Source organism: Mercurialis annua, linkage group LG3 (genome assembly GCF_937616625.2).
Source record: "Mercurialis annua linkage group LG3, ddMerAnnu1.2, whole genome shotgun sequence".
In the NCBI taxonomy this organism is placed as follows: domain Eukaryota; kingdom Viridiplantae; phylum Streptophyta; class Magnoliopsida; order Malpighiales; family Euphorbiaceae; genus Mercurialis; species Mercurialis annua.
The window spans coordinates 70799525-70939376 of NC_065572.1; the positions used below are offsets into that span (position 1 = coordinate 70799525).

General features: G+C 32.8%; 19 protein-coding genes, 1 long non-coding RNA gene, 3 other non-coding genes and 1 pseudogene across 26 annotated transcripts; 12 read left to right on the forward strand and 12 right to left on the reverse strand.

The window, feature by feature from the left end:
• Nucleotides 1-2915: 2915 nt before the first annotated feature.
• On the reverse strand, nucleotides 2916-10055 carry LOC126671554 (uncharacterized). 2 transcript variants are annotated; one of them, XM_050365336.2, is made up of 6 exons: nucleotides 9845-10055; nucleotides 5292-5309; nucleotides 5083-5202; nucleotides 4916-4990; nucleotides 3903-4520; nucleotides 2916-3404 (listed from the first exon to the last, which is right to left on the reverse strand). In XM_050365336.2, the coding sequence occupies exons 1-6, from the start codon at nucleotides 10013-10015 to the stop codon at nucleotides 3099-3101; spliced, it is 1308 nt and encodes a 435-aa protein (XP_050221293.1). In that variant the 5' UTR covers nucleotides 10016-10055; the 3' UTR covers nucleotides 2916-3098. The 2 variants fall into 2 exon arrangements, with proteins under 2 accessions (XP_050221293.1, XP_050221294.1); XM_050365337.2 differs by lacking the exon at nucleotides 2916-3404 and adding an exon at nucleotides 3447-3601.
• Nucleotides 10056-10471: 416 nt separating this feature from the next.
• On the reverse strand, nucleotides 10472-12703 carry LOC126671569 (floricaula/leafy homolog). Its single transcript, XM_050365352.2, has 3 exons — nucleotides 12160-12703; nucleotides 11657-12018; nucleotides 10472-11012 (listed from the first exon to the last, which is right to left on the reverse strand). Exons 1-3 carry the CDS (start codon nucleotides 12584-12586, stop codon nucleotides 10650-10652), a joined length of 1152 nt encoding a protein of 383 aa, XP_050221309.1. The 5' UTR covers nucleotides 12587-12703; the 3' UTR covers nucleotides 10472-10649.
• Nucleotides 12704-17482: 4779 nt separating this feature from the next.
• LOC126675512 (pentatricopeptide repeat-containing protein At5g50990) lies at nucleotides 17483-20309 on the forward strand. 2 transcript variants are annotated; one of them, XM_050370162.2, is made up of 2 exons: nucleotides 17483-19393; nucleotides 19474-20309. In XM_050370162.2, exon 1 carries the CDS (start codon nucleotides 17554-17556, stop codon nucleotides 19150-19152), a length of 1599 nt encoding a protein of 532 aa, XP_050226119.1. In that variant the 5' UTR covers nucleotides 17483-17553; the 3' UTR covers nucleotides 19153-19393; nucleotides 19474-20309. The 2 variants fall into 2 exon arrangements, with proteins under 2 accessions (XP_050226119.1, XP_050226120.1); XM_050370163.2 differs by having other exon boundaries at nucleotides 19499-20309.
• On the reverse strand, nucleotides 19660-22469 carry LOC126675521 (sec14 cytosolic factor-like). The gene is made up of 6 exons (XM_050370173.2): nucleotides 22120-22469; nucleotides 20960-21215; nucleotides 20760-20796; nucleotides 20419-20524; nucleotides 20094-20204; nucleotides 19660-19921 (listed from the first exon to the last, which is right to left on the reverse strand). The coding sequence occupies exons 1-6, from the start codon at nucleotides 22273-22275 to the stop codon at nucleotides 19802-19804; spliced, it is 786 nt and encodes a 261-aa protein (XP_050226130.1). The 5' UTR covers nucleotides 22276-22469; the 3' UTR covers nucleotides 19660-19801.
• Nucleotides 22470-24874: 2405 nt separating this feature from the next.
• LOC126675519 (sec14 cytosolic factor-like) lies at nucleotides 24875-27693 on the reverse strand. Its single transcript, XM_050370172.2, has 6 exons — nucleotides 27443-27693; nucleotides 25982-26237; nucleotides 25773-25809; nucleotides 25584-25689; nucleotides 25390-25500; nucleotides 24875-25249 (listed from the first exon to the last, which is right to left on the reverse strand). Exons 1-6 carry the CDS (start codon nucleotides 27602-27604, stop codon nucleotides 25127-25129), a joined length of 795 nt encoding a protein of 264 aa, XP_050226129.1. The 5' UTR covers nucleotides 27605-27693; the 3' UTR covers nucleotides 24875-25126.
• A 3643-nt stretch (nucleotides 27694-31336) lies between these two features.
• On the reverse strand, nucleotides 31337-31443 carry LOC126675968 (small nucleolar RNA R71). Its single transcript, XR_007640148.1, has one exon. It is a non-coding gene; the product is annotated as a small nucleolar RNA R71 (small nucleolar RNA).
• Nucleotides 31444-37141: 5698 nt separating this feature from the next.
• LOC126675524 (succinate dehydrogenase assembly factor 2, mitochondrial) lies at nucleotides 37142-65769 on the reverse strand. Of its 2 annotated transcripts, XM_056104948.1 has the most exons (6): nucleotides 65609-65769; nucleotides 65420-65515; nucleotides 65187-65313; nucleotides 64300-64368; nucleotides 64072-64220; nucleotides 37142-37153 (listed from the first exon to the last, which is right to left on the reverse strand). In XM_056104948.1, exons 1-5 carry the CDS (start codon nucleotides 65722-65724, stop codon nucleotides 64074-64076), a joined length of 555 nt encoding a protein of 184 aa, XP_055960923.1. In that variant the 5' UTR covers nucleotides 65725-65769; the 3' UTR covers nucleotides 37142-37153; nucleotides 64072-64073. The 2 variants fall into 2 exon arrangements, with proteins under 2 accessions (XP_055960923.1, XP_050226134.1); XM_050370177.2 differs by lacking the exon at nucleotides 37142-37153 and having other exon boundaries at nucleotides 63891-64220.
• LOC126675515 (probable beta-1,4-xylosyltransferase IRX10L) lies at nucleotides 47933-51700 on the forward strand. Its single transcript, XM_050370168.2, has 4 exons — nucleotides 47933-48368; nucleotides 49740-50128; nucleotides 50394-50635; nucleotides 50956-51700. The coding sequence occupies exons 1-4, from the start codon at nucleotides 48260-48262 to the stop codon at nucleotides 51467-51469; spliced, it is 1254 nt and encodes a 417-aa protein (XP_050226125.1). The 5' UTR covers nucleotides 47933-48259; the 3' UTR covers nucleotides 51470-51700.
• Nucleotides 52134-53260, forward strand: LOC126675525 (uncharacterized). The gene is made up of 4 exons (XM_050370178.2): nucleotides 52134-52533; nucleotides 52628-52686; nucleotides 52780-52897; nucleotides 52975-53260. The coding sequence occupies exons 1-4, from the start codon at nucleotides 52286-52288 to the stop codon at nucleotides 53057-53059; spliced, it is 510 nt and encodes a 169-aa protein (XP_050226135.1). The 5' UTR covers nucleotides 52134-52285; the 3' UTR covers nucleotides 53060-53260.
• LOC126675518 (chromophore lyase CRL, chloroplastic) lies at nucleotides 53469-56603 on the reverse strand. The gene is made up of 9 exons (XM_050370171.2): nucleotides 56204-56603; nucleotides 56074-56123; nucleotides 55877-55937; nucleotides 55440-55475; nucleotides 55112-55162; nucleotides 54399-54491; nucleotides 54176-54280; nucleotides 53960-54052; nucleotides 53469-53839 (listed from the first exon to the last, which is right to left on the reverse strand). The coding sequence occupies exons 1-9, from the start codon at nucleotides 56384-56386 to the stop codon at nucleotides 53699-53701; spliced, it is 813 nt and encodes a 270-aa protein (XP_050226128.1). The 5' UTR covers nucleotides 56387-56603; the 3' UTR covers nucleotides 53469-53698.
• LOC126675523 (uncharacterized protein At4g14100-like) lies at nucleotides 61689-62574 on the reverse strand. Its single transcript, XM_050370175.2, has 2 exons — nucleotides 62047-62574; nucleotides 61689-61960 (listed from the first exon to the last, which is right to left on the reverse strand). The coding sequence occupies exons 1-2, from the start codon at nucleotides 62549-62551 to the stop codon at nucleotides 61788-61790; spliced, it is 678 nt and encodes a 225-aa protein (XP_050226132.1). The 5' UTR covers nucleotides 62552-62574; the 3' UTR covers nucleotides 61689-61787.
• Nucleotides 65770-67477: 1708 nt separating the features above from the next.
• On the reverse strand, nucleotides 67478-69679 carry LOC126675516 (uncharacterized). Its single transcript, XM_050370169.2, has 4 exons — nucleotides 69373-69679; nucleotides 69024-69282; nucleotides 68752-68946; nucleotides 67478-68175 (listed from the first exon to the last, which is right to left on the reverse strand). The coding sequence occupies exons 1-4, from the start codon at nucleotides 69468-69470 to the stop codon at nucleotides 67780-67782; spliced, it is 948 nt and encodes a 315-aa protein (XP_050226126.1). The 5' UTR covers nucleotides 69471-69679; the 3' UTR covers nucleotides 67478-67779.
• Nucleotides 69680-74157: 4478 nt separating this feature from the next.
• On the forward strand, nucleotides 74158-82947 carry LOC126672943 (uncharacterized). The gene is made up of 13 exons (XM_050366890.2): nucleotides 74158-75153; nucleotides 75228-75386; nucleotides 75435-75467; nucleotides 75536-75790; nucleotides 76014-76029; nucleotides 76609-76741; nucleotides 80475-80550; nucleotides 80657-80665; nucleotides 80781-80873; nucleotides 80967-81018; nucleotides 81079-81935; nucleotides 82025-82183; nucleotides 82269-82947. The coding sequence occupies exons 1-13, from the start codon at nucleotides 74338-74340 to the stop codon at nucleotides 82509-82511; spliced, it is 2901 nt and encodes a 966-aa protein (XP_050222847.1). The 5' UTR covers nucleotides 74158-74337; the 3' UTR covers nucleotides 82512-82947.
• Nucleotides 76238-76980, reverse strand: LOC126675527 (uncharacterized). The gene is made up of 3 exons (XR_007639766.2): nucleotides 76782-76980; nucleotides 76562-76664; nucleotides 76238-76407 (listed from the first exon to the last, which is right to left on the reverse strand). It is a non-coding gene; the product is annotated as an uncharacterized LOC126675527 (long non-coding RNA).
• Nucleotides 82948-89020: 6073 nt separating the features above from the next.
• Nucleotides 89021-96119, forward strand: LOC126675514 (uncharacterized). Its single transcript, XM_056104950.1, is given in 8 exon segments — nucleotides 89021-89151; nucleotides 89585-90425; nucleotides 90533-90691; nucleotides 90770-91036; nucleotides 94238-94257; nucleotides 94346-95375; nucleotides 95464-95685; nucleotides 95809-96119. Coding segments are annotated over 7 exon segments (2694 nt in total). The 5' UTR covers nucleotides 89021-89151; nucleotides 89585-89591; the 3' UTR covers nucleotides 95971-96119.
• A 1641-nt stretch (nucleotides 96120-97760) lies between these two features.
• Nucleotides 97761-98575, forward strand: LOC126672944 (uncharacterized; annotated as a pseudogene).
• Nucleotides 98576-102770: 4195 nt separating this feature from the next.
• LOC126672946 (uncharacterized) lies at nucleotides 102771-107161 on the forward strand (the record flags this gene model as incomplete). The annotated part of the gene is made up of 7 exons (XM_050366892.1): nucleotides 102771-103574; nucleotides 103710-103868; nucleotides 103959-104220; nucleotides 105092-105915; nucleotides 106107-106256; nucleotides 106341-106595; nucleotides 106841-107161. Coding segments are annotated over 7 exons (2601 nt in total), but the record flags the coding sequence as incomplete, so codon positions are not given.
• An 811-nt stretch (nucleotides 107162-107972) lies between these two features.
• On the forward strand, nucleotides 107973-111637 carry LOC126675513 (calcium-dependent mitochondrial ATP-magnesium/phosphate carrier protein 2-like). The gene is made up of 4 exons (XM_050370165.2): nucleotides 107973-108808; nucleotides 109957-110745; nucleotides 110834-110924; nucleotides 111065-111637. The coding sequence occupies exons 1-4, from the start codon at nucleotides 108355-108357 to the stop codon at nucleotides 111252-111254; spliced, it is 1524 nt and encodes a 507-aa protein (XP_050226122.1). The 5' UTR covers nucleotides 107973-108354; the 3' UTR covers nucleotides 111255-111637.
• A 1766-nt stretch (nucleotides 111638-113403) lies between these two features.
• Nucleotides 113404-113485, forward strand: TRNAS-AGA (transfer RNA serine (anticodon AGA)). The gene has a single exon. It is a non-coding gene; the product is annotated as a tRNA-Ser (tRNA).
• Nucleotides 113486-113539: 54 nt separating this feature from the next.
• On the forward strand, nucleotides 113540-115319 carry LOC126675510 (pentatricopeptide repeat-containing protein At5g61800). Its single transcript, XM_050370160.2, has one exon. The coding sequence runs from the start codon at nucleotides 113638-113640 to the stop codon at nucleotides 115243-115245; it is 1608 nt and encodes a 535-aa protein (XP_050226117.1). The 5' UTR covers nucleotides 113540-113637; the 3' UTR covers nucleotides 115246-115319.
• A 290-nt stretch (nucleotides 115320-115609) lies between these two features.
• Nucleotides 115610-116849, forward strand: LOC126675526 (uncharacterized). The gene has a single exon (XM_050370179.2). The coding sequence runs from the start codon at nucleotides 116211-116213 to the stop codon at nucleotides 116688-116690; it is 480 nt and encodes a 159-aa protein (XP_050226136.1). The 5' UTR covers nucleotides 115610-116210; the 3' UTR covers nucleotides 116691-116849.
• Nucleotides 116850-117050: 201 nt separating this feature from the next.
• TRNAD-GUC (transfer RNA aspartic acid (anticodon GUC)) lies at nucleotides 117051-117122 on the reverse strand. Its single transcript has one exon. It is a non-coding gene; the product is annotated as a tRNA-Asp (tRNA).
• A 7060-nt stretch (nucleotides 117123-124182) lies between these two features.
• LOC126675509 (calnexin homolog) lies at nucleotides 124183-126932 on the forward strand. Its single transcript, XM_050370159.2, has 6 exons — nucleotides 124183-124412; nucleotides 124496-124565; nucleotides 124983-126109; nucleotides 126195-126266; nucleotides 126350-126463; nucleotides 126545-126932. Exons 1-6 carry the CDS (start codon nucleotides 124314-124316, stop codon nucleotides 126683-126685), a joined length of 1623 nt encoding a protein of 540 aa, XP_050226116.1. The 5' UTR covers nucleotides 124183-124313; the 3' UTR covers nucleotides 126686-126932.
• A 6187-nt stretch (nucleotides 126933-133119) lies between these two features.
• LOC126675503 (ribonuclease TUDOR 1) lies at nucleotides 133120-139610 on the reverse strand. Its single transcript, XM_050370149.2, has 17 exons — nucleotides 139469-139610; nucleotides 138909-139103; nucleotides 138534-138608; nucleotides 138307-138420; nucleotides 138120-138224; nucleotides 137364-137570; nucleotides 137030-137236; nucleotides 136844-136951; nucleotides 136078-136248; nucleotides 135797-135994; nucleotides 135366-135704; nucleotides 135054-135284; nucleotides 134780-134968; nucleotides 134605-134682; nucleotides 134332-134526; nucleotides 133764-134141; nucleotides 133120-133619 (listed from the first exon to the last, which is right to left on the reverse strand). Exons 2-17 carry the CDS (start codon nucleotides 139065-139067, stop codon nucleotides 133434-133436), a joined length of 2940 nt encoding a protein of 979 aa, XP_050226106.1. The 5' UTR covers nucleotides 139068-139103; nucleotides 139469-139610; the 3' UTR covers nucleotides 133120-133433.
• Nucleotides 139611-139852: the final 242 nt, after the last annotated feature.

Consider the following 139852-nt stretch of genomic DNA (forward strand, 5'->3'; position numbering starts at 1 on the left):
GAAAATATATAAACTAATAGTATTTTGATAAATTAATAAATTGATATTAATATATTATATTATCCTCTTTCATTTTTTTTCTTGTAAGATCGTTACATAATAATTATATTGCTATTCCTTATTAAAAGATTGTTTATGTCCCGCTAATGAAAGATAACAACATAAATAAAATATTGCATATTTTGTAATGTTATTTACTTTAATCAATTTTGATACTGCAATTATGACCAAAATTTTGAATTTTAATTTTTAATTTAAACTTTTATATTTTTTATCAATCACGGCCAAATTTTAAATTTGTTGTCTAATTTGTAAAAAGAATTAATACAAATATTTGGTTGCAAAAAAAACACAAAAGTCTGGATTTAAAAAATAAAATTCAAAATTTTGATCATAATTTCAAAAAAAAAACTTTTAAATTAGACATAATTATAAAAATTGAAATTTTTTGTCGTAATTGATAATATGCACAGAGGTTTAGATCAAAAAAATAGTTAGGCCTAAATGAAATATAAGCAAAAATATTTCCTTCGGTAATTTAATCTTTTTTTCAGCTAAAGAATAAAATAAAATATGTATTTAACTATAAAAACCAAACAATTAAAAACAAAAAATAAAAGTACTTCATTCGTTGCTTCTAATGATATTGTTTGAACTTGTCAAAAAAGATTGAAAAGTGAAGTAATTGATTTAAATGAAGATTTAAAAAAATAAAGGTCAAATATAGTGAGAGTTGAAAATGAATAAACTTTCGAGTTACAACAATTACGATCAATTTGAATCTCTTTACACACACATTAAAAAATATAGTTTAATTAGTTAAAAATATATTAGCTACTCCTAATATTTTTATATGAATAATTACTGCAATTTTTTTATAACATCTTTATTAAATAGTAATTCAAAATAACACAATCTTTAGTGTTTTTATTTTATTTTAAGCACAAATTACGTTTTGTCTCATCTATTAGCACAATCTTTCCAAACTTTTCATTTTACAGCTCTGTATGCATTTTATGCTTTATTTTTTGTAAAAAAAATGTCATTTTTGGCCGTATGGGTGACCAAAACGACGCCGGTTTAGACATTTATACTATATATGCCACATAATGAAAGATTGGGCTATTAGGTAAGACGTTATGTAATTTGTGCTTAAATCGAAAAAAAACGCGAAAGTTTGTGATATATGGTGATATTAACCCTAAAATTAATTTTAATATGGAAATCATCAAAAGTAGTAATCAATTTAATTTAGTTGATTAGGACTAATTTAGTTAAAATTATTTCAAATATTTATATAATTAACTAATTTCTATTTATACAAATAAGCCTATAATTTAAAACATCTAAAATAGAAACCAAGCTATTTTTTGTAGATAGTATATCAAATGCGGATGAATTATGCAACTTTTTTATTATTATTATTATTATAGCATATTGATAAAAAAAAAAATTAATTTTTTGCCACCAACCAATAAATTTTTGAAGGTTGTATAAGTTAGATTTAAAAAATAAACATTATTATTTTTGAAAAAATATCATTATATTGACTTTCACTAATTCTGTAGAATGCTGCTATTAGCTGAGACTTGACTTGATACCTAAGTTTTTTTCAATTTTAGGGTTGTACCTAAGGTGAATCCGTCACTGTTAATGTAAAATCACATGCATTAGTGTAGCCAAAATTAGTGTCCTTTTTCAGTGGAAGGATCTAAAGAAGTAAAGAACAATCATAAGTCTCACTTCGAAAATGAATGGAGGGAGTAAATATGTGAAAACAATTATGACTTTGGGTAGCTCGTCGGCGCCTCTTACTGCCGCCGCCGGTGGTGGTAATGTCGGTTTTTCTTTGTCAAATTTGTCGGCTGTTATTGACCCATTCCGCTGACCAATGTTTGTTCGATGGAGCCTATATTCTTGCAGTGTAATTTAAGTTATTCTCTTTTACCCTTTTTTTATTTTTTCTTATTTTCAAACTTTAGAAAGCTTCTAAGCTCTAATTTCACTACTCCAATCTTCTTAGTTCTTATTACTTTCATTTTGTCGGAGTGAAGTTAAAGAAATCAGATTTTCCATAACAAAATGTGCTCCAATTCTAAAGTACACGTGTGCTGTGCTGTCACCTTTTGGTCTAGCTATGTATCCCGCATGTCACTTTCAATTGTCAAGCTCGTTTTTTTAAAAGCACAGGTTCATTTCACTTTGGCCACAAAACGTTTTGTTCATATGATTAGAAATGCAAATATAAGGGAAAGTTGGGGTAATTGATCACTCAATTTTCTATTTTTTTTTTTAATTTTTGGCCACCAAATTATTATTTTTTTAATTTTTAAACTTTCATTTTTTTTTTTATTGTGGTATTTCAGGCCAAAAATATTTAAATGGTAGCCGGAAATTGACATGTACCAATCCAATTTTACTAGTTTTATTTTAAAAATTTATCAAATATGCATAATTTTACTTTGAAATGAATTTTTAGATCAAATTATGTATATACGACAAATTTTCAAATAAAAAAAATTAATTCTGGCTGCCAGCTAAATATTTTTGGCCAGCAAATACCAAAATGGAAAAAAAAAATGAAAATTCAGTGATTAAAAAAAAGAAAAATAGCTTTGTAATTAAAATAAAAAAATTCAAAAATTCAGTTATCTTCAGAATCAATTATCCGAAAAATGTGAGGAATGTAGTATTTGCGGCCAGAGATGGATTGTCCACTACTTATGCACCGAACAGCATGTTGATATTTATGCAAGCCTTTGAAAATCCAGTTTGGGCTTAATATTTTTGGGCTGGGCTCATAAAAATGTGACTCGCGAAGAACACAAGCCCAATCCTTCATAAGCACACCTAGTTATTCCTAACTGAGATATAAAAAAAGATAGTAACATATAAAAAAATACAAAATAACCATGTTATAGTAGAGAAACCAATCCAATTTTAAATCAGCAGTTAATCAAATTTATTCCAATAGTTATAATGAAAATAAGCTATGGTATATGTATTTAATCATATTTGCAGCTTCATGGCAAAAACAAGTAGCACGTATTAACGACAATCTAGTAAAACTTACAAATTAGAAGAGTGGATTCAGGCATTCAAGGTATGGCTCGCTTGCGTGATTTAGCTTGTTGAATTGCCAAAGAAGGTGATGAGCCCAAAGAAATCCAATTGTTCAAGCATGGAGTTTGTGGAACAAGTTGTCTTGTGGCAGATCTTGTAGGACGCCTGTGATCCAAGGGTCCATTCGCAACTGCTGCCTTACAGGCTTTATAATTAGCGTCAAAACAGAAAAGCCCTTGAGGTCCCATGGGACTTGCTGGTGCTTCATATTTTCTTTTCTTCTTCAATAATGTCCATAACAGCTTCTCTTCTTTTGCTTGCTCTTCCTCCAACCCTAACAACTTCAATTAACACAAATAGAAATGTAAAAAAAGACGTCATAGATGTTTCCAACATGTTTCACAAGAGTTGAAATGCTTAATAAACTAAGTAGTACGTATACTTCATTACCGATTTTTTTCGTTTCAGAAATATATTAGAAATTTGGCGTTTCCGTGTCCCTATCCAAGTGTTCCGTTTTTCCATATATGCGTTCATGCTACATAGCTCATAAGCATGATATTTCCCTCAAGCCAGCTTATGTAAATGTAAATTAAGGTTCTTGATGTATAAATGGTTCGCAAACATTGATTACTTTTATGGAATTTTCACCAACACACACTAACAACAATGATACCATTTAACAATTGTTAATCACAATTGGCAGACAAAAGAAACACAAGATAAATCATGCTTCTTTAAAATTTTGAACAATGCTACAATAAATAAGACAGAAAAGCAATACTCCATAGATCATACTAGCATCAAAAATAAGAAAAAATAACGAAGAATCCATGTACCTTATGTGGAGTATAATTCTCCATAAGCCCTCTTTGGGTATCTGGAAGTGAAAGTTGTTCTTTCATTTTCCTCACCCTATCTTCGATCGCCTTCAGTTTGTACATTGCCTCAATTTTCGCTTCTTCCGCCACTCTAACTTTCTTCCTTGCGTCTTCTAACTCACGTTTTTCATCAACCATCATCTTGTCCATCTCTTCTACAATAGCAACCAAACGCATACATGTTCCATTCGCCATATCATCCTTTAGTCCCTTAACATACTTCATCATTGGATTACACATCTTTTCTGCTAATTCATGAACTAAATCCTCAACACCACCTTCCACTGAGACAAGGACTGTATTTACATTGTTGAATATAACTTGAAGGAGCTTCAAAGTAGTCATAAAAAAGTCATTGTTTTGACCATGAAGAGTTGATATATAATGAACAGCCTTCTGGAAGAACTTGTGAAGGACAGCACGGTGGTTTCCAAGGGTTGCAAGGATGTCATCTTGACGAGAATTAACTTGGGTTTCGATTTGCCTGAGCAAGTGCACTAGCTGTAATAAGTTCGTTTGTTGCTTCACCATTAGCTCTTTTCCAGCTACGGCGGCTTTAGTTACATAACTTTCTCCCTGGATTTGTGCAAATTTGATTAATGAACATAAAAGATTCAAATACGAATATCAAAAGAGATTTATTCTTGCAATTATGATCATCATCATCACCAACAAAGATCTTAATTGCAACAAATAGGTTCAGAAGCATTATTTACTAATTGGGCAAAATCAAAACTGGAATATCTATAAATCTCGTCAATTCGATTGAAGATCTCATAGTAGGCCTTTCACAAACGAAAATTAACTAGTACATTTGAAGTTCTTCCTCTTCAATAAATAATTAACTAGTACATTCAATTATACTCTATCATTTAATAATTCATTTGATGTGTATAATCAATTCTAAATAGATTTCTAAGTAAGCTAAACATAATTATATTCCTTTAAAAGTGAATTTCAATTTTTTTTACCTCAGGTGCATTAATGTGATGGTCTCGCTTCCCTGTAGCTGGCGTTTCCGGTTCAAGTCCGTCTTTCCGATTGCCCTGCCATAAATATTTTAAACATATAAACAATTTCAAAAAAAATTAACTAACCTTCCTAAGTAAAAAAATAGAGTAATTAGCATATATTTTACATGATTCAAACTATTATCGGTAATAATAGTAGAGATTCGTCCTTCTTCTGCCATTTCCATGGTCTTCAGACCAACGAGTTTCATCAACGGAATCGCTAAAGACGCAAAAACGTCCTCTGCCTAAAGAATTCAACAAACAAAAATCAAACACTAAATAATCAAATAGAACTGAGAACAAAACAAGCGTTATTAAGAGATGGAGAAATTACTTCGAGCAAACCGGTGTTGATCTTGATAACGATGTAGTTTCTATTATGTAGCTATTGTATTTGATTCCTACTCTAATTCTTGTAGTATATACAATTGTGTAAAACTCTGCTTCTAGAGTTTCAGCTGTGTATATATATACACTTGTAATGTGCTGTGCATTTAATACAATGAGATTATCTTCCTCATTATAATCCTTTCATGGTATCAGAGCTGCTGCTTCAATAGCACGATTACCATGGCTCTCACCACACTAAATTCTTCACAAAACATTCCTTCCTTACCAAACACAGCACAAAATCTACCCATCAAACTTAACTCTTCCAATTATTTATTATGGAAAGCTCAACTTATGCCTTTACTTCACACCTATGACCTAGCCGCACACATCAATGAGGACTCATCGCCTCCTGATGTTGTTACTGCCACAGGGGATCCAAATCCTCTATATCAATCTTGGTTCCGACGTGATCAACTCGTTCTAAGCTGGATCATTGGATCAATTTCTGAGACGTTCATTCCTCAGATTGTCAACACCACTATTGCTAAAGACGCGTGGAAGAAGTTATCCACATCTTACGCTTCTGGCTCCAAAGCCCAAGTTCGTCAAATTAAAGCGAATTTCTTTCGGTTATCTAAAGAACCCACCGAAACAGTTGCCCAATATGCCCAACGTGGCAAAGGGATGTTTGATCAATTAGCTGCTCTTGGGAGCCCCATGACCGACGATGATTTGGTACAAGTTTTATCCAATGGGTTGGATTCTCATTATCGCCCATTCTTGCGATCTCTAGAGAGTCGCTTATCCTTTGTCACCTTTGATGATTTGTATGGATTACTTCTTAGTGAAGAATCAAGTATTCTTGCCGAACAAAGCCGTAATCAACCTACTGCATTCACAGCTTCAGTTAACAGCCCCACCAATTCATACCGTGGGCGAGGAGGACGCTCTCGCGGACGTGGACGTGGCTTTCGTCCTAATAATTATAGTATGCAATATTCCCCTAACCGATCTCAGAATAATACTGCTGGACGTGGTAATGATTTTTCCACCACCCGATCAGTTCCCACATGCTTTAATTGCAATGGTTTTGGCCACACCTTTCGTACGTGTTCTTCGCCAAATTACTCTTCAGATAACAGGACTGTTTTCAATCCCTCTCTGCCACCGCAACAGCCACACTTCAACCACAGACCCTATGGTAATTATGCTTCTCCCCATCCACAAACACCCCCTCCACCCCAACAACAGAATTGGATCATGGACACTGGAGCAACTCATCATTTAACACCGGAACTTGAAAATCTGACAATCCGTTCTGATTTTCAAGGCACCGATGATGTTAAGGTCGGCAATGGTAATTCTCTTTCTATTAAACATCTTGGTTCTTCTATTTGTCAATCTAAAGGTTCTACTTTTCAATTGCAGGATGTTCTTCATGTTCCTGAAATCAGTCATAATTTATTATCTATTTCTTCTTTCACTAAGACTAACAATGTTTCCGTTGAATTTTTTCCTTCCTATTTCGAGGTCAAGGATATCCACACGAGGGATTTGCTGCTTACCGGACCGATTGATAGTGGCTTATACTCTCTAACCTTGCAGCCAATACTAAATAGATCACCAAAGCTTGCTTTATCAAGTTCTATTTCTACTTGGCATCAACGTTTAGGGCATGCTAATTTTCGCACTGTTAGCAATCTTTTATCTGCTTTGCGCATTCCTTTTCAGTCTCAAAAACATATAGGCTTGTGTCATGCTTGTAGTACAAGCAAATCTCATAAATTACCCTTTGTTAGGTCTAGTTATTCTTCGCAGGGTCCTTTAGACATTATTTATTCTGATGTATGGGGACCTTCCCCGGTACCTTCTATTGATGGATTTAAATATTATGTTATTTTTATTGATAATTTCAGTCGTTATTCATGGATTTATTTTTTGCATAAGAAATCTGATGTGCTTAATACATTCATTAAGTTTCGCAATGTTGTGGAGAAATTTTTTGGTCGACCCATTAAAACCTTCCATTCAGATTTAGGAGGCGAATTTGTAGCTCTTAACGCATATTTTTCTGATAATGGTATTATTCATCGGAGTTCATGCCCACATACTCCTGAACAAAATGGAACTGCTGAGCGTAAACACCGCCACATTGTTGAAACAGGACTTTCTTTACTACATCATTCTCATGTTCCTAAATCTTATTGGACTTATGCCTTTGATGTTGCTGTTCATGTTATTAATCGTTTACCTACGCCTGTGCTTCATAATATTTCTCCTTATTCAAAATTGCTCGAAAAAACACCTGATTATAATGAATTAAAAGTTTTTGGTTGTTTGTGCTATCCTTGGCTTCGTCCCTATGCCCCAAATAAACTTGCTCCACGTTCTACTTCTTGTGTTTTTCTTGGATATAGTAAACTTCACAAAGGTTATTATTGCCTCAATTTATCTACTTCAAAAGTTCTGGTCTCACGCCATGTTTCTTTTGATGAACAGGTATTTCCATTTGCCGATCCCGTTGCCCCTCTCCGTGATCCACACAACACCACTCCTGCAACCATCATATTGCCTACACTACAAAACTTATCTCACTCACCAGCCTCCATACCCATTACACCAGCCCCTACTGTCAGCCCACCAAATTCAACAACACCACCTGCCTCAGACCTTCCATCTCCCACACCACCATCACTATCCACAACCAATATTCCTGCATTACCACAGTCCAGCCATTCTCCTCCGAAACCTACTACTTATGATCGTATTGTGACTCGTTCACAAACAGGGAACTTAAAACCCAAAATTTTCTCAGCTTTATTTACTGAGACTGAACCTTCCTCATATACTCAGGCCATTCGCAGCACTCATTGGCGCGCTGCCATGGATGAAGAGATTAATGCTCTTCTAGCCAATCATACATGGGAACTTGTACCTCGCTTACCCACTCAAAATATCATCGGCAACAAATGGGTATTTCGTATCAAGAGAAAGTCTGATGGTACCCTTGATAGATACAAAGCTCGTTTGGTGGCGAAAGGATTTCATCAACGGCCGGGAGTTGACTTTCGTGACACATACAGTCCGGTAATTAAACCCTCTACTATTCGTTTGGTCCTGTCATTGGCTATTTCGCAATCTTGGAACATTCATCAACTAGACGTGTCCAATGCCTTTTTACACGGCAAACTTGATGAAGAAGTATTTATGGCTCAACCACAAGGTTACATCAGTTCAGTTTTTCCGGATCATGTGTGCAAACTTCATAAATCTCTATATGGTTTGAAGCAGGCACCTCGGCAATGGTTTCTTTGTCTTACTGCAGCTCTACGACAATTGGGTTTCATTCACTCTAAAACTGACACCTCCTTGTACTTACTCAACAAGGAAGGTATTAAGGCCTATTGTTTGATATATGTTGATGACATTATTCTCACGGGCAACAATACTTCTCATTTGCAATCTATTATTACTTCGCTTAGTGCTCAGTTTGCTCTTAAAAATTTGGGACGCTTGAGCTACTTTCTTGGAGTTGAGGCAACTTGGCTTCCATCGGGTCTATTGTTAACTCAGCGCAAGTACATTTCAGATTTATTGACAAAAGCTAACATGTCTACTGCAAGTACTGTTAGCACACCATCCAGCCCGCAGGTCCGCCTCTCCAACACCGGCAGCTCACCATATGTTGATTCCACGTTATATCGCATGCTTGTTGGAGGTTTACAGTATTTGAATTTGACTCGTCCTGACATTTCATATTCAGTTAATAAGGTGGCTCAATTTATGCATTGTCCGCTGGAAACTCATTGGCAAGCGGTTAAACGTATTTTGAGATATCTCCAATCCACTAAGAATTCCGGTATCTTACTTCGGCCTTCTGATACCACCACACTTACAGCATACTCCGACTCAGATTGGGCGGGCTCCCTTGACGACCGGCGTTCTACATCAGGTTTCTGTCTATTTGTTGGCTGTAATATTATCTCTTGGGGCTCACGAAAGCAACGCACTGTTGCTCGTTCATCTACCGAAGCTGAATACCGTTCTTTGGCTTCCACGGTCACAGAACTTGTATGGATTCAGTCCTTATTGACTGAACTCGGTTATGTGACTACTACACCGCCAATACTATGGTGTGATAATCTCAGTGCTACTTACTTAACGACTACACCAATCTTTCACTCTCGGTCTCGTCATTTGGAAATTGATTTTCACTTTGTCCGGGAATTGATTGCGGACAAAAAGCTGCAAGTGAAATACATCTCTTCTCATGATCAAATAGCCGATGTGCTAACCAAACCATTACACAAATCTCGGTTTCAACTATTACGGGACAAATTGACTCTTTGTTCACACGATGATCAATTTGCGGGAGGGTGATAACGATGTAGTTTCTATTATGTAGCTATTGTATTTGATTCCTACTCTAATTCTTGTAGTATATACAATTGTGTAAAACTCTGCTTCTAGAGTTTCAGCTGTGTATATATATACACTTGTAATGTGCTGTGCATTTAATACAATGAGATTATCTTCCTCATTATAATCCTTTCAGATCTGAGACTTGAGCTCGTGATACGCGATCTTCATCTTCTCGTGGCGAGATGCTAGATTTTTAAGCTTGAATAGGAAATCATCAGTCAACGGAGACGAAGAAGGAGACGGAAACGGCATTATCTGTGATCTCTGACGGCGATACACAATTTTTTGCGGGAAATGGCTCATCTGAAATAACTATCTCCTGTAATTTGAAAGTTTTGAATTATGAGAGGGCAAGTTTCTTTGATTTTTTCTGATTTTGTACCTTTTTAACAAGAATGGGCTTCCTTATGGACTGGGCTTAGAAGAAGCCCATTAATTCTCTATCCTATAAATAATAGTACTAATTTTTTTGATTTTACTTCTCCAGATTCTAAGATTGCCCTCTCTGTTCCTAATTCGTTTAATCTGGTGTTCCAGACCTTGATTGGCCCGTAAGTATTGGTTCTATTCTGCTAAGTACAGTAATTAATTGCATTTTGAAGGAGTTTAAAGTTATATTGGCCTGCTAACAGTGTTAAATGCAATGTGTTTCCTCTGGTCCAAAACTAATTGCCAAATGTAATAGCCGCTATCCATTTTTTGTTTGTTATAGTTATGCCACCATTACTCAAGTAAAACATGTACAAAATATTTGCAGTCTATGAAATTTGTTAATTTATTGTGCATGAATTGTCGAAAATGGGTCCGATTCGGTTGTAATTCATAATCTAATCACAATAACTTAGATTTCTAATTAATTAGTACATTCCAAATAGACATGGATTCGAAATGCAACCATCCATTGCCAGATCCTGTAAGCTATTCTCCCACTAAAACTTCAAAAGGGCAATTGATTGCCCCCACCGGATACAGAGCTGGAAGCCGTAGCGCAATTGCGCTCAGCATGACATAGTTGACGAAGCTTAGTCGGCACATACCAAATCGCTAGACGAAGATGTGCGTTGAAAATAGCATCTATATCCCACCCTTGACGTGACGCTATGGCAACAAGCGGCTTATAACAAGCCTGTCTCCATGCTCCAACATTTTCTCCTCTCTCCTTGAAAGCTCTCCTCAGCACATTAGACGCTTCCTCATCAAGACAATGCAGCGCATAGCAATGCACATAGTGTCGCATTTTCGGCTTGTTAATGTAGCTAGCTCCCGCCTTCTTTGCGAACCTAAACACCTGATTGGTCACCTAAATCCAAAAAAAACTCAATCTTTAGCCTGTCATTAACTTTTGAAACTAATTTGCTGACACATAGAACGTGTTATATACATAGTAATATGTTAATGTAACAGTAAAAGTAGAAAAAAGCTGCTGTAAAGAATTAATTGATTTTTTAATGTTTAGGACAAAGATTTGTTTTGGTCTTAGAAATCAATTGATCATAATCATAGTCCTAATCATAATCATATACGATGAATACGGGTTTTTTAGTGATCTCTTATAAAATACATTTCAAGATCCATTGTGTAAATGGATTAGATTCAGCTCATAGATTCAAACAGACCAGCTGTTAAACCCCTGAATGTGCCACGTCATAGCACGAACTGGAGGAAAATCACATGTGAATTGAAGAATTAAGTACTCTGCTTTCTGCAATTTTAGGCCTAAGATGACAGACCAATCAGAAAGCCAGTACAAGATTTGTCACCTATTGCTTGGAACAGCTGTGTTATCCGTACGGTATCGGAAAGGGAAGCAAGAAGACAAAGAGTGAGTGTGGGTCCTATGTGATGAGACAAATCTAACGTGTTGTATTTTATGTGGGGTCTAGATTACGTATGGAAAATTTAACGGTCGAGATGCGTTTTTGTTCTTGTTTGCAAGTAGTGTACCTTAGTAGGGCATTTTTCTCCACGCTCTTTGGCAATGTTTTGAACTTGTATTAAGAAATCACGACACTGATCGTAGAGATGGAAGAGGTAATCTAGACCGTTCTTTTTTCCACGTGCCACTTCCCCCGGCTCTGTCACAATAAATGGATGCTCTCGCTGTCTCTCGTACCCACAACCACCGCCATTTTCGTCGTTATCATTTTCATCATCGTTGTCAATATCCACCACCTTTCTTTGTCCTTTCCTCCGCCGCGTCTGTTGTTGTCTCTTTCTCTCTCCGCCCATTGCCACCGCCTCCCATGCTCCTCCGCCGCCGCTCCCCGCCGCTTCCTTGTCTTGCTGCCCTGGCTCCTCCGATAACCCTATTAAATGATATTTATAATATGATATAACAGTATTTGAAACCTTTCCGAATATAAAGAGACCAATCAGAAATTTAAATAAATATGGTTCAGTCAAATGTGGAAATAAAGGAATATATAAATTAAAGGAAGAAATAAAACCTTCTTGAGATAGAGCGTCAAGAGTGTTAGTGTCTCCCGAAATTAGATTTCTTCTTCTAGAATCTTCTTCTTCGAGCCTTCTTCTTTCAGCTCTAACAGCAGCTTTAATTCCATATCTCTCACCGACGAGAAGATCCCACCTGAAAATTTGAGACAAGCTGTTCATCATCTCGTCAAGCTCTTCATCTTTCATGTTCAAGAGCGTGTTCACTGTAAACCCTAGCTCAGCTATCTTCGCTGCCGTGTAGAATCGTATCCCGTAAGGCTGAAACAATTCCTCCAACCCGCATAATAACTCCCTCGGCCTCGGCAAAGGAGGTTGCTGTGGCGGAAGCGGCGCAAGTGCCTCCAGTAGACGGTTAGGTTGCGCCACCACCGTTCTCGGGTCCCATTTGAACAAACTCGCCGTGAAGGCTTCCGGATCCATTTGGAAGTATATTTTTGATTTGCCTTTGATTATGACTGTGAAGAATGGCGGGTGCTTTGGAACTGATATAAAGACAACTGTACTGTCTCTTTCTTTTTCTTTTTTGAATTAAGAGAATGCCAAAAATACCCTTGCATGTCGACTTATGATCTGGTGGTAGAGAATGAGAAGCTAACAGAACTGGAGGCTTTGGAAATGTTTGGTTAGGACTTGACAGTTGAGATCCAACTTAGTCAGGTTCTTTTGTCGTTGCATTACATTACATTTTTTGACACGTAGGATATATTTATATCCTTTTCTGCCACGACGCCGTATTATGAAGGTACATGACAACAAAGGTTCTGCTTGAGAAACTACCTAAAATCTAGCTGATGAGTGTGTATGTGTGCAACATCACGGAGCTTTTGAGTTTGGTTTCGGGTATTAACAGCTTTTAGCCGTCTGATTGATGATTGGACGGATCAGTAGGATCAACCTTAGAATCATAGGTTCTGAAATGTTGCAAGTTTGATGAATCTGAGTGTGGCAGATTATTGTCGCCCTTTACTTTCTCGTTACGAATACAAATTGTTTCACTTGGTCGAAGTTGTCTGGTCTGTTTTCGACTTCATTGTTAACCTTATCAAACATTCCAAACTTGAAGTACTAAAATGGTCACTTCTTCTAGTTCAGAAAGTTAAATAAAGGGTCGATTATACTTATTAATTGTCCTTGAACTATCCTCTCATTACTCTAATCCTAAATTTTAATTTATTATCCCAATTGTGTTTTAATAATTTGATACTTCATGCCATTATTCGTATGTTATTTGTGTCAATTTTCATGGCGCGATAATGCAAAATGGAGTACAATGAATGTAGTTTTCTTCATTTTTTGTCATTTGATGTTTCATGATATAATAAAATAGTGTTCATATACGACTCCATTTAGCACAACACGTCAATAAAAATAATAGAAATGGCTTTAAACTAACGACATTGATAATTAAATTAAATTAAATTAAATAACAAAAATTTGAAAACTATTGGAGAATAAATTAAATGTAGGAACGGGTTGAGAAGAGAAAAAATGAGTGATTGCTACCCAAAAGGGAAAGAAATATCGTTTTCTTCTTACTACAGCCAGTTTTATGAAAAGGGATGTGGAGAGCCCAGTTTTTATTTTCTCTGTTTGTTTTTTTCATAAATATATATTTTAAATTATATAATATATGTATATTATATATATCATATCATATTTATTTATAATATATACTACTATAAATTTATAAAATATTATTTATTTATTTTTAATATATTTTAATTTGTTTTTTTATTATTAACCATTAATATGTTAACAATATATGACTATATCTACAATATACAAATAACTAATACCAAAATTTATTTTCAAATTAGAATATAAGTAAAAGCGTATACTATAGTGTAATTTCTAATGTTAATATAAATTTATAATTTTAATAATTTTAAATATATTAAATACATTAAAGTTTTTTAAAAAAATTGTCCTCTAGGATTAAAGAATCCTAATGCCTTTTGTTTTTGAATCTAGTGTCCTCATTAATGCCAATTGATTTGATTCAAATTATAAAAAAATGTAGAATTTATATTTAAATCATAAAATATAAATTGTAGTATAAAAGTATTATAGTTCATAAATTTATTTAAAATCAAATCTTTGTTTTACTGACAACCATCTAAAATTTGAACGTACAATAATCGATTTAAGTATAACACTTATCAATTACAATGCAATGATGAAAATTGGGTAATTTGTCTAATCATGGCTACATTATCAAAACAGCAAAAATCAAAATTTGTTTATTGGATTGGGAAACTTTTATTTGGATTTTAAGGAAGTGAAACTTTTATAAGAAATCGCTATAAAGGATTCCTTTTTAACAAAAAAAAAAAGTAGTTACACTATATTTACATATTCTTTATTCACAAGTTAGATACCACGAACACTTTATTCAACACGTATCATTTTGGAAACATGTCGGAAACTTGATATTTCGACTATAAAAATTTATTTTTAACATAAATTATCTTAAAATGTTTTATTTGTGTTCAAATGTCCCGTTTTCTATGTCTGTATGATGTATCCATGCTACCTAACTCGCAAGTCACAAGCAATGACGGATACACATATGGGCCAAGGGGGACACTGGATCCCCCTGGCCCTGACATTAAAAAAAAACTTACTATATATCATACGCACAGGTTGTTTTAATTACAAACCAAATTACCTCTATGCTTTGGTTTTATAATTCGTAAAACACTTTTACCTCATTTACTAAATGCTTGAGATTTTGACACATCACCAATGTTGTTGTTTTTTTGGATGAAAAACGTTTTTACTCTTTGTTTCTCATTATTAATTTTATTATCAAATTTGCTAATTAAATATTTACATCTTATATATTTGTAGTTTTATTAACATTTACATAATTTATCTAAATATTACTATTGGTACTATATATATACAATCCTAAATTATCTAATGAACATTTCAGTTAAGAATTGCAAAAGGCATTTATTTTAATAAAATTGTCATTCTTTTCATTTATATCTATTTCTTAATAAAAAATGATTTTTTTTCTTCAAAGTAAGATATTTCACTATACTGTTAATAATTTTATTTTAAAAATAGACATCATTATTTAATTTGTTATGGATAGCAATTTAAGTTTATAAACTCTAAATAAATAAGCTATAATAAGAACCATTTTAAACGATTATTAAAACTGGGATATAATATTGTTTTTTGTATTTAAAATCAATAACTATTGAAAAATAATTTTCAGTTGTAAATAAAGTTAGAAATGTATTTAGCATTATACCGTTTATTTGTTATAAATAACAATTATTAATTTAAATTATTTTTAAATTAAAAAGTGTATCATATTGTTTTGATTATTTTTTTATTTGGACCCCCCTGAATAAAAAGTCTGTATCCGTCACTGGTCACAAGCCTCACAGCACATACAGCGATAGTCAAGCAGTCTGAAAAGCCACTCTAAGGATGAGGACTGAAACTCTGCAAAGTTTATTTCATTTACTAGACTTTGGCAATTTAAAGGGGTAAATCTGTAATTGTCAATATTATATGCTTTCTTGGAAGTAAAATACTATTCCTTAGCCATGAAGAACTTAATAATTAATAAAATTTTGCACCAGAGGTGAAAGTACACAAAAACGGTCAGGTGTTTCAGCTACCGAAGCTCTTCTCGTTTCTTAAAAAAGTCTGTTCTTGTACTTCCAATAACAAAAGAATTCAAAAGAGCCCAATAAATTACTTTTTTCTCATCCATATCCTGATTTTTTAATGATCCCCTGCTTTATTACGTACTTGCACCTCATCTTTTGAATTCACCTCTGCGGTTGATTACGTTAAAACTCGGCTACGTTTCAATCAATCAGTGACTATACAACAGAGCACGCTTCAAAATACTATTTTCCACCCATTTTTTATCTTCTTTCCTGAGCAATTCAATCTTTTACTCAGAAAAAATGGATAAATAATTATTTAATGAATAATCTTTTTTGGTCAACCGCAAAAAGTCTTCAAACAATGCTAATCACGTGATGACACGTCAAATCTCTGATAAATGGCGTCAGGAGCTCAGCTTGGCTTACATAAATTAACAACAGTCAACAGTACTCTTTCATTTATTTTCCTATGCAAAAAATACCTATTATTTGTATTATCGCTATTATTATTTTTAATTACAGAAGACCCTCTAATAGTTAATATTCTATAAATTAATAATTTTAATAATTAATAGAAAATTGAGAGAATCAACTTCATTCCACGTCGGATAATTAATAATTCTATTATTTAATAATTAATAAAATTTAAAATATATTCTACATGAATATTAATTATTAGAGAGATTTTTTGAAAGAAATATATAACAATTGATGATTTATTTGAGGTAATACTAACCTTAATTCATAAAGTGTAAGTTAAAATATCATCAAATTATGACTTTTTTATTCTTTTAAGAAATTTTAAAAGAAGTTATTAGATAAACAAATTAAAGTAAGTAAAGTATCTCTGGTATAAAAAATATTAAAAATTATTTTATTTTATAAATACAATTTCTTAATAAATATCAATTGATATTTCTTAAATTGAATATAAAATTATTTCTTTTAAATAGAGTGATTGTAAAGTGTATTTAGTTAGTTTTTTATAATATAATATTAATATTAGGTCTATTAATGTAGATGCTTTAGAAAATCTTTTATAATTTTTTTATATAAATTTAATAAATTCATAATTTTAATAATTAATAAATTTTTGATCCACCATATGTATTAATTATCAGAGGGTCGGCTGTATTTACTAATAATAAACAGCTGAAATGTAATTATACCAATATCCTACTAATTTTTATCTTTATTATAAAAAAAATAGAAATAATTACCATTACCCCATGAACTTTACATCCGAACAACTATGTCCCTTCTTAAGTTTGAAAAATCACAATATCCTCTTTAATTTTTAAAATATTATATAACTGAAACCTCATTATACAAGGGGGTGTTAGTTATTCATAAAAAAAAGAGCGTTAGCTAAAGAAAAAAGGAAAATAATTATATTTTATGATTCGTGGAAAAAACAGTAATTCGGTTATAAATTCATAGGACTAATAGTAAGATCTTAAAAAATAATAAATTTTATTTTATTTTTAATTTAAACAATTAAAATATTTATAAGGCGATACATAAAAGTAATTTCATTTTTGACAAGACTACAAAATTAGCCCAACTACACTTTAGTCCAGCCCATATAATGGGCTAAACGAAGCTACTAATTGGGCTGTTTCGACAATTTTCACTGGATCCGCACAGACAGCTAAACGTATTTAGAAACGACATATCGTTTTTGTTTGATGCTTGGTATTTTTTCTGGTTAATCATCACTCGCGGTTCCTTTCAAAAAGGACTAAAGTTTGTACTATGCGGAGGCTCACTGCTCCGACCACCATGGCCGCTGCAAAATGGATTAGTTCCAACAGTTCACTCTCCTTCAATCATCCAGAGTATGAGTTATTCAATCATCTAATCGAAGCTTGTAAATCATCATCGAACTTAAAGTCTGCAACTATAACACATGCACGAGTCATCAGACTCGGGTACGGAACTCACCCGTCTCTTGCAGCATCTCTGATTTTAACCTACGTGAAGTCCGATCACTTTAACCTAGCTTGTCTACTTATAAATCAAGTTTTTTCTTGGACCGTTAATTTAACATCTCTCAATTCGGTTATTGATATTTTAATGAGGGCCGGAGAATATGAGATTGCTCACAAGGTGTTCGATAAAATGCCTGACCTAGATGTGATTACGTGGAATTCCATGATCGGTGGTTATGTTAAAAATGCACGGTTCGAGGAGGCGCTGAGATTCTTCCGAGTAATGCTTAGGGAAAATGTTGAGCCGGATAAGTTTACATTTGCATCTGTTATAACTGCTTGTGCTCGCCTTGGAGCTGTTGACAATGCTCGGTGGGTGCACGAGTTGATGGTTCGGAAAGGAATTGAATTGAACTCTATTTTGAGCTCTGCGTTAATTGATATGTACTCAAAATGTGGTAGAATTGAGTTTGCGAAGGGGATATTTAACAGCGTAATGAGAGGTGATGTTTCGGTTTGGAATTCAATGATTAATGGACTAGCAGTTCATGGACTCGCCTTAGATGCGATATCAGTGTTTTTGAGGATGGAGGTGGAGAATGTGGTACCGGATTGTATAACTTTTCTTGGCGTTTTAACAGCGTGTAGCCATTGTGGTTTGATCGAAGAAGGGCGTAAGTACTTTGATTTGATGAAAAGGAGTTCTTCAATTCGGCCGGAGCTTGAGCACTATGGAGCTATGGTTGATCTCTTAAGTCGAGCTGGGCTTCTAGAAGAGGCTTATGCTGTGATTAAAGGAATGCCTATGGAGCCGGATGTTGTTATTTGGAGGGCACTTCTTAGCGGTTCTAGAACATTCAAAATGCCAGGGCTAGGTGAAGTTGCCATTGCGAATATATCACGACGTAAGAGTGGGGATTATGTCTTGCTGTCAAACATGTACTGCTCTCAGGAGAGATGGGATAGTGCACAGGGAGTGAGGGAGATGATGCAAAGGAATAAAGTTCGTAAAGTTCAGGGGAAGAGTTGGTTTGAGTGCGATGGTGTCGTTCACCATTTTAAGTCGGGTGATAGGTCTCATCCTGAAACAGAATCAGTGTACAAAATATTGGAAGGGTTGATCCAGAGAACAAAAATGGAGGGATTTGTACACACCACGGAATTGGTTACAATGGATGTCTCTGAAGAGGAGAAGGAACGAAATTTGCATTATCACAGTGAAAAGCTGGCACTGGCCTATGCAATCTTTAAAACTAGCCCTGGAACAGAAATTATGATTTCGAAGAACCTTCGAATTTGCAATGACTGTCATAATTGGATAAAAATGGTTTCTGAGATATTAAGCAGAGTGATCATTGTTAGAGATCGTATACGTTTTCACAGGTTTGAAGGGGGATCATGTTCTTGTGGAGACTATTGGTAGTCAGTTAAGGGAGATAGAGCTATTCCAGGAATCCATAAGCAGAGTTGGCATGATTAATCTCCTACACAGCAGCTGCTGTAGTCCCAACCTCAAGAATTTGATAGGCAAACACAAGATGATATTCTATGATTACTCGGTCACTTATTAAGAAATTCCATGTTTAAATGATGCATCCTCGAATGGGTCTGCTTCGACTGTTAAACTCTGCTTCGCGTGGGAAAAGAAATAGGAAGCACAAGAGGTAAATGTCCCCGTTTCTGATATTCTTTAATGCGTTGATTTCTATTAACGAGTATGTCCTTGTTATCATATTTCATGAAGTTTAAGGAAATCAACCTTGCTTTAGAGCTAGACCAAGACCTCAAAGAATGATGCTCGGCTGTGCTGCGATGTTGTTGGAGAATGCAAAATGGAGAGTGCAGATATTCAATGGAGAGATGAATCCATTCTTGGTGAGTTTACTTGTGCAAACAATTGGCCGAGGGGATTGATATACATTTATCGATATCGATAATATGATAAATTAGAAAGCAGCTTCCGATTCTAGTTGATAGCCATCTTTTTACATAGTATTATCACTATATAAAGTCTACATGATATATTCATCATGTTGAGTCCAACTTTACAACGTTATCACTAAGGCCTTTTATTAGCAGCTTTGAAGGATTGGAACTAATGGAAGTTGACCTCCATATATCTCCGGCATTTGTGTCTCGTCAATATCTTCAAGGAGAGTCGATTTCAACTTTTTGTTCTCCACAAATACTATCTGCAAGTAGACGCAGAAACATTATGACTAGGGCTGGAAAATGCATCCACGTGCCTTTAAAGATGCTGGCGCGGCCAACAAAATAGTCATAGAAGTGTCCTATGTATGAATAGAAGAATAAGGATGAAACCTGAAGTTTGTTTTTAGGGTTAAACATATATAATCCATGTACCTTCTTCCTGGTGTTGTGGTCTATAAAAGGACAAACTAGTTTCCACACTGCCATAAAAATGTAGGGTACGTGCACAATGAACACCTTCCCCAGTCTCTCTGGAAAATAGTCCTGCAAGTTCCAATTCTGTTCATCAGTATAGTTGTAGCACTAACATTTTATTGATACATTATTTTCCGTTTCAGAAATGCGTCGAACACTTTGACATTTTGTCTATGAATTTTTATTTTTAACATAGAAAATATTAAAATGATACAGTTTCGTTGTGCTCCCGTCCATATATCTAGTTTTCTGTGTCCGTGTTACATAGCATATAGATGTATACCTGCAATATGGATAGAGCTGCAAGGTATCCATGGAAATCGCAGTTTGCGTAGCACCAACCTTGAAGATCTCCTATCACTACAAATTTCTCCTGCTCTGCTGGCACCCTGACACATCATATCACCATTTTATCATTATAGAACTTCCTTTTTCTTTTGAAATCCGTCATAAAACTTCCTTTAAACTGCAACTTGAGGGTTATTAATCAATTTGATACTTTTATCAAAGCAGTATCATAATTTTATTTGATTAGTTTAAGACATTGAAAATACTAAATTGAAGTTGGAGGTAAAAATATAATACACGGTAACAAGCCGTAAAACGATGAAGAAATAAGTATACCTGGCACATAATTTGTCCAGGGCGCCGACCACATAACCTGTACGAATGTACACATAACAACAGTTAAAACCTGACAAAAACAAAAGACCTTCTAATACAGCATGAAAATGTACATTTAAAACTCTAGTTTCAGCTGATTAATTCACAAAATGCATCATTGAAAGATTAAATAATAGAACTGAAAGCAGGCATATTCATACGCTTGAATTCATCTAAATTTTTATTTTGAAAATGCTTAGCTCCAAAGAGAACAGTAATGGGACGGCCTGTTCTATCAAATCCTTGCATAAACATTTTATTTTGTGCAATTTCATTTGGAACTTCTGATGGGGAAACTGAACCATTTGGAACAAATTCATTTCTCCATTTCAGGTACTTGAGGAGCATGGCAGAAGCTTTCTTCACATCGAAATCACGAGCTCGGAGAAATCTTTTAAGAGTCATGTCATCAATTTCCTGCACACCAAAGCTTAAAATTATAAATGGACCACTCACTTTAATATGATTTTAAATGTTTTTGTCAGAAAGTATGCGGTAAATTTTGTCAAATAGTACATCTCATGAAAGCTAAAGTTATTGCACCCCTTTTTGCAGTCAACTAGTTGTACGGTTAAATTTAAAAGGAGTATTAATTTGAAAGGAATATTAGAATTTTTTTTTTTTTAGTTAATATCGTTGGTTTTAATGTTATCAAACTAAGAGATTGTTTAAATTGATAGATTTTAATTAAATAAAATTATACGCTCTTCAAAGTTCATAAATTAAATTAAATCAATATAATAAGATAGAATGTTATTGTAGTCTTCTAAAAATTAAAATCCTATCGATTTATGTGAGTAAGATTTAAAATTCATGATCTCAATAACGGTTATATAGATTATAAAAAAAAAATCCAATTCAAACTGCGGTTAAGTGATTTTTTTATGAATTTTCAATGAGTAACAGTCAGAGAATTAATATTCTTGAAAAGTTTTCAGGTCATATGCATTCATTGAAAAACGTTTCTATTACCTTTAAAAATTGATTTCCATAAAATTTGGAAAAATAAACCAAGAGAGACATATTTTGAAACAGATTTATAGTTCTCTCCTACAACTTGAGTATCAAGAACTGTGAGTTGTTAGTTAGTGACCAACTAGAGCTACACTCCATACGTTTTGGAGATTAATTACCTGCCTGATATATCGTTCAACAGGTTCAAATCTAAGACTATTTCAACCCTAAACCAAAAACCAAAAAAATAACAAATCAAGAAACTACAATTTTTTATGCAGTCTGAGTTCATACTTTATTCATAAAATCAAACCAATTAAAAGTTAAAAGAATATGATAAATTAGTGAAAAATATGTAAAAGTTTACCTTGGAAATAAAGGGTGGTTGTGTTTGAAGAGAATCTCTGAAAAGACGGAGTTTAGCTACCATCCCATTGCTTTGACAGTCACTCTCTTCAACTGCATAATTTTGTTTCCCCGTTTGATCTCCATTAATTTTCGTCATTTGTTCACCGTTCATCATGTGAACTCGAATTCTTTCTATCTTTTGGGGTTTTTTAATACCAACTCCGAGGCTTACTTTTAACAGAAAGAAACAACAAAGTTTGCCGAAATGTGAAGGAAAAAACGCATTAACTGTTGAGCTACATCATTTAAGACATGCGTTATGCATATACTTCGATTCTCGATCACAATTCACACCTTACAATTACATGAAGGTGGTGGATGATATTAATGACTTGTACTACTAGTTAGTTATACATGTTCAACCACACACGACTTCTTGTTTCCCAAATAATTAATGTTGCTAAATTCTTATGTTGCTGTATTACACTAAGAAAATTACTACAATATTTATTAAATAAATATGTATATACATTTTATTAAATTACATATGTAGACATAGAGTATAGTCGATGAGCTTTATTAAGATTATGCTTAATTATAGTTCTAGTAATTAATTAAATTGTTTACTGTGATGTTTTAAACTAGAATTGTATTTGAAGAACTCGCCAGACTCTCACCGCCACCATCAGCACTGTAGACGTGGTAAAAACTGTGATGAAACTAAAAAAAATATTCGTCTTAATGGAAGTAGGAAAATTGGGTATTAGAGTAATACTGTGGTTTGTATGATGAGCAGGTTAAAACGCAACGACCACGAAAAGCACCATGGCCTCTCCATCTAATATAACTTCGTAGGGAGTGGCACTGTGGCTGAGCCATCCCCTAATCAGAAGTTCCACCCCTCATTTAATGGAAGAAGGGTTGTCAATATTTATAAAACAAAAACATAAGATGTCGGTGTATTTTAGTTATTTTGATTTTAAATACATCTAATTTTTTTTATCAAAAAAAAATACATCTAATTTTAATTATTATAAAATAATATGTCTAACATTTTATATTAAATTTAAACAAACACCTTGTCTAACATGTATATATAATAAATATTAATAAACTCATACAGTCCACCTTCTAATAGTTAATATTCTATAAATTAATAATTCTAATAATTAATAGAAAATTAAGAGAACCAACTTCGTTTCACGTCGGATAATTAATAATTCTATTATTTAATAAGTAATAAAATTTAAAATATATTCTCATGAATATTAATTATTAGAGAGATTTTTTTAAAGAAATATATAACAATTGATGATTTATTTGAGACAATACTAACCTTAATTCATAAAATGGAAGTTAAAATACCATCAAATCATAATTTTCTAATTCTTTTGAGAAATTTTAAAAGAAGTTATTAGATAAACAAATTAAAATAAGTAAAGTATCTCCAGTATAAAAAATATTAAAAATTATTTTATTTTATGAATACAACTTCTTAATAATTATTTTTGAATTTGATATCAATTGATATTTTTTAAATTGAATATAAAATTATTTCTTTTAAATTCAGTGATTGTAAAGTGTATTTAGTTAGTTTTTTTATAATATAATATTAACATTAGGTCTATTAATGTAGATGCTTTAAAATATTTTTTATATTTTTTTTATATAAATTCAATAAATTAATAATTCTAATAATTAATAAATTTTTGATCCACCGTATGTATTAATTATCAGAGGGTCGAAAGTACATTTGTTAATTTTTTTAAATCTTAAAGAAAGTGTATGATTTTTTTATTTCAAAATTAGACCAAATAATAAATCGTTTGGTCTATATATATTTTTTAAAAAGTTGCATGCTGTGTTATTTAATGTAAAAAATGATTCAGCCAAGTAAAATTTAGCATCTATAAATAATTTTTTAAATTCTGACACTGATAAGTTAGACATTATAATTATTCCTAATTATTTGAGTTACTCCCTAAAATAGCTATACACAACATTTCGATTTGTTTTTCTAAAGCATAATTTGTTGGGATATTTTTCGTCTATTTTATTTTTTTTGTTTATCAAAAGTAATAGATTTTTGTAATGTAAGTATTACTATTGAAATATATTTTTTGTATTATTTTTAATTTTGTCATATTATCTTTTTTATTGATTAATTTTCAAACTATATATTTATTAAATAGCTTTGTATATAGATTCAAAAAAAAAAATTTGTATATCAATTCGGTGGCCAACAAATTTTCCTTTTAATAATATTTGGTATTTGTACCGATAGTTACATGTATCTACATCTTACTGTTATTGTTGCTAGAAATAAAAATATCATTATGGCATTTGTCTGTAAGTGCATTTTTTTTTTCGTTTGATGGATACGTGCCATATTATTAACAGCATATAATAAGTAGATCTCCAACATGGAATAACTTTTTAATTATATACGGTGACATCATATATCATGGCATTCTTGAAAGTTTATGAAATACTTTAATGTAATTTAATTTTTAAATAATACTCCATTTGCGTCATTTTATAACTTTATTTTTTAATGGCTAATTTAAAAAATTTCTTTATATTTTTATATTATGTTTATTTTTCTTTTATAAATTAAAAGTGATTTTTTAAAAAAAAATATCATTACCATTTATAGGATAAATAAAAAATTAAATGAGATGAAAAAAAAACAAAATAAATATTAAATATATTTTATGTCATTTAAATTTTGATTTTTTTCTTTTAATAATGAACATACATCTTTTCACCAAGAATTAAAAAAAAAATATTTTTTGTACTTATCCATTTGAAATATATTTATACATATATACACACACGGATAATATGATAAAAATAGGGGAGGATCTCAGAATGGGTTGCATAGTATTACTACTAAATAAACCCTACAAGATAATCATGTTTAATCCAAAATTTAGATTATTCTAATTTATTTATATATAAACTATATGTCCTTAGGATCTGCAGTTTTGAGCAATGTTTTGTTTCTTCCCCCAGCTCCAGGTACTTTATTTGCCGTTTGTCAGGATTGGAACTAATGGAAGTTTCCCTCCATATATTTCCGGGATCTGGGACTCGTCAATATCTTCAAGGAGAGTCGATTTCAACTTTTTGTTCTCCACAAATACTATCTGCAAGTAAACGCAGAAACATTATAATATATCAATCAGGGTCGCGAAATGCAGATTACATCCATATACATTTCGAGATGCTGGCGCTGCCAAGAAAATAGTTGGAGAAGCGTTGTACATATGAATCAAAGAAAACGTACCTTCTTCCTGGTGTTGTTGTCGATAAAAGGGTAAACTAGTTTCCAGACTGCCATAAAAATGTAAGGAACATGCACAATGAACAATTTCCCTAGTCTCTCAGGAAAGTAGTCCTGCAAGTTCAGATTCTACTCATCAGAATTATTTTTCACTTTGAAAAAGCAGCAAACAGAATCAATTATAATTGATGTATTACCTGCAAAATGCAGAGAGCTGCGAGGTATCCATGGATATCGCAGTTCGCATACCCCCAACCCTTAAGATCTCCGATCACGACAAATTTATCCTGCCCTGCTGGAACCCTGATGCATTTTAAGTTATTCACTAATCTGTAAAAGCTGCAATCTAAACGGTAAAATGATGAAGAAATATAATATAATTGTACCTGGCGCATAATTTATCGAGGACGCAGACTACATAACCTGTACAGATTTACACATAACAACAGTTAAAACCTGACAAAGCTAAGAGACCAAGGCAGTAAAAAGATTAAATAGACTTAATCAACTCTAATTTCAGCTGATTAACCCATAAATGCATCAGTAAAAAGATAAAATAATTAAACTAAAAACAGCTAGCTAGGCTTATTCATACGCTTGAATTCATCAGGATTTTTATTTTGAAAATGTTTAGCTCCAAAGAGAACAGTAACGGGACGTCCTCTCTTATCAGAACCTTGCATAAACATTTTATTTTGTGCAATTTCATTTGGTATTTCTAATGGGGAAATTGAACCATTTGGAACAAAATCCTTTCTCCATTTCAGGTACTTGAGGAACATAGCAGAAGCTTTCTTCACATCTAAATCACGAGCTCGGAGAAATCTTCTCAGTGTCATGTCATCTATTTCCTACGCACCAAAAATTAAAATTATAATTGAATCATTAATATTAATACATTATATTTTAATTGTTTTTGTCTGAAAGTAGGCGGTAAATTTTGTCATGTAGTAAGATAAATATAGTTATTGCACCGATCTCAATCATGCACAGTTAAAAGAATATAAATTTTAAATCTTTTTAAGGTTATCTGGAATTAGTTTTAAAATCTCAGTGTTTTTAATGAATTTTCGTTGACTAATAGTAGGACTAAGACTTTTCTGGAATACTAATCAGGCCATATATATATGTATATATAAAAATTCATGGAAAACCAATTATTAGTACACATTTACAATTAATTTCCGATAAATGATAAAATTAAAATTGAGCTCTGCTTTGAAACAGATTAATGGTGGGTATAAAATTCAGTAGCTCATTGAATTTTTACTAAGTTATAAAAAACTACTTATATTTTATTTTGTTCTTTTAGTTACCGAACCGGGTAATCATTACATGTCGGAAAAATATTATTTAATTATAAATATAAATTCAATAAGATCATCAAACTATAAATTTTATTTTCAAAAGAATATGGAACAATAAATTTTATTTCAAAAATATTAAATTTTAAATGACATGGCATTTTACGTTGAATATGCCAATATAAATTGACATTAATTTCCGGTTAGTGACGTCCGGTGAAATAAAATGTACAACTTTAGTAGATAAATAAAACAAAATTAAATATAATACTCATTTTATAATTTAGTAAAAATTTAGTAAACTATAAAATTTAATATCCAATTAACGAAAGTTTGGTAAGCGACATAAATTTTTACCAACTTCCCACCAAGTTAATTATCAAGAACTGTGTGAGTATATTAGCCAAAATTCCTTAACCTCTAAAGTGGAATATTTTTTTCAAATGATTTCGTGAGGAAAATAAATAAGTAAAACAAAAAACACAATTTTTCTAATTTGTTCGTGACCAAAGCTAGACTCCATACTTTTTGGAGAATATATGCCAAATGTATCGTTCAAAAGGTTCGGATCTTAGACTGTTTCAACCCAAACCAAAAACAAAGAAAAATAATAACAAACCAAGAAAAGAACACCAAACTAAAACCATGGCAGCAACAACTTAAAAATTGTATCACGAGAATTTCTTATCCAGTCCGAGTTCATACTTTGCATGTTCGTCGTATATCTAAACCGATTTAAAGTTAGAAAATACCTTGGAAAAGAATTGTTGTGTTTCAAGAGCGACTCTGAAGAGACGGAGTTTGGCCATCAGCTCAATCTCATTGCTTTTACAGTTATTCTCTTCAACTTCATAATCTTTTTCTTCCATTGATTCAATATTTTTTGGTGCAGTAGTTTGATTAATCTTCTCCATTTGTTCACAGTGACTCTTCTTCTGTTTTGGGATTTTGAAGTACACCGAGGCTTACTTTTTATAGAGAGACAACAAAGCTTGCCGAAATGTGAAGAAAGAAACGTATTTATTGTTGATTTAATCATCTAAATGATGAGAGTTCATTTAAGACAATTTATCATCACATGCATATAATTAATTTGATTATATTCATCACAACCTACAACTCAATTTCTGTAAATTGTCATGATTCTTTTATGATATTAATGACTTGTAGTTTTTGGAAAGACGTTCAACCACACATGACTTCTAGTTTGTTATGTATAATAATCATGTTGCTAAATTCTTATATATCTATGTTGGTCTATTGCATTTTAAAAATGTGTAAAATATAATATAAATATTTTAATTTTATTAAGGCCTAATTTCTTAAAAACCATCCAACTTGTAATTTTTTTTATTTATACCATGATTTAGGAAAATTTTCAATTGTACCCTATTTTCGATTTTTATGTTTTATCTCTACCTAATGAGTTAAATTGACCTATTTTCTTTTGAAAAAGAGTTTAAATTAGTCCTTTAACCTATATTCTGATAAAACATTAATATTAATCATTTATGTATCTTGTTTTTAATATTTTCATCCTTAAATTAATTAAATTATTAAATTTTTTAATTTTAGGATACAAATGAAACATAAAAATCAAAAATAGGGTACAATTGAACATTTTTCTAGGTCATGGTATAAATGAAAAAAAGTTATAAGGTGGGTGGTTTTTATATAATTAGGCCTTTTATTAACCATATAGTAACTTATTGAAAAAAACATATAAAAAACATATACAAAGGCGGAGAAACGACAATTTTTTGGCCTAAGGCCAGAATTTACTGATTTCTCATCCAAGGTTTCAACAAAGATGGTTTAATTAGAGAGGAAAAAAAAAGAAAAATATCAATATATATTGAATAGTAATTTTATATTTTAATTTCTAAGATGAGATAAGTATTTAGAATTATCAACGAGTTATATATAGTTCAATGGGCAGCATTTTATCGAAATCGCGAGTCCTATTCTTTACAAATACTTTACTCTTCAATTATTAGAAAACAAAATTGGAATTTATATTCTATTTAAAAGTCGTTCCCAAATGTCCTATACATATAATTACATGAATCTAGATTCTACATCTTATTATTATTGTTGCTTGTCTATTTCCAGGGAAGGGAAAATGTCATTATGGCAGTTGTTGTGCGTGCAATATTGACAATTCATATAAAATTTTGTTCTTCGAATATAATTTTTTTATTATATGCGGTTACATAATAACATGTTTATAAAAATTTATAAATTGCCATATGTGATAACGTACTATAGAGATGCAACAACTTCGATGGTCTGAAAAGTTACTAAATTATTCAAGAGAAATTTACACCCTATACTAAAAAAAACGACATATTTACAAAAATCTATCTTCTTTTTCTCTTTACAAATAATATAGCGTTTTTAAAAATATCCAAAAAAATACTATCTTTTCTTCATCTTCTTAATTTTTTTATTTTTTTCAAAACCTAATTTTTTTCTTTTCCTCCACTACTAGCCACCACCACCATAAACCTTCACCTTATAAAGTTTGCCTTTGCCAATATTTTCCGCAGCCGAAATCTGCCGCCCCCACCCATTGTCATGTGTTCGCTGTCTGATACGCATATTTTATATAGGGTTTTTCCAAGTATTTGATATAGTATTATTGCATATTTTTAAGGATATTATGCTTGGAAGGTGTTTATTTTGTAAGTTTATGCGTATGGAGTGATGCGTAGCAATTTGGAGCAAATTGGAGAAAAGCTGGAAAAAGTGCCTAGTTCCTCAAAAGTGTCTAGTTCCTAGGAACCAGACACTATTGAGGAACTGGCCCGGATTACTTTCTGCGAATCCTTTGTGGCCAATTCCTCAAAAGTGCCGAGTTCCTAGGAACCAGGCACTATTGAGGAACTGGCCCGGATTACCTACGAACCTAAAAACGTGAAAATCCTTTTTCAACGCGGATTTGGATCCGATTTCAACTACAACTCTTGTAACACATCAAGGACTCTTCTACTATATAAAGACATCTCAAGATCATGTATTCTATCTAGTTTTTCATTATTTTCTATTTTACAAACAATTTGTCTTAGGTTAATTTTCTTTTAGTCCTTAGTTTATTTTCAAGTCTTAATTCTTCGAAGCTTTGATTCGAAGACTTGTGTTCCGAATAATTCCAGGTTTTTAATTCAAGTATTTTCTTTCATATTATTTAATTATGTTCATTACTTTTGATTTATTGATTTCTTCAATTATGTCTAGCTAAATTTATTAAATCTAGGATATTGTGAGTAGTATGGGTTTAATTCAAATCTGAAATTTAATATTCTATCTTTCTTTATTCTTGCAATTCTTATTATTGGGATTAATGCTTGTAATTACTTGATCACCAATTACATGATTGAAAATCGATTTGTGAGTAAACGTCATTAAAGCAAGTTGGTTGGAAAAGATAATAAGAACGTAATTATAAAACATGAGTCCGTCCACTATGTTTGCGTTGCGTGGCATGTGTGGATAACTTTTCTTAATGCTTTGTTTATGATTGTCGGATTATTTTCTATTGTCCTCTAAGCCGTGACAGTAAGGACGATTCGGGGTAATCGGGTTATAAACGATAGGTTAACATCGTCTACGAAATAGGGGGTTAACGAGGTTAGATCTATCCGCCATTGCAAAGAATAATTAAAGTTAGGATTGATAGAGATTAGATAAAGATTTGAAGGATTTCCCATATGAAAACAATATTCTAGGTTTGCTTTTTATCATCGTATTTCCTTATTTTATTTTCAGTTTTAGTTTAATTAATTAAAAATCAAATCAATCAAATTCGTTAGTTCAAATAATAATTAGTTAACTATTTTGGTACTAGATTCAATTCCTCGTGGGTTCGACTTTTACTTATCATTATATTACTTGATTTATCGATATCGTACACTTGCGATTTTGTGTATCAAGTTTTTGGCGCCGTTGCCGGGGAATTGATATTTATATCAATACAACTTAATTAATTATTGCTTTGGACACCTTTTATTTTCTGTTTTTATATTCAGTTTTCACGCTTTGGTGTTTTTGTGCTTTTGGTGTGTAGGTCTATTGTTGCTCTTTAGTTTATGCGAAGTTCAAAGGATAAGGAATTATTGCCTTTTAATCCCGAGATTGAGAAAACTTGCAAGAAACTAAATAAGCAACGGAAAGAGCGAATCTCCACACAAAGGGCACTTCGGCGTATTGAGTTTACTATTGAACAAGAAAGTTTTGAGTTGAATTTTGACACATTCGAACTCGGAACAATGGAGGAAGATAGATCTCTCAAACATCACATGTTACCATCTCTTGATGACGCCACAACGGGCATTGCTAGACCTCATGTCGCCGCAAATAACTTCGAGATCAAGCCGGCGTTCATTCAAATGATCACTCACAACCTCTCATTCAATGGGTTGCCTAGTGATGATCCTTATGAGCATATTATGAGCTTCTTGGAATTATGCAACACCTTCAAAATGAATGGGGTACCAGATGAGGCAATTTATCTCATTTTATTTCCATTCTCTTTAAAGGATAAGGCCAAGAATTGGTTACAAAATTTGCCTCGAGGTACCATCACTAAGTGGGAAGATCTAGCTAAAAAGTTTTTGGAGAAGTTTTATCCTCCTTCAAAAACGGCGAAGCTTCGCATGGCTATTACCACATTTGCTCAACAAGACTTGGAAAGCCTCTATGAAGCTTGGGAACGGTTCAACGAGTACCTAAGGAAGTGCCCTCATCATGGAGTTCCGGATTGGCTAGTGGTAGAAACTTTCTTCAACGGGCTAAACGGAGCAACAAGGATGATGCTTGATGCGGCGTCCGGGGGGAGTTTTAGAGCAAAGGAGCCCAAGGAATGCAATGCCTTGATTGAAACCATGGCGGCCAACAATTATGAGCGGTCCTCAATTCGCAAACCGGTTGGAGTCCATGAAGTCGAAGCTATTTCAGCTTTAGATGCCAAGGTGGAAGCTCTAACCAAGAAAATCGACAAATTGGCGATGATTCCGCAAATCACATGTTGCCTTTGTGGTGGAAATCACGTCATGGAAGAGTGTAGCATGAACAATGCTCACGTGGTACAAGGGATGGAGCAAGCCAATTATGTGGCTAATCAAGGAAGAGGCCAAAATAATCCCTACTCTAATACCTACAATCCGGGGTGGAAAAATCACCCAAATTTTTCATGGAGCAACACTCAAAATGTGGTGAGGCCTCCACCCGGATTTCAAACTCAACCTCAAGAACCAAGGAGATCAAGTTTGGAAGACATGTTAATGCAACACATGCAAAAGACCGATTCGCTTCTCCAAAACCAACAAGCTTCCATCAAATCATTGGAGAATCAAATTGGTCAACTAGCACTTTCCATGTCTACTCGCACCAATGGGTCTTTGCCTAGCAACACCGAGGTCAATCCAAAGGAACAAGCTAAGGCAATTACTTTGAGGAGCGGAACCATACTAGAGGGACCAAAAGTTCCTAATGAGGTGGTAATAGAGAAGGAAAGCGACAAGATCGGCAAGTCGGAAGAAAAGGGAGAGGAAGTAATTTTGAAGCCATATGTTCCTAAACTTCCTTATCCTCAAAGGGTGAAGAAAGTAGAAGATGACAAGAATTTCTCCAAATTTCTTGACATGTTCCGCAAGATTCACATCAACATTCCGCTTACCGAGGCAATTTCCCAAATGCCTAAGTATGCTAAATACTTGAAAGAAATCATCTCAAATAAGCGAAAATTTGATGATGTGGGAACGGTCACGCTAACCGAAGAATGTAGCGCACTCATTCAAAACAAGCTTCCTCAAAAGGCGAAAGATCCGGGAAGCTTCACTATTCCATGCATCATTGGTGAAACGGAATTTGGTAAGGTACTTTGTGATCTTGGTGCAAGCATTAATTTAATGCCTTTGTCTATTTGCAGGAAATTAGGTATGGTGAAGGAGATGAGGAACACTACCGTTTCTCTACAATTGGCGGACAAGTCAATTACTTACCCAAGTGGAGTACTTGAAGATATCCTAATCAAAGTCGATAAATTCATATTTCCTATTGATTTTATTGTCCTTGACATGGAGGAAGATAAAGAAGTTCCACTCCTCTTGGGTAGACCTTTCCTTGCAACTAGCAAAGCCATCATAGATGTGGAAGGAGGTAAGTTGACCTTGAGAGTAGGTCAAGAAGAGGTAATTTTTGAAATGTATTCTTCTTTGAAATATCCCATGGAATATGAGGATTGCTTGCGTGTAGACATTATTGACCATTGTGTAGATGAATATGTTGATATAGAACATGAACCTTTGCATGATGTGATTTTTGATGATCATGAGGTGAGTCCTTGTGAAAAACATGGTAATGAAGAGCACATTTATGAAATACTTCATAGGGAATCACAACCGGCCTTACCATCTATTGCATGTCCACCTAAGCTTGAGCTTAAACAATTGCCCATGCACTTAAATTATGTCTTCCTAGGAGATAACTCCACTTTGCCGGTCATTATTTCTTCATCTTTAAGCGAAGTGGAAGAAACTAGTCTTTTGCATGTTTTGAGAACTCACATTAAGTCCATAGGTTGGAGCATATCCGACATTAAAGGAATTAGTCCTTCTCTTTGCATGCATAAAATTCTCATGGAAGACTCTCACTCACCCACTATTGAGCACTCACGTAGGTTAAATCCTAATATGAAAGAAGTGGTTAAAAGTGAGATTATCAAACTTTTAGATGCAGGAATTATTTATCCTATCTCGGATAGCAAGTGGGTGAGCCCCGTGCAAGTCGTACCTAAAAAGGGTGGCACAACCGTCATTGAGAATGACAAACATGAGTTGATTCCCACTAGGAAAGTCACGGGTTGGCGTGTTTGTATTGACTATCGTAAGTTAAATAAAGCCACCCGAAAAGACCACTTTCCTTTACCCTTCATTGATCAAATGTTAGAACGACTCGCGGGGCACGCCTATTATTGCTTCTTAGATGGATATTCGGGCTATATGCAAATTCCTATTTCACCTCAAGATCAAGAGAAAACCACTTTTGTTTGTCCATATGGCACTTTTGCTTATAGGAGAATGCCTTTTGGATTATGTAATGCACCGGCGACCTTTCAAAGGTGTATGATGTCCATTTTTTCCGATATGATTGAAAAATTTATAGAAGTGTTTATGGATGATTTTTCTGTTTTTGGTTCTTCTTTTGATCATTGTTTAGCTAACCTCTCTCAAGTATTGCAGCGATGTGAGGAAACGAACCTTGTTTTAAATTGGGAGAAGTGTCACTTCATGGTGAAAGAAGGAATTGTTCTTGGGCATAAAATTTCTGAAAAAGGAATTGAAGTGGACAAGGCAAAGATTGAGGTGATTGAAAGTTTACCCCCTCCTATTTCGGTTAAAGGCATCCGTAGTTTTCTTGGACATGCGGGTTTTTATAGAAGATTCATAAAAGATTTTTCCAAGATTACTAAACCTCTTTGCCATCTCTTGAATAAAGATGTGACTTTTGAATTTGACAAAGAATGTTTAGGTGCCTTTAATCGAATTAAGAAGGAGTTAATTTCAGCACCTATAATCATCGCCCCGGATTGGAATCTTCCATTCGAGTTGATGTGTGATGCTAGCGATTACGCGGTCGGGGCTGTTTTAGGCCAAAGAAGGGATAAGCGATTGCATGTTATCGCTTATGGAAGTCGCACTCTCAATGATGCTCAAATGAATTACGCCACAACGGAGAAGGAATTATTAGCTATTGTCTTTGCTTTTGACAAATTTCGGTCATATTTGATGGGATCAAAGACAATTGTTTTCACCGATCATGCGGCAATCCGGTATCTTCTTACTAAGAAGGAAGCTAAACCTCGACTAATTCGTTGGATTCTTTTATTGCAGGAATTCGATCTTGAGATTAAAGACAAGAGCGGAGCGGAAAATCTTGTAGCGGATCACCTATCTAGACTTGAGCGTGAGGATGATCCAAACAATGAACCTCCAATCAATGAATCATTCCCCGATGAACAACTATTCGCCATCCAACATTCTACAAGTGAGGTACCTTGGTTTTCTGATTTTGCAAATTTTCTAGCATGCAAAGTTCTTCCTAATGACTTGACTTATCAACAAAAGAAAAAATTTATGCATGATGTCAAGCATTACTATTGGGATGAACCATACTTGTACAAGTATTGTTCCGACCAAATCATTAGGAGATGTGTGCCTAGGGAGGAGGTAAAAAGTATTTTAAATCATTGTCATGCTTTAGAATGTGGAGGTCACTTTGGTCCGTCTCGAACGGCGGCTAAAGTACTTCAAAGTGGTTTTTATTGGCCCTCGTTGTTTAAAGATACCCATAAATATGTGATGTCATGTGATAGATGTCAACGAATGGGAAACATATCCAAGAGGAATGAGATGCCACTAAACAACATTTTGGAAGTCGAATTGTTCGACGTTTGGGGAATTGATTTTATGGGACCTTTTCCATCGTCATATGGAAACATGTACATTCTTGTGGCGGTGGATTATGTTTCTAAATGGGTGGAGGCCATTGCTTTACCATCAAACGAGTCAAAACATGTGCTAAATTTTTTAAAGAAAAATATTTTTACTCGTTTTGGTGTCCCTCGCACAATTATTAGTGATGGCGGATCCCATTTTTGTAATCGCTATATGACCACTCTTCTTGCCAAGTATGGTGTTTCTCATCGTGTAGGTACACCTTATCACCCGCAAACTAGTGGACAAGTGGAAGTCTCTAATCGAGAAATCAAGCGGATCTTGGAAGCAACGGTTAACTCTTCACGGAAAGATTGGGCATCTAAGCTCGATGATGCTCTTTGGGCTTATAGAACGGCTTTTAAAACACCTCTTGGTATGTCACCATATCGAGTGGTGTTTGGTAAAGCATGTCACCTTCCGGTGGAACTTGAGCACAAAGCGTATTGGGCGATGAAATTGCTAAATTTTGAAGCGGGGGCCGTAGGGAAAAAGAGACTTTTACAATTGAGTGAGATGGAAGAGATTCGCCTTCATGCTTATGAAAACGCCCGGATATACAAGGAACGTACTAAAAGGTGGCACGACAAGCATATTCAACCTCGTGAATTCAAGGTTGGACAAAAAGTGCTTCTTTTTAAGTCTCGCCTTAGACTATTTCCGGGTAAGTTATCATCACGTTGGTCGGGTCCATTCACCATTACTCAAGTCTTTCCACATGGTGCAATAGAAATCGAAGGTACGGATCACAAATTCAAGGTGAATGGTCAAAGACTTAAAGTGTATCATGATGAAGGTGTTGATCACACCGAAACCGTTGCTCTTTTCGATTAAATGGGAGGTAAAGTCAAGCTATTGACTATAAAAGAGCGCTTTGTGAGAGGCAACTCACGTATTCTTCTTATTTTCTTCTTATTTTGTTACCCAGATTGTTATTTTATTTTATTCAAAAAAAAAAAAAAAAAAAAAATTATTTTTTCAAATTTTTTTTTAATTAGCAGCTCATGAGGAACTGCCGAGTTCCCCAAAACTGCCGTTCGGCAGTTTAGGGGAACTCGCCAGTTCCCCAGGCAGAGCTGTTCCTTGGCGAGTTCCAAGGAACTGCCGTTCGGCAGTTCCTGGGAACTCGCCCAGGAACAGTTCTGACGAGAAGCCAGACGAGTTCCTAGGAACTGCCGCCCGGCAGTTCCATGGAACTCGCCCGGCAGTCCCATCTGGGAACTCGTCCTGGCGAGTTCCCACCCCTGCCGAGCGGCATTATTGCCCAACTCGGCAGGAATTATTTTTTTTACCCCATAGCTGTGCGATTTTTTTTTGAAATTTTTTTTTTTTTTTTTTCTTTTCTTTAAAACTTACCCACCCCTCTTCTTCTTCTCCTAACTCTTTTTCTCTTTCTAAAATTGAAAACCCTAGCTTTCTCTCTCTAGAATTAAACATTCTAAGCATCAAATTAACACTTTCCATCTTCAAATTTCTTCTTTCTATCTTCAATTCTAGGTTACCGACCATGCCAAAAGTTAAAAGCACCGCCAAAGGAAAGGGAAAAGGAAAGGCTAACACTTCTAATTTCATTGAAGGGGAAGAAGTGGATGACTTTGGACCGGGTTTGGGAGCTTCTTTCCCCATCTTCTCCGAAGAAGAAGGTAAGCGCTTTAAAAGCCTTAGAGATAGAATTTTCACTATGCCTAAGTACTTTGATGATGTTTTGCTTGATAGATTAGGTTTAGCTAATGAATTGAACTCTTGTCTGAATAAATTAGAATTGCTAGAGTTTAGTAAGACTAAGTTTAAGGTTTATAGAGAGCTCTCTCTAGAATTTTTTACTTCGGTTTGTTTTTCGGCTAAAAATGGCAAAAATCTTTCGTTTAGAATGCGTGGAGTAAATTATGAGATTGATTATACTTTTATGCATTCTAATTTTTTTGTGCCTAAAAAGGGGATAGTTGATTATCCTAAGGGTTTTGATAGCGCTAATGTGTGGAGTTCGCTTTCGGATGTACCCGTTCCGAAAGGACAAAGAGGTTCTAATGCACTTATTAAAAACCATTCGATTCTCTTAATCCATAAATTCCTTTGCCACACAATTTATGGAAAAAGCGAATCAAACAAGGTTTCAAAAGAAGAACTTCTTGCTATAGCCCCTTTAGCACAAAAAGCCGCTCCTAAAGTTAATTTTGCTTATTATATTTTTCATACTTTTGTGAATATTGCGAATCATGGAAAGTACCGTATTGGCAACGGTCACTTTGTCACCGCTATTGCCCAAGCCCTAGGGTTGTTGAACGATGAGGCTTGGGTAAACGGAATGACAAAGTATGATGAAGAATATATTAGTCCTCTTTTTCTTAGGAGAGCGGAGTTACTAGATACTCATGGGAATTTCAAGCCTTATGTTGAGCGAAAAGCGGTGAAGTTATCGAGAGGTGGACAAGAAGATGATAGTGAAGAGGAAGTAGAAGGTGATGACGGTGAGCCTAGTAACACTCCGGAAGAACATGTTGAGATAGGTAGGGTTCCAAGGCGTGAAAGGCGTGCGGGAACGGAGGAGATTCTTAGGCGTGTTGGTGATTTGGAAGCATCTAACCAACTTATGGATACGAGGCTTACCGCTATGGATAACACCTTGCGACAAGTTGATACATCGGTGAATGAAATGAGGAGAGAGCAAAGGAGGGCGAATCGGAAGTGGGCGGCTTGTTTTCGCGCACTAAATGTTATGATTGACTCACCACCCCATTCTCCGGAGGCGTGAGGTATGTGTTTCTTTCACTTCTCAATATATTTTTTTTCTTTTCTATTGTTTGATTTGGTTGTGGCTATCATTGAGGACAATGAAAATTTTTATTTAGGGGGTGATTTGTGTTGTTTAGTTATTTTCTGTTTTTAGTAGAATATAGAATTTTGAGAAAACTTTAGTTTTTGAACTTAGTTTTTGATTGTCAAAAAGTAAGATAGTTCATTAATTGATCAAATAAAACTTGAGAAGCATGTTTAGATATCCCCGTGTCAAGTTGAAATTATGATATCTTTAAGTTTGTTGAAAGTATTTGATTGAAATCATGAGCTTGGTTTTGTTTTAATAATTTTTATTAACTTTTTAGTATAACATTTAAGCACAAAATTCTATATTACTTGTGATTTAAAGATAGCCAAAATTTCAACTCTTATCAAAGTTAATTTTGCTTGGGTTTTAATTAAGTTTCTTGAGAATTTTGAAGGACTAACCACATGATGCTTTTTACAAACTACACTTAAGAATGTGAGATTTTTGAGCCTAAAGTATCAATTTTTTTTTTCTTGAGTGTGCTACTTGGTATTTATTTGCTAGAACTTGCAATTCTAAATCAATTTGAGGCCATATGAGATAGGTGATGACATGAGTGTGATTTGGGCATTTAGAAAACCCTTTCTTTTCCCACTTAAAAAGACTACCCAATTTCCCATTAGGATTAACCAAATTTGAGCCTAGCCTTTTCTTGTTATTATACACATGTTTACACCTTTTATCCTTCTTTTATTTTCTTTTTTTGATAACCCAATGAGTTAAAATTTTGAGCAAGGAAATTGAAAGAAAAAGACATATGTTTCACTAAGTATAGTTGACAAGAAATTCAAAGATGAGCGAAAAGAGAAAAGAACCAAAGAGAAATTGAAAAAAAAAAAAAAAAAAAAAAGAAGCTTCTACAAAGAAAAAAAAAACAAATATAGAGCAAAGAAAAAGAAAAAAAATTGGTTTGAAAAAAAAAATTAGCAATTGAATTCTTGTTTTGGGCTTCATGAGAAAAATTAGTGATTGTATTATCTTGAGATTGATAAAGAAATATTGTTTGAATTTTTAACTCATTTTAACCTCATTTAAGCCTTAAATCCTACCTTGAACCTTAGCCCCATTACAACCAAAATTAAAGACCCATTGATTCATGTTGTCATTTATTTTCAAGTGGTAGAATTTTGTTTGAATTGCAAGCCTATGGTTCAATTTATATCATGATAGCAAGGAGTGAATTCATACCCCAAATACATGAGCGTATTGAGAGAAATCTTGTGAGGAAAAAGGTTTGTTTTAAAGTTTGAGTGTGGTTGGAAATTTAAAGTTCTTATGATGCTTTTTAACTCTTAGGTACTAATTGGTAATGATAGAGTTGAGTTTTGTGTTTGATATTAAGTTATGGGTAATATTGATTTTTATGAATAAATGTTTAACTTGAGTTAATACACTTTATTAATCAAAGTTAAGGTCATTCGATTTAATGATATATTTCAACTTGTTATTGATCGCTTAATGTCAATTTTGTTCGGGGAAGTTTATTATGCTAGGATTGTGAAGTTTGATTTAATTAATGTGCTACTTTACTTGAGGACAAGTAAAGAACTAAGTGTGAGGGAGTTTGATACGCATATTTTATATAGGGTTTTTCCAAGTATTTGATATAGTATTATTGCATATTTTTAAGGATATTATGCTTGGAAGGTGTTTATTTTGTAAGTTTATGCGTATGGAGTGATGCGTAGCAATTTGGAGCAAATTGGAGAAAAGCTGGAAAAAGTGCCTAGTTCCTCAAAAGTGTCTAGTTCCTAGGAACCAGACACTATTGAGGAACTGGCCCGGATTACTTTCTGCGAATCCTTTGTGGCCAATTCCTCAAAAGTGCCGAGTTCCTAGGAACCAGGCACTATTGAGGAACTGGCCCGGATTACCTACGAACCTAAAAACGTGAAAATCCTTTTTCAACGCGGATTTGGATCCGATTTCAACTACAACTCTTGTAACACATCAAGGACTCTTCTACTATATAAAGACATCTCAAGATCATGTATTCTATCTAGTTTTTCATTATTTTCTATTTTACAAACAATTTGTCTTAGGTTAATTTTCTTTTAGTCCTTAGTTTATTTTCAAGTCTTAATTCTTCGAAGCTTTGATTCGAAGACTTGTGTTCCGAATAATTCCAGGTTTTTAATTCAAGTATTTTCTTTCATATTATTTAATTATGTTCATTACTTTTGATTTATTGATTTCTTCAATTATGTCTAGCTAAATTTATTAAATCTAGGATATTGTGAGTAGTATGGGTTTAATTCAAATCTGAAATTTAATATTCTATCTTTCTTTATTCTTGCAATTCTTATTATTGGGATTAATGCTTGTAATTACTTGATCACCAATTACATGATTGAAAATCGATTTGTGAGTAAACGTCATTAAAGCAAGTTGGTTGGAAAAGATAATAAGAACGTAATTATAAAACATGAGTCCGTCCACTATGTTTGCGTTGCGTGGCATGTGTGGATAACTTTTCTTAATGCTTTGTTTATGATTGTCGGATTATTTTCTATTGTCCTCTAAGCCGTGACAGTAAGGACGATTCGGGGTAATCGGGTTATAAACGATAGGTTAACATCGTCTACGAAATAGGGGGTTAACGAGGTTAGATCTATCCGCCATTGCAAAGAATAATTAAAGTTAGGATTGATAGAGATTAGATAAAGATTTGAAGGATTTCCCATATGAAAACAATATTCTAGGTTTGCTTTTTATCATCGTATTTCCTTATTTTATTTTCAGTTTTAGTTTAATTAATTAAAAATCAAATCAATCAAATTCGTTAGTTCAAATAATAATTAGTTAACTATTTTGGTACTAGATTCAATTCCTCGTGGGTTCGACTTTTACTTATCATTATATTACTTGATTTATCGATATCGTACACTTGCGATTTTGTGTATCACTGTCTCGCCGCTCGTCAGCTCCTCTACCCCACCGCCGCCCGCGGGTCTTCAAGAGGATTGTCGCCGCTTGCCATTTATTCACATCGCCGCCGCTCGTCGGCCTTCATAGCACTGCCGCTTGTCAAATCTGATATCCTCAAATCTGAATTTTCTAAGAAAAACGTATATAATTCGGATCATATACAATGAAATTGTGTTCATAAAAAAAATATACGTATATTATTTGATTTATATACTAAATTTGTATTGAATTTATACAAAATCGTAATTTTGTATACAAAAAGATAATATTTTTGTAAATATTTTTTAAAAAATAGATTATGAGCTAATTTGTCTTATAAACATTTTCTATTTTTCCGATATTTGTGTAAAAATCCCTAAATTCAATAATAATAAAGCCCGGCTCATAAACCTACTAAAAAAAGCACGAATAACCAAAATTTCACCAGTCATATTAAGAAGTTCATTCGAGGTAAAAGAACCAATCCAATGCGTAGGGACCCATGATTCCCACCCGAGCTACATACAAACTTTACACGGCCCCTCGCTCCGAGATAAGTGCACTAGCAAGCTAAATTTACGTTGCTAACACAGGCAAAAAAAGAGAGAGGAAGAAGATCGAAAGTTCAAGGCTTTGATGCCTTTAAATATAAGGGGACGTGATCGTACGTTTTCTTTGAGGGGACAAATTGTAAAAAAATAAAAATTTAGTAACCATATTTTATAAAAACTTAAAATTTGCTTTTTGAAGGAAAAAAATTATTAGGGGGCAGTTGCCCCTTTATCCTCTCAAATAGTTCCGCTCTTATACAGTTGTATCGTAATTAACCCAGCATTAGGGTTTGTAAAACTAAATAAGTACGTTACAAATCTTTTGTTTGAAGATGTGTGAGTTAATCGGAAAAAAAACCCTAGCACAGCCGTCATCTCCAAACAAAAAATCTAACCTTATTCTTGGCCTCTTTCAAGGCCATCGCCGATCAAAATATTGATCGGCGGTGGTCTCATGTTCCTTTATTCAATTTTTTATTTACATCTTTTATATTTTATTGTTGTCTTTTGCTATTTTTTGTTTTTTATTTATGGTTGTTCTTATTTCTCCTTCTATGGAGTTTATATTATATTGCCCTTTTATGGGATTTGATGTTCCCTTTGTGGATCTTTTAATGCGGTGCAAATTTGAATCGTTTATGATGGAATTTTTGTTTTTAGGTTTTCAATTGAATTCATTCAAAGATATAATCCAGTTGAACAATTCAGGTTGAAACTATCAGAACTGCAAATTGTATTTTTGATAAAGTGCACTTTGAATCTAATGTCCAATTGACGAAATCCAGATCAGTTGATTGCAGAAGACATTGTGATGCTTTATCAACAATTTGTAATTTTCGATTTCATATTGCTATCATCGGGAATTCTATCTCATTGATCGTGTAAGAGGGTTGCAACTTTTGTTTATTTATTTGTCTGTTAATATATTCGCAAGAAGCTATATGTTTAAATTGTAATATTTTGTTTCTAGTGCTGCAATAAAATCCTACATTTCTTCTAAAAAAATGTGTGAGTTAAGGGATCAAATAATGTGTGCAAAGATAATGGTTGAACAAATTAGATGTGTATAGTTGCTTAGTCGAAACCGTATTGCAAATTAAGAGATTAAGCCAAATTAATTTTATTTTTTTGGTTAGTCCATTCGGTTTTCAGGGCTTCGTCCTGACTAATCCGGATCTGACCCGCGTCCTGACTAATTCGGGTCTGATCCGCGGCGCGCACCTGACATGGTGGGTGAGTCTGCCAGTGGGAATTTTCTGCATTCACAAGACTCGAACCCGAGACCTTACTTAAGCGATACCAAACCGCTTACCACTTGGACCAACACCCACTGATAAAGCCAAATTACTTTTATACCAAGTTAAATAAATCCTAAACCCTAAATCCAAACCCTAATTCATAATAGGTAGTGAAAATTAATCGAGATAAATAATTATAATGATATTAATGACTCGTAGTTTTGGAAAGACACTCAACTACACACATAACTTCTATTGTTATGAATAATAATCATGTTGCTAATCTCATATTTTTGAGTTTTCAGGTTACTTTTCATCACCGAGTGTCTCATAAGCTCATTGATTTACGAATATGATTTACGTTCAAATTTTTATTATTAATTTGTCATTTATGATTGATACTGTTGTAAATCACTTTTAGAATGGATTTTGATATAATTAGGGGGCAGCTGGCAGTTGGAAAGTTATTTTGGTGGTTAGGTTATGTGTTAGACTTATTACTCTGAAACTCAATTTATATTTGAGCAAAGTGATCAGCAAGTTTAACTTTATGAATAGACCAATTTCGAGTTATATAAGTGAAAATATAAGCCATCTCATAATTAGACATTTTGTTTTGTTTGACCATACCGTGTCTTGAACGGATTTCAACTATAAAATGACACCTTTAAATATTTTACATTCAAAATAATCCTCACTCGAACTGGATAGGTTTTTTGCCGAAAATAAATTTTTTTATTAGACATTATATAGTGAAACATAATTTCTGTTTCAGAAAAGAAAGAATTTATCATGTCCAGATGGATGTGAATAGTTTGCTGCATCATAAAATGTCCGGGCCGTGACAGATCATGACATTAATAGAAGAAAAAACGTCGTGATCCATCATTTTCTTTAATTAATATGACCAACCTTCCTAATTTGCTTTCTAGTTTCTTCACTATTTCCGTTGTTCCATCAATTGCTTTTCTTTATAAATAATACTCCTTCCGGTATATAATATTTATCGTATTTATCTTTAACGTAAAAATTACAAAAACAATTAATATATTTTAATTTATAAATATTTATATTAAATTATCTCTACATCGAAATTTATTTATATTTATAACAGCTATTTTTATTTGTTTTATATTCTTTCAATAAATTAATGAGGGGCAAAAATGAAAAAATTAGCAATTAATATTCTCTTTATATTATAAAATAATAAATATTATGAATCAATTTATTTTTTTTAAATGCAACAAATATAATGAACCGGAGGGAGTAACACTTTGTGTGTTAATGGGGGTTTAAGTATAATATTTAAGATTTTGAAATAAAAAAAATTTACTTTCATTTCTTTTTGGCTTTTACAACACAAGATCATTATGAATATCATTTCAGTCAGTCCAATTACAAATCATTAAAACGGCATTGTTTAATATGAAAAAATAAAAATTGCCTAGCACTAAAATAAATCCAAATTTTTGCATATTGTTATAATTTTATTCTAACTTTTTATTTTTATTTTGTTAAAATATCATAAACTAAACATTTTATTGCAATTTCAGTCATTTTTTTCAATAAATGTAAATTTTAAATAAATCACTCAATACTTATTAGATTTATTTCTCTTTTCCGGTCATTTTTAGTTCGAGATTCATTTTTTTTTTAACAACCGAAAAAGTAAGAGAATTTACAATTGGATTTTAATATTATTTTTTATTTTTTAATATAAAAAGTTGAATTTCAAAATTCTGAAAAAAAAAGTTTTGTTTATTACGGAGTTAATTTATAATTTCAACTAAAAATTAAAACAATTAAATTGACTAGAAAAAAATTAGCTAGAATAGAAACTAACTAATAAATCGGGATATTATCGCAAAAATTAAAGAATTTAGATAAAATTGCAAAAATCATAAAAGTTTAAATTAATTTTTCTATTAAGCCAAAAATATTTTGGTGCTTGAAAATGCCATAAAATGAAATGTTGATTTTTATCTGTCAAGTATTAAAAATTGTACTTAAAGCGCTACAACGTAAAAGGTTGTGGTTATCTGATTTTATATGCAAGTAATCTTAAATAATATCAAAAAAATTCAATAATAAAAATCCGTAAATATAATTTATGAGATAAATTCACTTAATGTGCATGAAACTACATATAATTTTTTATATACATAAAGAAGAAAAAGACAAACTCGACTTTTTAAAACTCAAACAAATTTTACAAAAAACAAATATGTAAACTTTATCAATAAAAAATAAAGTTGTAACAATCTAACTAATATTTTTACCTTTATTGTTGAAATATTTTTTAAACATTTTTAGTATTAAAATTTTAAATAATTTTTTAAAAAGGTACAATAATTTTATTTTAATTAATGTAAAAAGGTAATTTAATAAAATAAAAATTGGCTATCATCAATGATAAAATGGTAGACTTTTACTTTTTAAACTGTTTTTTTATAGGCCTAATGTCTTAAAAAAAACCCCGACCTTTTAGCCCCTTTTCAATCATACCCTGACATTGAAAATTTGTCAATTTTACCCTATTTTGCATTTTTGTGTTTCAATTGTACCCTGAAAAATTAAATTAACGTCTTTTGCGTTTGGAAATTTGTTTAAAACATTCTCCATGTCTCGCATATATTAATCATATATTTTTAAAATTTATTTAAATTTAGTTAAATTAATTAAGAATTTAAATTAGTGTTAATTTGATTATGGTTTTTAGTTAGTTTTTAAAAATAAAGGACTTATTTGTACTTTTTTGAATAAAAAAGAATTTAATTTCATGTTTAGACTTAATTAATTGAATGATTTCATCATTTAAGTAAAAAAATTAACAAAAATTAAAATATTGGGGTACAATTGAAAACGGAAAATTCAAAAGTGGGTAAAATTGACAAATTTTCAACGTCGGGGTGGAATTGAAAAAAAGTTTAAAGGTGAGGGGTTTTTGAGTGATTAGGCCTTTTTTATAATAGAAAAAAGAAAAGAAAATTTGATGGTTAGTTTTTTTTATCTTCCATCGCCTACTTTAAACCACTTTTAAAATTTGACTTTTTTCATCTCGGCCTATAAATTTAGAAGCTGAATACAAATTTTATAAATACTAAGTTATTTAATATAAAAATGTATTTTCAAAAATTTGACATATTTTGACAATTTTTTGCGAGTTACGTCCAAATAAATATCAATCAGAATATACTATAAATCCAAAATTAATAATTAAATGAGAAAATATTTTACATAATTTCTCTAAACTTTTTTAACTTCGTCAAAGATTATGAAAACAAAACTGAATTAGAAGTCAAATGAGGCTAGACAAGTCGAATGTCGAGCCCATTCCCCATGACCCTGAATCGAACACCTAATTCAAATTGAAAGCCCAACTGCACTTATTATTTAAAGTGTTAAAGGAACAATAGAATATTTTTCTCCTTTTGTTTTTTTTTTTCTAAAAAAAAAATTAAATTTATATTGAAGATTTTTAAATTTAAATTATATATTCACAAAATTTTATTTTGTTTAACTTGGTCAAAGATTATGAAAAAAAACTTCAAATACATCTTATGCCAGTATTTTTACAATTATATTAACTAATTTTTTTTTCCAACGATAGTTCTATTGATGAAGATAACAATATAAGGATGAAAGCCATATAACAATAATATTTTTTTTCATATGATCTTTCAAAGTTGTAGCGACAAATAAAAGGCAATAAACGTGATACAAGCAAAGATTATAAAGAAGTCTAATCATGGATCCCGCAAACTTGACATAAAGATAGACCGTCGAACGGAGATTTTGATCTTCTTCTTCCAATGAGCCGAAAAATCCGCTCGAACCGTTGAAGTGTAGTATTTTTGCAAAACAATCAATCATCTTCATCTAGATCTATAAAGATAGAAGTCACAAATTTTTCTATTTTAGATCTACAAAGACATGAATTTGAAGAACGATCAAACACTAAAGATACTTGGTAGATCTAAAAATCAAAACAAAAGAGGTAGCAACGACCTTAAGATTTATTCCAATATGATAAAATCATAAAAGACCCAATTTGAAATTAAATTTTTGACAAAGATTTATTGAAATAGAAAGTAGATCTATAATAATTAGTAGTTTAGGCAGAGAGAAGATGATTTTTCGGCTAGCCGGAAAGATCATCTTCTCCCACCCTCAAAAAGATAAGTGAATTAAAGTTTTTTCTAGAGAGAAGTGAGAACATAAATATTAGAGAGAGATATTGACTAGTTGTATACACTCATAATAGTGTAAATTAACTATAAATTTTTTATTTTTTATTTATATAAAACTATCTTTTTAAAAAATAAAAACAAAAATAGCATTCATCTTTTTATATGTAACAAAAATTACAAATAAACAATATCACGATTAAACAGTAAATAATAAATAGAGCATCAAACCTTTGAAAAATTAATCTAATAATAAATTAATTAACTAAATTATTATTTGAGCAATTAAATCTGTGATATTTTTTATATTCTAAATTAAACTAGTAAAAATAAAAATATTAAATAAAATAAATTAACAATGATAATAATCAACTAAAATATTAATTTCATATAAATTTTCAGTGACTTACAATTTTAATTCATATCAATTAAATTTAATAATTATATATAACGAAGGATCAATGAACGATCAATTATACTTTCTCTGTCCCATTTAGAAAGTCTCATATTCTATTTTGAGATTTTTCACTTAGAAACTCTCATATTTTTTTTATATTTTTTTTAAAAATCCATTTTTTTTATCTTTTTTTATTCATCTTTTTAAAATTCTGTGGAAATTATCATTATCATTAATAGAGATAAAACATGCAAAAACATAAAAAGACATTGATAATAAATATTTTTTAAATTTGTGTGTAAAAAAATAAGACTTTTAAAATGGGGTGGAGGGAGTACCGTTTAAACTATAATTTCTTGGGGAGAATTTTTTAGATAAACTGAGTCTATCACGTCATTCATAAATTAAAACACCTAATTAAAATGATGATAAAATTATAATATCATCATTAAAATCTAAATATATTTATTATAATTTACCATTATTTTAATAAAATATTATAATATAACCGGTTTAACCTATAAATAACATAATAAACTTGATTTATCTAAAAATTTATCTTCATTGGTTATAAAAATTGAATCACTAAGACTATAAAAGACAAGTATTAGAGCAAAGTAATAAAAAGACAGAAAAAGAAATATATTGAAGGTGGAAGAAAACAGAGGTGGTAATGAAGTGGACTTTTCATCAGATTACAAAAAGAAAATAATAGCCAAACAGCCCCTTCCTTCAGATTAAATATTACTTACCACCTTAATCATCATTTAAGGAAATATAATCTTCTTCAAATTTATTTGCTCAACTTTCTTTATCACTCTTTTTCTTCTTCAAAGAAACCCTGTAACTACTGTTTCTTGTGACATTTCAACCACAATCTTTTCTTCAAGAATCATTCTTCCTTGAGTTCTTGATTGGGCTGTTTTTTTCTTTTATTTATTGTGTATTTTTTTCTTTTTATGCTTTAGAAATGGAGATTTGGAAGTGGGCTTTTTGTGGGATTTTCTTGCATGCTTTTTTTATATCAAATCTTGGTGCTTTGAAGCTCGGCACCAACCAACGCACTGAGAGGATTTCAGGTCAGATTTAATGTTTTTGTTGTTCAGTAATGGGTTGATTTGTGCAAATTTCTGGTTTTAACTGTTAACTGACTTTAGGGTTTCTGTTAGTTCTGATAAATAAGTTGGTTATGATAGATTACTGCGATCTGATTGAGTTTAAGCTAAAATATAGATTTGGGCTTTAGTTTTTTTCTATTTTAGTCTAAGGTTGAACTCTAGTCAAACTGTTTTCTACATCTAGTTGGTTGAGGTAGAAAACTTACTTAAACGTTTCTCTTAATTTATCAGCTCTAACATGCATGATGCATGTATAATCTAGATATAATTTTGTAATTATCTAAATTTTGGATCTCTAATTCAGAGTCTTTACATTGGTGTAAGCTGTCTTTTACCTTATCCATGCTTGAAGCAAAGAGCAGGTTTGAAGCTTGAAAGTAAGAGCATGGTGTTTCTTGAATATGCAAAATTAAGTTAGAAATGCGAATTATCAAGCATGGTATTAGTTGAAGACTCGACGATTAAAATGGTTGAAGTCAAGTGGATGCATAGTTTAACTCAACTAATATTCCCAATCTAGTAGCTTCGTTCCTCTCAGTTTCAGTTTCTAATTGCAATATCATGCATTTTCACGTTGGCTTTGTACCCAGTTTTAAGCTACATTTGGCTATAGTCCTAGCTTGCGTTGTTTTAGTTACATGCTAACAACAAAAGGGAATGAGGAAGCATTGAAAGGGTTTATTTAGGATGAACCTAAATGAAGGAAAAGTTAATTTTAATTATATTTTTTTGTTTGCTTTTCATAGTTAAAGGTGGTGTGATGTCTGCTATACACTTCCGTAAATGCTTGTCTAAGGCAGAAGATGCCAAGTAAGCACTGCAATTGCTAGGAGATGGTTTAGAGTTAATATTTGAAGCTCATTGTATTTCAAGTTTGTCTTCAGCAAAACAGAATGGTGAAAGGTTCCCTGTAATTGAGTTTGACCTCAACTATTTAGACTCGATTGATCTGAGTTGAATATATGAAGTTTCTGTAGTTAGAGTTGCTGGTGTCTCAGTGGCCCTACCAGTTATTATAAATGCTAGTTGAATTATTGAATGAAGAAGAGATGCCAAGCACCAGAAATCCATATCACATTGCATTGGGATAGAGACTATGAAACATAGATCTGTCTAGGTGATATATCTGAGTTGGAGTAATCCAAAATTCGAGTCTTGAAGGACCATGCTATGCAAAATAATTATCATTTGCTGCTTAAGAAAATATCATTCTTTTAGAATTCTGATACATGGTATTATAATGTCAGATATGTTGAATTAGTGGAAGATGTTAAACCATGTATAAAGTTAAATATGAGATATTTATTGTTGGCTGAATTGTGTAATATGTAGGTAGTGCTGGTGATGTTTTGGATGATGATCCTGTGGGAAGACTAAAAGTTTTTGTTTATGAACTTCCAAGCAAATACAATAAGAAAATTCTTCAAAAGGATCAAAGATGTCTCACCCACATGTTTGCTGCTGAGATCTTTATGCATCGGTTTGTGTTATCTAGCGCTGTCCGGACTCTAAACCCTGAGGAAGCTGATTGGTTTTATACCCCTGTATACACCACTTGTGACTTGACTCCAAATGGCCTCCCTTTGCCTTTTAAATCCCCTAGAATGATGAGAAGTGCAATTCAGCTTATTTCTTCAAACTGGCCTTATTGGAATCGGACCGAAGGAGCTGATCACTTTTTTGTAGTGCCCCATGACTTTGGAGCATGCTTCCATTATCAAGTGAGTAAATCCATATGTTTCACGTTTGTCGTTCTTGTGACTATACTGACAAGTCTGTTTTATGCAATTTGAACCAATTGGCCTGATTTTATGGATTCCTAAAGACCCTAAAATGTCTGTTTCCTGTTCTGCATCAATATGTTGATGTGTAGAATAATTTTTTGTTTTATCCGGTTAATTTTGTAATCGTTCTCTCTTTTTTTCTCTTGTGAAATTTTCCACTTAAGTCTGATGTTATGGTATTATGTCACCTATGCTTTTGCAGGAAGAGAAGGCTATTGGAAGAGGAATTCTTCCTTTGCTTCAACGTGCTACCTTAGTGCAAACTTTTGGACAGCGGAATCATGTTTGTTTGAATGAGGGATCAATCACAATTCCCCCATATGCCCCTCCACAGAAAATGCAAGCCCACTTGATTCCTGAGAAAACTCCTAGATCTATTTTTGTCTATTTCCGAGGGTTGTTTTATGACGTAGGAAATGACCCAGAGGGTGGCTACTATGCAAGGTATCTCTCATTTTTTTTCTTTCAAATTAACAGAAAAGGCTTTAAGTGTCGAGTTTCTTCAATTTGTTCCACAAGCATTTCTTTAACAAACCATATTAAAGAAACTTGTATATAAGAAATGTCATGTCTGAGTAATGGCATGAACCTTCTAGCAACTTTGCAAAGTAAGCTAAATATTCAAACTATTTATAGTTTTTTTGCTAAAATGCTGTACAAATGGAGGGGAGTAGAATGCCACAAGTTTCCAATTGATCCTCAGCATTGATGCTTTGTTGAAGCAAGATTTTGACCGAATGCCTCTTTGCTTTAAAATATGACAGAGGTGCACGAGCAGCAGTGTGGGAGAATTTCAAGGACAATCCGCTTTTTGACATATCCACAGAGCATCCGTCTACATACTATGAAGACATGCAAAGAGCTGTATTCTGTTTATGTCCACTTGGCTGGGCTCCATGGAGTCCGAGATTGGTGGAAGCCGTGATATTTGGTTGCATTCCTGTTATTATAGCCGATGACATCGTTTTACCTTTTGCGGATGCAATTCCGTGGGAAGAAATTGGGGTGTTTGTTGATGAGAAAGACGTGCCCGACCTGGACACCATTCTCACTTCAATCCCACCTGAAGTAATACTGAGGAAGCAGAGACTGCTCGCAAACCCTTCAATGAAACAGGCAATGCTGTTTCCGCAACCTGCTCAAGCAGGAGATGCTTTCCATCAAGTTCTGAATGGACTTGCACGTAAATTGCCACATGATCGCAGCGTTTTCTTAAAGCCGGGAGAGAAGATCTTGAACTGGACAGCAGGTCCTGTCGGCGACCTGAAACCATGGTAGCAGTCTTGACACAAAACTGCAAATTTTAGCATTCATTCTCTTGAGCCTGCCATTTGACAGAGTTTATCAAAAATGTAAAGTAATTCTCGAAACTTGTCACCATTTGTTGAATTATGCATTGGTATGAGCTCATTAGCCATTTACAGTTAGTGGCCTCATGTAGTGTATAATAATTTTGTACTTGCTTTAGTCTGAAAGCTTTGTCTCAGTAATATACTTATATTGAAGAAAGGTCCAGTTTGACCCTCTAATTTGGGACGAAAGATCAAAAGGCTTAAAGCTCGCTGCTTCGAAAAATGAAAACCCTCAACTTGTCAGTTTTGGCTCAGATACCTCCTTGACTATCAAATTGACATTATTTTAATTTTAGGGTGCGACTAACTCCAAATTGATAAGTTGAGGGTATTTCCGATCTAATTACGAAGATGAGTCATTTGAATTAGAATATTTAGATAATATTTATCACGTCAACAATACAATTATATGCCATATAAGCAAAATAAGATCGGAAGTATACACTAATACAAAAACTGAAATTTAGGGACTTAAAATAATAAAGTAAAGTTCAAAATTCTTTTTAAAACAGCTTAAAAGTGTAGTTATTTAAAAAGTATTTGATTGAAAAGGAGGCACAGGACAAGTGGGGCAAAAAGGCCTAGAAAGATGTTTGGTGTTTGTGTGGGAAGCATGAAAGCCACGCTTCCACATCATTTTTGATCTACAACAAACACAACAGCCAATAACACAACTATTTTTCTTCTCTTATCTTCTCGTCTCTTTTCTGTACAGTACTAGCTAGTGTTGAAACACACAAAAATGGCAGCCCTGCATGTACCCACCAGCCTTCAAGCCTCAAACTCAGCATCACTACCCTCAATTCTAGCTCCCATTAACACCAATGCTGGCCTGAGACCTCCATCTGATCGTTTTGCTTTGAAATCTTGTTTCTTTGCTCCGGCACTTCATCTCTTGCTTCCTTCAAACCAACGCCACACTCTTGCTTCTGCTCCAAGATTCTCCATGCGTGCTGCTTCCAAGCAAGCTTACATTTGTCGCGATTGCGGGTACTTTAGTTTCATTTTAACTGAATCTATTATTTGTTTAACAGTTATTGAAGAACGAAATAGTTATAATTTAGCATGAGTTTGGTGACTGCAGGTACATTTACAATGACAGGACTCCATTTGAGAAGTTGCCTGACAAATACTTCTGTCCTGGTATTTCCTTCTTCTCTTCTGAACTTAGATGATTCTATTAAATTTACATATTTGATTGTTGGCAATGGTATAAAATGAAAATGGATGGTGCAGTTTGTGGTGCTCCGAAAAGGAGATTCAAGACATATGCACCTCCTGTCACCAAAAACGATAATCAAACAGATGTTAGAAAAGCACGTAAAGCGGAACTCCAGAGAGACGAAGCAGTCGGGTGAGTATAATTTGATGTTTCTACTTATCTTTTCCGGCTTTAAATGCAGAGTCTAATTCGATATGTAAACTTGGCAGGCGAGCATTGCCGATTGCGATTGCGGTAGGAGTTGTAGCTCTTGCTGCTTTATACTTCTACCTAAATAGCTCCTTCCAAGGTTGAAACAGAACAACTCCACCGGCCAAATATGCTTGTAGAGTAGTGTTTTGTCAGTGTTTTGAGTTCACAGAACAGAAACAGAGCATTTCCTGTATTTTTATCTAATTCGTTTGATAGTATGATTCATCAATTTTGATGCATTGGTGATGTTGTAAACTTATTCCTGCCTGCAAGAGTATGAATGCATCTACTGAATAAACTGAATAGCAGAATGAACAGAGCTAGGAACTCCCAAGAAATCTACAGTTTGAAACAATAATGTCTCATCAAATACAATAGAGGTGCAAAAACCAAACCAGATTTGGTTCAGTTTAAATTTATCTAGTTCGATTTTGAAAGGAGGAATATCAGCTGTGATTTAATTTGGTTTGATGACCCCTAAAATACAAGGACTAATCAATTGAAACTCATATGAACTAACTAATGTGCTTGCATTATAATTCATAGCCAAGTGAATGACTTTACTATGTCATATACATTCAAATATCTAGCACATCACATTATTCATTAGTAGTGCTACACTTTTATCTATCTAAGAAAGAAAAATGATGTTAAATAAGGTCATACAACTTGGACGAGAAAAATGAAAAAATAATTCATAGCTGAAACTTTACAAATGGTTGGTATGTATGTAGCAAGTGATCATTCCTGCAAGACGAAAGAACCCTGTATCCGTTTCTCCATTGATAGCGGAGGAGGGAAATTCAAGGGAGAAAACATGTCATTAACACTAGAGGCTGGCGCAGGCTTGAAGTCGTAAGGACCTTCTCTTACTCCCCAAACCTGCAATCACCAAAACACTAGCAATTTTCAAACTGACACATTATATTGTATAATTTTTTTGCTTCATTCTGAATGAGATAATGTTAAAACTTGAAATTCAAGCAAAACCCTGAAGCTAACCTGATTTCCATCATCATCGTAGCCCCTATCCCAAGTATGTATTTCATTGTTTTTTAAAACCGCTAGTTCAGAAGTGCAGAAGCTTGCTCCATTCTGTCAGAGTAGTAGAGATTAGCACAAATTGGCTAACTTGCAGATCTAAATTGGAAGCAAACATAAATTACAGGGATATAGTTAATTGTATAGTGCAATGTCATAAAGTCGAGAAGCATATACCCATGAATTTGGAAATCCTCCAGGGGGAGTAGAACCTTCATATAAACAGCGCTTTCCACGGTCACAGCGATTAAGATGTATTGTTGTCAAATGTTCTGCAATGTCCTGATCATATATATGGCAATGTGGAGAGAATATTTTTAGTAGTAGAACATCCTGATCATATTTGAGACCTCATGATATTGTATTGAAGTCATGATCTAAATATGTACACGAGGCTTACACCAATAACTTCTTCTGGAAGCGGACGCTGATCCTTTGGGCGATCACAGAAGTTTTTGTACTCCTCTGCATCTCTAATGGCATAAGAGCTTACCTGTTGATTTATTGCAAAATTCTAGGCTGTTTAACATGTTTAAGAAAATTCTCCTCTGCCTCAAAATGAATAGGCATTAAAGGGTAATTAACCACAAAATCAGGCATAGGTGGAAAAAGGAATTGATAAGAAATAGCCAGCCAAACAAAGCTGTTGCAGTAAACAGATGAAAAAGTTCTTTGACGGGAAAATTTAATAGCAGGATCAAGGGAAGAAAAAAACAGTCCAAGTTTTTATAAGTCTGTAAAGCGTTATAGTACATATAAAGAAAAAATATTAAAAGGTATATCGTCTTTAATTGTGGTTAATCCCCAGGTTTTACTCAACAAATTTCTAGCATATCATAATTGTTCAAAGGGTTTCAAGCAAATGATGCGAGGAAAATAGCATAATCCATGTAAAGGGATCCGGGAGATATATATATTATATACTTGCTAACAGTTAATAAGCACGGTAGTACTACAGTAATTGCATTAATGCCGTCGACTCCTAAAGCTTGCCCGAATATTAGATAGAAGGTGATATTTTGAAGTACATAAACATAAACTTAAGATCACTAACAATGCAGAGTATTATTACGTATAGGCTCTTGCACAAAAATTAATAGCAGAAACACTCACCTCAACATCGCATTTCAATTCCTTGGGACAGGGCTTGACCATATAAAATCTCTGCAACAAAGCCAATAAAATAAATGTCAGGATTCTTATTGCAAAAAGCGCTATGAACACAAGAACAAGAAACATACTTTCTAGTTACTACTCTATGTAGTAAAATCCTATCATAAAAGTTCAACAACAATTTGCATATAAGAATACCAAGAGATACATAAACTGGATATTTAAGAATGTAGTAAAAGCTAATCTAATTAGCAACATAAATATCAAATAATCATAACTTGTCAAGATTACACCTCAAAAGTAAAGGAATTAGAATGTAGTAAATCACCTGCCGAAAGGGCTTTTGAGGAGTCCTCCAAAATGCCTAAAAGAATTTAAAAAGAAATATGTTATATGATAAACGAAAAGTATTAAGACTAAAGTTCAATATAATCAAATAAAATATAGGGGTACTTGCAAAAAAAACCACCTTTCACTTGTTTAGCAATTTAAGCACGTTTTTAAACAAAAATACTAAACCTTTCGGCTTTCTGGCCCAAAAGCAGTATTCTTTCACCAAAAAATGTTGTTTTTTGGCGTTTTTAAATGAATAATACAACAGCGGATAACGACATTCAGCTGTAAAATGCCGAGAAATGAAAAGTTGGCTTTTTTGTGTCCAGTTTTAGAAGGCGTGCTTAACTCGTTAAAAAGGTGAGACCTTTGCTTTTATTTTTTTTCAAAATAACCCTAAAATAATAACTAGAAGTAAGGAGCTCAACTAACTTGCTCGAAATATAACACTTTAGAACCATCCACCATCTCTGCTGCTGGACATGTAAGCATTCTGCATTACACATTTACTAAAAACAATCAAGCAAACATGATCCAATTCTAAAGGCAAAAATTGCAACTTCAAAATTAAAATTGCTAGTACTAATTCTTAATTCATACCAAAATTCACTTAAAATAAAGTTACCAACCTAATGTTGAAGTAGTTATCAGGATCCCTAGCTGCTTGTTCTCTCGAAAACTAAAAAAAAAACACAAATGAATAATAAAATGAAGACATAAACAGTATTAGAAAACAGAAATGAAAAGGAAAATGATTACTTTTTCACCGGTGAGGGACTGAGAAACGAGACGGGCATGGTCCCAGCGAGTAGTGGACTTGGTGAGGCGTTTAACAAGAATGGCACCTCCTATTAAAACTAGACTCTTTATTACTAATCCTCGAGCTCTGCTCCACCCGTTTGACTCCGAGTCTGACCCAGAAGAGCTCGACCCGTCCACCATTTTCGGAGCCTTTGGTGTTTTATGCTACCATCCGCAGCCAAACACCCGTCACCATCTTCTTCAAAAAAAAAACAGCAGGAAGATTGGAAAGCTCAATAGTAAAAGAGTGGGTGGATGAATAAAAGAGTAGTGGGTTCTGAGGACTCGGTTTGTGGAATAGCAGAAGAATCAGAGACTAGTGATTTGAGGAAAATTGGAGTTTTGTGGCTTGGTTGCTTTTGCTAGTACTGTTGCTGAATGTGGGTTTTGGGCTTTTTGGTGGTTTGTAGCCATTCTCTTTTTTTTTTTTTTTATGGAAAATTATAGAAAAATTCAAGGAAAGGGTATTTTTTTAAAACAAATTCGTATCAGAAATGTATTGCTTTGGCAAAAATACTGAAAACTCCCCCACCTTTAAACTTTTTCCCAATTCCACCACCACTTAGGAGAATCCTCAATTGCACCCTATTTAGAGTTTTCAGTTTTCATCTGTACCTCAAAATAAGAAAAATTGATAATTTAATTAATTTAATGATAAAATTATTAAAACCAACTAAATAGAGGGATTGTATCATTATTTTTTCCATTTGAAAAAAAACAAATAAATTAGTATATAAAGGATTAATTTAAACTTTTTTCTAAATAAAAAGAGGTCATTTTAGTCAATTGGGGTACAGACGAAAACTGAAAACACTAAATAGGGTGTAATTGAAAATTCTCCTACGTGGTGGTGCAATTGAAAAACAAAATCAAAGGTGGGGGCTTTTTAAGTATTTTTGCCTATTGCTTTTAATCCGCAATTGAAATTCTCCTGAAAAGTATTTTAAAAATTAGAGGAAATTAGACAGTACCTGCATAACAGCAAATAATCTCACTTGTATTGTTTGATTAGTCCGTATCGAAGAATATTTAATCAATTTACATACATACTTTGTCGATTGCAAAAGTATGGTTTGAATCTACTCTTTTGTTTTCCTTTCAATTATCTTCGCCATTTTTTTCTGTATGAACCTATCTCTGCTACAACCCTATTCCTCCATTTTTTTTATTTCGATTCCACAGCAAATCACATAAAGATTTTAAATTTTAGTAATTCGATTCCGCCGATGCCGCTGTTAGTGCATCATCTTTCCTTACAATCAAGTTGAAGTAATTAGACATGAAGAAGAGTTTATAAAAACCAATTCCAAAGAAGAGGAAAGAAATTAAGGGTAGCGTATAAAATAATGGTTAGATTTGCTGGAGTTGATGGGTTTGCCGGCAGCGATGGATCTGAGAAAATCAGTGTTGGATCGCTCTGCCATTTGCTCATGAATTGCTTTCTATTTTTGAGAGAATGATATATTAACAAAAGAAGAGAAATAGGTAGTTGATGATTTCAGGAGTCATTGAGCAGGGTAAGCAGATATGTTAACAAGATTTGATAAGGAAGCCATTAATGAAAAAATAGAAACAGAAGACAAAAACTCTTCTCTTCTGTTTGGGTTTTGATTAAAATATCCATATACTAGACAATTTGGCTCTCTTAAATTCATTGTTAAATTAATGGATTATGAATTTATGGGTTTAAAATTTTATAAAACCGTTAATGAACTGTTAGTAAACTAAAGACAAATTAATTTTGACTGTTAGTAAATTGTTAGTGAACCGTTAGTAAACTAATAGTAAAAAAGTTATCAGTAAACTGATAGTAAATTAATTAACAACTTATTTTCATTTTATAATTCAAAAAATATATTAAAAGTAAATTTATAAAATTTTAATTAACTACTAGCAAACTGTTAGTATACTGATAATAAATTTTTTATTAGAAAACTGTTAGCAAACCTACCATATTTTTTAGAATAAAAACCGTATTTTTATTATCAAAAACCGTATTTTTAAAACCTTTTAAAAGTCAAACGTATTTTTCTACACAAACTGGTCAAACAGTATTTTTCAAAATATATGTATATAGGTATTTTTTTAAAACTCCCTAAAAATTAAGTAATTTTCTTGTTAACCCTTTATTAATTAACTTTTTTTTGGCGTATTGGAGACCTATTTATAGCCGGATTTGAGCGGGCTCGGGTCGATCCAACCAGGTTTGAATATTTTTCATTTAGTTCTGAATCTGTTTTGGGCCTTATTTTTACTATCCAAACTCGGTGAGTACATTAAATTTATATAGATTCAAACCGAATTTTTGCGACCTACGTGGAAAATTGTATAATAATGGAAGTCGAATCCAACTCATCAAAAATTAGGCCCATTGCAGGCTCGAGTTAGGCTTTACGAGACTTCATGTAAAATTATACATACATAAATTAACTATTTGCAAAACATTTATTGATAAATTACTTATTTATACATAAATTGTAATGAAAACGGGGGGGTGATTTGCTAGAGCTCTGGTATCTAAAAAAAAGACAGTTAGAAAAATTGCCGGAAGGAATTTTTCGGACGCTCACTTCGACGGTCAGGTAAGTATTTGGTAAAAAAGAGGCAAGTAAGAATAGAAAGAGTAAAGAATAAATAACTTAGAATTTAAGGGTAAAATGATTTATATAGTATACTCGTCTTCTTCACTTGTACTTTCTATAGTGAGATGTCCCTCTATGTTGTAGGCTAAACTGACATTTCCTATTATTTTGATATTCAGAGCGATATGTATGTGTTTTTTTGGCAGAGAATTTTCAGCAGTTCCTTTGGCTATCGTGGTATTCCTTACTTTTCTTTATGAGTAATGTCCTTTATATTTTAATCCTGGTTGCTTCTCTAATGGTATAACAGGTACGAGGTAAGACATAAGGAAAATTCGGATCAAGAAATTTTAATCCGGGATTGAAATTTTTCTGGGCTCGTGGGCCTATTTCATTCCATTATACTAGAGTTAGTGATATATGTATAATCGGAGGTTGCTTCGCCCCTAATAAATTATCATATAGCTTCAATTATAAATGAAATTAATATTATTATTTTAATTAAATTGATTAGAATATATGTATATATGACGATGTTACGAGTTATTAATATATATATATATATATATATATATATATTATTTATTTAAATTTAATTTTTAGTATAAACTTATTTATTAATGAGTTTTATCATATACTTTTAATAAAATATATTTTTAATTTAATATAATTTAATTTTTTATAACTTTTATTATAAGAATTATAAATAATGAAGCGTTCTTTATATTTTTTAATTTTTGTTTTTCTAAAAAGAGATAACAAAAATCATAGGTGTTAGACAAGGATTAATAAGCTAAAACAAAAACATGGTCATCATCGTCAATATGGTATTTCTTGCTCGAGTCATTTGTTTTTAGTGATGTCTACAGACTACAGACTACATCTATTGTATATATATGGAGACCAATGCAATTGAGCTCTACCCTCACTTCTTTTCTCAAACAGGAGCATGGAGATCACTGAAGCCTTACAGCTTGAGGTATGCTATTAATTTCAAATTTACTTCACTTTGTGAATTTTCTGCTATTAATGATTTTAGGCTTAATCGCCAAAAAATACCAAACCTATACGTCTTGTGTCAATTATAGCCAAACCTTTAAAAATCACCAGATTTAGCCAAACCTTATATGTTCTGTTTCTTTTTTAGCCATTTTTGAATCGAACCGGTTTTTCTGACACCGTGTCGTCCACGTCACCGCCAACTAAGCAATTGGCTGGTGGCAGCTGAAACATTTAAATAAGGTTTGGCTATAACTGACACAAAATGCATAGATTTGGTATTTTTTGGTGAATAAAACTAATTTTAAAATTAAATTATTAAATAATTAATTATATTATAATAGAATTCATATATATTTAAAAAATAATATTTTTATTTAACGCTAATTAAAATTAATTTATTTTTTTACTAAATTTAAATAATTCTAATAAATCTTTTTACATATTTGATGGATATATAATTAATTTAAATTCTATTAAAAACAAAAAATATCATATTCATCTTAAATTTTTTTTTTCTTAATTCCAGTCGTCGGTTCTTTGACACCGCCGCCGTTTGAGACCCAATTATCCGTCTTCCGACGAACAATCTGAGAGTAATATACACAACAAACATACGACAGTGTTCATAATTTAACTATACACACATAAACATAAAAATAATCACTGAATAGACTGCTTATTTGAAGGACGAATGTAATTATTTTCTCTTTTTTTTTTCCTTTAAAAAATGAAGCTCATTGTGTGTAATCAATATATATCATGATGTTTATAAGCATAAACGCATATGTCATTTTACTCGGTATAGCCAAAAACTTACTTTAATTTACACATAACTATTTTATTTATTATCTAAATCCAGTCATAACAAGATCTCAACAACATTAAAAATAATAAATTAAATTCAAAATCATCGTGAACATTAAATCCTTTCACCAAATTTAATTGAACATCAATTCCAAAGTAATACATTAATTCATTTTTTTAATTACATATTCATTAAAATATATTATAATATAAATTTATTAGATTTAATTAGGTTTAATAAAAAATTAAAATTAATTTTAATTAGTATTAAATAGGAAATATTAATTATTTTTAAATATATATAAATTTCATAAATGATATAATTAATTTACTAATTATTAAATTTAAAAATTGGCTTGAATTTAAAATTAGGTTTATTCACCCAAAAAATACCAAACCTATTTTTTTTTTTGTCATTTATAGCCAAACCTTATTTAAATATTTCAATTGCCATGCCAGCCAATTGCTTAGTTGGCGGTGACGTGTACGACACGGTGTCAAAAAAACCGGTTCGATTCAAAAATGGCTAAAAAAGAAACAGAACATATAAGGTTTGGCTAAATCTGGTGATTTTTAAAGGTTTGGCTATAATTGACACAAAACGTATAGGTTTGGCATTTTTTGGAGAATAAGCCATGATTTTATCATCCTCACAGATTCAGAAATTACAGTTGAGAATTGAGGAACAGTCGAGGAAACTTCAGGTGATGTTTGATAAACAAATGAAGATAGCCGATGAGAAGTTCAAGGGCTCTTCCCATCACACTCAAATTTAATGCAGCCATCGTAGTTTCAGAACTACATCATGCCAAAACAGGATTTGACAAAATGAATGAGTTTCCTGACTATTTATAAACATTTGACAAAATGTTTTGCAAATAGTTGGTGCTAAAAGATGAACTTGTTACTTGTTTATGCATCAACATCAATGACTCTTCTTGTTTTTTTGTTTATTTTCTTTTGAAGACAAGAAATATAATTTGTTACTGCTACAATTAGAATTCCTTTGTTATGCCTACGTTACTTGAAAAGGAAAAATCAAACTGCCCACAAAATCAAGACTACGAACACTAAACTTTATTCAGATTCCAAGGCTAAAAGATCATCATCAACCTGAGCAAGTTCCAAATTATAAAGACTACACAATAAAATAATTAAACACCTCCTCTCATCATCGACCCTTGAAAAGCTTTACCATTAACAACAGATTCAAGAACAGAATTTCGCTCCTCCACCTCCGTATTCTGAAAACAGTAAACCGGAGCTTGCCATTGTTCATCCTCCAGCACCGCTCCAACTTCAAACGTCATCACATGAGCAACCATCCCTGCATATCACAAAAACCACACAATTATTACTTAATATTACAATTCCACACATTAAAGTTGCAAATTTATTAATTACGTTGCGTACCTGTATAAAATTCCCAATAAACTGGTCTCTTGCTTATAACATCCTCATAATAGGTTATAAAGTCCACTTTCTCCCAAACATTGCAGAGAAACCCATCAACTTGGCGCTGACCAAGATAAGTAGCTCCATCGAGCCAGTCGGGTCTTAGAATACCCACCGGGAAATGCAGGGTCCGGCATTCTTGCGCTGAGTCCAGAGTGTAGATATAGGAAGTTCCATTATTCCATTCAAGGTCATAGAGAAGCTTCCCTTGCTGGTTTTGGATAATGTTGAAATTCCGGCCTTTAATCCAGTCGTACCATAAGTCCACCGCCTGAAGATTACCGGCGGTGTTGTTCATGAACAGAATTGAGTGGAACTGGTGCGGCCATGGTGCCGGAGTTGGGTCTGCAGATTTTGTTGATTCTGATAAGGCATAACTGCATCCGAGAGAGTAGATTAAGAGAAGAGTAGTTAGGATTGTGAGAGAGAATGAAAACATTTTGAGTTTGATTTCAAAGGCCATTGTTATCTTCTTTCTTCATTGGCCATGGTTTTATCCTGAAAAGATTTTATCAATTTTACTCACGTGCCATCCAACTATGAAAAAATCTATTTTCACCCAGCCAAACTAGTATTCTTTTGCACTATTGCATTGTGATACTTTTTTCTTATCATTTATGCCCCTCCCATTTGTACACATTTTACCAATTGAGAAAAGCATACAAATCTGATGCAAAAATAAACAGTGTATAGCGGGTTTTTGAATTTTGTGTGCCTATAAAGCATTAAAATTTCCAATTTAGTGTCTCTTTGAAATTTAATTCCAAAAAAGTGTCTGGGCCCACGCGTTCCGCATTGTAGGAATGCGGAACGTATTAATTAGCTGATTAAATCATTAATCAGCTCATTAAGCAACTTTAATATTTGGGCACTTTAACAATTTTAAAAATATATATAATATTAATAAACGATTTTAAATTAATATTAACAAACGATATAAATTAACAAATGATATAATTTTAAAAAACGATATAATATTAATTTTATTTAAACAACGATTTTAAAAATAAATAATATATTAAAAATACATCTACTACAAATGACAAAAAGCAAATATTATCTAAATACAAATTTAATCTAAAAATTATATATCCATTTCATCTCAATAAAGTTTGATCACTTGAAAAAAAGGGATTGGAATTCTCTCAAGTTCAAATGAACTTGAGGGGGTTATGTTCACGATCTACACCGTTCATTGTACAATGAACGGTGTAGATTAGTTTGATTAAAATTTTACTTTTTTGATCTACACCGTTCATTTTACAATGAATGGTGTAGATCGTGAATATGACCCCCTCAAGTTTAAAATGAACTTGACCGAATCCCAATCCAAAAAAAGTATTTTATTAAAAAATTCGACTTGACATTTATAAATTTAAAAAATTCGTATGGTATTGATAAAAAAAAATTAAATTAGTATGATATTTTTAACTCATATTGAACTGGGTTGTTTCAATTTTTTTATTAATATTATCATACTGATTTTTTAAATTTTACAAATGTCAAATCGATTTTCTCACTTTGAGACGAAATGAATATATAATTTTTAGATTAAATTTGTATGTAAATAATATTGGTACACCAATGATTGGGGAGACAAAAGTACTCCCCAATCATTAGGGAGTAATTAATCAACTGATTAAGTAATTAATCAGTTGATTAATGCGTTCCGCATTGTAGGAATACGGAACGCCACATGTTCCGCATTCCCACAATGCGGAACGCGTGGGGCCAGGCACTTTTTTGGAATTTAATTCCAAAGAGGCACTAAACCGAAAATTTCAATGCCTTATAGGCACACAAAAATCAAAAACCCGTGTATAGCTGTTGAATTTATTTGTTTACTATAGCTAGCCGCTATTGATAACTATTACATGCAGGGAGTATAGAAAGAAATGACAATTATATATATCATATTATTGTTTTTATTCCATATGTTACAAATGATCAACCCGAAACCTCCAAGGTTATGATGAGGAGGACAGCTACTGATTTCCAGCGACAGGGTTGCCCGGATATTTCTTTATATCATCCCATCCTCTCACCCATGGCTGTCCAGGTATTGCACGCGTCTCCGGAGAAGTGTGGTTGTTTAGGTTGTTCATAACCTTATCACGCACTGCAGAGAATACCTGCAAATTTAACTATATAAGAATGCGGCGTACGAGGGAAAGAAAGATAAGATGAAGACTGAATTAAGGGTCAGCTCACCGGATTCATATTCAATGCCTCAGGGGGTTGCTCCTGACCAGTTAACCATTTCCAAAGATCCGGATTTTCCTGCATAATGGGACAACATATTAAAACATTACTCTAATGAAACACGTCCAACACGATTAAGCAAAACCCTTTTTCACTTTCCAAACAAGATGATATCTTATGACTTATGAGATTGAAAGGTATTGTGGAATAGATTGGAGTTAGTGTTTTCTCAACCAAAGATCAGTTCTTCTAGTATGCATAAACATAAACTCAGTGGACCATGCTTCTATGATTTTGTACCATATCTCAATAAAGCACACATAAAAGCTACAGATGCTCTCAGATAACATTATAAGACGAGACAACTCGCTTAATGTGGCATGTGACCGGTGCATGCAGATTCTGGCCAAGAAATAATAAACCACCAAAAAATTAGCAAATAGAATCATTCAAAACATTAGATGTGAAGGAAGATAATGCCACTTAGGTCGGAGGTTAATACTCGTAAGTGCATTTGTTGGAACCAAGGGGACAAGCCCCGAATAACCATTTTATTCAACTTGATCGGTCAACCAGTAACAAACGGGACAAATAGAGCATTAGGTAGTGTTGTGCATCAGAGTCCAGTTACATTTAATGATGCACAGCTCCAAGTAAACGTGTGAAATCATTCAATCTACAAGCATAAACCACAAGGATCAATAAGGAACATAAGAACCTACTTAAGAAATTTTGAATCAGCTAAAAAACATTTCCACATACAAACAGAAGCTACCACTAAAAAAAATGAATGCAAAATTTGTCGTCGGATCAAAAAATTAACAACCAGAGGCCAATCTGAAATCCATTAGTTTGCAAACTTATAAAGATAATAATAAATAGATAAGAAAACTTACAACGTCAAGGACATGAATTAAAGCTTTAACTCCATGCTCATCCATGGACTCAATATGCTCTTCAACCCATTTTCCAAGAACCAAGTCCAGCTCCAAGAACCCTCTCTGTTTGCTCCTGTACAACAATCTTCTCACAAACAAAACATTAAAACAATAAGAATTTTTCAATCATCCGTATGATTACCATAAATAACAAAAAAAACTCAAAAAGGAGCTAATTAATCAATAAAAACCTGTTACACAAGCGGCGTTTGTTTTCCTCATTGGAGAGATCAATGGTATCATTATCACTAACGGTAGAATAACGTGAAATCCAACCGTATTCAGACCTGGGAGAAACGATATACCCTTAGAATAAAACTCAATTGAACAATTTTTTTAACCAGAAAACCGAACCATAAAGGAGTAAATTAAAGGTATACCTGAAAGGAGATTGAATGCGGATGGGAGAGGAAGAAGTGATGGAGCTCCGGCAAGGTGTGGCGGAAGAATTAAGGAGGCGGTGGGCATTGATCAGAGCTCGTCTCAGGGACGCCATTTTTGTGTTGATGGGATCTTTTTAATTACTGTGAGATATAAAGAAAAGAAATCAGAAACCATAATAAGCAAACTGCTAGAAGGGCCTGGATCGTGGCCCTTTTTGATCCACTAACAATTTTATGTCAATTTCAGATAGTATCTGCTGTTGCCAAGTCCACCAAAACGTAAGCTGTTTCTACCTTTTCCCTAATTTTGTTTGGATTATTACTAATTACCCACACTTTAAGTCTAAATTAGTGTTTAAAAGAAATTCATAAAATCATAAAACAACTCTACTAAATTTTGAAAAACAGTTTGCATTATTTATCAAAGAAATATGATTTAATTTAGGCTAATAGGTTTAAAAAAACCCTGACCTTTCATTTAATTTTCAATTCCTACCCTGACGTTGCAATTTTTTCAATTTTACCCTATTTCGCATTTTTGGTTTTCAATTACACCCTGAAATAAAAAAAATTAAATAATTTTATTATTATAAAAATTAAAATATATAAAATAAATATATTGAAAGATCATTCCATATTTTTTTTCATATAGAAAAAATTCAATAAATCCTTAAACTTAAAAAAATTTCAAATAAATCCATAATAAAATCTTAATTATAATTCATTATTAATTTTTAATACACCTCACTCCGCTTTCATCGGACCTACCATCACCAGACCAATCGACCGAACTCCGCTTATCACCTACCATCGGAAACCACCGGAAAGCCATCATCTTATTATGCCGACAATGACACAATGTATAAGCCAATTTCCCGTCAAAGATGCTCACTTAAAAGTAAAACATTAAGTGAACAGAACAGAATTCATATATCTTGAATCACAAAATTACAATAATCAACAAGAACATCCAATCTAAAAACCAAACATAAAGCATGAATCTTTACACACGGAGACTAAAAATTACTATGAATTTAGAGAGAAATGAAGTGATTACCTGCTCAACGTCATCTCTATCAAAGTCATCACAGGATTGGCTACCATAAATGCCAGCACCTTAAACATTTTGTCGAAAGTTGAACCAACACTTAACTCTTGACCCATTAGAGGGTCCAATCCTCAGGCGAGGAGGAACCTACTCCTCCCAAATATTTTTTTTATTAATTAATCTCCTCAGGCGAGGAGTTGCTGCTCCTCACCGGAGGAGCAGCGGGAGGCTCCTCCTCCCAAATATTTTTTTCTTAAAATTAATTAATTTAAATTTAATTTATTTGTTTTTATTTTATTGAAAAGATGGCTTTTTTGTATAATTTATAATTTTAAAAAGTATTTAGATTTTTTGATAAATATAAAGGATCTATTTTAAATATTAGCCAAATAAAAAGAGTTCAATTGGATGTCTCAGGGTGCAATTGAAAACTAAAAATGCAAAATAGGGTAAAATTGAAAAACTTGCAACGTCGGGATGGAATTGAAAATCAAAACAAAGATCAGGTTTTTTCTGCCTATTAGCCTTTAATTTATTTTAATTTGGCTTAATTTTAAAATTTTCATATAATTTTAAATTCAAATTAAATTAAAAAAATCAATTTAATTTAATATAATTTAATTTGGCTCGATATATTCTTTCTTCTTTTTTCCATGAAACTTTTCCCCCACCTGCATTTAGTATTTTATACATATATTGGATTTTCGACAAGTACCTTTTCTCGATTTCATTTATAAATAAAATTATTTAAAATTTAATTTGATATAGATATCGACCAATTCAATTAATATTAGAATACAGTTACTTTTGAGAAAATCTTGTGCAAAGAAAAAATTAATAAGGAATCATTTACTATTATACAGTGCTTGTTATACACCCTTCTAAAGATCATTAAGCAGACTGATTTCCATATATGCAGTCTTCGTTTTAGCAGCCCAGAATCCTATTTCCTATCAGCAGAATCTAGAACTGGAAGATAAACTCCTTTGTTATAAAATGAACGAACGGATCGCCCCATTTAGACACTAATCTTTTCTCCTTAAATTTCATAGATATATTCTCAGTCTAAGGAGATAGGTACCAGCTCGCGGATCCTATTAAATGTATCAGCGTAGTAACCTCAGAAGCTTATTTCGCGTCTCTCTGCAAAGAACTTTCCGGATATTGCATGTTCTGGAAGCAAGGCAAGCCATACTCCAGTGTCAGCCCCGTCAGCGGATGACAAATTACCAGCCCAGCCTGTCATTGCGGTCTTCACCCAACCTGGACAGAAGCAATTGATATAAATCTTCCCACCTTCAGGTCGATCTGACAGCTCTTTTGCCATTAACCTAGTGAGAGCATTAACTGCAAGTTTTGACAATGAGTAGTCAGTGAACATCTGAGGCCACGCCCCAGATAGCCAAGTGCCATCCTCTACTTGCCGTAGGAAATTGGATAGAGTCTTGTCTATGAGCTCCTCTGATAGAGATTCCAGATTGCTGAGTTGTTCTCTCAAAATCACATCTCCAATTCTCTGTCACAGCCAAGAAAATTACAATGACCTTATTTTTGGTAAAATGCACCAATTACAAATACCTTATTAAGATCAAAGAATGTGTTCTCAGTAGACTTCAAACAAAATGCATGATCTTTGGACTTCTCCTCTTCCTTTCCTGATTCTCCAAGGAAGTGATTTACAACAATGTACATATGCATATTGTTTTCATTTGCTACAGAGTTTTATCAGAATTGCAAGAAACAGTAATCATAGTATGCTAGAATTTCTAAGCCGCGATCAATCATCAAAATTCAACAATACAGTTGCTCATGCACGAAGTAGATACGATTTTCCCCAAGAGATGACAAACAGGTTGTATTTAGTAAATAAGGAAGGTAAACAAGGCCTTCTATATAACATAATACAGCAGCAAGGAAGAAAAAAAACATGCGGAGAGGAATATAGACAGTATGAGTATGCCTGCACAATTATGCCAGAGTACTCTAGTCGACTGCATTGGCATTGAAATTAATCCAGATGGGATTGATATTCTTTTGTAGTGCATATTAAAAGCATGTACATAGGATAACTACATAGCATTAGACTACTCACATTCCGTCTGCCATTAATTCGACCAAGGCGTGAGCTAACATTAACAATACGAACACCAGCAGCAGAATGCTTCATCAAAGGGATCATAGCTTTAATCACATTTCTAGTCCCGTAATAGTTAATATCAATAACCATCCGAGCAAATTCAACAGAATTATCATCCCCAAGATTATGATTAACACCAGCATTATTCACCTAAACAAAACAAAAACCAGCAATAAACAAATCGAACAATAACGATCACACGAGAAAAGGATGAATGAAAAGTTTACCAGAACATCAAGACCGCCATAGGTTTGTCGAATCCAATCAGAAAACTTCTTGATAGAACAAGAATCAGAGATATCAAGCTGATGAAAAACAACACTAAGACCTGATTCTTGCAAAACCTTAGCAGCTTCAAGACCAGCATTACTCTGTCTTGAGGTTAAGACAACAGTTAGCCCCTGGGCTGCTAATTGTCTCACAATTTCAAACCCTATTCCTCTGTTAGCACCTGTTACTACTGCTATAGTTTCTTCAGACCACCATCTATAATTCAAACTACATCACAATTAGTCAATCACAATAATAAAATTAAAAAAATACAATTCTGAGAAACCCGAAATAAATAATTTATACCTTTGATGATCTGAGTAAGGAATTGTACGGAGAAGGGAAATTTCTTGTTGTCGTTTCTCTCTTCTTTCTTTTGCTCTGACTTTACTTCCTTGTCCCATTGATTTGGTTTGTTTGATTGATTAGGTTTCAGTGCATAAACTAAGGTTACAGAACAGTGAAGCTGACAGACCGGCGACTGGATCCGCTCGTCGTTTTGATTGTGTCTGGTCAAATTGTTTTAAGCTAATATTTAGGTCTAATTTGTGCATTTTGTTTTTTGGTACCATATTTTTAGGCATGAAATTTTGAGATGGGTTTACTAGAAATTTTTGTATCTTAAGAAAAATGCACTATGTCAAAAAGAAAAGACTGTCTTTTAATATGTGTTATATTTATATCGTTAATAAGCTGAATTATACTATATAATAGTAATTTAAAAAAATTATTTATATATTTTAATACAAAAATAGAAGTAATTCGTATGGATAATAGACTTATAAGTAATAGTTTTATTTTATATAATTTATAAATAATTAAATTAATTAAAATAAAAATATTAACTGTAAAAATAATGTTTTTTTAGCATAACTACTTATGTTTTTAACTTTTTAAATCAGCTAAAAAGTAAATATTGGAGTCAAACAGTCTTTGTTTGACCATTAAATAACTAAATCAAACACTTATTTTACTTGAAACAAAATACCCAGTATTTTGGATTGTTACAAACTAAATCCTAAAAATAATCATAATATTTTAAAAATAGAAGTAAAACTTGCTGAGACAAGTGTAGAAAGTGAAAATATCTTCTCTACAAGTGTAAAATAAAAACCCAACACTTAAAAAATTTAATTATTTAATGTGCATTGAAAAGTAAAATTAAATGAAATAATTGAATTTTAAAAATAAAATAAGATATTGTTTTTTATAAATAATAAAATTTCAAATACTGATGTTATTTTTTATTTAGTTTATTTTATTTTAATAATATTTATCAATTAAAAAATATAAAAATCTAAAATTTTATTTTTACGAAAACAACCAAAAAGCTCTATTGATAAACACCAAAGAGAATATAACGAGACTCCCCTAAATAAACTTTAGGAAACAATAAAAAAACAAGTGCAACCATATTATAAAAGCCTCCGGGATAAGCACCAAAACAAAAAAACAAAAGCCAGAAATAAGAGGAACTTAATACCCTGCTACAAAAGCCTCAAGGCAAAGATTAATTCAAGAACAAACCGTCAACCACAAAAGCAAGCAAAGAAATAAACATGCAGCGAAATCTATTACAAGAGCCTCAAACTCACTGCAACCAACCCATAAAAGCAAAATTTAACCCCTATTACAAAAGTCTCAGGGATATAGTAAAGCAAACAAAACAATTAGAGTATTGCTCGTGCTATTAACATTAAACTTGTCCAACAGAATGCTTCTAATTCTTTTAACAGAATTATCAGGCAAGCTGCATTCATTCAGGAAGATCTTCCTATTCCTAGCATTCAAGATAGTGTAAACTAAAATAGCAAGGATCACTCTTCTAATATTTGCTAAGATGCTCCTCCTTTTGGCTTTCCTGCTAAACTAATAAGTCTTCTCCACGAACCAATTGATTCTGCAGATCAGAAACATGGACCTCCAAATTTCAGCAGTAAAAGCACACTCAAAGAAACAATGCTCAATGCTTTTTCTACCATTTGCACACAGCTCAGATTGGTCATCAGAAGTCACACCCCAAGATTTCAACTTATTTTTAGTCTTGAGTCTGCCTTTCATAGCCAACCAGAGATAAAATCGTGCTTAGGGATAGAATTTTTCCCTCATAATTTTGAACCAAGGCATACTAACATGATTGCATTTATACATCTTCCAAATCTTGCTTATAGAGAACTTGCTGTGATCCATAACAGTCCACTTAATGCTACCATCAACATTATTTTCTAGTCTATAGTTCTTCTTAATAAAATCCAAGCTTCTTCAGAGGCTTCATCCATAGGATCAAGAAACTCCTAGTTCTCATTTTTACACAGATTAGCAACTACAGTATTTTTGGACATATCTGAGTCTCTCATTTTAACCCTAGGAAATTTTTCCATCATAGTGCAGCCTTGAATCCAAGGGCAATTTTGTAATCAATCACTTTTCTAGCATCAGTTCTAATTTTCATAATCACTCTCCAAATCCAGCTAGTCTTATCATTACACTTGACACTTCATAAGATTTTGTTTTTATCGTGTTGCTCTTAGTGATTGCAGCTTTGGTCTAGGTATGAATCTAAAGTATGTTATTATTGCAAAAATAAGTATTAATCAAAAAAAATTAATCGTAATTATTCTCATTTTTTTACAAATAAAATTATATGTATATTTATAATATTAAATTATATAAATTACTCATCGTAGTTGCCGAATTCGATCCGGTCAACAAACCAATGTATGTAGCACATTAACGATTAAAACTTCTATGGCCAATGCAGACTTTGATGGGGATCAAATGGCTGTTCATGTACCTTTATCGTTAGAGGAGTAAACTAAAATTGAGCTGTAATTTCGTACTTATTATATTTTTAAATATGTAAAAGAATACAATTTCATTTTTCATTTTTTTAAATTACCCACTTAAAAAATATTATATTAAAAATAGATTTAAGGTTATTGTAATCATATATCAACACCTATACATATTTTATCAATTTAATCACGAATTTTAAAACGTTTCAATTACAGTAAAAAAGTCATTTTTTTCTTAATTCAATACACGAGGTCATAAATATGCCGACGTGGCTGACAAAGATAATGTTCACTTTAGTAAATTACACCAATGAATGAATGTCACGTCAGCATATGTATCGAATTGGAAAAAATATAACTTCCTGCATACAATTGAGATGTTTTAAAATTTGTGATCAAATTGAAAAAACATCTATTGTTTATGAATTTATTTAACAGTATTCTAATATATTTTAAAGCATTTGTCTTTGTAGACCTAATATTATAAAAAAAGTCAACTAAATATATTTCATAATCTATTCAAAAGAAGTAACTTTGTATTCGATTCAAAAAAATATCAGCTTGATATTAAATAAAAAAATAATTATCAAGAAACTGTATTCATGAAATACTAATATCTTTTTGTACTAGGCACATGAAAAATCTTTTATTTTAGTAAATAAGTAGTTAAGTGTTGGATAATACTTTTATGTCCCACATATAAATTTAATTAATCTATTATATTTATATATAAATATATATATATTTTTAGCAATCCCTCGAATAATTAATATTCATATAGAATATATTTTAAATTTTATTAATTATTTAACGTGAAACGAAATTGGTTCCCTTAATTTTTAATTAATTATTAAAATTATTAATTTATTAAATATTAATTATTAGAGATTTACCGTAAATGGTTAAACTATCTACGAAAACGTATGTTAATATCTAATATATTTGGTACCGCTTAAGTAAGGTCTCGGGTTCGAGTTCTTGTGAATGCAGAAAATTCTCACTGGCAGACTCACCCACCATGTCAGGTGCGCGACGCGGGTCGGATCCGGATTAGTCAGGGCGAAACTTTGAAAACCGGATGGGCTTACCAAAAAAGAATATCTATCTGTAACATGTCCTGTAATTTAGAAGATGTAAATAATTGCGAGGAAGAAAAGAACCAAAAAAATGAATTTATGAAGATAAATGGAAACTTAAGCTTAAAGAAAAAATAAATAAAATAAAGAAAGCCAGCTCGAGGCAGTGATAATGACATAGAATCACTTTGTCCATTTCAAGCGTCACAAAAAAAAGTGTGATTTATGTTTTTGTTGCTTTCCGTATTACTCCTTTGAGTTCAGAATTGAAGCGGTGCTAGCCAACTACGAGCTTCTCCCTCACTTTTTTTATTTATATGATTTTTTTTTTCAAAATTTTCAATTTTAACTATTTTTATATTTTAATTTTATTTATAACCATTTATTTAAATTGAGTTAAATATATCGTTTATATTACTTTATATTGTTATAATTATTTTATATCACTATTCTTTTTAAACACAAAACAATATGAAAGATATATTGAAATTTTTAAATTTTTTAAAGTTTACTAAAATATATTCACAAATAAAACAAACAAAAGATTTATCTACATATATATAAATGGTGCTCTAGATATTCTCTGTTTGTTGTATTCCTTCAAACAAATATTTCAGTAAAGAAAAACAATAATCTAATTGGGAAAAAAGGCTTCGGATTTATAGATATGCTGTCAACCTTTTGGATCAATTGTGCAGTCCTTCTGATGCATTCCTCATGCCAATACACACCTATACCTGTGTTATGGATCCACGACCCACGTGCTTGCAAACGGTGACAGCTTAAATTTATTCAAGTTACATTTTTTTTTTTGAGATATACATTTATGAAACCTTTTCATATAAAGTGGGTTTAAAAAGTTGGGTTAAAATGGTTACCCCAACCAAAGGAAACCTTAAACTGCCGCATACAAATATGAGCCTGTTGCCTAACTAGGGGACAGTAAGATGATGGGGACCATGGGGAATACCTTAAGTAGAGGCATTGTGACTTGGCAGTGAGAGAAAATACTGAATTGGTTAACTCATTTTTTGTTTTCAAGTGTTTCTTCTTCAATAAATTCTTAGCCTAGTTTTATTTTTATTTCTTCATGAGTTAGTTTATTGTTTCCTTTTCAATCTAAGCATACACATATGTACTTCAGCTATTTCTGGTTGCAAGGTACTGAAGCTTTATAAATCCAATTCCTTTATTACTAAAAGATGAACTTTGATGAGCATATATAGAAATTGTTGATACTTGATTCATGCAGTTCATATTTAGATGAACTTAGTGCCATTCATTGGTTACATTTGTTATAACTTTGACATTCATAAGTGTATTTGCACTGTATTTGTGTTTATGAATGATTACAATTACATATGATTTAAACTGATGCAATTGAACTTGGCAGGCAATAAATGGCTCATTCTTGTCATAGCTGCTTGCTTTCATTAGCAATACTATTGCTTTGGGCTACCATATCTTCTTCCTCAAGCCGCCGTGAAAATGGGAATACGATCAAGACTGCTACTTTCCTATCCCCTAAACTTGTATTGGGACCAGGATCAGTGGCGGATAGGTGGTACTACGATCTTGATTTTCCAAGAGGTCATATATTTATCAAAAGCTTTGATGCTGAAGTAATCGATGAGGCTGGCAATCCAATTCCGCTCTATGAAACTTACCTTCACCACTGGCTTGTTACGAGATACTATCAACCAAAGAACGGTTCCAATCTCCCATCAGATCGAATTTCTGCAGGAAATAGTGGAATCTGTCAAGGTGATGTTATGAATCATCATTTTGGTCTTGGATCGGAAACGAGAAAAACAGCTACACATATTCCAGATCCTTACGGTATAGAAGTGGGTAACCCTGCTGAAATTCCTGCTGGTTATGAAGAGAAATGGATGCTTAACGTCCATGTTATCGATACAAGGGGCGTCGAAGATAGATTGGGATGCACTGAATGCAAATGCGATCTTTACAATGCTACAGCTGATAAATTTGGTCGTCCTTTGAGGCCTGAATACAAGGGAGGTTTGAAATGCTGCCATGATCGTACACAGTGTAAATTGAGACGAGGTTTTCAGGCCTCTAGGAGGACCCATTACCTGCGCTATACCGCGAAGTGGGTTGATTGGGATAGTTCTGCAATCCCTGTTAAAATCTTTATTTTTGATGTTACTGATACTGGCAAAAGGGTTAATGGCTCATCAGAAATTGGCTGTCAGGTAAAAATGAAATGAATTTATAGAAAAACAAACCTTTGTTTAAGAAACAATTTCATATTGAAGAATGAATGCAGGTTGAGTACGAAGTTAAAGGCTGCGGAAATAGTACTGCAGCAGTTGATGAATGCATTGATGTGAGAAGAACAAGTGTGATCATGCCAACTGGTGGTTATGTCATATATGGTTTCGTCCACCAGCATAGTGGCGCCATTGGTTCAACTCTCTACGGGAAGGTATAAACTTATAAGTAGCTCTGGCTTTTTTTTTTCTAGTATATGTAGCAACGTAGGAAAATTCTCGAGTCCTACGTTTTGGTATTTCACACTTCTGAAACTCCAAATTCACTATTTATATATCTGACTTCAACAACTTGTTTGTGCAGGATGGACGTGTTATATGCACATCATTACCGACTTATGGAAAAGGAAAAGAAGCAGGAAATGAGGCTGGTTACGTTGTAGGAATGTCAGCCTGTTATCCTAAACCAGGATCTGTCAAGATTGCGGAAGGTGAAAAGTTAATTGTGGAATCAAATTACAGCAGTACTCAAATGCATACCGGAGTTATGGGGCTTTTCCACATATATATTGCAGACAGAATACCAGAGCAGAGGCCCTTCTTAGAATCTATTGTTCAAGTAAGTTGTTGCTAGAATTTTGTCCGGTGAATCAGCCGCCGGAAGTTGTTTGAATCTCAATCTACTTATTTAGCCTACTAATAAAAATATAGACATTTTATGTAAATATTTACTAAATGCAGAATGTTTTGTTTTGTAGAGGAGCTGACATGGTAAAAGAAAAGGAGGTGACAATTTTTAGAATGTAGCAGTCAAAATGTTTGAATTATGTGGGGAATTGCAGAAACTATTTGTGGCAGGTAAATGTACTACAAAGCAAGTTATTTTAGGATAAGACCAGAGGGAAGAAGCTTATCAATTTACTTGAGTTTGTTGTTTTGTCCTAATAGCTAAATTAATCCCAACTTTTTTGTTCTTTTTAAATTACAGCCAAATCTTTATACTATTTTAAATCTTTTTGTCCCAAGTTGGAGGGTCGAAATGATCCATTGCCATTAACCATTATCATTTATCAGCAAAGAGTAGATAGCATGAGATATATAGTGAAAAATAAGTCTTGAACATGGTAAAAGAAAGTAGGGGCAGCTGATGAAAAACTAATTGTAATTCAAAATATCTAACAGTTACCTGGGGTAGAAGCGATTTTGACTGTTCTTCATCTTCTCAATAAGTGGAACCTAAAACAAAGTAAAACTCACATAAGATAGTGTAAAGTAAGAGTAAAGTTAGGTCTCTGAAGGCAAGAAAGCCGGCGATGTAACGAACAAGGGAGTAATCTTGGTAAACTACTTGAAAAGTTTGGAGATCTAAAACAATAACAGACCCACATACTTTAATAATATCTTATGATCATCTTTTTTAATGGATGATTTGGGTAGTTTCCATTCAAAAACCTCCTCCTCTATCAGTCTCTTTTAAGCATCAATGCTGCGTCCTGAGTCAAGAATCAAGAAATCAAGAAACCAAGAATTCAAGAAAATACGAATCAAGAAATCAAGAAAATATGAACATGTTAGGCATACATAAATGCTTGCTCTAACCAACTGGGCACCTTTGATTTGTATAGTGCTGAAGAAGAAGAAGCAGATGATAGTCTGGTTTAGTATAAATTAGAATGATTGGCTTGGATGAAGCAATCTCATTTCATCAACCTCAGTCATATATGTTTTGTCTCTGAAAATTCCAGACCCTCCAACAGAACCCATATATTTGACGGTCAATTATGAATTCAATGACCAAGAATATGTGAACGCAATGTGTTATCTCGTGACATGGATATAACAAAAACTTTCTTTTATTTTTAATTATGTTTTTGTCTTTTAAATATTTCAACATAATAAAAATTCCATTGGCTTGTTGTACCAGCTGTGCATTCCGTTCAACGCATATAAATTATAATTTTAACAGTTAATTTATTACTGTGCCTATTTAAAAAATGTCTAACATTAACTCCTGCTAACCCCCGCTAATAATTAGAATAAGCTATTTTTTATAAAAAAAAAATTAATTTATTAAGTAATAATAATTTTAAAATAAATGTATAGTAAATTTAACACATTAATTAAATCATTTTACTAAAAATTTACTTTATTAATAATAAATTAGTTTTATTTTCACCATATTTGTGCGTAGTGTTAGTGTTGTCAGTGCAACGACCATAATAATATTTACGGTTTCACTACGATCCTAACCTATTAAAATCAAGTACTCCCTCCATTCTTTATTAGATGACGTTTTAGGTTTGTGCACATAAATTAAGGAATATAATTAATGCATATGAAATATACTATACTATCCCTATAATAACTCATAAAAAAGTCATGTAAATTGGAACAAAAATTTCTATGTAAAACGTCATCTAATAAAGAATGGAGGGAGTATAGCTTAACTTTTTTTTAAATGATTTTAATGAAACAATGATTCAATTAGTTTCCACGTAAATTAAATTAGAAGAGTAATTGGATCTAAATGATTTGGTTCGGTTGCAATCTTTACATTTTAATTGGAAAAATAATTCATTTTAATTTTAATTGAATGCACACTTTCAAGTCTTCTCGTGTGCATAATTAAATACATAATTTTTTTATTTAAATTTAAATTTGGATTTAAAATTTATTTAAATTTTTATTTTTTTATTATTATGTATTTGTTCAGAATGGTAATAAAATCCATGAATTATCTAAGATACTTTCTAGTTTCAAGCATTAATTTGAAAGTACTATTAATTATATTAGATTTATATTATAATACCTCTTTTATCCTCATAAATTATTTTTACATAATAATTAAAAAATGGCGAAAATAGACTTAGACTACATAGTGCAAAAGCGTAAAAAATTAAAAGATTATTTTTGATGTTTTAAAACATAAGATTCTATCGCTACAAACGTGTAATGTTGAAATTTAATATGACAATACATGTATTCTGACATTTCGGTATTTCCACATGTACAAAATTGTCGGAAAATAGTATTTGGCTACAAAATATAAAATGGAAAAAATTTAAATTTATTTTGTAGGGTTTTTGATATTCTTGTGCCTCATAGGCAATAAAAATTCCAGTTGTGTGCCTCTTTGGAATTTAATTCCAAAAAGGTGCCTGGTCCCACGCGTTCCGCATTATAGGAATGCGGAACACGTGGCGTTCCGCATTCCTACAATGCGGAACGCTTTAAGCAGCTGATTAATTGCTTAATCAGCTGCTTAGCAACGTTCCGCATTGTAGGAATGCGGAACGTTGCTTCTCCCCAATGATTGGGGAGCACTTTTGTCTCCCCAATCATTGGGGAGATGCAAATGATTGGGCCAATCATTGCCAAAAAAAATTAATAAATAATTTTTAAAAAAATAATATTAATAAACGATATAAATTAATAACGATTTTAAATTATTATTAACAAATGATATAATTTTAGAAATCGATATAAATTAATAAACGATTTTCTATTGAACCTTCATTAAATAAATAAAAGAAAAAATAAAACACTGAAAGTGGTCGATTAGAAATGACCGATAAGCTATAGAGTAAAAGTTGACAAACTCTTGCCAACCCTTCTGGAACCAAATCTCACCGTCAGATTTCACTAAATCTAGTTTCCATTTTGCACCACTTGGAACCTTGAGGACTACTGAACTTGGCAGATTGTTTCCGTAGAGTCTGACAAATTTTCTTGGAATATACTGTGCATATACGTAGAAATTTACATGTTCATGGTGAAGTTAGAAAGTCTATCTTCTTCTTATAAATTATGCAGATCAAAAAATTGATTAAAAAAAGGTAAAAGGACTTACAAGCTTGCCATCACGAAGGGCGTCGTCAAGAATAATCTTGAAAAAACGGGGTATTTTTGATTTGAACATCGGCCTTCCGTCGTCTCTTAGAGGACAAGAATCCATTCGGAAACTCAAAATCAGTTTGTTGTTCTGTAATGAGAGTGAATGAGGTGTGTTTATTTTAGAGACTAAGTTATATATGCAAAACCAAGGCTCAGAGATACAAATTAAGTGACCTACATGCGGTAGTTGGCTCCGGTACCCAGATATTTTCAATTTGTTAAAATTAGTACTTAAATCAAACAAGCATTTAAATCGATTTTTAATATATCGTTTGATAACATTGTATTTAATTTATAGTGTTTATAAAAAAAATTAAAAAAAAATTGTTTTTTTTTTTAAAAAGTTCAGCAATGATTGGGCACTAAATGCCCAATCATTGCAGTCCCAATGATTGGGGAGACAAAACTGTCTCCCCAATCATTGGGGAAGCACGTTCCGCATTCCTAGAATGCGGAACGTGCTTAAGCAGCTGATTAACTTTGTTAATCAGCTGCTGCCCTTGTTCCGCATTCTAGGAATGCGGAACCCCATCCGTTCCGCATTCCTAGAATGCGGAACGAGTGGGACCAGGCACTCTTTCGGAATTAATTCCGAAAGAGGCACTGAATTGGAAATTTGGGTGCCTTTGAGGTACCCAAATATCAAAAACCCTGTTTTGTATTGATTTAAAGATTCAAATTAGATGTTGGAAACATGAAATGTTAAAATAATATGCAATATCCCTATTATTATTTAATATTTCTATTTATTTTTATGATTTTATGGGACATATTCTATTCTAATGATAGTACCCTCATCGACATATTCTTTTCAAATCCTCTGTCCAATTTTGACTTTTTTAGTATATATTGTCCAAAAGTTCATCATCCACTAATTTCTCCATTGACGCCAGTGCTTGCCTAGTTGCCTCACTTTACTTCCTAGACGCGACGTAAACCAGTAGTTGCCTACCCCTACAGTTCTGGTTACTATTTCAGCAGGTACTAGCACTTTTTTCTAATTTTTAACTCGCAGACAGCTTAAACTCTTTTCTAAATGAAAGGAATATAATTTAATGCTTTTTGGTAAGGATGAAAAATAAAAACCCAAAATTGGGTACAAATGGTGTTTTTACAAAATCAAGGTTTAAACGAAGAAAAAATGGAAGGTGAGATTTTTTTAAGGAATTAAGCCAAAATTTTATTATATTCATATCCTCTTTGTCCAATTATGAAAATTTTCGTACTGTCCAAAAGTTCTCTATCAATCCATTATTTCTTTTATCAACCCCATTGATGGAAGTGGTTGCCTCACTTATTACATCCTAGACGCGACGTAAACCAGTTGACTGCTCCTACTGTACTGGTTACTATTTCAGCAGGTACCAGCACTTGCATCATTTCAATGGGGTGTATGTCTAAAATGTTAGTATAAAGGACGGGAAAGATCGAGCATTAGTTATCGGGATTCAGGTTCTCTTGTTCTATCAGAATATATTGAATTTGGTATGGTTTTCTCATGACTTTCTCACTGCTCATTCTTCAATAAATTCTTAGCTTAATTAGTTTTATTTTCATTTCTTTGGTTTATCGTTTCCTTCTTAATCTTCAGCTATTTCTGGTTGCTAGTTAGTGAAAATTTTATGCTATAAATCCAATTCTTTTATTACAAAAAGATGAATTTTGATAAGCACATATGTAGATTATATTGCTGATACTTGATTCATGCACTGTAGAAATTGTTTCTTGGTCTTGTGCATTTTAGACTGCAAGTTCAAGATCTTTTTGCTTGTTTTTGCAAGAAACAGTGGGATATGCATACTTTTGAGGCAATATACAATTCATATTTAGATGAACTTTGTGGCATTTATTCTTTATTTTTGTTATAATTTAGACATTCATAAGTGAAAACTAATTTACAGTTCAGATTGGTGAAAGTAAACTCTGAGTTTCAAAGAATTTATACTGTGCACTGTAAATTATTTGGGTTTATAAATGATGATATATGTATGCTTTAACCCGATGTAATTGAAGTGGACAGACAATATATGGCTCAATCTTCTCGAAGCTGTTTGCTTTCATTAGCAATACTACTGCTGCTTTCGGCTACTATATCTTCTTCCTCGAGCCATCCTGTAAATGGGAAAAAGATCAAGACTGCTACTTTCCTAACGCCTAAAATTGTATTGGGACCAGGATCAGTAGCGAAAAAGTGGTTCTACAATCTTGATTTTCCACGAGGTCATATATTTCTCAAAAGCTTTGATGCTGACGTAGTCGATGAAGCTGGCAATCCAGTTCCACTCTTTGAAACTTACCTTCACCACTGGTTTGTTTCGAGATACTATCAACCAACGAATGCTTCGATTACCGAGAACAATAGCCCATCAGATAGAATTTCTGCAGGAAATAGCGGAATATGTCAAACTGATGTTCTTAGACATCATTTTGGTGTTGGATCGGAAACAAGAAAAACAGCTACACATGTTCCAAATCCTTATGGTATAGAAGTTGGTAACCCTGCTGAAATTCCTGTTGGGTATGAAGAGAAATGGTTACTTAACATCCATGCTATCGATACAAGGGGCGTCGTAGATAGGATGGGTTGTGGTGAATGCAAATGTGATCTTTACAATGTCGCGGTTGATGAATTGGGTAATCCTTTAAGGCCTGAATACAAGGGAGGTTCTTCATGTTGCTATGACGGTACACAATGCAAAGTGAAACCAGGTTTTCAGGGCTCTAGGAGAAACCTTTACCTGCGTTACACTGTGAAGTGGGTTGATCGGGATAGCTCAACTATCCCTGTTAAAATCTTTATATTTGATGTTACTGATACCGGGAAGAGGCACAATGACTCATCAGGACTCAGTCCACAAAATGGCTGTCAGGTAATAATGAAATGAGTTTGATTAGTTTCTTAGTACACTTGTTGTTGGATATAGATAAACAAATAGTAGAAAAACATTGTTCGGTGCAGGTTGAGTATGAAGTTAAAGGCTGCAGAAACACTAATGCAGGTGTTGATAAATGCGTTGATGTGAGAAGAACAAGTTTGATCATGCCAACTGGTGGTCATGTCATATATGGTGTTGGCCACCAGCATCCTGGGGGCATTGGTTCAACTCTCTACGGACAGGTTAGTAGTTCAAGCTTTCATAATTTTGCAGCCAAATCAATTGCAATGTTAAGTTATAAATCTGTTGTTTGTGCGATGGATTCAGGATGGACGTGTTATATGCACATCACTACCCGTTTATGGAAAAGGAAAAGAAGCAGGAAATGAGGCTGGTTACGTTGTAGGAATGTCAACCTGTTATCCAAATCCAGGCTCCATCAAGATTGCTGATGGAGAGACATTAGTGTTGGAATCAAATTATAGCAGTACTCAAATGCACACTGGAATTATGGGGCACTTCTACATTTTGGTTGCAGATTTAATGCCAAACTCTGAGACTAAGTCCTAAAGAACTAATGCCAAAAACAGACTATGAATGTCTGATGTTTGATTAGCAGAGTATAACCTCAGATGTAATTTCCGTTCTTTCAGAAAGACGGATAGGCGAAATCATCCTATGATAATTCTTGGATGGCAGGAGTAGTACGTAGTAGCTCCAGTGGGACTTGCAGTCATTGTTGCTATTACTAAAAGATATAATTTAAAAGGGGCAGAGGATAGCTATGAGCCAATTCTGACATGAAATGGATCAAGTTAGTTTCCATAGCACCATAAGAAATCATCTAAGTTTCAGTTCGATTTGGATTTACGACGATGTGGTAGTTTATCGACATACTTTATGCTTGTTTTTCTTTTTTTCTTCCTCGTTTGCTTAAATTTGTTGCATAGTCTACCGAGGTCTGATATTATTTCTTCTGCTGCATTATTTGCCGATTGTTGTATAAGCTCTGCTGTTGATGATGTATGTTATTTTTATATACTCAATGGCGTAGTCAGAAATCGAAATTAAAAAAAGCAAAGTATAATTTTTTAATAAAACAAGCGAGTCAACGTATAATATTTTCTTAGGTAATATGTGTAAATTAAAATTAATTTTATTTATTTTTAATTATTTACCTTCCTTATTGTTATTGAGTATACTGTCAATTGTGTATTTCAGCTTCTCAAAGTCTATAAATTGATGCATCCATATTGTTTATTTTTCAATTTTAATAATTAAAATTTTGTTTTGTTTTTCATTGCAGTATATAAAAATTTATAGTGTTATTATTCATTTATTTTTTGTGACGTCCATATTAGATTGTTAGTATTTTAAAGGGTTAATGTTATATAAATTCACCAACTTTATATGTTTTCTCATTTTAATCACGCAGTTTAAATTTTCTCATTTTCATACACGAACTACCATTTTTTTTTCAAATTCATACACGTTGCTGAGGTGTCACGGCTCCATTGGTGTAATTCGTTGAATTGTAGGTCATTTTACACCAATGAATAAGTGCCATCTCAGCACTATGCATGAATTTGAGAAAATAGTAGTTCGTGCAAGAAAATGAGAAAATTTAAACTGCGTGATTAATATGAGAAAACGTGTAAAGTTCATGATTTTCTTTGACATTAATCCTATTTTAAATACGTATTCTTTTACAAGTTTTAATTTTTGCTTTATAAATTGATATCAAATCAAATGTAATTTTTTTATTGTTTAGAGAGGAAGGATTGCTGGTGTTTGTGAAATTGATCCCACGCAAAATGCTTCTCAATACTATTTGAACTATATATATCTGTATTGTTAGAATTAATTTATAGTTTACTATGTAAAATGAAATCATTTTATTAAAATATTTCATACTAAATAAAAATAAGGAATGTAATTATTTACTATTAAACGAATTTATTTAAAAAAATCTTCTCAAATGGTGCCATACTATATGTTACTATAATATTTTTAGTAAAACTGAGTGTTAGTTATTTGAAGAAATAAAATAATAAAGACCTAATCATGAAAAAAATACCTCATCTTTTTGGTTTTTTTCGTTGATGGCCCAAACTTTTAAAATCTTCAATTTTAGTCCATTTTTCATTTTCCAGTTTCAATTATAGCTAATTGTTCAAATTAAAATGAAAAAAAATTTGAATATGTCGTTAATATTGCTTCATGTTACTCTAATTTATCATTTTGCCGTCAAAAATTTCAAATGTGAAGTAATATGAAGCGTACATTGAATTTTTTCCACTCAAATGTGAGCAATTAACTTTAATTCTGAAAAATGAAAAATAGATTAAAATTGAAATTTTAAAAAATTTAAATTATAAACGAAAAAATTAAAAAGTTTGAATATTTTTGAACTATTGGGCCAAAAACAAAACCAGCAAGGCCATAAAATTGAGAAAAAATAAAAAATAAAATAAAAAAATAAAAAATGAATGATAAAAAGATTGATGAGGAATTCTCAAATAAAAAAAAAAGATTGATGAGGATATATGGAAAATTAGAGAAAGCCCACCTCGATGAAATGATAATGACATTATATCACTTTCACAGTTTTGTTTCACATTTTTGTCAATTTCAGACCATCCAATTTTGTCTTACATTTTTGTGAATTTTTGACCATCCAATTTTGTCGGATTTATGTTATTGTTGCTTTCCATTTAATTTCCTTGAGTTCACACCTATCATGCATTTGGATTTTAATTTCATACACTCGCCAATCTCGTTTATGATAATAATTTGCACGAAGACAAGAAAAAATTGTAAGGACTTCATTAAATGCTACAATTGATATAGACATCAATGTTTTGTAACCATTTCCATACATGTTATTACTGTTATTACAATTATACATATATACACTACATCATTCATTTCAAATGGTTTTACATTTTGAACAATTTTTTCAAAACTAAATTTCCCTCTCTAAAATTCTCTTGACCAGTTCAATATAGTAGTGCAGTTTGTAATCGATTGAGTGATTGATTTATTTCGGAGACAACATGATTGATCACATGTATTGTATCTTTTGGACAATGTCAATTAGCTAATGCATCCTACGCTCTAATTTTTGTTAATTTCGTTCATTTTTATAATTTTTCAGTGTTCGGTCACGCAGTAGCTCAAGAGGGAGGTGAGAATTGAGAGATTCAACTTTTTTCAAAAATATAATAAGCTACTGAATTAGCTAGTTGATAACATAGACTCTTGACATTTTAACTTCCAATATTTTTACACGTTATAGATATTTTTTAAAATGTGAACATAATACATTAGAAAAACAAAGAGCAAATTACTATGACACTACTCATATTTGACATAATTTACAGTTTAATCCCTCTTATTTGAAGATAAAGCCACTCACTTTTGTTTTTGTCAACAATTTAGTACTTCCGCCTATTTTGGATGTTTGTTAACAAAACTATATGGTCCTCTATTTTTATTTTCCTCAATAATTTCATCCTTTATTTTTGTTTTTATATATCAACGATTTCGTCCCTCAGATTTGATAATTAATTTGCCCCTAAATCCTCTAACTTCTTTGACTAACACTAAAAATAGATGGAGAGACTAAACTGTTGACTAAAGGACCATATAGTTTAATTTTTAAAAATGAGGGAATAAAATGTGAATTGTATATGAGGGATCTTATAGTAATTTTCCAGAAACAAATCTTAATGCAAAAGTAAAGTTCGGCTGACAAGTCAAAGAGAATTGGTTGCCATTGTCATGGTGTATTGTTGTGCTTCGAGTATTAAATATGATAATAATTAATTGATTAATCTGCTCTATTATTGTTGTGCTTCGATTAATACAAACCAATAATTTCAAACATGCTTCGTATCAGATCAGATTAACATAATCTTAAAAAAGAGACTAACAATTGTTTTCTTCAGAAATACATCTTTAAAGAAAACAACAAAGATACATTTGTAATTGGAAGAATTATCGTATGTTCGGATTCATGGATCCACGTGCTTACAAACGGAGACTCAAAAAATATTCACCTAACAAAGTTTACTTACTCTTATTGAGAAAAAGTTTATTTAAACTTAACATGTAAATAGATTTTTAATTAGTAACAATAAATGTTTTATAATTTTTATTTAAATGTTAAAACTAACAAAAGTTTATACTTAAATATTAACAGATCTTAATACCATAGCTAAACTTATTAATATAATATAATATAGGGTTAATGCGCTACCTAAACTTATATACAAGATCGTTTCTATTTTTTTGAGCAACTATCCCCGATTTTTTTTACTTTTTAGATCAAATTCTAACATAATTTATATTTTTATTACAAAAAATGGATTTACGATAATTTTATCGTAATAATTAAAAAAAATTCTAATTTTTTTCACATTAATCACATCCGATTTTATCACGCCTTTTTAAAATAAAATTTTATATGAGGTAATCTAATCTAAAAAATAAAAAAAATTGAAATTAATTATTCAAAAAAATAAAAATTAAATTAAACAATTCCGTATCATAAGTACATGAGCCGCGTTAATTTTTCTTCATTATATAAAACATTTGTCAAAATTTAATAAGGATTAATGTCAAAAATAAATCACGAACTTTACATGTTTTCTCATTTTAATCACGCGGTTTAAATTTTCTCATTTTCATGCACGAACTATCATTTTTTCTCAAATCCATGCACGGTGCTGAGGTGGCACTTATTCAGTGGTGTAAAATGACCTACACCTCAGCGAATTACTTCAATGGAATCGTGACACATCAGCATCGTGCATCTATTTTAGAAAAAGTGATAGTTTGTGTATGAAAATGAAAAACTTTAAACTGCATGATTAAAATGAGAAAATATGTAAAGAAGATAAATTTTTATGACATTAACCCATTTAATAAACATATAATTTAATTTGGTCAGAACAAAGATAATGGAATATCCAAAAATATTCAGTCGGCTGCCTACGTGTCCAATTGTTTGGCCAAGACTCATTGGCTGAATAACTGAAAGTTTTTAAATCCTGCGTGTCCAATTTTGTAAGTATACGTATTGTCCTAAAGCTCTCCATCTCTCCATTGACGTAAGTGCTTGCCTCATTTTATTGGTTACTATTTTCGGAGCTAGCCTATCACATGCTTCTATCTGGGTTAATGACCATTGTATGTCTCATTTGCTAATTATTTCTCAAATTACCCCCAAAATTTCAATTTTTCCCACTTAATACCTTACAGACCGCAGAACTGTCCGTGATTTGTGTAAACCGCGAAACTGTTCCGCGGTCTGTCCTACGTGGCTCCTCGCTGGCCAGTCAGGGAGGAGCCACATAGGAAAAGTAAACCGCGTAACAGTTACGCGGTTTGCTTTTCCAACATGGCAAACCGCGTAACAGTTACGCGGTTTGCTTTTTGTGCAGCCAGGGAATTTAATTCCCTGGCTGCACTGATTGGGAGAAAATTCTCCCAATCATTTGATTTATTTTAAATGATTGAGAGGTTTTCTCCCAATCATTTAAAAAAAATTAAATAAATAAAATATTTATTTAAAAATGAAAAAATCTTTGATTAAAATTTTTTTACGTTTTAATTGTTGAATTTTTTAAATTTAAAACGTTTGAATTAGTTAATTTTTTTAACATTTTACAAAAATAAATTTATAAAATATTACAAAATAATTATATTATCAAATATTCAAATATAATTTATACTTCATAACAATAACATATTTAATAAACTAAAAATTACAAATTAAAAAAAAATGACGTGTCACAGGAAATAAAAATTAAAATGACGTGTCACAGAGAATAAATTTAAATAATACTGCCTAGTCAAAGGGAATTTATTCCCTCTAACAGGGAATAAATTCCCTCTGTAAACCGCGGAATTGTTCCGCGGTTTACGCCGACGTGGCTCCACCTGCGTCCAGATGGAGCCACGTCTGCAGACCGCGGAACACTTCCGCGGTTTGCAGTAGACCGTGGAAGTGTTCCGCGGTCTAGAAGTGACAAATTTAGAAAAAAATTTAATTGAGGGCTAATTTAAGAAATTTTACTAATTTTATAAATAAACATGTCATTAACCCCTTCTATCTATGTAATCAAATAAAATCTAGTTGAGTTCCAATACTATTAAATTTAAATAAATTTAATTAGAAATTTGAAAATTTAAAATTCAATTCAGGTTCGACTGAATTTTATTTTAAAAACTTAATCTTGAACTCATGAGATTATTAAAATTTAAAACTCAATCCGACTTGATTTGATTCTCTATATAAATATTTTAAAAAGTACATTTAATATTTGTGTTTGGTTTAATAATTAACTCAAGTAGTTATTGAGTCGTTTTTGAATCATATCGAATAGATCACGAGCTGGTTCAATTCAATAACACTCCTAAACATATATATGATGAAAACATAGAACGTAGGGTAGATAATTGTTTAATTTATAATTAATTTTTTATAATATTTTTTATATAAATTTCAAAAATTAATTTCATTGTCTTAATTTTATTATTTTATACATTTACTTTTTTATAATCTTATTAACGTAGAAAAAAATTTGTCATTATCATGCAATAATATTTACCTTTTCCTCATATTTCCGTTTCAGCCCGTGATTTCAAAATGAAATTGGCACAAAATAAAAAACAGCGTGACTTGATCATTTGCTCTCCCAAGAGTACAATACTGGTTCGCTATAGGTTCTTGGATGAGAAAGATAAGGCATTTTAAGTATATGGGGTTTATATTTGGAAGTTTAGTTCAATGTTTTTTTTAAGTTTTTTTTTTCTATTTTATTTTAAAAGTTTCATTTTTTATCTCGAGTATTTTATTTGTTAAAAGTCTTATTTTTGTTTGTAAAATAATTTTATATTAATTTATTATTATTGGATAAAATAGGAAAAAGTCATTGTAATAAATGCTGTTCTAGATATATTATTATTTGGCAAAAAAAAGAATATTATTATCATTTTTGAAAAAAAAATATAGTATATTATTATCATTATTATTTTAAAAATATAAATTTTGATATGAAAACAAAAACAAAAGCAAACATTTTTTTAAAATGCGAATATAAATGACGGAAAGATCAAGCATTTATTATCGGGTTTCAGACTCTGCGTTCTCCACAATTCCAAACCGCCATCGTCTTGTTGTATCAGAATATATTGAATTTGGGTACGCTGTTTTCTATAAACTTCCAATGTTTTTTCTTCAATTAATTCTCAGCTTAGTTTTGTTTTCATTTCATTATGAGTTGCTTTATTCTTTCCTTTTTAATTCAAGCATGCTGATATATACTTCAGCTATTTCTGGTTGCTAGGTACTATAAATCCAATTCTTTTATTACAAAAAGACACAATTTTGATAAGCATATGTATAACGTGTTGATACTTAATTCAAGCAGTACAGAATTTTTTATTATTTTTTCATTTTTTGAGATGAATTTTGTGGCATTAATTGATTGCTTTTGTTATCAAGTAAAAAGATTTGCTTGGAATTTGATTTCATAAGTGTAAAATAGTTTACAGTTAAGATTGTTGAAGGTTGATTATGGATTTCATTTGAATTATACTGTAATGAATTTGACCTGATGTAATGAATTTGACAGGCAATAAATGAATCATTCTTCTCAAAGCTGCTTGCTTTCATTAGCAATTCTGCTGCTTTTGGCTGCCATATGTTCTTCCTTAGGCCATCTTGAAAATGGGAATAAGATCAAGACTTCAACTTTCCTATCCCCTAATTTTGTATTGGGACCAGGATCAGTAGAGGATAGGTATTACTACAATCTTGATTTTCCAAGAGGTCATATATTTCTCAAAAGCTTTAATGCTGAAGTAATCGATGAAGATGGCAATCCGATTCCTCTCCATGAAACTTACCTTCACCATTGGGTTGTTGTGAGATACTATCAACCAGCGAATGCTTCAATTTCCGGGAACAGTCGGCCATCAGGTCTTATTTCTGCAGGAAATAGTGGAATATGTCCTGGTGTTAGTCAGTATTTTGGTCTTGGATCGGAAACAAGAAAAACAGCTACGGATGTTCCGGATCCTTATGGTATAGAAGTTGGTAACCCTGCTGAAATTCCTGTTGGGTATGAAGAGAAATGGGTGCTTAACATCCATGCTATAGATACAAGGGGCGTTGAAGATAGGCTGGGGTGCGCTGAATGCAAATGCGATCTTTACAATGTTACAGTTGATGTATTCGGTCGTCCTTTGAGACCTGGGTACGAAGGAGGTCTGTTATGTTGTTATGACCATACACAATGTAAAGTGAGACCAGGTTTTCAGGGCTCTAGGAGAAACCTTTACCTGCGATACACCGTGAAGTGGGTTGATTGGGATAGTTTAACTATCCCTGTTAAAATCTTTATTTTTGATGTTACCGATGATGGGAAAAGGCTTAATCGCTCGTCAAGAACTCCTCCGCAAAGTGGTTGTCGGGTAACAATGAAATGAATTGGATTATTTCATAATAACAATGCAATTTTTGAAAAACATTTTTGTAATAAACAATGTCATAATGCAGATATTCTGATTGTTCGGTGCAGGTTGAGTATGAAGTTAAAGGCTGCAGAAACACTAATGCAGGTGTTGATGAATGCCTTGATGTGAGAAGGACAAATGTGATCATGCCAATTGGTGGTCATGTCATATACGGTGTTGCTCACCAGCACACTGGGGGAGTTGGTTCAACTCTCTACGGACAGGTTAGTATTTCATAATTTTCCAGCCAAAATAAACTGCAATATTAAGTTATAAATCTGTTATGTGCGCGGTGAATTCAGGATGGACGTGTTATATGCACATCTGTACCCACCTATGGAGAAGGAAAAGAAGCAGGGAACGAGGCTGGTTACATTGTAGGAATGTCGACATGCTATCCAAAACCGGGCTCTGTCAAGATTGATGACGGAGAGAAATTAATGTTGGAATCAAATTATAGCAGTACTCAAACTCACACTGGAGTTATGGGGCTCTTCTACATTCTGGTTGCAGATCAAATACCAGAACCTGAGACTATCTTACAAACCAATCATGCTCATGTAAGTTGGGTTTTACTGTTAAAAGAAAGCCATAAATAGAACAGATTGTGAATATGTTTAAAATATATCACTCTTTAGCAGAGTATAACCTCTGATGTAATTTGTGTTCTTGCAGATAGACGGAGAGGCGAAATTATCCGTTGATTATTCTTGGACAGTAGGAGTGGTAGTAGCTCTGTTGGGACTTGTAATCGTCGTTGCTATTGCTAAAAGATATCAGTTAAAAAGGATAGAGGACAGCTACGAACCAATTCTGCCATGAAATGGATCCAGTTTTCGTCAACTCCGGGCACAAGGAATAATCTAATTATTGATTTTACTTGCTGGCATAAACACTGTGTAACCATATATAAATAGATACAGTTTATTTGAACAAATAGGCCAGTAGTCAGAATGTTTGTAACATACTGCTTTTTTGAGCTCAACAGTATACATATTTTATGCTTATGGTATATAAGAATAGACCAAAAATAGAATAGCAAATCGATTATGTTGTTCCATTATTCTTTGGTAAACTGATGCAAGTGGAGCCTTCATATATTTATTGTCAAGAAGCCTTCATATATTTATTGTCAAAAACCAAACGACCGGCATTTTCTTGTGCTTGTGCATTTTAGACCACAAATGTAAAGCACTTATTACTTGTGCCATCTAACTTGTGCTTGTGCATTTCTTTTAATTACTTGCCGCATTTAATTTTTCGTGTCGCGATATTTTTCGACCGCCATATTAGCTACAAGTCATTGGATTTTCCAACAATGATATGGTTACTTTAAAGATTACTATAGAATAGCAATTTAGTGTAAATGTGCTGATTTTATGTGTAATTAATACAAAAATTAAAATTTTAAAGACTCAATATATGTATAAATTGTTTGTATTGGCGGAATCCAATTTAAAAAATATAATAATGCAAAGATCCAAATATGAATTTTGCCCCATAAAAAATGATCATAAACAAATAATGATTTCATTTTTATTTTTAAATATTTTTTGAACAATGATAAAAAAAATACTTACTCTAGGTAGCACGGAAACGGAAACGATACGAAACGGACACGGGAAAACGAAAGTTTTTCAAACTGAAGGACACGAAACGTGGGAGAAACGTGTAAATAACAAAAATGTAGGGATATATTTATAAAAATATTATTTAAATATTTATGATAATTAACAAAATAATTCATTTTAATATACTAAATATTTAAAATTTTATAAATATATAAGAAAATATAATATAATTCAACACAAATAAGTATATTTGATGTATTGTGGGCAATGCGAATGTAGAAATTATGGGTAACTAGTTAGATTTTTTTATTTGTGGGTAATAATTTTAATTTTGTTTACAAATTTTAATTTTTATTATTTACAGAAACGGCCCGAAACGTTTCGTACGGGTGTCCAATAGTTTCCGGTTTTCAAAACGTTTCTGAAACGGGAAACGCAACTTTGTCGAAATTTCCGTGCTTCTTAGTCTGTGACAATAGAATTATCCATTTTATCTTAATCATGCAGTTTAACAAACACAGTTAATATCATAAATGTTTACAAATTTATCTCTATTTTCTTACTCTATCTTTATTTAATATTATCATTAAGTCACTTTTTTAGGAATAATACCAATGAGTTAATTAGTGGACTTTAAATAAGAATGATATAAAATGATTAAATTTAAAAATTGTGATGTACTATAGATGAGTAAGAATTTTAAAGAAAAAATGGACAATTCTATCGGAATGCCACATAATATTATTTTCATATGTTTAATAAAACAAACGTTTAATATAAATACTTTTCAAATTCTCTTTATTCGTTCATGATGATAAAAAAATTAAAAGTTTTCTCTCTGTCCAAGTTCAACATTTTTCGAATTTGTCCTGAAGTTCTCGTAGTCATGGACTAATTTTTTAGGCTAAATCTATTTTAAGATCTCTGAACTATACGTTTTTTATTCATTAGGTCCCTCAACTTTTATTTGGCTTCCTCAAATCCCTAAACTTTCATTTTTTGTTTCATCAGGTCCCTCAACTTTTATTTGTCTTCCTCAGATCCCTAAACTTTCGGTTTTTGATTCCTTAGATCCTTAAACTTTTGTTTTTTACTTCATTAAGTCCTTAAATAGATTCCCTTAAAGTACCTAATGAACTAAAAAATAAAAGTCTAGTGATCTGAGGAAGCCAAATAGAAGTTGAGGGATTTGATGAATAAAAAAATGAAAGTTTTGAGAACTGAAGAAGCCAAATAGAAGTTGAAGGACCCGATGAACTAAAATTGTATAGTTTAGGGACCTCAAAATTGGTTAAGCCAATATTTTATTATCAGCACACCATGCATTGACGTCATTGATCTAATTTTTCTTAATGCAATCAAAAACGAATATTGGTTATTTTATTTGTTAGATAAGAATCAGTTTGTCCACTTCTAAAATGTCTACTTCTTCCACTACAATTTTTTTCTTCATCATGTTCTGTATATATGTTTATTTATATTTTTAAAATATTCTGCACTAAATTTTGTTTGTATTAAATTTTGCAGATTAATAATTTATTTTGAGTATACAATTTATAAAAAAAGTATAAATTGATTTTTTTTTTAAAATGTGAGTATATTAAGGACGGGAGGATTAAGTATTTGTTGTTATTAAGTTGTCAACACCTTCAAACCGCAATCTCTTGTTGGGTCAGAAATTACTGAATTTGGGTATGTTCTTCTCTGTTGACTTTCTTAGTGTGTTTTGTTCTCTTTAAATTTTTTAGCTTGTTTTTATTTTCCTTTCGTTATGAGTTTGTTTTATTTACTTAGTAAGTTTTATGCTATAACCCCTTTTTTTAGAAATTTCATGTTTTTTTTTTTGGATAGATGAATTTTGCTAAGCATATGCAGAAATTGTTGATATTTAATTCATTTTTAGATTTACTCTAGTAATTAAATATGATCCATATTTATATAAACTTTGTGGCAGTAATTGATTGCTTTTGTTATAATTTAAACCAAACATGAATATATGCTTGGAAGTTGATTTCATAATTGTGAATAATTTAGAGGTTGTATATTTGGGTTTTATGAATGATAATCTTTAACCTGATCATGTAATTGAACCGGTTAATTTTTTTTTCGGTCACTAAACTATAGAATATTTATAGAATAGTTATCGTCATTTCTTTTACCATATTTTCGTAACTAAACTTTTATTTTTACACTAAATAGAGGTTTTTACAGCAGTTTAAGTCAAAATTTGCTTATGTGACAATGTCACTAACCGCTAAAAATTTAACCTGTATTGTGCAGGCATTATATGGCTCAATTTTGTCAAAGCTGTTTGCTTTCATTAGCAATACTACTGCTGCTTTCGGCTCCGATATCTTCTTCCTCAAGTCATCTTGAAAATGGGAAGATCATGACTGCTACTTACCTTACCCCTAAAATTGTATTGGAACCAGGATCAGTAGCGGATAAGTGGTTCTACAATCTTGATTTTCCAAGAGGTCATATATTCGTCAAAAGCTTTAATGCTGAAGTAATCGATGAGTCCGGAAATCCAATGCCACTCTACGAAACTTACCTTCACCACTGGGTTGTTTCGAGATATTATAAACCAAAAAATGCTTCAATTACAGAGAACAATAGCCTATCAGATCTTATTTCTGCAGGAAATAGTGGAATATGCCAAGGTGATTCTAATAGTCAGTATTTTGGTGTTGGATCAGAAACAAGAAAAACAGATACACATGTTCCAGATCCTTATGGTATAGAAGTTGGTAATCCTGCTGAAATTCCTGCCGAGTATGAAGAGACATGGGCGCTTAACGTTCATGTTATCGATACACGGGGAGTTGAAGATAAGTTGGGATGCACGGAATGCAAATGTGAGCTTTACAATGTTACAGTTGATGCATTTGGTCGTCCCTTGAGGCCTGAATATAAGGGAGGTTTGTTATGTTGCCATGACCAAACACAATGTAGATTGAGACAAGGTTTTCAGGGCTCCATGAGAACCTATTACCTGCGCTATACTGTGAAGTGGGTTGATTGGGATAGATCAGTTATTCCTGTTAAAATCTTTATATTTGATGTTACTGATACTGGCAAAAGAGTTAATGGCTCATCAGAAATTGGCTGTCAGGTAAATATGAAAAACAAACATTTTTGTTTAGAAACAATGTCATAATGTAGACATTCTAATGGATGAATGCAGGTTGAGTATGATGTTCAAGGCTGCAGAAACACTGATACAGAATGCGTTGATGTGAAAAGGACAAACGTTATCATGCCGACTGGTGGTTATGTCATATACGGTGTTGTCCACCAGCATGCTGGGGCCATTGGTTCAACTCTCTACGGACAGGTTATTAAGTTGTAACTCTGTTTCTTTCGCCAGAAGGTTAATAATTCATGAATCCGATTTAAACAGCTTGTTTGTGCGGTGGATTCAGGATGGACGTGTTATATGCACATCATTACCAATTTATGGAGAAGGGAAAGAAGCAGGAAATGAGGCTGGTTACCTTGTAGGAACGTCGACCTGTTATCCTAAACCGGGCTCTGTCAGGATTGGTGACGGAGAGAAATTAATGTTGGAATCAAATTATAGCAGTACTCAAATGCAAACTGGAGTTATGGGGATATTCTACATTTTGGTTGCAGATCATGATCATGTGAGTTCGGTTTTACTGTTTAAAGAAAAGTCAGAAATAACTAAAGCCAAGAACAAAATTGTGAATATGGTTTAATGTTTGAATAGCAGAACATAACCTCGGATGTACTTTTCGTCGTTGCAGATAGACGGAGAGGCGAAATTATCCATTGATTATTCTTGGACTTGGACAGCAGGAGTAGTAGTAGCTCTGGTGGGACTTGCAATCATTGTCGCTATGAGGCAATTCGGGCATAAAATGGATCCTGTTAGTTTCAATCAGCTGCAACCACAGGGAATCATCTAATTCTTGATTTTAGTTGCTGCCATAAAGATTCAATTGCTTGCCAATTGTAGACTACAAATGTAGTGCTATTAATTTGTGTGACACACCATCCAGTATCAGAAAATTAAAACAGAATTTAAAATGTTTAAAGCACAGATCATTCACCATGACATGACATTTGACCGGGATTTACAAATCAAAAAAATTTAAAACCCTAGTGAATCTTTAAACCCCTGAATCTGTAAAAAAAACACTGAAGCACGTAATCCTTATAAAAAATGTTGTTCTCAATATTAAATTTCTGTAAATGAAGTATTCATTCTTCAATTTCTTCTTCCTCTCACTATCGATCTTAACATTTTAAACCCTAAATTTTTTGCAAAACTAGAAAAGTAACTGAGAGAGCATAACACAAACATGTTGCAATATCTCAAATTTCTTCACATGCAGTGTCGATTTGAGTAATTATAATTGATTACGACCAACTTTCCCTTTATTTATAGATGACTGAGATAAATTACCTACCTCCATCTGTCTCGCCTATCCAAAAATGGATACCAATAAATGTTTGTTTATTTCCTGAGCAAATTACTATCAGAACTAAGGTGAGCATCGGTCGGTTCGGTTGGAATTTTTTCGGTTTTTTTTTGTTTTTGGTTTGGAAAAATTTCAAATCGAACCGAACCGAAAATTTTGGTTCGGTATGGTTCGGTTGAAACCGAATTTCACCATTTTTTATTTTTTTAAATTTTTTTATATTAAAATTAATTGAAATGTTAAATAATTAGAGTTTAATAAACTTCAATATATGTTTAAATAACAATAATTAACTCATATATCAACAATAATTAAGATATAAAGACAAAAAACATATAAATATAAGTATATATGTATATTATTTTTTTAAAATATATATATTTTATATTAAATTTCGGTTAATTCGGTTTTTCGGTCGGTTCGGTTTTTAAAACACCAAAACCAAACCGAACACCGAACACCAAACTTTACCTAGAGTGGAAACCAAACCTAACCGTTTTCACCGAAAAACTGAACCAAACAACAAAATTCGGTTCGGTTCGGTTCGATTTTTCGGTTTGGTTCGGTTCTTGCTCACCCCTAATCAGAACCCTCATATTTAATATAATTTAAACTTTAATCTCTTTTATGTGAAAATTAAACGATATGATCTCTCACTTTTGTTTCTGTCAATAGTTTAGTCCTTCCGTTCATTTTCAGTGTTTGTCAACGAAGTCAATAAGAACTTCGTAGTAAATTAATTTTCAAATATGAAGGACAAAATCGTTGAAAAAAACAAAAGTGAGGATGAAATCATTGATAAAAATAAAAATGGGAGACCATATAATTTCGTTGACTTCATTGACTAACACCAAAAATGGACAGAATGACTAAATCGTTGATGAAAAACAAAATGAGAGACCATATCGTTTGATTTTCAAACAAAAGGAACTAAAGTGTGAATTATATCAATTGTGAGGGATGTCATAGTAATTTGCTCTTATTTGATTGTGTAAGTTATATTTACAATAAACAAATGGACAATACCATTTGAAATTTTTCATTACTTTTTTTTATCATTAAATATTCCAACGTAGTGGTTTCATGCTTCTTTTTAAGAATTTTGATAAACATATGCAGAAATTGTTGATACTTGATTCACGTAGCTACATTTGTATAGTACTATTATAGAACTTTTTATTATTTTTTCAGTTTGTTTTTCCTTTATGATCCATTTTTAGATAAACTTTGCGGCCAATTTAGTTATATATACACGCAGGCCTTAAGCTGTTGTAATGAATTTGACAGGCATTATGGCTAATTTTTCTCCAAGCTGCTTGCTTTCATTAGCAATACTACTACTGCTTTCGGCTACGATACCTTCTTCCTCAAGCCATCTTCAAAATGGGATTAAGATCAAGACTGCTATTTTCAAATCCCATAATTTTGTATTGGGACCGAGATCAATAGCGGATAGGTGGTTCTACAATCTTGATTTTCCAAGAGGTCATATATTTCTCAAAAGCTTTAATGTCGAATTAATCGATGAAGCTGGAAATCCAATTCCTCTTTATGAAACTTACCTTCATCACTGGAGAGTTTCGAGATAAAATCAACCTACGAATGCTTCAATTACGGAGAACAATCCGCCATCAGGTCTTATTTCTGCAGGAAACAGTGGAATATGTCAAGGTGATCTTCTTAGTCAGTATTTTGGTGTTGGATCAGAAACAAGAAAAACAGCTACAGATGTTCCAGATCCTTACGGAATAGAAGTTGGTAATCCTGCTGAAATTCATGTTGGGTATGAAGACAAATGGTCGCTTAACGTCCATGCTATCGATACAAGGGGCGTGGAAGATAGGCGTGGCTGCGTTGAATGCAAACGTGGCCTTTACAATGTTACAGTTGATCGATATGGTCATCCTTTGAGGCCTGAATACAAGGGAGGTTTATTATGTTGCTATGACAATACGCAATGCAAAGTGAGACAAGGTTTTCAAGGCTCCAGGAGAAACATTTACATGCGGTACATTGTGAAGTGGATTGTGTAGAGAGTTAAACACTTTGTGGATTTTTCTTTTATGGGCATATTTATTAGAGATGTTCTATATTTGGTGATTCTCCACCAATTTTGTACTCCTTTTGATGATTAGTGGATGGCTCGAATCTTTCGCCCGTGGATGTACGCTTTAAAGGAGAACCACGTAAATCTCTTGTGTTATTTATTATTTTGCTATATTGTTATTTGTTTATCAAATTCATTATTAAATACCTGCCGAATGGTTTCGATTCCGTTGCGCATACCAATCCGGTCAAGAACCGGTCACGACAATTGGTACCAAAGATTCAACAATCAGTATCAATGTTACAACAATTGGTATCAGAGCCAATTTGGTTTTCAGATTTATTTTGGATTATGATTATTATGGCAAAATTATTATTTGGAGGATTTCGCAAGGCGCAATTACTTGACACAAAGAAGATGTTTTGGAGATAGAGAAGCCACCAAATTTCAAGTGCCGAAAGTCGTTGAAGACAGATTTGGGTATTAAAATTCTTAAGGAGATTTTTGTGATGGAGATCAATATGCTACTTTAAACTACAAAGAAAAAAGTATGACTTTTCTAAACACACAACTATTTGAGGATTTTATAGAGCCTTTATAAGATGAATGATTGGGGTAATCTCTTTATACTCTTATGAAATTCTATTAGTGATTCGAATTTAAAAATTGCTTTTAAGAGTTTGTTGAATGAAGAGTTTGTTTGGGCATAGTCAGATTTTGATAAAATCATGATATTGCAAAAGAGATTTTGTTTTGAATAAGTAGCAATCTTAGACACAAGATGGATTACAACGTTTGTAATTTGAACGGCGTCACTATTGGATCACTCATAAGTCAATTTATTTAGAGATAATTAGATGAGGACTGAATGCTAGCGGTTACAAGCGAATCAGGTTAGAGAACCAGTCTACGCTTAAAATTGCACCATAGTTGTTTTTTATCCGAAATTTATGCAGATTCGGGTTGTTCATATCACATTTGTGCCAATTTCGATTGGTTTTCTGACTACAACTGAGTTGATAGTGGAGTGTAGTTATGGCCAACGGTCAATACATGTAAAATTTTGAAATTTTGATTCAGTCAAGGGCAAGATGCACTTTTTCTCCTTCTCCTTCTTCTTTGTTTTCTTCGCCATTTTTTCTTCTTCTTCTTCTTCTTTTTTTTCTTTCTTCTTCTTCTTTATTTCTTCTCTTCTTCTTCATTGTTCCTTCATCGGTCGTCGTCACTCCGCCATCACCCCACCGTCGCTTCGCCGTTCTTTTCATATTTGATTTTAGTTTTTCTTAAATTCATGGTGATTAATACGATTTATATTAACTTTTATATCTAAATAAATTACCCTTTGATTTTCTCAATTTTAGATCTAAAAATCTGCATGAAAAACGATTTTATGATGAAAAAACGATTTTCTGCACAAAACAGCATCTGATTATCATATGAGTATCACTGCATTATTATAATACTGCAGAAAAAATTATTTTTTTTAAATGACAACGTCTGATTATCATATGAGTATCAATATATTATCATGTTGTTATCATGACACTGCAAGAAAAAAATGATTTTTTGGAGAAAATAATGTTTGATTATCATATCGTTATCATAATATTATCATATGATACTGAGATGATAGTATTTATGGTACCTAGATGATAATGTTATGATAATATCTATGATTATTTTATGATAAAACAATGTCTGATTATCATGTCAGTATCACTACATTATCATGTCGTTATCATAACACTGCAGTATGATAACTAGATGATAATGAAGTATGATAAGGTTATGATAATTGTATGATAACCTACGAAAAAAATAAATTATATAAGTGTTTATGATAATCAGATGATAACAGAGTAATATCATAAATATTTTAAAATTCAGAGTAAAAATATAAATCTAGAGAAAACATGAGGTATTTTCTGTAACTTTTCCGTGTTGAAATATAAAGTGCAAATATTTTCATTTTTGGAGTAAATACCTAAACTTCCCTTTTTTTCAATTGCACCTTGATGTAGAAAAAAAACTAATTGTATTCTAGTTTTAATTTTTATATTTTCATTATACCCCAAAATATTAAATTAACCTCTTTATATTTAAAAAAAATAAAGTAATTTTTCATTTTTAACCTATATTCTAATTAGGTCTTAATGTTATTAATAGTACAAAATAATTTTTTTCCTCAAAAAATTCAACAAACATAATAATTTTTTTATTTAATTATATTAATTATCAATAACTTTTTAAAATTAAAAACAGTAAAAAGATACCCTTACACAAAACGAAATCGATTTACAAAAAAAAATGTTTCACTAGATATAAATTGAAAACTTTTATCAAAAATCGACTACTCTTCAAGGAAGAACAAACTCATCGGGTCTATTCTTCAAGGAAGAACTCTAGTGGGTAACTTCCAGTAGACATGGCGGATCCATAAATCGGAGGTGTTCGGTGGACGGTGGTGGGGTTTGACGCGGTTTTTTATTATTTTAATAAATAAATGATTATTAAATGTCACTTATTTAATAAAATTTTAAAAATTAATTATTCATTTAAGACTTATTTGAACGTTTTTAAAGATTAAAAATTTGTTTGTAATTTTTTAAATAAAAAATATATGATATTATCCTTCTTTTTAGTTGTTTTGAATGTTTTCATCCTTAAAGTAATTAAATCATCCGAAATTTCCAATTTGGGATATTGAAACACAAAAAATCAATAATTGGTTTTCTTTTCTTACGTCACGGCGTAATTGAAAAAAGTTTAAAGATGGGTAGTTTTTGAGTAATTAAGCCTATATAAAAATATACTAAAATAATTATGGGTTAATTCCTAAAAAAATCACGAACTTTACACGAAGTGTCATTTTAATCATGAACTTTAAAAGTTTTCATTTAAAGGCACGAACTTTCATTTTGTTTCAAATCTATCGCCAAAGTAAAATCCGGTGTATTTTATCGAACCAAAAATTCCTAATCCTATATACTCTAACTAAAAGATAATAAGATTTAATGTCGATTTATAATTTGGGTCTTTCATTAATGGTTTATTGAAGAATTTAGTCAACAAAAATACACTTAAATAATAGATTTGAAACAAAATGAAAAGTTCATGCCTTTAAATGACAATTTTTAAAGGTCATGATTAAAATGAAACTTCGTGTAAAGTTCGTGATTTTTTTAGGAAGTAACCCAATAATTATCATCTAAGTATGAGTGTGTAAATGACCAAAATACTAAAGTTTTTGGGGGCACAAATATGCATTTCTATTTCCAGCTTCGTCTTCAATAATCGGCGCTTTTCGTCCTCTGTCGAATTTTGACAGTTTGCATGTCGTCCTAAAGTTGTCCAGCGTCGACATAATTTTTATCATCAACCCTCCATTGATGTAATTGATTACCTCACGTTATTTCCTGGACGCGATATCAGTTGCCTACTTCTAAATGGTTACTTCTATCCTCAGGAAATATTTAATTTTTTCTGCATGTTTTATATGCTTATTTCTATTTAAAAAGTGTTTGTTTTATAGTAGTATTTTTTTGAAGATGACAAGGTGTCATTATAAAGATTAAGTATTTGCTATAGGGTTCTCATCAGTGCCTTCAAGCCATATCAGAAATTGCTGAATGTGTTAGTGTTCATTTTCTTCTTTAAGCTCTTAGCTTGGTTTTATATTTCATTTCCTTATGACTATGAGTTGTTTTTTCTTTCCTTTTTTGATGTAAAATATGATGCATATTTGGGTAATTGATTCTAAATATCACTCAAGTTTCAAATTTTTTCATTTCAGTCACCGAACTAATTTTTTTTCTTTTTCATCATTGAACTTTCATTTTTTTCATTTTGATATTTTCCAGCCAGAATGAAAAAAAATTAAAGTTCAATGATCAAAATGAAAAAAAAAAATAGTTCAGTGACTGAAATGAGAAAACTTAAAACTTCAGTGATGATCAGATCAATTACCCTGCATATTTAGATAAATTTTATGATAGTAATTGATTGGTTTTGTTATAACTTTGATTAAGCAAAGGGTTTGCTTGGAAATTGATTTCATAAGTGTAAAATATTTTCTGTTGAAGATTGTTTAAAGTTGATTCTGGATTTGATATGACTTATGCTGTATTCTACACACTGTTTATCTGGGTTTTATGAATGATTGTATAAATATATATGAGTGCTTTAACTTGATGTAATGAAATTGACAGGAAATATGGCTTTTTCTTCTCAAAGCTGATTGTTACTACTGTTTTTGGCTACCATATCTTATTCATTAGGCCATCTTGAAAGTGGGAATAAGATCAAGACTGCTACATTCCTATCACCTAAGTTTGTATTGGGACCAGGGTCTGTAGAGAATAGGTGGTACTACAATATTGATTTTCCAAGAGGTCATATATTCCTCAAAAGCTTTAATGCTGAAGTAATCGATGAGTCTGGCAATCCAATTCCTCTCCATGAAACTTACCTTCACCACTGGGTTGTTTCGAGATACTATCAACCAACGAATGCTTCAGTCAACGAGAACAATAGTCCATCAGATCATATTTCTGCAAGAAACAGTGGTATATGTCAAGGTAATGTTCTTGGTCAGTATTTTGGTCTTGGTTCAGAAACAAGAAAAACAGATACACATGTTCCAGATCCTTATGGTATAGAAGTTGGTAACCCTGCTGAAATTCCTGTTGGGTATGAAGAGAAATGGTTAGTTAACATCCATGCTATAGATACAAGGGGCGTTGAAGATAGGCTGGGGTGCGCTGAATGCAAATGCGATCTTTACAATGTTACAGTTGATGAATTTGGCCGTCCTTTGAGACCTGAATACAAGGGAGGTTTATTATGTTGCTATGACCATACACAATGCAATGTGAGACCAGGTTTTCAGGGCTCCAGGAGAAACCTTTATCTGCAGTACACCATCAAGTGGGTTGATTGGGATAGTTCAACTATTCCTGTTAAAATCTTTATATTTGATGTTACAGATACTGGCGAGAGGTTTAATGGCTCATCAGGAATCAGTCTGCACTATGGCTGTCAGGTAAAAATGAAATGAATTGGATTGGATTAATTTCATAATGCCCTTCTTGTTGAAAATAAACAAGAAAAATAAAACTGTAGAAAAACATGTTCTTTAAACAGAACAATGTCATAACACAGACATCGATGGATTCAGGTTGAGTATGAAGTTAAAGGCTGCAGAAACAGTGATGCAGCTGTTGATGAATGCATTGATGTGAGAAGGACAAATGTCGTAATGCCAGCCGGTGGTTATGTCATATACGGTGTTGCCCACCAGCACACTGGGGGCATTGGTTCAAGTCTCTACGGACAGGTTAGTACGTAGTTCAAGCTTTCATAATTTTCCATCCAAATCAATTGCAAATATTAAGTTATAAATGTGTTGTGTGCGCTGTGGATTCAGGATGGACGTGTTATATGCACATCATTACCCACTTATGGAAAAGGAAAAGAAGCAGGAAACGAGGCTGGTTACATTGTCGGAATGTCAACCTGTTATCCTAAACCGGGCTCTGTCAAGATTGGTGATGGAGAGAAATTAATGTTGGAATCAAATTATAGCAGTACTCAAATGCACACTGGAGTTATGGGGCTCTTCTACATTTTTGTTGCAGATCAAATGCCAAACCCTGAGACTACCTTACACACTGATCATGCTCATGTGAGTTGGGTTTTACTGAAATAACTAAATCCAAGAACAAATTATGTTTATGTTTTAGATATGAGACTCTTTAGGCCATTCTTGGAATAGTTTGATGTGTGATTAGCAGAGTATAAGCTCCAATGTAATTTTCATTCTTGCAGATAGACGGAGAGGCAAAATTGTCCATTGATTATTCTTATCAGTAGTAGCAATAGCAGCTGCTCTGTTGGAACTACTGGTCATCATTTTAATAATTACAAAAAAATATCAGTTAAAAAGGGTAGATGGTAGCTATGAACGGGTTCTGTCACGAAATGGATTCAATTTTTCGTAATTTGGCATAAAGAGTACTGTGGAATAGGGTTGAATTATATGAAAATAGATCCGAAATTGAATAGTAACTCGATAATGTGATTTGTTTTCCATTTTTCTTGTTAAAATATTTAGTGTATTTGATATAATAATGCAGGGAAAAGTTGTTGCCACTTGACCCACTCTGCTTTTTTCATAATTAAGAACCAAGCTACTCACATTTTCTTGCGCTGGTGCATTTTAGACCACAAATTCAAGATACATTTTCTTGTCAATAATTTTGTAAAATTCTTATTATAATATTACATTTGTTGTGTGACACCCCATTCTACATTAGAAATTTATACTGAATTTCCCCATTCTACATTAGAAGTTTATACTGAATTTAATTAGTTTATAAGAGCTTACAAAATTACGCTTCTGTTAGTATTAAAAGGTTGATTTGCTCCAAGTTCTGTGTGTATCAAGTCCAGGGTATGTGTTTTTCCATTTTTGTTGTTACTTAAGAAATAATTATTTATTTCATTTTCTTTTTTAAGGAATCAAGCCTTCTGAATGCTTTAGTTCAATGGATTTGACAGGCAATATGGTTTATTCTTCTCATCAAAGCTGCATGCTTTCAGTAGCAATTATGCTACTACTTTCTGTCAACATATCCTCTTCGCTAGCCCATCTCGAAAACGGGAGTAAGATTAAATCTGCTACTCTTATATCCCCTGTTTTTGTATTAGGACCAGGATCAGTAGTCTACAGATTGCACTACAACATCGATTTTCCACGAGGTCATATTTTCCTCAAAGGCTTTAACGCTGAAGTTATCGATGATGCTGGGAATTCAATACCGCTCCATGAGACTTACCTTCACCACTGGGCTATTAGAAGATACTATCATCGAACAAATGCTTCGAGAATTTCTGCAAGAAACAGTGGAGTATGCCAAGGGGATATTCTTGGACAATTCTATGGTGTTGGATCAGAAACAAGAAAAACAGCTACATATGTTCCAGATCCTTACGGCATAGAAATTGGTAATCCTGCTGAAATTCCTGTTGGGTATGATGAAAGATGGCTGCTTGACCTCCATGCTATAGATACAAGAGGTGTCGAAGATAGGTTGGGCTGCGCTGAATGCCGATGTGATCTTTACAATACGACTGTTGATGCAAATGGCAATCTTTTGAGTCCTGAATATAAAGGAGGTTTGCTATGTTGCTATGATGGTTCACAATGCAGGCTGAGACAAGGGTTTTCTGGTGAGGCGAGAAGAATTTACTTGCGGTACACCGTGAAATGGGTTGAATGGGATAGTTCTGTAATTCCTGTTAAAATATTTATATTTGATGTTACTGATACTGGAGAAAGGCTTGATGGTTCGTCAGGAATCGGCCCACAAAATGGCTGTCAGGTAGATAAGAGCACTCTCTTTTTTCTTTTGAAATATAAGATCTTTCATTAAGCCATATTAGAAATGCGTTTTTGTTAACCTGACTTAGAACATATGCTTGTGGAAGAAGATACGCAGTATTGATGAACATTCTTATTTGGTCAGGAAGTGATAATATGTAGAAAACAAATGTAACTTTCTTGACGTTGCAGGTTGAATACCAAGTGAAATCCTGCAAAAACAGTAATGCAGGATGCATTGATGTCAAAAGGACAAGCATCACCATGCCGAATGGTGGTTCTGTTATCTATGGTGTTGCTCACCAGCATACTGGGGCAACTGGTTCAACTCTCTATGGCCAGGTTATATACTTTTAATCATCAACCTTAAAAAGTTTCTGGTATATAGTAATTGTAACATGCGCTTCTTTTGACATTTTTTGTCAGGATGGACGCGTTATATGTACATCATTACCGATTTATGGAAATGGGAAAGAAGCAGGAAATGAGGCTGGTTATGTCGTAGGAATGTCCGCCTGTTATCCTAAACCAGGCTCTGTCAAGATTGTAAATGGGGAGAAGTTAGTTCTGGAATCAAATTACAGCAGTGCTCAAATGCATACTGGAGTGATGGGTCTTTTCCACATTTTCATTGCAGACAGAACACCTAAGGAAACGCGTTTCTTAGATTCTATTACTCATGTAAGTTGTTATCATCAACTATATGTGTTATATGGAACTTATTGGATCCTATGTTTTGCATATCTGAAAACATTATGAAATCCCTGAACTCTAAATTTATAACATACTTTTGCTAAAAGTATTTATCACCATATGTTAGAACATTTGCATTTTTGTTTCCTTGCTACATAATTCATCAAGGGTAAGATACGCCATTCGACTTTGTCGATGATACTGAAACTGTAAATATGTCCGGGTCCTTGCAGGCATATCAGAACATGGAGGCATCCTTACATCCTTGGAAGATGATAGTTTTATTGGGTTCGGCACTTACTCTGGCTGTTGTTGGTATTGCCGCCTATTCTTGGGCTGCCACTGGAAAAGATGACCGTCACAAACCAATTCTGACATGAACTTAGTTTACTACATATCATAAATGTGTATTATATCTTTATTCAGCCTACAAATGGTAACATATAGGCATTTTATGTAAAATTTAGCAGTAGCATGCTTATTGAACTATCATTATAGGAACTGGAAATGAGTAAATAAATATTAACTGCAGAATGTTTTGTTTGGCTGAGGAACTGATATGGTAAATAAGACTTAATTAAATGTTTCTATTGGACAACTAGCATGCTTATGATTGCCTCTGAGGTGAACTATTTTTAGAATGTAGGACTCAAAATATTTGAAATTGGCAAATTTTAGAAACTAGTTTCGGTAAAATTTCTGTGGTAAATGAACTATGAAGCAATTTATTCTGGATAAGCCCAGAGGAAAGCTCATTAACTCACTCCAGAATTTTGTTTTTGTTTTTTTGAATTTATTTCATCCAATTAAGCTAGAAGTGGCAATTAGAGGTGTATCCGAGTCAAGCCAACTTGCGAGCTATTCAGAATTGACTCGAAAAATTTAAAATTGACTCGATTCGTATCGAGCCAGTACTCGGCTTAATTATCGAGGTCAATATGATCCCCAAATTCTTGACTCGATGAGCGAACGAACCTAATCGAGTTTCAGTTAATTTACTTTTTTACCCTTTATATTTATATATATTTATAGTACTTTTATTTTTATATTAAGATGTAATTTTTAAATCTTTATATAGACAATCAAATCGAGTCGAGTCGAGTCGTAATTATTGTATTCAGTTGAACTTGAATTTTTAAAATGAAACTCGATCGAATTCGAGTCGAGTTTCAAACTTCAGATTTTAAAGTCGAGTCTAGCTCGATCGGTTACACCCATAGTGGTAATATTTTAAAGGTCAACCAGTTTTCCATGCTATGCAAATCGCAATAACAGATAAATATTCATTACTATTAGGAATAAACCCAGCCACAAATGGATATCCCTTTCAAGATTCCTTTCTACTCTTCAAAAGAATCAAAGCTACTAAATAAAAAGCCCATTAAGAATACACTGCAGTAACTTGCCCACAAGGCAGGCAGTTCTCTCAAACATTTTCACAAACATATGGAGGGCGTTAAATCTTCCTAGCTCAAATGGGCACGTCGTGTCCCCATCTATCAAATTTACGTGCCCATAGCTGCATCATCTCGCCAATTCCAATAAAATCTCCACCAATTACACGTGCTCTAATTTAAATTTCAAATCCAACAACGATTCTTCCTGGGTAAATTCCTTCCCTTTCTTTCTAATCCCATTATCTCATCACTCCGCCATTACATTCCTCAGTTTCAAAGCTTTTGACTCTTTTAAGTCAAATTAGAAGAAACCCAACTCGATTGTATTATTGAACCGAGTTCGTTTTATCATGTCCGGAGCGGGTCACGCCGTGGACCGCCGTGTAGGGTTCCCGGAGATGGACACAAAACCAAACCCAAACCTCTCCGGTTGCAACCCAGTTAAAAAACCGGGTCCGATAACGATGGATCATGTGCTATTAGCATTGCGAGAGACGAAAGACGAGAGGGATTTGAGATTAAGGAGTCTGTTTAGTTTTTTTGATGCCGAAAATGTCGGGTACTTGGATTATACCCAGATCGAGGCGGGTTTATCGGCGATGCAGATACCGAATGAGTATAAGTATGCTAAGGATTTGTTGAGAGTTTGTGATGCTAATAGAGATGGCCGGGTTGATTATGTGGAGTTTAGGAGGTATATGGATGATAAAGAATTGGAGCTGTATAGGATTTTTCAAGCTATTGATGTTGAACATAATGGTTGCATTTTGCCTGAGGAGTTGTGGGATGCTCTTGTTAAGGCTGGTATAACATAAATTTCACTGCTTTTTTAATTACTAGATTTGAAAGTTTGTTATTTTGTTTTTAGTTTTGTAGTGTTTGCATTGATAAATTTTGCATGTTGAAGTTTTGAAAAGTTAATTTGTGGGAGCTATAGTTGTGGTAATGTTTAACTTTGATTTGGGTTGTGTCATGGAACTATAAATTCTAGTATGTTTTAGGGAGAAAGCATTTATGTGGGGTTTAGGGACAGTGATGATACACGTTTAATCAGAGGAAAATTATGTAAATTTAAACTTTGTTGCAAAGAGTGAAGCTTACTTCTTTTATTAAGAGAGAGCGTTGTCTTGGATTCTCTTATGCTTAAATTGTTTTTTTTTTTCTGTTAGTTTGTTAGCTGCCGTAGGGTAAAAAATTGTAGGAATTTTGATTTGCAATTTATTTTAGATGATTGGGCTTGAGTTGACTTCTTTTGTGTTGATTTTGGATTGCGTTGTATGTTAGTGTAGAGAATACATCCTATGTGATCGTCAGTTTCCGGTAGCTACTTATTGCTTTCACTAAAGAAGTGCTTTAATACATTAAGAGCCTGCTACCAGGCAGCTTAAAAATCTGCACACTGTTTATTTAAGTAAGTTAATTAGTAACTCCTGGTTCCATTTTGGGAACTTTTTTCCTTTTCCATTTCTATTATCATATAGATGCCCTGCAAATGTTAAAAGAGTTAGTTTACTGGGGATAAGCTTATAGTTTTTGAGTCATATATTTCTTCTATATGTTATGTTATTATGGCTGATGCAAATTTTTGTTTAAGTATATATGAGTGACTATACTATAAATAAGAGATACAATGTAGCCTTCTAGTGCAGTTCTCCAAAAAGTTTTTTGAATTTTGGAAAGTATGCTCTGGTGTGCTTCTTGTCAATGCTTCTATGAGGTCTTTTTCAAATTTCAACTATATGATTTCTTAATTCAAATGATTCCAGGATGTTGTGGAACATTTTGCAGAAGGATTCATTTTCTTGGTTTCGGTTGTTAGTAGTAATTATTTTTGTGGTTGAATTGGAGGAAAAGGACTCGTTCTTTTTAATTCTTTCTATGTGTTTGCCATCATCTGTTTAATTTTATTTGTCGTTTTCAACTTATAAGCCTTGGCAGTTTCTGCTTCACAGGCATTGAAATAGATGACGAGGAGCTTGCACGATTTGTAGAGCATGTTGATAAGGATAATAATGGAACTATAACTTTTGAAGAATGGAGGGATTTTCTTTTACTCTACCCACATGAAGCTACAATAGAGAACATATATCATCATTGGGAAAGGGTATGCCTTGTAGATATTGGAGAACAAGCTGTTATCCCAGAAGGCATCAGTAAGAAAGTTCATAGGAGTAAATATTTTATCGCTGGGGGAATAGCAGGAGCTGCTTCTCGTACTGCAACTGCTCCTCTTGATCGCTTGAAGGTGATTTTGCAAGTCCAGACAGAAGATGCTCGCCTCATTCCTGCTATAAAGAAGATATGGAAAAAAGATGGTGGTTTGCTGGGTTTCTTTCGAGGTAATGGGTTAAATGTTGTAAAGGTAGCACCTGAAAGTGCTATAAAGTTTTATGCTTATGAATTGTTAAAGAATGTCATTGGAGATATCAAGGGGGGGAACAAAGATCATATAGGTCCTGGTGAGAGACTCTTAGCTGGTGGTATGGCTGGTGCAGTGGCACAAACTGCCATTTATCCTTTAGATCTTGTGAAAACTCGATTGCAAACCTTCCCTTGTGAAGGTGGAAAGGCTCCTAAAGTGGGAGCTCTAGCAAGGGATATATTGGTTCAGGAAGGACCTCGAGCCTTTTATAAAGGTCTCGTGCCATCTCTTCTTGGGATTATCCCTTATGCTGGTATCGACCTTGCTGCCTATGAGACACTGAAAGAAATGTCAAAGACGTATGTTCTGTATGATAATGGTATATTTTCTTGTGTCTAAGTTATCATTATGTCTCCCTCTTCACAAAGTTTTCATGATTTGTTTGGATTGACATTTCTTTTGTGTAGAACCCGGTCCTCTTGTGCAATTGAGTTGTGGAATGTTTTCAGGAGCCCTTGGAGCAACATGTGTTTACCCTTTGCAGGTTATCAGAACCAGGTAAAATATGATTCATCCTTGAACACTTATATAGGGAAGCCGAGGTTGAGATTTGTTTCTTATCCTCAATGATTTGTTTTTTACTTTTTCCCAAAAGCAAGCCCATTTGTTTATTTTTTTACCTTTGATCTATTCTTCAGAATGCAAGCTCAACATTCTAGTTCTGCTGCTGCTTATAAGGGGATGTCTGATGTGTTCCGGAGAACACTGCAGACTGAAGGTTATAGAGGATTCTACAAAGGACTATTTCCAAACCTTCTCAAGGTTGTGCCAGCTGCAAGTATAACATATTTGGTTTATGAAGCCATGAAAAAGAGTCTCGATCTATGATTGGAGAGCATTGTATTTATTCCCTATGGCTGCTGAACTGATCAGAAAATGAACTTAGCAATGATATTGACGACAACAAAAATAATAGGATTACTAGTAGGTAATACAATTTGTCTGAGTTATACAATAGACATTAATCCCCATTTAAATATCAGGGGAAACGTAGTATTTTCAGTTGAAGAGATTTTGCGGGAGGCTTATTTGGAGTTAGTTCTGAGAAACAAGAAATATTTGACATCATTATAATCTGACTGTAAGGTGATGGATCTTTTTCTTTTCATACTCTATCACCACTTTGTTTCATAACTTTGGTAACAGTATATCTTAGATGATGTAAAGAGAACTTATAGATCTGGTTTATGTTGACAATTATTTTTCAAGTACCACCTGTTTAGGAATGTTTGAGTTGGACATATATCAGGGCATGTCAAAGCGCGCAAGAGATGGTAGGTAGGCACTAGTCATTATCTTTGGTTTCCTGGAACATCCTTAGTCTTCGGTTTTAGATCAATAATGGATGTTGTTTTCATTGCTACTGCATATTCTCTATCATATGCGATCATATGCAGAATTTCATTGCACATACATAAGAGATATCAACACGGATATGTAAGTTGATGCATACATGTAAATGTAGGCTGAATATTATGTTTATGATCCCTTATGTATGTGTACATTTACGTGAATGTACGCATACATAAGAAATAAATATCACCACGCATATGTAAGCTGATGAACGTATGTAAATGTAGTCTGAACAGTATGTTTATGATCCCTCTCAAGTGTTGTTGAACTGTATATATAAGGTAGTTTTGTCAGACGAAAGGTAAACTGCATTGTTTTGATGAATGTAAGCGTATAAGGGGATGTGTAGTTGCCGCTATAAATTTGGATGAATCGAGTTTTATGTGGGAAGTGTTGTTTGTTACTATTATATGCTAGGCGTTGAACTTATTGATGAAATATGTGAGCTTTCTGTTTGAGATGCATATGCCTGTGGTACTAGATTTGGCATTTCGCAAGAAGGATCTATTTCTGCTGTGGTTTTGACATATCCGTATCAGATTAGTGGGAATTTTCAATTTTAGCCTGCCATTTTAGGTTGTGTAGGTGCAGCTCAACTCAACGGGACTATTGTTAAAATTTCTTTACTTTGCATATGCAATGGAAGAGACAGAGAGTAGTTTAAACTTTAAAGCTTAAAGCATTCAAACAAGGAAAAAAGAGAAGACAGCGATCTTGAACTAACACCAGAAAAAAAAAACAGCTTCGGAAACACATGCGAATAACTATATCCTACCCACCGATACAAAGATCATGACGTAAATCCTGACGGAAGGATTTATTACATGAACAATAGCATAAACAAACAACAAACCCGGAAGAAAGGCGTAACCTTCCCTTTGCCTCTTTGACTTGCCTATTTGCCCTTCTTCGGTTCCATACACAAGGAAGCAGAAGAAGAGTTCGTATACTTATATATGTATACAATCATTAAAGTTGCGAAACTTCCATTACCGTCTTCTTCTTTCTTCTTTTCCTCCACATCTTCTTGGCCTCAAACAACCTCTGAGCTGCCTCTTCCCTATTTATGTGTTGTGCTGTGTGTATATATATAGACACATATTAGTTAAGTAAGGAGCTTAAGAAAATGACGCTACACATTGCAAAAGGCCAAAGAAAGCAAATCAGTAATGTTAAAAGAAAGTGGTCCACAGTGGCATTATTCCCTTATTGGGTAATGCATGTTTATCCCCCACTAATACAAATTTAATATTCTTCTATTTCACTTAATTATTACTCTACTTGATTTTATTAATATTGCCTGGTGGTGGATAGGTGTTTCTTGAAGAGGTAAGCAAATAATAGAGAGACTGAAAAGCAGTTTAAAGTAGAATGTTAGAATCTCTGTGTCAAATGCCACTAAATGTGGGAGCCATTATTTAGCTACTATTTGTGGAAGGATAGATCTAGATTAGTCAATATTAATCATTCCTTTTTATTTTATTTATATCATTTGTTTGTTTGTGGTCATTTTATTAGCATTTATGCTTTCTTGATGTAATCCTCTTATTTTTCACCTTTTCTTGTTTTTGATCATAATTAATTCTTAAGTTGTAAAAATGATTTGGATTAACATAACATGTCGGTGGACGTGCCGGAGTGGTTATCGGGCATGACTAGAAATCATGTGGGCTCTGCCCGCGCAGGTTCGAATCCTGCCGTTCACGCTTTTGATTTTTCCATTCTTTTTTTTTCAGCGTTATAGATTTGGCGGCAGCATACTAATTTGAAAGAATTAGGATATAGTGACGCTCTCGTTTGAAGATACTAATTAGCATCAGGTATTTTGAGAGTAAAAAAAACGTCTTAATTTAATTTGATGCTAATCTCCAGTCATTCACAACTCTACCATCTTTCGATTTCAATTAACTGTATCATCAAACAATGCAAAACAATCAACCAACTCAAACAAATCCATGCTCATTCCGTCGCTAAAGGTCTCATCTCTCACAACACTTGTTCTTCTCAAATCTTAACTAAACTTCTCTACTCTTTAACGACCAAAATAACCCACAAACCCTCCTCATCTTTACTACACTATGCAGTCTCTATTTTCACAACTATCCAAAACCCATCAAAATTTAGCTACAATATCATAATCAGACTACACATTCTCCATTCCTCTCCTCACTCTGCTCTCCAATTCTTCCTCCAAATGCGCCGCTCATCAGTCCTCCCTGATTTTCACACCTACCCATTTGCTCTCAAAGCCTGTGCCAATATAGGCAATATTTCCTTGGCGCAATCCCTTCATTGTCAGCTTTTAAAATTTGGGTTTTTGTCTGATTTGTACGTAACCAACTCTCTCATTCATTTGTACTCATTATCTAATTGTTTGAGTGATGCTCACCAGGTGTTTGACGAAAGTTCTGACAGAGATGTGGTTTCTTTTAATGCGATGATTGATGGGTTTGTTAAAGGTGGTGATCTTGTACAAGCTAGAGCGGTTTTTGATCGGATGCCTGTGAGGGATTCTGTGTCGTGGGGTACTCTTGTGTCAGGGTATGCGCAGGGGAGCTGTTGTGTTGAGGCTATTGAATTGTTTGATTTAATGATGGATTTAAAAGTTGTGCCTGATAATATTGCATTGGTGTCTGTTCTTTCTGCTTGTGCCCAACTGGGTGAGTTGGAAAAAGGCAAGAAAGTTCACGATTATATTGAAAGAAATCGAATTCGAGTTGATTCGTTTTTATCAACTGGATTGGTTGATTTTTATGCAAAATGTGGGTGTATTGACACTGCTTTAGAAGTTTTTGAATTGAGCTCTGATAAGAGTTTGATTACATGGAATGCTATGTTAGTTGGTATTGCAATGCATGGTCATGGTCAGTTACTACTGAATTACTTTTCAAGAATGATTAATGCTGAAGTTAAACCTGATGGGGTAACCTTTTTAGCGGTTTTCGTCGGATGTAGCCATGGAGGTTTAGTCAATGAAGCCAGGAAACTTTTCGACGAAATGGAATGTGTTTACGGGGTTTCTCGAGAGCTGAAACACTATGGATGCATGGCTGATTTGCTAGGGCGAGCTGGAATGATTAAAGAAACAATGGAAATGACAAAGGGATTGCCTATGGGTGGTGATATGTTTGTGTGGAGTGGTTTGCTTGGAGGGTGTAGAATACATGGGAATGTTGAGATTGCTGAGAAGGCAGCAAAGCAGGTGATGGAGTTAAAACCTGAAGATGGTGGGGTTTATTCAATCTTGGCAAGTGTTTATGCCAATGCAGAGAGATGGGAAGATGTAGTAAAGATTAGAAGATTAATGAGTGGCAATAAGGTGGTGAAGAAGAATTCTGGTCGTAGCTTGATTCAATTGGATGGGGTTATGCATGAATTTCTTGCGGGAGATAGCTCCCATGCTCGAACTGATGAGATGCATATGATTTTAGAAGGATTTAGTGAACACCAATGTGAAGTGTGGTAGCATGTCAACACCAATGTGAGTTGCGCATTAATTATATATAAAAAATATACTAACATAGTATCAGTTATTGTGAAGTTTATTAAATCGATCCGAATAACTAAGATTAAAAATTAAAAACACCACTAACTCGAGTAGCTTTTATTATGAGGAATGTAAACGAGTTAGGCTACTCGCAACTTACTTTAAATCGCTTTCAAAATTTCAAGATGCTTGAGCTTAATCTGGAGCAGAACTTGAATATCAAATAAATAAAAGGGGTAGTTAGACTTACAGACCTAAAGAAGCCTTTAAATAAATTAAACAATTATTTATCATGCCTTGTTTATATTAATTTTTATACTTTTTATTTATGCATATAATATTTTAATTGGTTGAAATAATATATTTTATAACATAAAATTCAGTGAATACATTATGATAATTTTTATTAATTATTTTATTTTTTATTGATTCCAATTCGAGCTCAAGCTAAAATTCGAAAAAGTCAAAAATTGTTCGAGCTCAGATTCAAGCTCGAATATTTTTTCGAGCTTGAATTCAAACTTAATTTATATCACTCATTTGAGTTCTAGCTCCAGCCTAAACTCGAACTTCATTTACATAACTTGAGCTTGAACTCGAATTTCATTTACGTAATTCTCTCGAGCTCGAACTTGGCATATATCGGGCTCGGCTAGGCTCGTTTACACCCCTCTAGGTTATGAGTCGGTGAACTCACGTTAGCAACTCCCTTATCCAAAAACAGAGGAAACATACTGTAGTAGGACAAGACGTGTCACTTCACGAGGCTTCTAGTTTAAACCTGTCAACTTCCTACATCCACAAGTGTCCCAAGCATTCCACACTCAGCTACGTGTCTCCAGAATCCTCTTCTAGACATCTCCATCTCTTATATATCAACCGTCCCAATCCAAGAACCAAATAACTTACTCGAATCATATTAACTTCTCAAATATTCTCCAATCATGGCTTTAAGATCAATGGTGAGCCGGTTGAGATCACAAGCAGCAACTTACGCAACTTCAACTACTCCGAAACTGAAACCCTACGCTCCGACAGCAGATTTCGGCCATCACAAAGAAATAAAGCATCCGAAAAAGGCGGATTATGTTCCAGTTTATGTGGCAATAGGGATGATAGCTTTGTCTGTATCGCTCGGTTTATTCACTGCGAAGCAACAGATAATGTATTCTCCGGGCGTCCGAGTGAAGAAGAAGACCAGAGAGACTTTACCAGAAGTGGAGGACCCTGATAAAGTGATCGATGAAGCGGATCGATTCTTGAAGAAATCTTTCTTTAGAAAAGTGGCTCATATTCAGGAGTTTGATAATGGTCTTGAATATTTACCGGACCCTAATATTCGTAGAGATGTTTTGGCTCATCGTCCTCGAGCTGAGACTCTCAAGTCTGTTGGGATTGATCCCAAGCAAACTTCAACAATGTGAAAGTCTTGTTGATGGGTGATTGTAAATGTAGTTGCTGAATAATGATGCGATGTAAATAGAGGCAATGTCTGTTTTTCTTTGTTCAATCAACTAAAAAATAACTTTTTTGCAACAATGTTTTATTACTGTTGCAAGGCTAAAATGTTTGGGATTTGGATTTGGAAATGGATAGGATAAAAATATTAAAAGAATTAAAGTGTGTGTATAACTAGTAATGAGAAATAAATAAAAGAATTTGATTGGAATGGTTAGTTGGTTATGATATTTGGAGAGAAGCTCAAATTGAGGGTTTGGGCCAATTTGACAAGAATAGTTTGGGCCAATTTGAAACAAAAAATAAAATGAGAAAAAGCAAAAGGACGCCGTTGCCGGGGATCGAACCCGGGTCACCCGCGTGACAGGCGGGAATACTTACCACTATACTACAACGACTTGATGTTAGAAATAACTAAGGCTAACTATTTATTTGTCCTAATAATCATTAATTAAGGAATACTCGTTAGCCAAAATGAAATAGATGAAAATTAGTAACTTTAAATCTCTTAAAGAATCTAAATCATTTGGATAGTTATGGATTGATGCCAATAAATCTTGTTTCACATGAAGAATGTAAGTATGCAATATCCTAGGAAATATATATCAAAAAAGTTCAAGAAACAAAACATTGGTAATGAGAAAACGAGAAACTTGGAAAGCTAAAAATGCAACAGTCCTTAAAGGATTGATCTCCCGAGGGCTAGCCAGGTAGCTAGATTCATTCTTGAATTTATCTTCATTTTAACTTATCAATAAATGTTCACTTAATGGATTCTCATTATGCACCACGCATACTTAATTATACTTTCAAATGATATGGTGCACTATAATATTCTAAACAAGATATGATTTCCAATCAAACAAATTTTTCTTGCCACTTTACCCTGCTAGCTAGTGATTCCATCTTAAAATCGATAATCGAGCAGCCAATTCACATGCCAAACTCAAATAATTCAGATTTCAAATTGTTGAATGGACAAAGTTTTAATGCCCCGTTCGACTTTATTTTAAAATCAATTAGTATTAATTGGAATTTCATAATTAATTATTATTAATTAATTTGAAGAGGCTCAACCGATTTTATATAAACTATCCACTCACACGCACAACTAATGTGGAATAATCTCGTTCTCAAATAATCCTCTTTTAACTACTACGTTATGGTACATATTATGTTGATAATGCACCAATAGAAGAATTTTTAGGCATATTGTAACTACTTGGCCTATTCATATATTCCGCAAAGCAATCTTCCTTCCTTATAGAGTGGCTTTTGTTTGGAGATTTTAAGCATGGAAAAGAAATTAGAAGATATGTATTTGGATATAAAGTTGTAATGATTCCGATAAATTAAAAAGTCTACGCAGATATATAGAGCATAAAATCAAGAGGATTATAGCGAGCTAGTGCGGTGGCTGGCAACTTGTTTTTGAAGATGGATAAACAATGAGCTCTAATATATAAATCAACGAGTTGATATTCCATTAAATCATTCTCTTGCCCTTTGTGGTGGAGAATAAGTCAATTAGGAATTTTGTCTTTGTCATTGCACATTTCTTCACCAAATTGCCAACTTCAATACTGAAAAATATCGATCATTTTATATACACAATCAATAATGCGCAACTAATATAACACGTTTGATAATTAACAAGTGAAATGATTCGAGCTGACAATGGTAAGATGAAAATTGAGGCTATATAAACACAATGAAATGTGTTTAATATTTAGTGTAGAGAACCTGCTGGCTAGCAAGCGATGAGAAGGACTTGAAAGGAGAATGGTCGGAGAAGCTTCCCATCTCCCTCAAAGGCTTCCAACATGACTGCTAAGTGAATTGTTGGATGCTTTTGAGGAGATAGAAGGCTTAGTCCCCATAAGTTCACTAACATCCACCACGCATTCACAATATCTTCAGGTATTCACAGTTTTACTATATCACGTGTTTTTTTATACAAATATTGATTATTGATATATACTTCTAGGGTTTCATAAAGCGTTCGAAACCGGGAAAGTTTTGGTGCAGCATAACTTGTGAAACAAGCCCGGCATTTGTTGACGTAGGCATCAATGTAAACTAAGGCGTCGAACGCTAAGAATAGAGATAACCCTTGGCTTGAAATGGTTAATGAAAGGTCATTTTAACACTTTGCGCAGCGTATTTCTTGGATGGCTGATTATCGATTGGACAGAGGCCCTGGAGCAAGGAGCAAGGAGCAAGGTTATATGCTAATTAGGATTATAGAAATTAGTGATGTTCTCCTTCCTTGTCTTTTTTTATTTAACCTTTTCCGATTACTACTAAACCACCTTAATATCAAAATAACTAAACCACCTTTTTGATAGTAAATAGTATACTAGGGTACCTAACCTTTACTATAGATTTCAAATTGATATCAAAACTTTAGTTTTTATATCTACCACTCTAACCACTGATGAAATTTGTTTTTATAAATGACATTTTTTATTGGCTAAATGATCCAGAAAATCCAAACATTTAGCAAAAATTCTCATCCTATATAACTAACCAATTGAAATGCCTCGACTTTTGTACAAGTATAAAAATTCTTTATTATATCAATCCCTTAAAAAGAACATATTAATGCTTAAGTGGCATTAAAATAGTGTGTCAATGCTTGCCACGCATCATCTTAATTTGTAGATTATGTAAGTGCATTAATAATTTTGATTCAAAATATAAATAAAGATTAGTCAACTATAAAAATATGGGGAACTATTATAAAAATTCACAAACTTTATACGTTTTCTCAATTAATTAATCAAGCATTTTAGAATTAATCATAAAGATACACCAACTTTTATTTTTTTAAATTCATACACGGTGTTGAGATATCACGTATTCATTGGTACAATTTGTTGAGGTGGATGTCATTTTTAACCAATGAATGGATGCTACATTAGCACCGTGTATGAATGTGAAATAAAATGAAAGTTGATGTATGTTTATGACAAGTTTGAAAAAATCGTGATTAAATTGAGAAAACGTGTAAAGATGGTAAATTTTTATGACATTACTCCTAGAAATATATATATATATATATGAATTGTATAAATATGATCATTAAAATTTCGGTACCACTTTGGCTTATTACCAACATTTTCGTACTAAATCGTATTTTGTTGGCCATTTTCCAACTTCACTAGATGACTCCTAAGGGAAGTGCATTAAACTATTATTTTCTTTCTTGTTCAGCTTCCGAATTCCGATACATTTTCAGAACATTTCTTAGAAAATGTGGAAGAAATTTCCTGATAAATAGCTCCATTTGATTGATCGCCAATTAGAAGAAGTTAAAAGCTTTGAAAGAATTAATGTGTATATATACTATGAGCAATTCTTCTTCACCAATCAGGATTATTGGAGGTCTAACTTTCTCTGAACTCTCCCCCTCAACGGCTATATTCTAGCCTTCTTTTGAGCTTAGCAGTTGAGGTGGGGAGTTCACCAAAAGTTGGCTCTTCGCTTATTACTTAACTCCTCCGGCTGAGTTCTGTCAAACACTCAGACAGATAATATATTTAAGTTAATTTTCATGTGGAGTGTCTACCTCATAACAAGTGTTCAACTACAAAATCAGGTCATGCCATGTATCCCCGTACAGATATGATTCTAGAGTATTGTCAAAATATCCCGTTTTTGAAATGAAAATTATCCCGAATTTTAAAATTTATTTTTTTACTCTGAAAATTTATAAAAATATTCTGTTTTTTTAGAAAATATTTGAAACTATTTTAGAAATTGTTTTACAATTGTACATATTGAAACGATTTGAAACGGTTTTTTAAAAATTGTTGCAAATAATTTTTTTAAAAACTATTTGAAACTATTTCAATCCCATTTAAAAACTGTTTAAAAAATGGTTTTAAATTATATTTTTAAAAACCATTTGAAATTGTTTAAAATCGCATAGTAAAAAAACAAAATTTCTGAATTTCTGAGGTAAGACTAAAACCTTCTAATTTGAGAGTTAAATTTTGTAAATAATTCTTTTTAAATATTTCTATAAAGATCCCATGATTCTATATAGAGGAGTCCATGGGCTGGTCGACCCATGAACCGGGTCGATCAAGCTCGGGCTATAATTAAAAGAACAGTAGTTTCAGATATGTTTGTTTTATTTTTTTTATAATTGGAATTGCCGATTCTAGTCCGAACCGGCAAGTCTGGTTTCAAATAAGAGATTATAAATAAATTTTAAAATAGAAATATTAATGCGGCCAACCATTTAAGTCAACAGATTTTTCTTAAGTGCAATGAAACTCGATAATCCAAGCTCATAAGTCTTTCTTTTTACAGGATTTCATGAGGTTTTAGCGGGTTTCAATTATGAGATGATATTCTTAAACTTTTGACATTCAGATTAATCCCCAGTCAAGTAGTGTGGGTCACTTGCGGAAGGCAGACACTGACCTCAAATTTTAAACGGCTCCATACATGAGTATGGTTCGAATCCGCGATTTCACTTAAATCAGAAGAGCGTCTTATCAACCCACATGTGCCTTAAAATTAGCTCATAAACCTTTTTAATGTATATTTATTAATGATTAGACTTGTTTATTTTGTATTTATGCTTGATATTTCATATGTTTTTTAAATATATTTTATGTGAAATAATACTCTATGGATTGATAAATTATCGTATATTATTTTTTTATATAAATAAAAAAGGAGAGCGTTTGTGGGAAGAGTTGATCCATGATCTAGCAGTTTACTGCTCAACGCTTGCAGCATTTGAGTTATATTTTATTGATTCTTATATTGCTTAAAAATAACAATTTTTGGTTTGAACATATTTATATAATTTAAGTCTCTAAGCTAAAGAGTTTTTCGCTTCGGGTGCCGTCAATGGTTTATTTTTTCCGTTGGCGGTAGCCATTTTTTTTTATTGCTTTAAAATAAAATAAATGACCGACTCCTTTTCATCTTTTTCATTTTCGTTGGTAAATCTATCGACGAGGCGCGTCAATTTTAATATATATACAATTAAAAAATTAGAGATGAGTCAAGACCTTTTAAAATTTAAGATGAAATCGTTATAGGTTATATTAGTTTTTCTTTATAACTATTTTACAGCGATTGTCTTTATTTTTTGAAAGTTTTGCTGTTCTTTCTATATGAAAAATTTGTTGTTTTTTTATGAGAGTTTGTGAATCTTCAGTTAGACAGAAAATGATTTGATCTTATTGTGTTAGAGCAGTTATATAATTTTGATTTTATTTTATAAGGCGATCTGCGAATCAAGGTTTATATATTGTTCCATCTCAGGTCATTAGAAACGGTTATAACCTTTCTGAATTTTTACACCTGTAACTACTCTTTATTATTAATGAAAGATTATTCGATTCTAAAAAAAAAATAGTCTCTAAGCTAAAGAGAGCAATCTGCCACTTGAATCTATCGAAAATAAATGGTGAATATACTTTATTTGTTTTATCATTGTATGCTATCGATTATTAGACTTGGAAATTTTAAAAACAAAAATATTTAATGATGACATAGTATATACATATATTTATTTTTAAACTCATCCACAATTAAATATTTCTACTATAACTTATATATATTGAATTTTTACACTTGTAGTTTTATAGATATTAAATTCTTTCATCCTAAAAATATTAATTAAGTTATCAGACCTGAAAAAAATGATTGAAAAACTTATTTTCTATAAAAATTAAAGTACGAAAACTAATTTATAAAATTATTATCAGAAAACGAACGAAATATATATCTTGATAATAAAGGTTGTTAAAAAATGTAATTATGTTTGATCCAATGAATAGTTTAAAAAAACGAATAGTTTAAAAAAATACAGTGGGCATGAGAGATTTTGGCTCGTCTTATATAAAGATTTGTTGAATTGACTTTCTTGTAAATTAGAAATGTAAGATTTTTGAAGAATAAAATGGTCTTGTGCGTTTTTGTTATATTCCATCAATATATTTTTTTATATAAAAAAGAATAACGGTTTCAAAATGCTTTATAAAAAGGGATTGTTTGCAATTGTTTTTAAAGAGTTTAAAAAAAATACATTTTATACTATTTTTGAGTAGAATTTTTAAAATAATTTTAAATAGTTTTTTAAAATACAGTTTTTAATTATTTCTAAAATACAATTTCTAAAACAGTTTCTAAAAACGTTTTATTTGATTCCTGAAAATACAGTTTACAATTGTTTTTACTAACAGTTATTTTATGAATTTTTTATTAACAGTTTCTAATGATTTTAAATGACTTTTGAAAATAAAGTTAGAAATAGTATTTTTATAGACAAAATTGAAAAGAGCACGGACATGATTTTAAAACCAGAATAATTTTACAAAATATATATTAAAGAAATGAATATTTTTTACAAATTTTTAAGATATATAAGTCAGTGAGGCTTTGCTCAAGTGAATTTTTGAGGTCTTGGTTTGGAATTTTAGTATAGCCAATTGTTTATGATGACTTTAAAATTTTAAAAAGTATAACTATCAACTACTAACTTTTAAAATAATTAGATTCTATCTTTGATAAAAAGAAATAAATGCAGTAACTTAATATGTTCAGTAGGGGTGAGCATTAAACGGTTAAAAATCGAATAACCGAACTGAAACGAATTAATCAAATCGAAATATAATTTTAAAATACGGTTTGGTTACAGTTTATATTGTTAAAATTTTGGCTATTCGGTTCGGTTTACGATTTTGACAAAAAAATAACCATAATAACCGAATCGACCGTATTTCAAAATTATATCGTTTTAAACTTTTATATACATACATTTATATATTAAACTTGTTATTTTTATAGTTTTAGAATAAAAAAAACGATAAATTATAGATTTACTTTAAAGCACATGTACTCTCTAGGTTAAATTTTTTTATTTTATTTTTATTTATTTTTTAAAAAACTGTTTTTTTTTCTTTTTAAAAATCGTAAATAAAATATTACGGTTTTCGACCGAACTGGACCAAAATATTTCAGTTTTAATATAATTTTGGTTAATACGGTTTGATGACCAATTTTTTTTAAAACCAAACGGTTTTGAATTTTTGGGTGGTTCGATGACGAACTGAACGTTGCTCACCCTAATGTTCAGAACGATTTTGTAGTTGATTAATCAAACCAAACCGATCTGTTAGTTTCCAATCAACTGTCGACATTAGACCCAAAACCATAGGTCCGGCCCATTAAACAAAACCACAGCATTGGCCGGAGACCTGGTCAAGTCAAGCCCGTAATTATAAAAAACAAACAAAAAAATAGAAAAAATAAAATGTATTCTATTCTATTATATTCACACAGAAACACCATAGGAGAATTGCTGGAGTTTCTCACGTGTCAAGTTATAATTGGTCCATTTCGCGTGGCGCATGCTCTGATTGGCGGAAACAACACAATCGCAGTCACTCCTACAATCTTTTTAAGTATACAGAAACACCCATCTCTATGCATCTAATCTGAAAAAATAGAAATAATTATTCGAGAAGTTTCTTTATCTTAAGTTTTAGATTCAGATCAGATCAATAATCTCATCGTCTTCCATTAACAAAAATTATTAGGGTTTTGAGAGTTTAACAGAGATGGGAGAAGCGAAACGCGTCTCTCTGCGAGTAGCGGTTTTGTTATTAGCAGCTTTTGTTTTATTTGTTCAGCTTAATGCTGCTTCTAATGACGATAAGGTAAGCTAAATCAATTAGGTTTAATTTTTAAGTATCATTTCCATTTCTTACTATTCTTAATTCATTAACTGTGTTTTTTGTAGATCTTTTATGAGTCGTTTGAAGAGACATTTGAAGGACGATGGACTGTATCAGATAAAGATGATTACCAAGGTTAATTTATTCGAGAAATTAAATGATGTTTTTTAGATCTTAAGTTTATCATATGCTTTGATTTGAAGTTATTTTATTAGTTAGCTTGCATGATATGAAATGAAATTGATTTCATAATGTTTTGTGATATCTGGTTTAGAATGTAATTTATAGATTTGATTTATTAAGTGCTAAATTAAAAATTATGTTCAAATATTTAAGTTAGATATGCATTTTGTAATTGTATTTGAGTGTGGTTTTCATTTCACTATTTAGAATCTGGCTTTGTAGGGGGATAATGGACATTTGGCTTCTTTGAATTGGATATTTTGTTCTTTAACAATTCTGTCCCATTTTTCTGTTTAAATTAGTAGAAGGATGTGTGGTGTTGTTTACTGATGATTGATGTGGATGCTGATGTTATGTGTTGGGTTTCAGGTGTGTGGAAGCACTCAAAGAGTGAGGATCACGAGGAATATGGCCTTCTTGTGAGTGAGAAGGCTAGGAAGTACGCCATTGTGAAAGAGCTCGATGAACCAGCGAGTCTTAAGGATGGAACCATTGTTCTCCAATTCGAGACTCGTTTCCAGAATGGGCTGGAATGTGGTGGTGCATATCTTAAATATTTGCGCCCCCAGGAAGCTGGGTGGACTGTTAAGGAGTTTGACAGTGAATCTCCTTACTCTATTATGTTTGGACCTGATAAATGTGGCGCCACAAATAAGGTGCACTTTATCCTGAAGCATAAGAACCCTAAGAGCGGCGAGTATGTTGAACACCATCTCAAGTTCCCACCATCTGTCCCATCTGACAAGCTTACCCATGTGTACACTGCCATTCTGAAACCTGACAATGAGCTACGAATTTTGGTTGATGGAGAGGAGAAGAAGAAAGCAAATTTTCTTTCTTCAGATGATTTTGAGCCTCCTCTAATTCCTGCTAAGACTATTCCTGACCCTGATGATAAGAAGCCCGAGGACTGGGATGAGCGAGCCAAGATTCCCGATCCTAGTGCGTCAAAGCCAGATGACTGGGACGAAGATGCACCTATGGAGATTGTAGATGAAGAGGCTGTGAAACCTGAAGGATGGTTAGATGACGAGCCTGATGAAATTGATGATCCTGATGCTGCCAAACCTGAAGATTGGGAAGATGAAGAGGATGGTGAATGGGAAGCACCAAAGATTGATAACCCAAAATGTGAGTCAGCCCCTGGTTGTGGTGAATGGAAGAAGCCAATGAAAAGCAATCCAGCTTACAAAGGAAAGTGGCATGCTCCACTTATCGATAACCCCAATTACAAGGGTATTTGGAAGCCTCAGGAAATTCCCAACCCTGCCTACTTTGAGCTTGAAAAACCCAACTTTGAGCCTATTGCCGCCGTTGGAATTGAGATATGGACAATGCAGGATGGTGTTTTGTTTGGACACATCTTGATAGCAGATAACGAGAAGGTCGCAGAGTCACTTAGGCAGACAGCATGGAAAACAAAGTTTGATGCTGAGAAAGAGAAACAGAAAACTGAGGAGGCAGCCGCTGGTTCAGATGCTCTTGCTGGTATCCAGGTAGCTTGACACGCAATTTCGCGTTCTTATAAATTTAATTTGATTTGTGGCTTCAAAATCTGACCCTTCATATTTAACTCCGCAGAAGAAGGTATTCGACGTGCTGTACCAGATTGCAGATATTCCTTTCTTAAGTAACCACAAAGACAAAATTATCGTAAGTTATACAAATCTGTGTACTGGATAAATTTTGTTCATCTCAATGTGGATGCTGCCTGAAACATGTGGGTTATTTTGTAGGAAATTATTGAAAAGGGAGAGAAACAACCAAACCTCACAATTGGTATCCTCGTCTCCATAGTGGTGGTGATCTTCAGTGTTATCCTTAAGATCCTCTTTGGTGGGAAGAAGCCTGTAAGTTCAAAAACCTGTAACTTCGTATGGCGATAATTTTTCTCATTGTGTACAGTATGCTAATACATACAATGTGGGCAGGCAAAAGTAGAGAAACCGGCACCAGCTGCTGAGACTTCCAAGAAGGACGAAAGCAGTGAAGAGAAAACCGAGGAGACCGAGAAGGACGATGCTGCTGCTGCAGCACCTCCTCGCAGAAGACAAGCAAGGCGTGAAACTTAGAAGGATAAGGAGATTGGTTATATGAGGTTTCACTTTTGGTAGATGTATTCAGTTAGATGTCTTTACACTCTTGCTGGCTGGATTATTGGATATTTCAATTTTTTTGTGTTTTAGATGTTTTGGTACTGTATGAAAAAAGAGTGTAAATGACAATATCTGTGAGGTTTTGATAGTTTCAGTCCCTGCCTCAGGAAAACATTAGTATGCGGAGTTAATCAACTTTCATAAAAACACATTGTAGTTTTTTTAGTTCTACTAGTTTATTGATTTTTTTTTAACAAACAAATGCATTGTGCATGTTAGATTGCTAATACATAATTTTCACTTTTGTATGGCAAAACGCATACCTAACAGGTGTCTTTTCTTCTTCCTCCATTAAGTAGAGGTTAAGCAACTAAATTTTCTTCTTTCTTGATTAATTATTTACTATTGATGTTTACTTCTTTTAACAAGTGCTTTTCTATTATGGAATTTTTGTTCTCTGCGTAGGATCTTTCCTTTTTTTAGTTTTTGTTAATTTCTTAGATTTTTTTATACTATTCTGTGATATTATACTTATAACTTTAATATTTTTTATTATATATTATTAACAATTAATTATTTTAAACTGACGAATTATGAGAGTAATCAAATTAAGAATTGTATGAATAAACAAAGATAGATTATTAAAGTAATTATTCACTCATACTATTCGCAATATTATATTATAAGAAATTCTGATATATATAATAAAGTTAAACAAGCAAACAATAAAAAATCGCGTAACTAAAAAAGAGAGAAGAAATCAAATTTGACTTGACTTGAGAATAAATCATTTTAATGAAATTTGAAATTTTTAATTGTATTTTGATAATTTTACTTTGTTGACGATCTTTTACTCTGACAACATCTAAAGTCTCTCGAACAATATGACATCTTACATCGGGTAAATTCTTAACCCTTCCTCCTCTTACTAAGACTACAGAAAGTTCTTGTGAATTATGACTAATATTAGATGCATGATCAGTGATTTCAAATTCATCGGTTAATTGTACTCTAGTAAAGTTAAGATAAAAACTAAACTAAACTAAAAACTGAATTAAAACAAAGTTTATAAACAAAAAATAGAACAATCTATTTTACATTATGAATAATGAATTGAATGGTTTGAACATCCTTAACTTAGCTCTATTTATAGAATTTTTGAAACTTGAATTATACCTTATTCATTCTCCGTTTTGGATTTAAATATGATTATTATATATATTAAAAAAATATTCTTAATCCAATTTATATTTTTTATATTTTATTTTCTCAATCTTATAGATGTATAAGATTTTACATTTTATGTTGTAAAAAAACAATCTGGGTCGAATTGGAATTAATCCTCGATGAATCATGCGTGTTTCAAAAGAAATTTTTACATTCTAGAGAAATTCTTCTTGAGGCGTACCTTTCACCTCAGCGGGATGAATCAAATTCTTTGAGATGGTCATGTTCTAGAGGAGATTCAGCTCGAGGTGGTGCATCATCTCGGCGAACGGACTCTGCGCAACCATCAACGTTGAAAGTTTATGACTCTTTGGCTAATAATCACCCATGGCCCCTCAACTTTGGGGGTACGGGCGCTAAACCCCCTGATGTTTAAAAACGGGCGCTAAACCCCCTAAACTTTGTGTCGGCGCTCACAAAAGCCCTTTTGGACGAAATATGACCAAAATACCCCTGGCGCCGTTTTTTCAGTCAACTGACATTTTAAAAAAAAATCTGACACTGTCATATCATTTGACACGTCAGAAATATACCTTAAAAATTTCAAACACCTAAAATACCCTCAATTTAATTTAGAAAAAGACAAAATAAATAAATCAACCCAATCTAAATTAAAAGATGAACCCAACACCCGACCGGACCATCCCCACCCGACCATCCGACCACCACCGGAAAATTTTCCGGTCATCTTCTCTATTGAAGATGACCGGAAAATTTTTCCGGCCATCTTCCGAATCTGTTCCTCAAGAACAGACCCGCGTCGGGTCTGTTCCTCAAGAACAGATCCGGCGCCGGATCTGTTCTTGAGTAACAAATCCGCCGATCTGTTCCTCTTGAGGAACAGATCGGCGGATCTGTTCCTCAAGAGGAACAGATCTGTTGATCCGTTTCTTTTGGTGACCGGAAAATTTTCCGGTCATCATTCACTCGGAGAAGATGACCGGAAAATTTTCCGGTGGTGATCGGGTGGCGGCGATGGTTAGATCAGTGATGGGTTGATTTTGAATGGGTGGTTGGGTTTTGAATGAGTGGTTGGGTTTTTTTATTTTATCAGATATTATATTTAGAGGTGTTTTAGGTATTTTTATTTTTTTTTGTCTTTTGATGACGTGTCAACTGACACTTGGTGCTGTCAATTTTTTTTTTTCTGTTTTAAAAGACAACCGCCAAACAAAAGACGGCGTCGGGGGTATTTTCGTCCAAAAGGGCTTTTATGAGCGCCGACACAAATCTTAGGGGTTTAGCGCCCGTTTTTAAACATCAGAGGGTTTAGCGCCCGTACCTCCAAAGTTAAGGGGCCATGGGTGATTATTAGCCTGACTCTTTATATATACCTTCAAATGACTTGTTTTTTGATTAATTGGAAACTTTAAAATGTCTAATTTATTTATTGCTGAAAATGTAAGTTCGTTATAAGTCTTTAAAAATTTCAAATTATTCATTTAATGGAAAAGAGGCAAATATGCAAGTAAGCAAATGTGATGCGTAATCTATCAAACTTCAAAGTCTCATAAGGTTAGATAGACACCTCGTAATAGTGTAATCAATGTATATAGTATAAAGTAAAATCCAAAAATATTGTACATTGAACATTGTTTTTGGTTCCAACATATTGTGAGTCCCACATTACATGCTATTTTGAATCCCACATAGCACGTTATTGGTCCTAGACTTTCAAAAAATATTTTGATATTATTTAATTATTTAGTGAAAATTATATTGAAATAAATATGTAGTAATTATATAGAGATAACTGATGAGTAATAAAAGTCTTATGCATATTAATATCTTTCTTGACAAATTTACCCTAACTGAATTCTTTTAATGCCATTTGTTATCTTGCTAAATCTTTTAATTGTTTCTAATTTTTTTTTTAAAAATACTATTTAACCCTTCGTTTTGTACCATATTCATTGTCTCTCCTTACGTGACATCATTTAATTCGTCAAATCCACCTCCAAAAATGTATATCTTAAATTCCAACTTTTAATTCATCCACTCTTTTAATGCCACATAAGGTGGGTTAAAGAAGATGGGTTAAAAATGAAGGTTATATAGCATTACTCTTTTTTTTTATTAAGTAGTCACTGTTTCAGTATTAGGGACCAATAAATTTTCGGTAGCTAACTTCATAAAAAATGACAACATGGTATTGCAACAAAAATTATATTAAACCGGTAAATGAAATTGTTAAATAATTACAAGTTAGTTGTTCCAGTCAGTTTATATCAGAAAAAGATGACATGGCGTATAAGGTGACAAAAATATATAGGTGACTAACCGGCGTTTTTACTGCTACCGAAATGAAACCGGCTGGAACAACTAATTTGAAATTATTTAACAAATTTAGACACTATTTTGATATAAATTTTTATTGAGACACTATATTGTCATTTTTTAAAAAATTTAGACACCAAATATTTATTAATCCCTAAAAAAACTTCTTCATCTTGCTTTTGTATAATTTTTTTTTTCATATACCAATAAGGTATAACTTAAATGGTATAAATTTTGGGTAGTAAAGTGCTAAATCGTGCATTTAAATCTTTCCACAAGCACTTTACTTCTTCACTTATTTAAAAAAAAATCTTTTTTTTCGCTCACAATATTTTCATTTTCTTTAATTGCGTCCATTTATATCAATATTTTTGCTTATTATGGAACGATATTTCCAGCATTAACTATAGAATTATAAATATTACTATTTCTTTTTAACTACTATAGTTAAGATACTAATTTTTCAATAAAAATATTAAAATATTAATTTTTATTTCTAAAAATCCTTTATTAATTATTTTAGTTTAAATATTAATTCCGAAGCATCGCGAGGGTGTCATACTAGTTAATAAAATATTAGAAATATAAGAATGTCAACTAAAATTTATATGCAAAACCATTTCTCGTTGAGATCTTTAAGAATGTCAGCTAAAATTTGACTTATTTTTTTTCTTTTCTTTTTTCACAATTTCCTTTACTTCCTAAACCATATCTTTCTTGCATAAATTACCTACAAAAATAATGTTTTTAAGTATAAAATCTTACAATAAGAGAATATATATAAAATGGCGTATTGGTTTTCAATTTGGCTCTTATATTAATAAAATAACACTCCCTTTGTTCTAAATTGATACCTTACTATTTTTTGCGTTCCAAATTATAAATACACCTTCTATTTTTGATTAATAATCTTAAAATTACAAGTTTTATATTCCTAATAAATAATTGACTCCAAATGAATTAATTATTTTATTTTTCAGCATAGAATAAATATTATTTTTGAATAAAAATACAAAATATACCAACAAAAGAACTAGCCATTAATATATTACATATATATATACCTTAAAAGTTACAAAAAATGGAAAATTAAATGAAACAAAAAAAAATTAATCTGAGTTAACCACAATTTTCTTAATTGTCGTATTTATCCAAACCACTTATTATTTTATGACAAAGGGTATTATATATATAATCACACTGTGCATATATTTTCCTTACATGAATTGTAGTCCAGTCCAGACTTCTCTACTCGTATCCATTTAATTAAGTGTTAAACAACCGGATCGCGAGCACGTCTTATTTAGCACTCAAATAAATGAGTTCGTATTTGGCTTGTTTAGCACTTAAAGAAATAAACATGAGCTAAGGTCAAGCTCCAACTCAATATTTAAAGTTTGAATCGAATTTGAACTGAATTGAGTCTGAACCGAATATAAACATTTTGGTACATTTTGGAGTGTTTGGTTCAGTTTTTTGGTGGAACTTTTAAGTTTTACTTTTTAAAAAGCTTCACCAAAGTGTTTAGTGAGAATTTTTATAGAGTTTTTTTGGAGCTTTTTGAACCTCCAACAGCTGCTGTTTGAAAAGCTCTACTTTAGAGCTTTTTACCAACAGCTAATAGCTGTTTCAATATTTTTAATTTAATTATTTAGATAAAATTACCTCTATTATAGTATATCATTTTTTTTAATATATAAAATTATTAAACTTATTTTAAATTACTCTAATCATTTATAAATTATATAAAATTATTTTATTTATATTAAAACAACTATAATTTAATAATTTTTTGAAAAATTTATTATAAATTTATCAAAAAAAATATCTAAATAAGTTTAAACTAAATACTTCTTATAAAAAATATTATTAAATTTTTTATTAAATAATATATGATATAATACATTCATAATTTAATAAATAAAAATAAAAATTATACCCTTTACGGTCATTTTATATATAGACAGCTACAACTAATTAAATCTCAGCAAACACTTATGTTCTATCAGCTATCAGCTATCAGCAACAGTTAACAGCCATCAGCTGTAAAAAACAAACTAGATATAGAAACTTTAATCTGTAGCTCGGTTCAGTTTGTTAATCGCCCTATTGTTTTAAAAAACGGTTCAATTGCATGCTTCAGCTTTACTCTTGACGTTTGAAGTTTTTAGTTTTTTTTTGGACAAGAGATAGGAGTTGCTTAGCGGGGGATGGGAGTGTTACGGTGGTCGGTGGAATTTTGATTCAAACCCTGCAACAAAGCCATCGCAACACTGCTTGCCAAGGAGTGGCTTCTGATCTTAAAGTTGACCCAATGTAATTTCAAACGTTTTAAAAACAGTAGACTTAGAAATTCTCAAGTCCAAACTTCCCTCACCTTTTCATCTAATCTTAAATACCAAATATTTTCGAGACCACCATTTGATTAAAATCTTTTATTTTTCTTTGTAAGTTTATTCAAATTTAATAATTAATCATAGTTATATTTTAATTGCTAAGACTGACTCTACAATTATATATAACTCAGGGTCATATTGCTTTTAGTGATGCAGTGATAAACAGAATTAGACTACAAACAATGTCACACACTCATGACAGTTAGATCAATAATTGCACATGAACAATAATTTGTGATACCATAACAATAAAAAAATTTGGGTTTCAAATAAATTAGTAAAAACTAAAAAAATCCGATTCAATTATATAAATATGGTTAAACTTTATTCCATATGAAAGCAATGAAGGATAAATATGATGCAACAATAAATGTCCACAGCTTTGTCTAAGATGAGTGTAGTAAACTATGAAACTACTCGAATAGATAAATATGGGGTCAATTTTATGCCATTAACTGACTCAATATTGAGTAACTTAAGCTGCAAAAAGAAGTAAACTAAAAACCAAAATGAGTTCCAACACACTATAAACTTTAATTAACAACAAAATTTGTTTATACTGTTTCCACATGACCAACTAAATTTGGCTTACCTTATTAAGACTTGTGTAACATAAAAAAAAAATGGGTTGCTCACCTACAAAGGAGGTTATAAGAAAGAAAAAAAGGAAAAGTAAAACAAAACTTTCAGTTTACGCTGCAACATTTGATTCCTCTCTCAACCTAAATTTGGAGACGTTGCCTATAACTTAAACTCATTTTAGACCACTCACCTTTTCTTTTTTTCCTCTTTTCTCCGCGGTCGTTCTAGTAAAAAGGCTATGATCATCGGCGACCACCAGCCTTTCTAGCGGGAGCTACGTCTTCATCATCTGATTCGATATCTCCATACTCCCACATCCCACGCCTGGCAGAGCGTGCTTCATCCTGGTACTTCTCCAAAATACCAAAGGACGCTTGTCGATCCTTGGAGTCCCATTTCTTCCTTTTCTCTAACCTAGCAAGCCCTTCCTGAAAGTTCATAGAGCAAGCATTAGTCAACAAAGCAAAAACAGAAATAAGGTAAAAAGCATAATAAGCAACAGATGGCTAATGAAAAATATTCGGACAGGAGATTTTCATGTAAACGGATAAAAATACAAAAACTACTCATACCTGCAACAAGGCAGCATTTATGCTAATTTCAGAGTCCGCACCAACCAAAGTTACAACAAGAATTGGTCCAGTCCCCTGTCCCTTGACTTTTCCAGCAGAGGTATCTCTCTCCTCGATCTTTGCCCTAAGCTCTTTTGAACTGTTTAATGTTTGAGAACTTAAAAATTCAGCTGCTTCTGGACCACAGTCCTCTTCCAAGCTTGGAACCTTAAGATATGCAAGACTGCACAGCTGAGCAAGACCAGGTGCTAGGGAAACTGACGAATCAAGAGGCCGTAATTGACTGTACAAAACCTCTTCCTGATTTCCGTAATCAATGTAAAACACTTCGAACTTATCTTTCAAGGATTCCACAGCTCCACGAGGTGCATTCACAATCTTTAGAAGTCAAAATATAACATTTCAGCATAAAGAGCACATCAATGATTTAAACTAACAGTGGAAATATAACAACCTAAGTTACAAAATTATTGCATAATAAATGGCAAAATCTTATTAAATATTAGCTAGAATAAACTGAGTGAATCGAAGAACAGGAACAAAACCAAGCGACATATCTAACACGCACCATCGCTCGATTCCAGGAATTATCTGCACTGAACTGGGCAAGTACAATGTCGCCCTTCTTAGGATTAAAGGCACCAATCACAGGAGGTTCTTGAAGACTCAGAGATGCAAGTTGTTGTTGAATAGAGGCAACTCTTTGATCTCCTTCAGTTTGGACATAAAATTTACCACCACCCAGGACTTCTGTAACCACCACCTGAAAGCAACATTCAATTAGTAAAGTCATAAACTATTAAATGACAAGCACCAGTTCATCAAATTATATGGAAAATACCTTTAACACTTCCTTCTGTTTGCTTTCAACAGCTGGACCATTAGAGACTTCCTCCCCTTCAACATAATTCTCCCAAATCTGCAAGGTATTTAGTTTAATTGAGCCGAACTTCAAGGAGAATTGCAGAAATACTAGCAGTACACCAATAAACTATGGAAAATGCTTGAATGCTTACTTTCAGTTTCTTCTTTTTGGCAGACTGCTCTGCCTGTTCAAGAAGATGAGCTTCAGGTATCCTGTCCATGCCAAAGGAAGTTTGCAACTTTGCAAGGCCATGTTCAAGAAGAACCATCCCCATGTTAGTCCTAGACTCCCATAAGGAGCCCAAGAATGTCCCAGTTCGATCAACAGTTTCTACTTCAATCTGACATTAAAACATAAATGAGATTGTCAATAAAGGGAAATCAACAAAGCAGTAAAGTAACAAGCTCAAACAGGAAGAATAATACCTCAACATCTCTCTGCATAATCCTCCGTCTCATTAGTGAGATTGCTTCTTCTGAATATGGTTCATCACGACCAGGGCACCTAACGCCCGAAAAAGCAAAGGCAACACTGCATGTTTCCTTCGGAATCAAAACTTTAAAACGGTGGCCACTAAGCACATATTCTACAACAGCAGGAATTTTCCTACTTCGATGTAGGAATGGCAAGAAATCTTTTGCTTTCTTGGCCGGTACCTGAGAAAAGCATACCGAGTCTGTAAGATAAATTTTTCATGGTGCGCTTAAAAAAAAAAGCAATCAATTTTTATATCTAACCATGGTAAGGTCCTTTATATGTGTAACCGCAGATTCCTTTCCAGAATGAATTCCTCTTCTGGCAGTGAGAGCACGCGATTCAGCCGCAAGAAGGGCATCATAATAGTTTGATCTTTCCTCAAAGTCTCTATGCCGAATCACAGTTCCGAAGCCACGTGAAACCACCAACTCGGCAATATTGACCCCATCTTGCTGCCCATTAGCAGGTGTTGGCACTTCACCAACCTTTGTTGAGGACAGCAGGAAAACTGACCCAAAATCCATTACTCTTGATTCCCCAGACCCGGTACCAGTAGGCCCATCTCCCACCTTCCTAGAATATTCCATTTGCACATTCACCTGAAAAACATATTGTAGTATTATTAAAAACAAATACAAAAAACTGCAATCTGTAATCATCATGATAAGATGACAAGCTAAAGGCTTCATACTGGTTGTCCAATAAGGCGAGTTCTTAGAAGCTCTTTAGCTTCCCTGGCATAGCTCTCTGGTTTTTCATCCCTACGAGGATTACCCATCTTCGGGCACCTAATACTTGAAAGATTGACTCGTCTTTCTGCTAATGGATTTCCAAATGGGACAGAATCATCAGCCACAATGACGCAATCGCCACTTACAACCTCCACAACCTGGAGAAAAATGTAATTTGGATGCTAAGAAATCTGTATTCCATAAGCAATAATACTGATAGCAAAGTAATAAAACATACTACCTTTCCTGTAAAGTTTTGGTCATGAATAGCTTTCGAATTTGTGGGAGGGGGGACATAAGCTGTCCAGATCCTCAAGCGATCTTTTTTAGCTTGAAGTTCTGCAGTTTTCAGCTGCCGCTTAGCATTATCTTCCATCATGTTCGCACTCCATTCCACATATTTAGCTAGACCCTGCATTTTGGATAGAGAATGAACCAATAAGAATCAATACACACATGGAGGGGAAGAATAAAGATACAATCAATCAGATCAATCTAATCTAGCATATAAGAGCAAGCATTAACAGAAAATCATGTAACAGAATATCTGAACTTAAAACATTTAGCAATTCTGTTGAGTACAATCAAAATCTATACAAAATTAATAATAGCTATACAAATAGAGCAACTAAAAGATAATAAACAAGGTATAAAAAAGAAGCAGCACATATTTTTAACTTTATGCAACAACTAATCACTAAAAATTAGAAGAAACAAACTTCATGCAGTTCTACAACATACTGCAAAGAAATATCCACACATCACAACGTAATTTCAGTGCCACTTTTAATTGCCATGAACAAAATACACAATCCAAAGGCCCTACTCCAAACAATTGTTCTGGCTTTGGGATGGTTAAGACCAAACGTTTTAGCATGAGGAAATACCCAGACAAAATATCCCTCTTAAAGAGAAAGAAAGACAGCGTTAAGGCTACGCTAAAGAAGCAGAGAAAGGCAGTCTTATTTTGTCCTAATCAATATAATGAATCGTAATAAAGCATGTACATTTTCAACGAGCTCCAAAGATAGATCTTTTGCTGCTTCTCCATCTGAATAATATATTGATCCAATCAAGTTGCTGAATTTGTCAACTCCTTCCAGGACAATGCGGACCTGTAATACAAAATGGAATTCATAAAAAGAAAAATGAAAAAGCAGAGTCTCTGACTTAGAAAACAGTACGTTACTCACATCTCTATTTAATACACGTTGCTCGGTAAAATATTTGGCCTCTACAGCAAAGGGATCAGGAGCAACTTCAACTGAAGCGGAGACTGAAAGCCTCTGTGCAGAAGTTAGAGGGGCCCGAGGTTCAGAAACAGCTCCATTCTGCTCACCAGAGTTTTGTGCTTTTTCTGCAACAGCTTCTGGTGCAGCCCTTTTACCCATTGATGGGGACTGATTTAACAGAGAAGATATCAGAAGTTTACACAGAGCACATAATGATCCCAGCCGGCAGAAAAGATTGCTGAAATGACAAAACACAACAAAGAAACGATGCTGATTACAATACAATAGCGCATACCTGGGTTCCTGCAACAAACACCTGGACGAACTGAAAATCTGGAAGCAAATAGACACGAACAGTGCTTCCATCACGAACCTGTTCAACAATACCCTGCATGGGTTTGCCCTTATTCGCAGCTAGCAGACCCATGGCGTCCAAGTTGCCAGGATTACCAATGGCAGAAGGAGGTAGATTTCTGATGGCTGCCTCCGGAGCCCCAGGTACCTGCAATCAGAAATTTTGAATTTTCAGTTCACTGAATTACTCAATTTCAATTTTGTGTAAAAAAACAACTTTTACATGAATGTCTTACATAAGGCTTGCCCACAATACCAGTAAATGTTCAGCCATTTGAACTTTTAGCAACTTAGCATCACAATTAAATTTTTATTCAACTTGACCAGAACCGTAATGCAGGCAACAATAAAAAATTGTCTAATCTCTAAAGAGAGTAAAGCACTAAAGTGGGTACCATTCTAAACTCTGCCATTATATTTAAAGTATTAGATGCATGTGCCTCACATCTCAACCATTGTTATTGTACTTGCTGGAACAAGATAATTTTTCACCCAAAAAACAAAATACATTTTTAGTTGAAAGTGAGGTTGATTTAATAGAATAGAAAAGCATTTCCAACATCACTTTCTACAATTAAAAGAGATGATCTATTTACTTCCAAAACTATCACCGCGGATCACGTGAAGCACAAATTCAAAGATGAAAACGGAATGACCAACAAATAAGTGAAGAAGTAGCAACAGGCAAGCCACGAACCTTACTCCACATTCCAGCACCCTTTTGCTTAGCTTGTTCTTCAATGACTTGATACTCAGCTAGAAAAGGACTGGCCTCGCCTTTCTGCTGGCCCTGCTCCCTCACCTGCAGTGAACAAGTTCAATTAAATTCACATACATGAAAATCATAACAAACCTCCGTAGTCGGTAATAAAAAGTAATACTACCTTCGCCCAGCCTTCTGTAAGAATTAGCGTTGCAACATTTTTGCCATCAAGGAACACACTGCCAAATTCTCGGCCAATAGAAGGAACAGTATAATCTATCTTGAATACAACTTCCTGTTGCAAAAAAAAAAACATTAAATGATAACAAATGTAATCCAAGCACCAACATACACCCCATCCCCAACCACTTTTTCTTTGCCCAATATTTACAAGTAGAAAATAATAACCTTCCCAATGCAGAGCTTCCTCAAAAACTCTCTACTTTCCCAAGCGAAAGGCTCATCGGTGCCATTTCTGCGGGCCTAGGAATAGGAGATAGAGCATCAAAAAACAATGTTAGGTTTATGTCCAATGTAGCATTCCAATAGCTAAAAATGGTGCAATTCATCGTAAAAAAATAGTAGTCGTCAAACTAATAAGCCAATAAATGTTCGCAATATCGGAATATTCAATTATTGCATATGTTTATCATTAAATATCTTAACATTGCAGACGTCTTATTGGTTGTTGCACGAATGACGTGGCACAACCGTTGCGTTGAATAATCATTCGGTCAGACTCTCAATATAACTCATCTAATTACTGAATAGGTGTTTCATTACCAGTTTAGGAGCCATAATAGAAGAAACAGTAAGAGTCCTTTCCGGAGGAGGTCCAGGTTTATTACTGGACTTAGCTGCTAACACCAAGCTATCCCCTGACGGAACAGCTTTCACAACTGCACTGTACCATCCAGTGGCCCCACCTTTGGATGTTGCCATCTCTCAAACAAACACCTTACTCCTACCTAAATCGGTCTGCAATACACAACAAGCTAATCATTAAAATCAAAACAGATTAATTAACACTTAATAAATTCGCATTCGACGTTTAAATTTGCGTTTGATCCAATAGCATTGCGGTTCAATCCGATCTCATCCAGTTACACAATTCAACAATGCATTAAAACAAAAAGATAATCTTCCAAATTGAATCAAAAACTTCAGATCCGAAGCATCGAATTTATCGAAACACAAAAAACAAAACTCGATCTAGTAGGCGATCAGGTCAACGGTTATTTTAAGCTTAACAGTAATCCAATCTGACATTAACATACAAACACAAATTCATATCATGCAAAAAAAACAGAGAGATCTGTATTATATTACACAATGGTGATTACCTGGAGATCTCAATTGTAGAGAGAGAAAGTAAACAAAATTAACGAACGTAGACGGAGATAATTAGAGAGAGACGGCGAGTTAGAGAGAGAAAGAGTACGAGAGAAGCTCTAAAATTTAGAGCAGGGGAGGAGGGATATAAACGAGAGCTAGGGGGAGGTTGATATGAAAATACCCTTACTATTTGGTAATATTTACATGCATACCTTAAGATTTATTACAGTTAGATATATATTCAAATTCAACTACTACTGCTCGAAGTAGTAAATAAACAAACTAACAGAAAGTTTTGCATGTCGTTTATTCCGGATTTGCTAATTGCAATGCTATTTGCGTGTGAGTGTGAATTCCTCTTTTGTCTAAAACTTGTCGTTTGTTAGTTTTTT

Excerpts from the sequence above, each read along its gene's own strand:
- LOC126671569 (XM_050365352.2), bottom strand. The coding sequence starts at position 12,586 with ATGGATCCGGAAGCCTTCACGGCGAGTTTGTTCAAATGGGACCCGAGA. Across the intron at positions 12,019-12,159 it reads TGACGCTCTATCTCAAGAAG|GGTTATCGGAGGAGCCAGGG; the intron begins GTTTTATTTCTT and ends ATCATTTAATAG. Across the intron at positions 11,013-11,656 it reads GAGAAAAATGCCCTACTAAG|GTGACCAATCAGGTGTTTAG; the intron begins GTACACTACTTG and ends TTTTGGATTTAG.
- LOC126675521 (XM_050370173.2), bottom strand. The coding sequence starts at position 22,275 with ATGATGAACGGTGAACAAATGACGAAAATTAATGGAGATCAAACGGGG. Across the intron at positions 21,216-22,119 it reads AACCACCCTTTATTTCCAAG|GAAATTGATGACATGACTCT; the intron begins GTAAACTTTTAC and ends TTTGGTGTGCAG. Across the intron at positions 20,797-20,959 it reads AAATTTAGATGAATTCAAGC|GTTATGTGGTCGGCGCCCTG; the intron begins GTATGAATATGC and ends ACATTCGTACAG.
- LOC126675526 (XM_050370179.2), top strand. The coding sequence starts at position 116,211 with ATGGCTTTAAGATCAATGGTGAGCCGGTTGAGATCACAAGCAGCAACT.
- LOC126671554 (XM_050365336.2), bottom strand. The coding sequence starts at position 10,015 with ATGAGCCATTTCCCGCAAAAAATTGTGTATCGCCGTCAGAGATCACAG. Across the intron at positions 4,991-5,082 it reads CCGATAATAGTTTGAATCAT|GGCAATCGGAAAGACGGACT; the intron begins GTAAAATATATG and ends TATTTATGGCAG. Across the intron at positions 4,521-4,915 it reads ATCACATTAATGCACCTGAG|GGAGAAAGTTATGTAACTAA; the intron begins GTAAAAAAAATT and ends GCACAAATCCAG.
- LOC126675524 (XM_056104948.1), bottom strand. The coding sequence starts at position 65,724 with ATGGCGTCCCTGAGACGAGCTCTGATCAATGCCCACCGCCTCCTTAAT. Across the intron at positions 65,516-65,608 it reads CGCATTCAATCTCCTTTCAG|GTCTGAATACGGTTGGATTT; the intron begins GTATACCTTTAA and ends CGTTTCTCCCAG. Across the intron at positions 64,369-65,186 it reads TAATTCATGTCCTTGACGTT|GAAAATCCGGATCTTTGGAA; the intron begins GTAAGTTTTCTT and ends CCCATTATGCAG.
- LOC126675523 (XM_050370175.2), bottom strand. The coding sequence starts at position 62,551 with ATGGCCTTTGAAATCAAACTCAAAATGTTTTCATTCTCTCTCACAATC. Across the intron at positions 61,961-62,046 it reads TTATTGGGAATTTTATACAG|GGATGGTTGCTCATGTGATG; the intron begins GTACGCAACGTA and ends TGTGATATGCAG.
- LOC126675519 (XM_050370172.2), bottom strand. The coding sequence starts at position 27,604 with ATGGAGAAGATTAATCAAACTACTGCACCAAAAAATATTGAATCAATG. Across the intron at positions 26,238-27,442 it reads CACAACAATTCTTTTCCAAG|GAAATAGATGACATGACACT; the intron begins GTATTTTCTAAC and ends TTTGGTGCGTAG. Across the intron at positions 25,250-25,389 it reads ACAACAACACCAGGAAGAAG|ATAGTATTTGTGGAGAACAA; the intron begins GTACGTTTTCTT and ends GTTTACTTGCAG.
- LOC126675518 (XM_050370171.2), bottom strand. The coding sequence starts at position 56,386 with ATGGTGGACGGGTCGAGCTCTTCTGGGTCAGACTCGGAGTCAAACGGG. Across the intron at positions 55,476-55,876 it reads AAGTGTTATATTTCGAGCAA|GCATTTTGGAGGACTCCTCA; the intron begins GTTAGTTGAGCT and ends AAATTCTTTTAG. Across the intron at positions 55,163-55,439 it reads CTCAAAAGCCCTTTCGGCAG|AGATTTTATATGGTCAAGCC; the intron begins GTGATTTACTAC and ends GCTTTGTTGCAG.
- LOC126675503 (XM_050370149.2), bottom strand. The coding sequence starts at position 139,067 with ATGGCAACATCCAAAGGTGGGGCCACTGGATGGTACAGTGCAGTTGTG. Across the intron at positions 137,571-138,119 it reads GTGCTGGAATGTGGAGTAAG|GTACCTGGGGCTCCGGAGGC; the intron begins GTTCGTGGCTTG and ends TTCTGATTGCAG. Across the intron at positions 135,705-135,796 it reads CTCGCCTTATTGGACAACCA|GTGAATGTGCAAATGGAATA; the intron begins GTATGAAGCCTT and ends TATGTTTTTCAG.
- LOC126675515 (XM_050370168.2), top strand. The coding sequence starts at position 48,260 with ATGGAGATTTGGAAGTGGGCTTTTTGTGGGATTTTCTTGCATGCTTTT. Across the intron at positions 48,369-49,739 it reads ACGCACTGAGAGGATTTCAG|GTAGTGCTGGTGATGTTTTG; the intron begins GTCAGATTTAAT and ends TGTAATATGTAG. Across the intron at positions 50,636-50,955 it reads GAGGGTGGCTACTATGCAAG|AGGTGCACGAGCAGCAGTGT; the intron begins GTATCTCTCATT and ends AAAATATGACAG.
- LOC126675525 (XM_050370178.2), top strand. The coding sequence starts at position 52,286 with ATGGCAGCCCTGCATGTACCCACCAGCCTTCAAGCCTCAAACTCAGCA. Across the intron at positions 52,534-52,627 it reads TACATTTGTCGCGATTGCGG|GTACATTTACAATGACAGGA; the intron begins GTACTTTAGTTT and ends TGGTGACTGCAG. Across the intron at positions 52,687-52,779 it reads TGACAAATACTTCTGTCCTG|TTTGTGGTGCTCCGAAAAGG; the intron begins GTATTTCCTTCT and ends TGGATGGTGCAG.
- LOC126675513 (XM_050370165.2), top strand. The coding sequence starts at position 108,355 with ATGTCCGGAGCGGGTCACGCCGTGGACCGCCGTGTAGGGTTCCCGGAG. Across the intron at positions 108,809-109,956 it reads GGATGCTCTTGTTAAGGCTG|GCATTGAAATAGATGACGAG; the intron begins GTATAACATAAA and ends TCTGCTTCACAG. Across the intron at positions 110,746-110,833 it reads GTATGTTCTGTATGATAATG|AACCCGGTCCTCTTGTGCAA; the intron begins GTATATTTTCTT and ends TCTTTTGTGTAG.
- LOC126675512 (XM_050370162.2), top strand. The coding sequence starts at position 17,554 with ATGCGGAGGCTCACTGCTCCGACCACCATGGCCGCTGCAAAATGGATT.
- LOC126675510 (XM_050370160.2), top strand. The coding sequence starts at position 113,638 with ATGCTAATCTCCAGTCATTCACAACTCTACCATCTTTCGATTTCAATT.
- LOC126675509 (XM_050370159.2), top strand. The coding sequence starts at position 124,314 with ATGGGAGAAGCGAAACGCGTCTCTCTGCGAGTAGCGGTTTTGTTATTA. Across the intron at positions 126,267-126,349 it reads ACCACAAAGACAAAATTATC|GAAATTATTGAAAAGGGAGA; the intron begins GTAAGTTATACA and ends GTTATTTTGTAG. Across the intron at positions 126,464-126,544 it reads TCTTTGGTGGGAAGAAGCCT|GCAAAAGTAGAGAAACCGGC; the intron begins GTAAGTTCAAAA and ends CAATGTGGGCAG.
- LOC126672943 (XM_050366890.2), top strand. The coding sequence starts at position 74,338 with ATGGCTCATTCTTGTCATAGCTGCTTGCTTTCATTAGCAATACTATTG. Across the intron at positions 75,154-75,227 it reads CATCAGAAATTGGCTGTCAG|GTTGAGTACGAAGTTAAAGG; the intron begins GTAAAAATGAAA and ends GAATGAATGCAG. Across the intron at positions 82,184-82,268 it reads GTTCAACTCTCTACGGACAG|GATGGACGTGTTATATGCAC; the intron begins GTTAGTAGTTCA and ends CGATGGATTCAG.
- LOC126675516 (XM_050370169.2), bottom strand. The coding sequence starts at position 69,470 with ATGGGACAAGGAAGTAAAGTCAGAGCAAAAGAAAGAAGAGAGAAACGA. Across the intron at positions 69,283-69,372 it reads CCTTACTCAGATCATCAAAG|ATGGTGGTCTGAAGAAACTA; the intron begins GTATAAATTATT and ends TTTGAATTATAG. Across the intron at positions 68,176-68,751 it reads GAATTAATGGCAGACGGAAT|AGAATTGGAGATGTGATTTT; the intron begins GTGAGTAGTCTA and ends TGGCTGTGACAG.